Genomic DNA, 132186 nt, shown 5'->3' with positions numbered 1-132186 from the left:
TATTAGAGTTTCCTTAATAGAAGTTAATTTGTTAGTCACCTCCCTATGCCTAAGATAGACTTGATGCAAAAATTGAGATGGGGAGTGGTTAGTTACTAAAAAATAAAGAAATGTGTCGCTCTATTAGGAACAGCGAGAAGAACGACACAGACTCTCTAGGGAGTTGATTAGGAGAATTTCTCTCAGTTTATTGCCTCAGATCTTTTTTATAGACTGATACATGAAAAGTACAGAAAAGAAACTCTTATTGGTTAGTAAACTAACACATCACCATCATTGGTCAGTAGGGCTCACCATCCCTTGACCTTCTCTTGCCAGAAAACAAGGAACAGACAAACAGCACCTGCAAGGCTGTTTTCTGTCTCTGAGGATTGTTTTAATTTCTCCCCATGATTTCCCAGGCCACTTTCCCAGGCAAGACTGAGAAAGCTATGTGGCCTGCAATTTCCACAGGCACCTTGCTCCCTGCTTCAGAGTTAGCATCCATAATTCCCCCTTTTTGTTTTTAAAATAAAAAAGCAGTGTTTGTAATCTCCTGCTGGGCCCTTGCAGGAAGGGGAACAAACACAGCACAAGAGGTTTCCTCCAACAGAACTTTGAATGGATACTGATTTAGAATGTTTTGCCTTATGTTCTTGATGTTTAAGGATTGTTTTCTTTGCAAGGACTTGATGGTTGACTCTAATACAACTAGTTCAGTGAACTAACACACACAGCATATAGAACATCGTTAGTCTGCTCAAAACTGACAGTCTAACTTGTCAACAGGGAAGTTTAAAAGAATACCAAAGTGACAAAACTCAAGTTAAGAACACCTAGATCTAAACCCAGTGAAACTCTACTCAATTTTACCATGTAAACATCTAGAAACCTTTTTACAGATCAGTCAACAATGTAATTCACAATGCTTTGATCTTTTTTTTTTTTATTTTTTTTTTTTTATTTTTTTTGTTGTTGTTGTCCATTGGATTTTCCCCTCAAATATGATTGAGGGACCCGTAGAGTTCACATGGCTGTGGTCAAAAACCCCCCGACTCTCTGCAATCAGTGAAGCAACCAGGGAAGCCATCTGTGGTGCAGAGATGGCTGCCTCATCAGGCTCAGGCTGCTGTTGTTGTTCGTCGGGTTCTGCAGCCGTGCCGCTGAGCGGCCCGAAGCTTGCAAGCTGACTCTGTTGTAAAGTTGTTGGTGTTGCTGCTCGCTGAAGCTCTTGCTCAGCTGCTGTTTCCAGCGGTGGTTGCCCTGGCAACAAAGTTGCAGTAGCCAGCACGGGCAGCAGCTTTGCTTGTGGACCTGTTTGCTCCCCTGTGCCAGGCTGGGCACGGAGGGGAGAGTCCCTGATACACGCATTTGAGAAACTATGAGAAGAAAGAGGTTTATTAACCTGCAGAAGAAAGACACTGGCCCATGAGAACTTAATCTCATGCCTATTGGAAGTGGTGAATTTGCCAAAAGAAGTAGCAATGATGCACATTAGAAGGCACCAGGCAGGGTGCTCAGAAGAGGCAAGGAGAAGCAGACTGGCTGATGGAGATGCGAAAAGCTGCATTGCTGCCGGAGGTTTCTGGAATACCTCCCTTGCTCCCAGTGACTGTCCCCCTGCCAGAAAGGTTGTCTTTTCCACTGGAAAAACTTGAGATAGTTATGGGGAGTGGGGCAAAGGAAAAGGGGGGTGGTTAGTTTGCAAGGGATGGTGAGTGGTGGATGCCAAAAACTCTGACCTTGCAGTTGTTGAAGCAGCTTCATGGGGGAGGTGCCAAGGCTCCAGAGGGATGGCAGAGACCTTCCTCAAGATGTGTGCTGCTGTGGGTCTTTTTGCTCTGGGAAAGCGAGCTTTTAGGGTTTTTTTGATTTGTGCTAAAACAAATAACAGAGTTACAAAGAAACTTGCCAGAGGGAGAAGGCTTTGGTTGGTACCCTCCCTTCCAGAGATACCAGGTATTTATTCCATTTCACTGGAATGCCCCTGGTGGCAAGATTTAAATATCATTTAGTAATAGTATGTCAGTTATGAGTAGCCAGAAGTGTTCCCAGGTGTTTCCACAACTACTGGGTCAGTTATTAAAGTCTTTTTTTTAGAACAAGATCAGGCTGAGTTGAAAAGATGAATGGGGAAATAAAGAAGCATCTTCTGAAGCTGGTGATAGAAACTGATACGCCATGGCTGCGGCTCTTGACACTAGTTTTAGCAATAATACTGTCTAGACCCAAGAGAGATATTCAAGTATCTCCCTTCAAACTGAAGTTTAGAATTCCTTATCCTTGTAATTCTCGGCCTGGGGCAGGAGTAAAGTGATGTGTATTTAGAACAATTTGTGGCCTGGATACTGTCTCTTGTGAAATCTCTTCGACAGGAAACTCAGCTGTCACAGACCCTGCCTTTGGACAAGTGAGAACCAAGAGACTGAGTCCTAGTTAAAGAGTGGAAAGAAGCACCACTGGTGGCTAAGTGGCGTGGACCTTTCCAGCTGTTGCTGACCACAGCCGTCAAGACAGCTGGACACGGGTGGACCCATCACACTTGAGTCAAGGTCTCTAAAGCTCCAGAGGTTTGGACATCTCAGCTGGAGGAGAAGGATGGGGAGCCGCGACTGACACTCTGCAGGAGTGGACTGGAGCAGTAGCTGGTGCGTCGACATCAGGGGAAGCCCTGAGTGCCTACCCACAGACTGCCTGCTGAAATAGTCTGGGCATCCCTACTCTCAAATCTCCAGTCACTGGGAGCCAATCCATGCTGTCATTGCTTTCTTTATGCTAAGCTGTTTCTGTGCCTTCACTTGCCACAGGTGGTGTAGAAGACAACGTGAAAGTGAAAATTAGGTTAGGAAATTAGATTATTACACTATTAAAATGTTTCTCTTAATAATTTTACCTTTATATTTTCAGTTAAGTTGGGTCTAAAGTGAGAAAATAATTTTTTTAACCTTAAGAGAAGAAGAGAAGCAAAAAACCTTTAACCTTAGAAATTGTTGGGTCTGCAGAGGGCCACGGAGCTCTGAAAACTGGCCATAGGTGGCCAGCCCAGTCAAACCTAAATGGTAGGTTAGCACCCTGAGTGAAGTCCATAATAAAACAAAATTTTGGGACAAAGAAGGAAGTCCATGGCAGCTTCATTCTTCTGAAAGAAGCATATATTGCCTAAACAGAAGAGGAAGCACCTATGTAGAAAAGAGTATTTGTGACTAGACTTTATCTTTGAGTTTAGATTGTTGAATCCCAACTGCCCTCCTTATGACTGTTCCAATTGTAGCAATTCTAATCTTTTTACCATGCATGATCCCTTGCTTATTATTATTTTTACCATGCATTATCCCTTGCTTAACTCATTCAACATGTGATCAAAAGAATGCAGGTAGTAGCCGTGCCTACTGACCCAGAGATGGCTACAAAAAAGCCGAGAGTGATGCCACTGCAAATAATTGCAAAGCCAAAAAAGACCCAAGAAAAAGAAATTAAGTCAATGATACCTAAAGTTTGTAGACAATTATTAACAAAAATTAAAAGAGGAGGGATTGAGAGGAATGATGGGTTTGTCTTTACAAACAAGCTGTAGGTCTGCTGATGAGATGCAGCTATCAGTGAGAGACAACAAAACAATAGGATGGATTCCACTGAAAGATGAAAGAGGCACTGAAAGAGCACCATGAATTCCACAAAAGTTAAGAATTAAGAAGGGATTATGCGTGGGGGGGGAAAAGGTACCCCAGGTATCAGGCGTTCCGGGAAGCCTGTACCTCTCAAGTACCTCAGTCTATGGGGAAAGAGAGAAGGGACAAGCGGCCGGGAATTAGGATAAAAAGGAGGCTTCGCCCTCCAAAAATTTGAGAGATCCCTGTATTTGAATAAAGAAGAAGGACTCCTCTGTCTCCTTTTTGGACATAAACCTCTGGTGTTTGTGGATTAATTTTCCTGACACTACTATGTAACAGAGCTGCTCCCATGGGGGCTAAATCAAACTAACAAAAGCAACCCATTAGAAAGGTATGCTACAGAAGGAGGCAACTCCAGGGTTGCTGTGCCACACTAGAACAAAGAAACTCCCAGGAAGCTGTGCAACCAAGTAATATGCAAACTAAGGCATGCAAGACACCAAAACAATGCGCTAACAGAGGAATAAAAGGACAAGGAAACATATTTGAGCAAGATATGATGAAAGATCATCTCCCTGCATCACCTAAGCCTGCTTAGAAACCATCTTCCTGCATCACCATGACCTAAAGAGGACTGGAAAGGACTGACAGCCCTAGACAGCGAAACAGAATGACAGGACTCCTGGATACTCTCATGAGGATGGAAGCCCCAGATCTGCAGTGTCTGCTGCAAAGCTGAATTGTGCCTCCTTCTTGGAGCTGCCAGTGTGGGAACAGCTGTGGTGCAAACAACCCCTTGGGCCCCCCACCCTAAGAACTGAATCCTAATAAAGGCATCAAATGGGAGTCTTGTCTCCTGGCCAATTTCTTTCAGTCTTCACTTTCATATTGCCACATGCAAATATACAATTTTATATGTAAATATATGTGACTCTGTTTTACAATCTAGTATCACAAAGTGAAAGGGTTTCTGGAGTCTCCATGTTCTGCTTAGAAACCTTCTTCCCTCACATTTATTCATGACCAGATTTGATGAATACGTAAAACAGACCTATAACATCCTAAAAGCTTCTGATGGAAAATCCAAGGCTTGTAGGTATTTCCTCAAACACAGGTATCTCTGGAAAGAGAAGGAGATTCCTATCCTACATCTGCATGTGAAGTCCTGGATTTTTTTCCCCATCTCACAAACTCAGTGGCAGGAAACGTGAATCCCTAAGGCTCATGACATGCCAAAAGATGCTGCATATTCCTGTGGGTGGGGTAAGAGATGGGCACTCTCTGGAGAAGGGCTTGATCCTCAATTTGTTCTTGGTACTGCTGTAAAAGCTCTTCAGAAATCTGTGAACTTGAGTATTTCTGCATCACTGGTAAGGACTAAGCTATCTCTGGTTTCAGCTCATCCCAATTTCCCAAAAGCTCATGTCACCAGCTTTCAAAATCTGTTCCTAGAGTGGCTCTGACATATCTCAGACACTCAAATGTTCTACCTGTGTGCTGAGCTCTTATACAGCAGTGCCAAACCATTTATCTTAGGTCCATGGGGGCACAGTGGAAAGTACAGGAGCCTTTACAAGAGTGTGCCCTTTTGTGTTAAAATTCAGGTATATGATAGGAGAATGAGGCCTCCTTTCATGCTGATTGACAATTTGAATTTAACAGATCCTCTAGAAATTGAAAGTGAGGTTAAAGCAAAACAAACAACAACAAAAAAGCAGTAAAACTTGGCATGTGATTTATGATGCAGCTTATTAGGACACTGCCTTTCCCTGCTTACACAGCCTCCTAATGCACTGAAAATACTGACAGGGATTTTTAAAAACTCACAAACACCAAAACTTTGGTTTAATAGTATTGCTTGATTTAGAAAGAGCACTTATAGAGCAGTCTGGTAACTTTTATTTTTTTTAAATCAATTTATTTATATATGAAGGACATAATTTAAAAGGCTGTCTGTGGAAGCTATACTCAGTATAGCTCAGAGTATCTTTACTTATGGGGATTCTAAGTGTTGTAAGAGTCTTTGCTAGTTACAGCTGAGGGTAAATACAGCTCAGTTACACACGACAATGTGGTTTGTCCCTTGGCATTAATTGAATGGAAAAGTTCAGTGAGTAGAGGAGAAATGTGGCCAGATGTAAGAAATGCATGTATTTATTTATGTATCTATTTATCTGAACCACAGTTCCTGTATATAATCTCTGTATATAATTCTTTATATAGGTGTAGCTTTGTTTCTGTGTAAAATTCAAAAATAATCTACTGAGTTAAAGAACAGCTCTGGCCAGCCAACATCACGTGAATAACCTGCTCTTTTTGCCCTAACATCTTGGCATCAGCAGAAGTCAATCTATTAAAATTGCTGCATACTATGTCCTGATGTCTAACAGGGGCTAAACCCCAATCACTTTCATGGAAACTGAACTGCTGAAACATGCTGCAAGGAAAAAGGGGTCAGTCAAACATTAGATTGGAGTGTTCTGGTACTATCTGCAGAGCTTTGAGGGACTTCTTTCAAGGCCCACAGAACTCTGTCAAGAAAACTGAAAGCCACTGAGATTTCAGGGAACTTATGTTAGAAGCAGGACAAGAGTTTCTCCTAGATTCTGTCTGAAAGAAGGTGGCAATGTTGGTTTACAAGGCAGACTAAATGAGTATATTGCTTGAACTGGATCCCAGCTGGATCACTAAGAAATACTCCAGGTTCTTGTTCCCCTGGTAGGAGGGTGGGTGCTGCAGGGATGGGGGGCAGAACAGTGGAGGAAGGTGCCCAATTCCTGTGCTGGCTTCCAACAACCAGGGAGCCCCCCTGGGTACTGGAACTGCTCTCAGAACAATCTTCTGAGACAAGATGCATGTGCTGTTTCTCTATGCCTCGCCAGAGGCTCAAATTGCTCCAGCTGCACAACCATCTATTTAGGAGGGAGGAATCAGTTTCAGCATTTGAGTGTTGAGCACCAAACCTGTGGTTCAGCCCAGAAGTGGGTATTTGCTCCAAGTTAAATTAACTTTTTTATTTACCTCTGCACAATACAGGAGATTCTGTCATTTCTGAAAATAAAATGCACATTAATGACATGTGAGAAAAAGTATTTTTTAAAGTAGTTATTCCTTTTACCAAGAGCTTTATTTTCTGCTCTTGCTTTTCAGTATTAAGAGGACTAGTCCTCTGAGTCAGAGGTAAAGAGAAAATATGTAGTAATTACTGCGTTGAGAGCTTTCATTGTAGGATGGAACCAGTCATGTTTCCTGTGACTGTTCCTTCTGTGTATATTTTTCTTTTCACAACTGAATTTGTATGGCTTTTCTAGTGGCAGGAAAATTTAAACTGTTTCTTTTCAAATAAGTTTCTGAAGACACTTCAAAAAACAACACAGAACAGCTTTTTAACATTAACAAAAGTAACAGCAGGTAAAATCAAAAGGAGTTAAGCCTTTGAAATTTAATCTGGTTCCTGTTTGGCTTCCTGTTGTAGATCCAGTGTATGTTTCCTTGCACACAATCATCCAATCAATAAATAATTTTTAAATTTGTTTCTTTGCAGTTAGGAGCAGAAGGGCAACACCCAAATCACCATCATTGGTTACAGCACTACATACTGGAAGCGATGTTAGAAATACAATTTTATGCAGAAATGCTTCTTCTCTCCTTCCTCCCTGCCTTTCCTGTGTAAAGAAGTGATAGGAGAAATTGAGGTGCGCTGTGATGTGGAAAGAGAAGAGGCCAAGGACCCTGGGCAATTTTAGCAGAGTGCAAAAGGCAAGAAAACAATTTCTCTTCTGTGGTTATCTGAGCTGTATGGCTGGTTTTACACAGAAACATGTTTTGATGCCAGCACTGGAACTGTGACTGGTTTATTATTTTTAAATTGTCTCACAGCTGCATCCAGATATGGGTATGCTGGGCCATAGAATGTCCTTTGGCTGCAACAGGAACATTTTGCATGGCTCAGTAACAGCGTATGAGCCCTGCAGAGCAGCATTTCTTGAGTCACAGAGGAAGAAAAACAGTGCTTGGTTAGTGTCACAGGACTGAGGAATTCCACTTGGTATGGCACGGTTTGAATGATAATTTACGAAGCATGGAGATTTTTTGTTGTGTACCATTGTGACTGCCAGCTGGTGGGCTATTTTTGTTTTGTTTTATTGTACTTTTCATTATTTGGCTTTTTCTTTTTTTTTTTTTTAATCTGTGTACACATTTCATGTTGTGGATCTATTGTGTGCTCATTTTTTTATGACAAGAAATTTAAACTTCCTAGAGCTGCCCAGTAATAACTGCAGCTATCATGTGTACACCTTTACGTTAGATGAGAAACAGAAAGGCTGTAAGAATTCAGGACGATTAATTCCACCACAGCTTTTACATGCACACACTGTAACAGATCCCATTGCTGGATGCTCTCATGTCCACTATAATCTCACAGTACTTTCATACGCGAAGTTTGAAGAAGTTATTTTTGCCTTTTACATGCAAAAATAATTTTCACCTCTTCAGTGCTGCTACCACCACTGGCTCTCTGAGCCTACAGAACCTGAGAGATGAGGACTTGGCAGGTGGTTCTGGGATGAAGCTTTGCCCAGAGATTCCCATTCTCTGAAGCGATTAAGTCATCACTGCACAGTCCCACTAGCATCAGCAGCTATTATGCAGCAGCTGCATAATCAGGCATATATTGGAAGAGGTGGGGAAAGAAGGCCACATGTTCGTCCCCTGCAGTCCTGAATGGCAGAGGGTGATACAACTTGAGAAAAGCATGGTGTGAGTTTTGATGTGAAGCTGTTGGTTTGTGTTTCCTGACTGCTGTGAGCATGATGAGCTTGCCATGCTGGGAAAATGTGATGCTTGGTCACCTTTGCAGCTTGAGGCTGGGGCAGAGGGGCTGGAAAGCTGGGAAAGGCCCTGGGGGTGCTGGGGACAGAGGCTGGACAGGAGCCCAGCAGGGCAGGAGGCCAAAGGCACCTGGTCTGTGCCAGCCGTGGTGTGGCTGCAGGGCCAGGGCAGTGACTGTCCCTGTGCTGGGCACTGCTGGGGCCACACCTCAGATCCTGGGGCAGCTCTGAGCATTTGCAAGGCAGACACTGAGGGGCTGGAGCAGCAGGAAGGGCTGAGGGAGCTGGGGTGGCTCAGCCTGGAGTAAAAAAGGCTTCAATGGGACCTCATTGCTCTTTACCACTATCTGGAAAGAGGCTGAAAACAGGTGGAGGTCGTTTCTTCTACCAGATAACGGTAAGAGGAAATAGCCTCAATTGGCACCAGGGGAGGTTTAGCTTGGATATTAGGAGAAATTTCTTCATTGAAAGAGCTGTCAAGCACTAGCAGAGGCTACCCAGGGCAACGGTGAAGTTCCCATCCCTGGGGGGATTTCAAAGCTGTGTGGATGTGGCACTTGGGGACTTGGGTTGACAGTGCTGGTGGAATGGTTGGACTCTATGACCTTAAGGGTCTTTTCCAGCCTAATGATTCTAAGAAGACTGATGTTGGTATGAATCTTCTGCAGCCTCACCCATTCCCCAGAAAAATCAGATTTTTGAAGAGCTGTTCTCTTAGGATCTTCAGTTTGGTCAGCTGTGAAAACCTAGCTTCCCATTCTTCCCACTGTTGCTTAAGCTCCACAGGCTCCCTTGCCAATCTTAAAATCAGAAGTAAGGGGTGTTCTGCTGCATCTCAAGACATTTCCTTGATCAACTGCCAACTTTAAAAGAAATGCACATTTGGAGGAGATGAGTCCCACTGGCAAATTTCAGCTGGGTAAATGACTTCTATAAATTCATCTTCCACATAATGTCAAAAAAATTAATCAAGCCAGACTTCCAAGCAATTTCATCCATCTTAAGATAGATGGAATAAATAACCCTCTGGAAACGCTTCTTTCAGTGTGTTAGTGATGATAACTAGTAGATACAGGACTTTTAGATGGCTGAATTGACTGAGTTTAATCCTGCTCTTTATCAGTAAAGATTTTTATAATTAGATCTTCTAGGTATTGGATATTTTTCTGTCTTTGAACAGTCTTCTACTATCTGAAATCTCCTTGCCATGAAGAATTTGCAAACCAAACTCAAATTGCCTTTTAATGTTCCTTTAGCCTTGAGCTTCTTAAACTCCTTAGTCTGACAAACTTTCTGGAAGTCAGATAAGCTCTGCAGCTCTTCCTGAATGCTTTCCCACCTGTCACTAGGACTTTTCCTGCTGCAGACCCTAGGGAAGGTGGTGTTTCACTCTAGCAATCTCTTACTTCTCGTGAGACAACAGTTCCGTAACTGGTATCTCCTCTCCATGTGCTCCAGAATTCCGCTCGCTTGTTTAGGCATCCTATTGTGTGGGAAATTGATGGTGGGGAGTTACCTGTTGTACCACTGGGTGTTTAAAATAGTTCTAGGATATTCTCTATCAGCAGTGCCTGCAGCAGAGCACTGGAGAGGGAGTTGTACTCTTACCCAACCCAGTACAAAATTTTACACGAATTAGACCAACGGCAACACTGCCAAATGTTTTCATGGCCCTCAGTACCCAGACAGGTTTTCCCTTTCCTCTGTCCAATGGAAGCAGCAGGAGATGGCTGGCTTACCCAAGAACTGTGTGGACAAACACCACAACCTACTAAGGACTCACAGACTCCTACAGTAACAACACCACCAATTCCAGCTACAGACAGTAGCCTCTGAGAAAGATAAAGCCAGACAATCCCCTAGCTCATTTTTACTATTTTTTTAAACATTCCAGACCATGTTTGCACTTATTTGACTAGAATAAAGGGAAAAAAATTAACTGAGGCAGCTGTTGCCCTCACAGGTGGAATTTATTAGTGTAATGAACACTGGAAGATTTAGGGCTCAGAATGGGATGATGGGGATTATTCCTCACCATCCTAATGCTTAACAAGGTGGGTTTTTTCCTATTATCTCACTTTTCTCTAACTCCTTCAAAACCTGCCCCCCACATCCAAGTATGATTGCTGGACTGCTTCAGGTATTTCTACTTTTGCTTTATGTATTGCCAAGGAAAAGACAGGAAGAGTCAACCTCTGAGGCTGAACCAATCTTCTTGTTTTTATTTATTTTTTTAATAGCATCCCAATTAGGGTAATATTGTTAACACACCCACAAAAACACATCCCAATTTTGTCTTCTTTTTGTTGTTCATGCAATCACTGGGATTCTTTTTAATTGGGATGCCTACTTTTGTTATGCTCTGAGAGGTTTCAGTGAATATGAAAAAAATATTATGGAGTAACCTCGCAGTTCATCATGTAATTTTCCTTAAAATGTCTTAAAATGCAAATCAGGCAGGTGTTCTTCTGGCTGCTGTTGACTTCAGCAGCATGAGAGACATTTGGGAGGTTTTTGGTGAGTGAAAGGCTGATCTCTGGCTGCCCTCCAGTCACAATTTCTTCAGAACGTTTTTGGCGAAGCTGTGCTGGCGATGAGCAGGTAGCAGGTGCTGGGTTCTGCAGCTCCCTGTGACTCACCACTTTCCAAAGACTGTGAATGCAACAGAAAATTACTCTGCCTCCCTCCTCTGCATGACTGACTAAAATCTGTATCACTAATCAACAAAGAATATAGTTAATGACTGTTTAATTAATTTACTGTAATTCCTGATGAAGCTCACTGCAGTTCCATGTGATAGCTGTGATTTCCAGCAGACAGAGGCAGCCCATGTGCCATGTGCTCAGCAGAACTCAGCTCAAGGATATGCTCAGCTTGATACATCAGCTTGTTAATACACACAATTTCCCTAACTAGGATGACTCCTTTGTGCATAAACTCCTCCATGGTGTACCAGAGCACCACTTCTTCAGGAGGGAAAATTGTGGGTGGAGCTTGTTCCCTTCCAGATTGGAGCCCCACAGTTATTTTTCTGCTGTGAACCACTGTGTAAACACCTTTCCATTGCTGCCTTTAACATATACTGTGAACAGTTCTGTGTCCCCAGTCATTCCACCTCTGAGATTCTGTGGAGCCTATGTAAAGGCTCCCAATACCATAGAAACACTTCCTATTGCGAAGTGAGGTAGCTTAATTCCACATAACTACTTTTTATATGTCTTTTTTACCTTCCTGTATATTATGATGGGTGCCATCATAATTCCAGCCAATAGTTCCAACCAATTACTCCTCTCCTGCTGCTCTGTGCAGGCTACAACGTGTTGTGCTGATTAAACTCATTTCCAAGTTGTTTGAAGCAACGTGCCTCACTTGTTCTGTTTTGGGACCATGTTGTCACCTGATGTTTCACTAACATTAGCAGCGTTTCTAACTGTGTTCCAGTGACATGTCATATTCCTGCCATTTCATGTCTTAAGATGGTTTTATCTCCTCAGCATTGCTAATTTCCAAGAAACTTTCTATGTGGATTTCAAACGGTCCTCACAGGTATGGCTTTTTTCTGCAGTGAATTGCAGAGTCTGTGCATATTTATTTGTGACAGTGTTGGTCATGCAACTTCCCCAAAACCTTTTAAGTTCCTGAAAATTGTTTGCTGATTGACATCAGCATGCTCTCATGTCTCAGTGAAGAGTAAAATGACTCAGATTTCAATGCTTCATGATCTGTTTTGCTTTTGAGACTTTTAACAGCCAAGCTGTATCTGGTATCTTGCTAATAATGAAAAACTGTGTGTAATTTTTTGGCTATTCTTGAGTTGTTCAGTGAAAAATCATTATAAAACCAAGGCTGTACACACACGTTTTAGCACTTCTCTGATGAAATGACTACTGTGGTTGTTTTCATCATGATCTCATCAGGGGACAGGGACAATAAAAGTAATGATGTGGTAGATTCCTGACCTCAGCTTTCACTGAAAATAATTGTCTGACATTGACAATGATATCAATGATAACATTGTCTGACATTGTTATCATTAACAGTCCTGCCTTCAGCATTATCACATATGTTTCTGATGATTTAATTAATGTCTGGTATCCCATAATATGCATCATTTCACACAGAAATTTTAGCTTATTTAAAAAATCTTCTGCTACCCCATCAAAGGATTATTTATGACACATGGCTTTTTGTTTAATAATAACTGAGAATAAGAAATAGGTCAGCATAGGATCTTCAGCTCTGTTACCTGCTTGTTGCTTCTTGAGTTTAGGGAATTACTTGTTTTTCAACATCCAAAATGTATGTTGGGAGTTCATTTTCCAAGGTGAAAGCAATGGCATCTTAATTCAAAGATTCTTATTTTGATTTTTCTTCTTCCTTCTCACTTCTGTTAAAAACACCAAGTCTACATAGATAGCTGTTCCACAGGTATTTTAAGTAGTTCTCTGGGGCATAAACTACTGAAGATGGACAATATCTGGTCTATATTTTTTTTTTATTTTTGAAAAGTGCTTTATTTCAGTTCCGAACTATGAATTACACTAAATCTCCTACTTAGAAATCTTGCCACCACTTTGCATAAAGTAAGGATTATCTGTTTAGATCATTAACTCCAGCTCCTCAACTTTTATTCTTATCCTCCTCCCTTTTATTCTTTCTACCCCTGGAAATATCTTTGGCTAATGCTAAAGTTTCTCTGTCGTACTTCAGAACTCAAGTGAGGACATTCTTTTATTTTTCTGTGCATATTTAAAATGTGTAAAACATTACTCAATTACTATTGAGCATCTGGCACCTAAGAGGATGCCGGGGTAGGACTTCTGTAGCTACCAAAATATTTATAGAGTCTTTTAAAGTTTCTGTTGTGACAGAGGAGATGAAAGTGGTTGATACAGTTTGGGATGTCAAACTCCTTCCTTGTGAGGCTACAGTGTTGTAACATTAGCAGTGAAATTGTGGACTTAATTGTAGTGTTCTGATTTCACATAAATTTTATGCTGCTATCTGCTACTTCAGTAGTGTCATTCCATATCTGCATCATGGAGATGAGGTAATGATCTCACTGCAAACAATTTTGTTCTGAATAGATGAGAATATTTAAATATGGAAGATGTTCAGATCTGGTTTCCAGTAATTTTACTAGATTTCATTTCTCAGCATAAAGACTTCATTCAGCAATAGTACTCAGCCTTATAATCACTCGCTTTTGGCCTAATTACTATTTTCTCACAATTCATATTAAATTGCTTCAACTGTATAGTCTCTTTAAAAGGAAGATTTTCTTAAAGCTAAAGAATGCAACAGTCCCAACTCAATGAAAAGGCTGAGAAACAGCTGAAATAGGGAATATCAATCAGCCCACAGGCCATGAATCTGAAGTTAAGAATGAAGAGAAATCAATACAGGATGTATAATTTGCAGGGCCAAAGGAAAAGGAGAATATAGCATGAAATGAAAAATGTGTACTACATATGTATCAACAAAAGATGTAGTTTGTGCATATATACACAAAGATTTAGATTGAACTGGACAAAAACTTGCATATTGGCTTAACTTCACATGCTAATAGTCAATTTCTAAACACAAAGAAGAACGGAAGTGGGCACTCAGTAACTTGAATTACTTAAATGAAAATGACAGAACCAAAATCTCACAATTTTTTGAATGTTGTATTGAGGCCAGCAAACAAGACTTGGAGCACTGCAGATTTTGAGGTGCTTTGTTCCAAGCCTGATGTGTGTTTGTGGTGGTTTCCTGCCCTGATGTGCTGGTTTGGGCTGGGGTAGAGCTAATTTCAATTTTTACAGTTATGTAGTTCCCAGCAAGCAAGGTAAGAATATTTAGAGGAATATACCTTCAGCAGTATCTGTTATTCTAACCCAATATATTCCAAAGGCATTGGAGGCCCACAGATAATGGTAGATGTAGCCTCACACACCTAGTCTTTGTAACCAAACAGATTTTTCAGGTGATGTCAAGTCCCAGACAGCTCTTCCAAGAAAGTACAGTGTAAGTATTCAATTTTATTTCTTTTCATCTTTTTTAAAAATCCAAACTACCAGTGCTCTGACTTGCCATATTTAGTCTAACATAAAAGTCTAGGTCAGGGTTCTAAATAAAAACTATGCTTGGCCCTATGATGCAAAATTCTACATCTTTAAAACAGCATCCTTAAAACATCCTATTCCTGTTCAGTGAAATAATTCTGCAAATATAAAGTTGAGATATTATTTACTTAAAATGGAAGGAGGCAGGTTTTCTTCCCCTTGCTTACTGCAAATAACTTGTATCAAGAGCAGCCTCTGCATGAATTCCCCTGTCACCACAATAGCTCACGATTTTGGTGGACTATGTGCACAGTGACCCACTGCAGCACCAATATCCCATGACACAGGCAAGATTGTAGCTCTTACAAGTCACTGAAGGAAGCACTTCAGTAATAGTCGATATTTTGTTTCAATATTTGGTATCAAAGCAAATTCTTTTTCATGGTCTTTTTAGCCACTAGCAAAATATTTGGGTGGTTTTTGTACAGTTGCTGTGGACATGCTCAGTTACCTGCTGGCTCCTAAACTCTGCCAGTATCTTTATAGGTTTTATTCTCTCTGCTGCTTTGGTAGTCATCTAAAGAGGTGTCAAGTAGCAGGTGAATAGCAGCAGGCTAGAAACTATTCTATTTGTTGTCCGAAAGACAAAGTGCCCCAGAGGAATTCACAGCACAAGCTGATTCCAGCCTTTAATAAGGGAAAGTAAAATAGATTTGCCTTTGCCTAATCCACTCCAGCTGTGTCAAGGAAATAACACGGGCTAACCCTGCTGGGCTGCTACCTTTCCTGATTCTAGACAAGCAGCAGGTTTCTGAAACTGAGAGTCACAGAGCACGTGTGTGATCACAGACAGTGCCTCAGCCTACTGTTGTGCAGAAAGGCAAGGAACACAGAAGCAAATCTTGGACTTCAAGTCAGTATTTATTCCCTGTGATTTGCATCCTTGATGGAGGTGAGGAGTTTAACATCAGCAGAGCAAGGCTCAGGGATTAGGTCTCCCTCCCACATCCAGAACACAACACAGCCATGGAGGACCTGGAGGAACTCTGCCAGGCTACCCTGGCTCCTCTTTAGTCTGACCATTTTAATTACTGTTAATTAACAATATTCCCACAGTTGTGAGAACAAGTTGTTTCAGCAGTCAGGATTTTGACTCCCCAACTGGCAATATTTCATTTTATCACTTCCCTGGCTTATACTTTGGTGAGAAGTTGAAATAATTTGCCTGCTGCTTGCTGTGGTTCCATCTCCTGCTGTAAAAGCTTGCTCAGGTAACCAGACTGCAGGTTCTCCCTCAGGCCAGGGAGTGTGCAAGGGCCCAGCTCATGACCTGCAGGAAGCACCCCAAGAGAAACCACCGCTGTGTGAGCTCAGTCACTGGCAGGCTGTGATGGTGCTGGGCTTGCAGAAGGTGCATCCACCGTGACCTTCAGCCCACACAGGCCTTGGACAGCCCTCAGATGCTTTTCATACTAAAGAAGAAATCAGCATTAGTTGGGCTGCAAAATCCACACACTACAGGATGAAGCAACATTAGTCCAAATGGGGTTGGATGCTCCTGAGATTAATGATTTTCTTTCCTATCCTGGCATGACACTGCAAGAGTAGCCAGCAGCTTGCCTAATGGATTCCAGACCTCTTCATTTATAATAATATTATGGCTATACATGGTTCTCTTTGTCTCAAGTAAACAACAAAGTGACCCACTGTGACAAAATGTTTAAACATCATAGGGATGGTTCTACCCACTCTATACTATTGCCTGCTTGATTTTTCCTTCTGACATACACAATTCACTGCCAATTCATAGCACTTAAACCAGGCAAGGAAAGAAATGTTGAAATAAAATCCAGTTACGTAATTTTTCTAATCCAGGAAAATCTAAAAACTGTTTTACAAACTACAGGTTAATCCTGACATCCTTCTTGGGGCAGTTTGCCAGTTCTCTGCAGTACTCAAGGAATTTGCAAGAATCACTTTCCTATTTTCATCATGTAGTATCTTCTAGAATGGGCATATTTTTAGCTGTGCTCAGATGAATGTAGTACAGGAAGTTAACTTCAACAACATCACACAAATTTGAAAACTGGTTTGGAAAATATTTTTTACGGTATTTAAGTTTTTTATGCCTAGGGGTATATTCATACCTGTCAGGATTAGAAGATCTATTCTGCATTTTCAGAATGCTCATCTGTACACAGGAACCATTCTTATGGTATGATATCATGTATATATATATGTATACACACACACACATATACATAGCGTGTTTGTGAGGTGCTAAAGAAAAATGTTTATTTTCCCTACAGATAGAAAAGCTGGGATAAATTTGGGACACATTAAAATGGCAACATAAACATAAAAGCTGATTTTTTTAGACTGGAAACCTGGTGTATTACCAAAGCAGGTGTCATAATCTAGAATAATGGAAATTCAGGTAGAAAATTTAAAACCGGTCTTTTAGTAGACTCAGTAGTTTTGAAAATGGGGGTGGAAATTATAAATTCCATAAGTGTTCACTTCTTCACTAGTAGTATGGTTACATTTTGAGAAGACAGTACTGAGGTCATTCATCAAATATAGACTGAAACTAAGCTTAATTTCTGTAGGGCAAAATTATCATATTTTCATCTATATAACCTGCAGATTATCTAACAGAGAAATAAATAGCCAGGCAACCCACTCTCCACTGTTTTAGCAATTGCTATAGTACACAAATCTGTCATTTTCTGAGGGAGCTGTTTACTCAAAATCCTCTTTTGCATGCTAACATCTTGCCTGTAATCACCAGTGCCTATTGCCATTTTTTCTGTATCCAACACAGACTGAAGCATCTGTGCTCTTGGTCCATGGGCTCAGAGTTCAAAAAGTTGCAGGTTACAAGAATGAAAATACGGAAGCTCATGTAGTGTTTTACATACTGAAATACAGGGGATAAATAGGGGTTTGATAGGGAAGCCTCTATTTCTTCCACTGAACAAGGGAAGGACCAGAGGGGAAAAAAGGGAACAATTTCATGGGAGCTGAGGGGAGCACAAACAGCTCACTGGGGAAGAAGTGAGGGTTACTGGAGTGATGTATCAATGCTCATCTCCAGCCAACACAGGACAAGGAGCATATGTGATGTGCTCACCTGATCCTAACATACATTGCCCTCTTAATGCTTTGGGAAATGCAAAGAAACAGAACAACATGAGTCAGTTGTGAGAGGTGGCCAGGAATCAAGCCTTCAAGAAAATTGAATGGTTTCAATTTATAATGTTAGAGCAGACTAAAGCAGTATATAAATTTAGAGATGCAGTCATTTTTGTACATGTACATATGCATATTAAGCCAGGATACCATAACTGTACTGCAAATATAGCTCTTAACATACATGGTGATTTTAACTGGAGACTTGGAAATCAATGTGCAAAAAAGCTGGAAGAATTAGGGGAAAGAAAAAGGAAAGAGGAAGTGAAAAGAAGTATGTTCACAACAAAGCACAAGAAATTCTCTCTCAAGTAGCATCCTCAGATTCTTCTGCTCGAGCAAGCCTTGCTGGAATGGTGCTTAAGTCTGACCCACACTGGATACATCCAACATTGGCTCCAGTGCCAAGCAACCTCCTGTATCACTGAATTGACCATCACTTATTTCCCACTGCAAGAAACCTTCACCTCTATTTGCTCTAGATTTATACTTAAGATTAAGGAGCAAATGATGAAATTCAAGGACCATCGCTGTTATCATCCAATCTGCAACAATACCTGAAGGTTTCAGACTGACATCAGTGCTGAGGCTTCATGTGATCCACAGCCCAGGAGCTGCTGTCATCTTTTTCACCCTGCACATTCTTAGATCACTTTATTTTGAAAAAACTCAACACTCAGCCTTCTGGAACTCCTCTAAAATACACTGCTGACTCAGTAGTCTCTCTGCATCCCTCCAAATCCTAATGCTTTCTTGCCAAGAAAAAAAGGCCCTGTCTTTCTTGACACCTTTTTCAGAAAAGTGTTTTACTGCGCTCTCCCCCTTTGCTTTTATTTTCTTTGCAAAACCAGTCCAATATGACAAGATTTGACATAATTTTGTCCCATGTGTTTAATTTTTTTCTATTTATACTGCAAGTTGCTCCAATAGATCTGTCTCCCTTTTAGTCTGAAGGTTTTTTTTTGAGGTTTTGTATTGGTTTCATAGCATTTAACCTTATGGTAGCCTACTTGTGTCACTCTGTCAAATGAGATCAAGCAAAGCTTTTTTGGCTGTGCATATAAAAAACTAACCTAGTTTTTATGTTGTTTCTGTGTCTCATGCCACAAATAGAGAGAGGATTTTTGACATCTCATGTTGAAGCTATTCATACAGTCTTTCAAAACCAGAGCAATAGGAACACATAGCAATTAGTCTTTGAGACCAGATTAAAACTACTTTTACAATGGTTGGTGCATATTTGTAGTTTATTTGCACGACACAGTAGTAAAACTGTTCAGCACTGAAAGATGGCAGCACCTGTTTCTCCAAGAAGAAAATTAAAAGATGACTTAATATATTCCAGAGTAAGGCATTATTCCTAAGCAGTAATTTGATAAGAAAGGTCATGATATAAATAATTATGTGCTAGAAATGGTCCTGTTCAGCCTGAATTCATGGGCACTTCCAAATATAGGTGATCGTTCACACTCCAAAACAACAAAATAACTTATCTCAGTATGGCTTAGCTTACTTACCAGGCAGATGTACTCTGAAAAGACACCAGGGGTGGGCTTAAAGCATCTCCTTTTAGAGTGTGTACTGTCTGTGATGTTCGAGGCTGGGGCTGAATTTGAGGCTGTGTCTCTGGCTGAGGCTGTGTCTGTCTTGGGTCCTGAGCAGGGTTAATCCATCGGCTCTGTCCCTGTGTCATCCACTTTCCCTGGATTCCCCAGCGGGCCAGGTAGAATTTGCAAATATCATAGTTCATTGAAGAGTAATATAAAAGGTCCAGTATCAGTAAGATCACCACAAAAAAGCCATAGATCCACACTCCTAACAGTGCACTGTAGTTGCTGTAAAAGGAAGAAAAGGGATGACAAAGGAAGGTATCAGTAGTAGTCACTGTGTACTTCATCAAGGTTGTTTGTTTCATTAATTTTATGTAGATGGCTAAAACAAAATATTGTTCCAAAGCACGTCTCTTTAAAAATGAGCTATTTCTGTCAATATGAATACTGCTATAGGCATGATTTTATAAACTAAGGCTACCACTCTTACTAAAACTTTTGTCCTTATCTCTGTATAGGCTTTCCAGAGCAGCTGCTACTGACCTCTTAATATGGCTGGCAATAAATTTTAGGAAGGAAGAACATTGGCAAAATCATGTTAGACAATGCACTTCACAGGTAATGTGTATATAAAGATAGATAAAGGATCCAGAACTTATATGCTGCAAAGAGCTGTAAAGCTGTGACAGATAACTAAAGATAATAAAAGAAAGGGGAAAAAAACAGGAGGAAAAAGTATGAGGGGTCAAAAATTTGGAGATCAAAAAGGGGAAGAAGTGCCAATGCCCTGCTGGAGATGAAGTATTATTAAAAGAAAAATGACTGTCAGGTGTAAATGCAGTTTGGATTGGAAACTGTGTGAGTGGGGAGGATGAGATCAGAACTGAGATGGAAAGAAATATATAAAAATGTGACTGCTAGATAGAAAGAAAAAAAAAAGGCTGATCTAGACCCACGGGCTAGTGTGGCAGTAGATGTGTTGGAGACTGTCAAACCAAGAGGAAGCTGAGGGATGTTAGTAAAAAATATCATTAGGAAGGCAGTCTCAGAAAAAAATTATATCCAAGTCATAAGTGGGCAACCCTCATCTGCATGGAGCTAAACTCAAAACTGAACACACACTCAACCACTCTCTCCTTTCACAGCCAGTCAGAGAAAATTGGAAGAAATCATATTTTATCAGAACATTGATCAAAATGGAAGCGCTGCAAGAAGAAAAAAAAGGATGAGAAGACATTATACATGCAAGCCAGAAGGATATTTTGATATTTTAAAAACATGTCTCCCAGCCTTCCTGGATCAAAAGATTTCAAGTCTCTGCTTTGAACTTTCATTTCTATTTAAACTATTGTATGAGTCTTTCATTTTATACTTTTAAAAAATCAGGATTTGCAACAAAAAATCAGAATTTTACTTTCTGTGTCACTGTCTGTCAGTACTTCAAGAGACTGATTTGTCCCTTCAGGGAATGATTTTTCCATTACACAGCTATAATGCCTTTAGATTAAATAAGGTTCCATTTCAAATAACTAAGTAACAAGAGGAAGGTCCAAGCTGTTAATGGCTCACTTCTGGTATAACTTCAGGACTATACAACCTTAGAATTAAAATTTTAAAAAAAGAAAGAAATCAGAAAATTTCCAGGAGGATTGAAAGTAGGCAAAATTTAATGTTCTTAAAACCCTTAATTGCACAGTTTTTGCCTCTGCTAAAGACTTACATATGCAAGCCTAGCTTCACACAACAGAGGGTAGACCTTAGTAATGCACTAAAATCAGCAGTTCAGGCCCTTGAAGGTAGAACAAGATCTGGTTAATCCAGGCTTCTCAGCAGCGCTGTTCTTGTACTTATAAAACTACTCTTACAGTAGTTTTAGCTCTACTGGGGGTAAATTCTTCTGTTTTCCATTAATATAAATAAAAGGCAAGCAAAGGCTGGAGAAGTCAGCAAGAGATGCACTTGGACAAATCTCATTATTGCTCATCATTAATACAAACAGGATCCATTTTGTATACAGGTGAGCTGTATTTGACCCACACTAAGAAAACATATTTGTTTTGGCAACAATGTGAAAGGCAAAAACATTCCTTATAGTTAACTCAAAGAATTTATTTGTATTTTAGGTATTTAATTTCATCTACCAAAATTTTGATTAGTGAAAATTAGAGCTATTTTGAGTGTTTCAATTTAAAGCAGCACTTTATCAATCATGCCAATATGTAAATTATTCATCTGCTCCTCCTAAAAAACATTTATTTCTCACAAGTACAATAAATGAAAGGCTGCTTTATATCAATTAACAGACAATGGGACAACAGCATTATCAAAAGGGCCTTGTGAAAAATCACAAGCAAAAACAGTAAGTAGTATGTTTAGTACACAGAAGGATATTCCACTCTATTTCTCCAACTATTAAGGTGGTAGAAAACATTAATTTTTCCTGATGGCTACTATTTAAAATTAAAACTACCCTGCAAATCAAGAAGATGTCCTCATTAGAAAATAACCAATCTTATTTATACAGAATAACTGTAAGGCCAGAAACACATAAAAGAACCTGGAATCCAAAAACTTCTAGGACTTACTCTCATTTCACTGACCTGAATGATTTAACTGTCAAAGTTTATTCTTGCAATCTGGTTTTCCTGATCTTTTGGGCAGAAGTTCATTTTTTTCCTAAAACTAAAGTGTGAACAAATTCCAAATTTGCTGAGTTTTGAATTATAGAGTTTGTTCAATTACACGCTGTATCATGTTGCATCCATCTCATTCATTCACTCTTTGAGACAGGTAACAAGCTGGTTATGACTAGCCTATATCTTTTTAGTAGATCTTCTTGGATTTTATGTGCAGCCCATAAATAAAAAAAGTAACTCATTTAGAAATTCAGATTTGAAAGAAATAACAAATCTAAACAATTGTGGGCTGAATTCTACAGTTGCAGAGTTTAAATGTGGGCAGATGGTCACAGAAATGGTTCCTTCCCCTGTTCTACTTAAAAGGGGCTGTTCCTTCGAGTAGTAAAAATAAGGGTTGTCCCTAGGATATGCAAGATTACATCCTTGGTACTGAGGAAACCAGTGCAATTTTTCCATCTACACTTTAAATGGGATTTTTTCCCCACTATTTTTCTTTTATAATTATCTCCAGGACTTTGTTCAATCGTGAATTTTCCTAAGGAATCTCTTACTACTGTACCTGAGAGATCTTCCCTGCCAAATTACATACTTTTGCAACAGTTGGTAGTCAGATTGATTTATTTTTTTTTTTTTTTTTTTTTCTTTCTTGACAAGATGACTCTCTGAGTGCTATTTAAGCAAACACCATTTCTGCAGGGGACATTCAGTACCTGCAGAAAGAAGATGTTATTCTGTTCCCACATTGCTTTGGGTGCCAGTGTTGGAATGAGGTGTTCAAAAGCCATTCCACTCTGAAAAACTGGACTCAGAGATAAGGAAAAACACGGATACACTACAGACTGCCAGAACATTGCTCCAGTATCAGATTAAGGACCCCTGTCACAGCAGTACTACTGATAATCCACCAAAATATGCACAACAGAAAACTTGACTATGAAAACTAGATAAATTAGACTCAAGTGGATACTATTTTTATGAATAGTTACACAATTTCTTAGATGGTTCTAAGGGAAAATACTTTGGATTACAGAGCTTTTCCTGTCTGTTAGTCAGTATTTGTGTATCTATATTTAATACTAAATGAATTATTCACATTCAAAAATATTAGAGACTGATTAATCTGCATGGTTGCAAAGATATAATACTCCCAATATTTTGCTCTTATAAAAACATATAAATATTGTGCTACAGTAATGGAAAAATGTAAATAAATATGACTATAGTTGCATTGTGGGACTGGTGAAGACAAATGGGCCTTTTGAGCTGCACCATATCAAAGTAGTCACAAGTCACTTAATTAACTTTTTCCCTCAACTGTATTATAAAAAAAAAAAAACTTTGTTTTGGTGATCACAAGAATGGCTAAGGGGAAAAATAAACCAAATAATAATATTAAAATAAACCAAGCAATAATATTGAATCATTCTTCCCTGAAAACTATAATCCATTTTTTTTCAGTTCATTGCTATTCCCATATCTTAAATTATTCTCCTCTGCCACAGTACAATAGGTTCCATCAGACTTTTTTTCAGTGGTGTGTGAAATTAGATCTAAACAAAGAGCTGACTGTCACTGTAAACTGAAGCCTGGATGCATTAGGATCCAAATTATCATGAACGATAAATAAAGTCAGAGCATTAAGAAAGAACCTTTTTGCAATGTTTTTAATGTAGGCATGTAGGGTTCACTTCTTTCTGCTCCTTCCAAAAATACCAGGAATTCTACCGATGTCACCTTTTCAGGCTAAGGAGATCTGTCTCCTGTCTCATTCCATGGGTGTAGTTTTACGTAGGAAGCAGTAATTCAGCTCACTTTCCTGGTCCTGACAGATTTATCAGAAGTGATGTTTGAGGAACAAGGTTCTATTCCTGCACTTCTCTACGCTACACCTCCAGAGGCTTTTTACTGTATCCAGTATGTCACATATGTACATATGTCATACACCTTTGCAAAAGTTCACACACAGCTGATGTCCCTAGAAAATCCTGGACTGGACAGTAAATGGTCTGCAGCTGGTTTTCAACCACAAATCCTACCAACAAAAACTACACAGGGACCTCTTTCTCCATCACAATTGAATAAGGTGACTTTTAAAAAATAGCTCTACATGAAAACTAATGTAATTGCTTTTGCTCTAAATATTTTTATCAAAATGAATGCTGCACTTCACAGAATATCAAACTCCTTTTTTTTTTTTCTTTCCAAACTGCTCACACACACAACAGTCCAGTGATATGAAGACCCCTGGGTTTATTTCTCTGGGGGTGTGTGCACATGTGCAGATGTGAGCGGGCAAACAATGCTGGAGGCAGAGAAATGCCCTGTTGTCCTGGGGCATCTTTTGCAATCAGCCTGGACCTGTTCCTCTGCCTTGGAAAGGGGCTGGTTGCCCTCTACATTGGTTGCTTGTGAAAGGAAGGGCAGAAGAGCCTTACCTGAATAAGCTCTGGCCATGACTAGACAGAGTAGCTGCTGAGACACTGGGAAAAGCCTGAAGCATTGGCTTTGTGTTTGTCTGAACTGCCTTTGATGGTAACATCCAGACCTCTGAGAGACAGGATGGTAGGGCTGGTGCAGGGTTTACAGAACAGCAGGGCAAGAAATAAAACAAATTTGCTGTATGCAGGACAAAGACCTGGAAAAGCGGGGGTGCAACATCCTCACAAGCCCTTCCTGAGGCTCATTTTATCGCTTTAAGAGTGCAGCAGATTCTGGCTTTGTCTGTGACTACCTGCAGAGCCCTTCTGTTCCGGGAGTCCTGTAAGGACCTCTGACATCCAGGACTGCTGAGGGAGCAGGGCCACCCCAGTACACAAAGCGGCAGCACACCCTGGATTTTTAGCATGTGTAGAGCACACATTGTGTGGGACCACTAGGGCTATAAACTCTACTATCAACTCCAGGTTACCTGGAACTATTTATGTTGCCAGATTTGGAGAGCCCCAGGTGAAAGGTCTTGAATTGTCTGGGCTGCACAAAAGGTGGAGAAAACGGATGGTCTTTAATGGGCTTGGTACTACAGTATCTTCCCAGTGTTCTGTGTGATCTGTTCCCATGATCCCAGATACACTACAAAGCCAAGGCAAGGAAATTCCTCCTGAAAGACCTAACTGCACATAAAGTAACACCACAGTATAGATCCACATTGATTTAAAGATACCTTATATGGGTAGAGTATGTTTTTGTCTGTCTTTGAAGGTGATTGATACTTTAACAAACAGTGAATTTAGAGAATGCAACTTCTACATATATGCAAGACTGAAATTTCTCTGGGCAGGTCTGTGTGAGGTCCTATGTGAGGAGTGGATGTTAAGGCAGGCAGTGCTTTGCTGATTCCATGAGCTGAGCACAGCAGCACACAGTGAGTTAGAGCAGACAGCATCAGTATTCCAGCACCATCATCTCCTAACAGCCCTGCTCCTGCTCCCATAGGGATGAATACAACACACCAATTGACTGGCACCACAGAAAACACCAAAATCCTGCTGTAAACAGAAATCCATACACTGTGATTCCACCTGTCTTTAATCTGCCCCTTCCTTGTCCTGGAGGGGCTGAATACTAGGATAAAATGGCAAGGAAATCAGACTGATCAGAATTTGATCTTGGGGATTACACCAAGGGATATCACAGCAGATTAGTGTGGCCAGAATGTCAATACTAAATAGGAAACTGACCACCATGGAAGATTTTGTTCCTGTAAATAGGTATTCAGTAACCTAAAAGATCTACTTGCTACTTCCTACTTCTTCATAAATAAAAAACTTACTGACATTTATTTTGGGGGACAGCCCTCAGCAGAACATGGAAGTATCCCAGGTAACAGGCAAAGAGACCACACAATGTTGATATAAAAGTAAATACATTCTGTTCCCCAAGGCTAGTGATTTGTTACAAGAGATTAAGATTCAAAAACATTAGGGGTTTCAAACAGACCATTTGCATTGATATGGAAAATATCAGCTCACTCCCTCTCTCACCTATGAACAGCTTTGGGGTTTATTTTTACTGATGCACATTTAAACATAGTTTGGATCAAATGAGGGTCAGGGAAAAGACTTTTCTAACTTTTATATGAAACTTCTACTCTCCTTGAAATGTTTACAGCCCACATCAAAGCAAAGAAAGCAAAACTGAAATATTCTTTCTTTTAGGAGCTCTGCAACAATAAAAAACCTTTTAGTAATTATTTTCTGTATTTATATGCAATTATTCTAATTGCTTCCACCATTAAGTGCACCTCAGACTCTGCTATCAGACCAGGAACAGTTTCGTGAAGAGTACTTTAAAATTTGTTTACTTACTTATGCATATATCCATCTGCATTCCCTGTTAAGTTCATCTGCATAACAGTCTGAAATTCTGTCTCATTGCAGCAATATTTAAACACTGTGTTGTTATGGTGACAGCAAAAGATGTAAGATTTATTGTCAGAAAGACGGGGGCAGTGAAAACCAAAGTGGTAGCGACCTTTGTAGTCCGTGTATGGCTCGCAGACCCGAAAATGTGCAGACAACACTGGAAAACAAAAACAACATTGGCTTTGTCAGTCATTTCTGTCACCTGTATGTTATCAACTTTCATTTTTCAAGACTACACAATTGCTGGTTGATTTCTGAAAAGCATGAGTAGTTCAGAACTTTCAATGTTTTAACATTTAGTACTTAAAGGTAAGAATGTTCAGACTTGTGTCGTATTTTGAGTTCTGTTGCTTCTGTGTTTCTGATTACTGTTGTTTGTTTTAAGGGAAGGGAAGAAATGCCCTCAGCCTTAAGAGTAACAAAAGTATTTAGGGAAATGTTTTCATACCCCTGTTCTAAAGGTAGGGATATCCACAACACACAACAATGTTCATGTTTGATTCTCCTGGGACAATTTAATAAAAAAAAAAAAATCTATGTAGAAACTGCAATAAAAATTTGACGATACTTGGTTTACTGTTCCTGATTTCTTCTCTAAAGATCAATCTTTGATAAGGAATACTCTATCAAACAGTCATTACAAACAGTATAACAAATCTGAACAACTGTGGACTTGCAAATAGACAGAACTAATAAAATACAGGTGCTCCTGGGAGTTCTTACATATCTTCTTTAACAAGTTCTCAAGGAAAGTGTTTATTACAGCTCTGAGAACATTTTTCTTTTTTAAAGTCATGTGCCACACCATCACTTTTACTGGGGGAAAAAAACAGCTTTCCATAGATACCCTTTCATCATCTTAGTTTCCCTAAGCTTTTCAATTGTGCAGAGGGGCAGGAGAGAGGCCCCTTCCAAAATGGTCATAAGCAACCATATGCAGCTTCCTGGAAGACTTTTGGGAGTCAGTATTTGGTTCCACACTCACAATTTGTGCTACAGTAGGTCTTACAGCATCATTTAGGAGTACACGTACCCCACAGACAGCCCAAAGGGCTTAACCTGTAAGGAAAGTGAAATGTGGAAGCTGAGTCTGAATCCTCTTAGCAGTGAAATGCTTTTCCTTTGGAGAACTGAGACTCAGCTATGCTGTGGGAAGCTGCTGCTCATAAGGTTACACCAATTAATAAATGATACATTCACTTTGGACTGACAGAATTAACACTTGTAATTTGGTGCGTAAATTTTCTGTCAGTTTACCAGTACAAGAGTTTACACATAATGGCTTGCATGGATTTAGCTGAACTGCACTGTACCCCTCTGCACAGAGCACCTGTTAATGTGCAATTGCATCTGTGCACCTTATCTGTCTAATCATCTTTTTTTTTCTACCTTACTTAAAAAAAAAAGCCTATTCCTAACACTTTTTTTTGTCAATTTTATAATTACATTAATTTCAAGACAAAATTTAAGGATTGTGACAGTGGAGATCACTTCATTTGTGTGTGGAGAGTGGGAGCCAAGAGCAGAGTACTACACTCACAACAAGGTAATCTTGTACTGCAGCCTGAGTCAAGAAAGCTCACTCTAAATATTTATGTGTGCATATAAATATACCTGGCATCATTACTGGCATGAAAGAAGAAATAATTTTTTTAGATTAATTCAGTCAAGAACTGAAAGTGCTGAAGAAAGCCATTCCTAAAGGAACACAGATACTGAGATAACGAATTACCTACCTGTTCTTGCCCTACCTGGGAAAAAAACACGTGTTCCAAATGTGAGGATACTATCATCAGTAAAGAAACTTTCTTTAGACTTAGCTGTTCAACACAGTCTGCAACTCTTGTAACAAATCTGCATGTTCAAATTCTGTCACAAAATCCACACAGCATGGAATGAGTTTGTTTGAATAAGTAATTTGCTGCATCCCTCACTAATTAACACAGCAATAATAAAAGTGTGCCAGGACAGATTATGATGTCAAAAACCTCAATGTTTGCAGCTGGAAGAGACCTCTGGAGGCCATCTCATGCAAATCCTCTGCTTGGAGAGGGCCACCTGTTTCCCAGAACCACGTCCAAATGGCTTTTGAGTATCTCCAAGGATGGAGACTCCATATCCTCCACAAGCAACCTGTGGTAGTGCTCAGTCCCCCTCACAGTGAAAAAGCACTTCTTGACGTTTGGAAGGAGCCCTCTAGGTTGCAGTTTGTGCCAATAGCCTCTGGTCCTGTCACTACCACTCAGGTTAAGCCTGCTTGTCACTGCCAAGTGTTTTGTATAACTGCACATGTGGATGTGTTCCCCGATCCCTACATAGCTCCTTTGCACATTTTAAAATTAAAACAATCCTCAAAGTTCTCTGAGAATGAAAACTGAGAAAAAAATTATTACAGAAGGAAGGGAAAATTAAGATAACCTCAGCTCCTAGGAGGATGAACATCTGCAATAAAACAGTCCTAAGCAAATCCTTAAATAGCAAAATGTGTGGGTGATTAAATAAATGCACGATGTGATGACTGAATCCCATTCTGAACTTGGCAGTCAGTGTGTGGTGGGTTACCCCTGCTGGGCAGCTGAACACCACACACTGACTGCTCGCTTCCCCCTCCCAGTGGGATGGGCCAGGGAATCAGAAGGGCAAAGAGAAAATTCATGGGTTAAGATAAACACTGTATAATAAATAAGAAAAAACCCCACAACACCAAAAACAAAAAACAAAGCACAAGTGATGCTAAAGCAATCACTCACTACCAGCAGACTGATGTCCAGCCAGACCCTGAGCAATTTTTGGATAAATTCCCACCCCACTTTTACTGCTGAGCATCCATCCCATGGTATGGAAACCACCTTGGCCAGAGTGAGTCAGCAGTGCCAGCCTGTCACCAGCCACACCAGTGCTGTGACACCAGCACTGCTTTGGTCACCCCGCTAAAACACAGCCTTGACCCCATCCCAGACAGACCTAACACACCTTATCCATTTATTGCAATCTCTGTAATTTCAGTTGCTGTTTTTGCTTCGCTGTGGATCACAGAGCAAATTAACAAAGTGGAAGTTATTTTCTTCCAAGTATCTTTGTTTTTGTGAAAATAACTTTGCTTAAATCCCCAGGTTTAAAGGACCTTATTTCTATAGAAATACTTTAGATAAAAGTATTGTACCTGTAAAGGCCTTGTCAGTTACAAAGGTGCAGCTGTGTCTGAAGTGGAGCTGCAAGTTCAAATTCTCACACTGTTTTTGAAAACAGTTACTGAACAGTTGATGCAGATGATCCTCTCTCTATTCCAGCTGACTTCAAGAGAATAGTCTGTCATGCTTCTTCATCACAAAAAAAAAGTATTACCTACTTTACCTTAAAAACTACACAGACAGCAAACATCAAACTGTTACTTCTCTATCTGGTCACAGCTAGAGATCCACTTAATGTACATTTTTAATTTAGATACAAAATTTTTAAAGCCCCAAGACTCTCTGAATGGTTGGTGTTTATTAAGCTTTCCATATGGAACCACAGAAATATTCATATGTATACATTTTACCACATGTTAACTTGCTGTGTGGATGTTCATTTCCTACTTCAAAGAAAAAATGCTGTAATGTGCAAATAATCTGACAATTTTTGCCTGTTAATATAAACTTTGCTGTCAGCACTGATTTTACAAGTGTGTTTCAATCCTTTAAATGAGTAAGCATCAACATTTGCAAAACCAATCTAAGAGTTAGTGGTCAGAAAGTCATTCTTCCAGCATGAATGCACTGTGCTCCTCCTGTTATTATGCATTCCTTGTGAGCCCAGTAAAACCAGTAAGCTAAAATGTCACTGTGATGAAATAAATCATCACAATAGTCACCAGCACTGAAATAAAATACCTCAAGTTTCAGTATTCTCAACCCAGAATTTGACTACTAAGATTGTTAATCTTAGTATACCAAAGACTTGGAAGTTAAGCAAGATCTTACAGATGGAAGCCTGTATATCTAGGTCACTCAAAGGGAGCCTTGCCATTAGATTTTCATTTCAGCTCAGGTTAAAAATGAGGTTCATATCATTCCAGTGAGAGTAACATCCTTCCCCCTCCCCTCCATCATTCACTGCATAAAGCCAATAGTTTTTCTTTATGGAAACTTATCTGTTTTGGACAAAAAAAAAATAAATAAATACATTGTCTGGCTGAAAAATAATAATAAATTTCCTCTTGTAAAATGTGTTGCGAGTCACCTAATGAACTAAATGCCTTCCTACAGATGACTGTGGCAAAATTCCACAAGGAGGGAGCAAGTTTGGCTGGCATGAAAGATTTGTGTTGTCTTAAGCCTGGATTCTACATGCTAATAGAGGACATCAGATAAGAAAACACCAATAGCCAAGAACCAACAAAATAATAAACACATCTACAAAACCAATAGTTATCAAGGATAATTGATAAATTATATAAGAAGTAAAAGCCGTGTGTAATTGGTTTCTAATAAAAGCATGCACTTCACAGACAGTATTTCTAAGAGAGGAAAAAAGTAAAAAAAAATGTGACTGGGTTTGAGGGGATAAGGGTTTGAGGGTGTGCTCCAGTTGCTGAGTACAGCTATTTGTATACACAGTGCAATCACAGTGTCCCACTCAACTCCAACACAGGTATTTATCATCTTGAGGAAGATGGGTTGGAGGAGTGGGATCTCAGGACAGCTCTAGTAGAAGTCTCCCATGAAGAGTGGCAAAGGTATAAAAACTTTAAAATCGACAGAAGAGACTGGAGCAGCTGGAACAGTTTTGTGATTGATCTCTGTTTGATCACTTCATTGAATACTGCTTGATAACCAAGTTCATTGCTACAGCAGGGAGGTAGATTTTTGAAATTTCTTTAGCCTGGAGGAAGACAAAGAAGCAGCTCCAGCCCCTGTGCCTGATCCTAGTTCATCAGAGGAGGACAGTTCCATAATTAGGAATGCAGTGCCATACATGGGGATTTCAGGGGAAGGGCTCTAAAGGAAAGCAGTGATTTAACACGAGCAGAGGAGTGATTTAATTGATAATATTATAACACTATTAGCAAAAGGGCTGTGTCAGAGCTAAGTAATGAACTATCATTAGCAAGAATCAACTTCAACACTGCAAACAAGCAATAAGACTCTGTGCAACAAAACATTTGCTGGGACTGACAAGAATATGAATATTTTAAGAGTATTAAAGACACAGACTCAGTAGTAACAATTTTAACTTAAGCACAAGGATACTTTAAGAAACATGGTGCCTGGTAAAGTTTTAACTCCAGTGGTTGGGGATGTGATGTACAAGAGAATAAGGATCAGTGATTGAAAAAAAAAAAAAGTCTTTTTCTATTAAAAATTGCCTCAAGAATGAAGGATAAAAGATACTGAACTAAAAAGCTGTAAGACCAAATCTATTTGGACTGAGAACCTTTAAAAACTTTATTTTAAATATTCACTCATGATTACAAAAAACCCTAATGCCATAAATGACTTCTGATGAACAAATACAACCAATAATCAGAGCACTCAACTAATTCTCAAACAACTGGCACATTTCCACACAAACCCTTTCTGTGTGCTAATAGCAAACATCTAGAGCAGAACTACCAAGCAACAGGAGAAACATCTCTGGTCCAGTCAATTCTTTAGATTCAGGAAAATTACACAGATTCCAAGTTCAATCCTTTACATTCTCTGGTGTACACACAGAAAAACACAACTGGAATCTGACTTGCTCTGCCTCCAGTGGATGGCTATTTAGCAAATTGGATGTGTTTTCTGATGGTATAGAAATTATTCCTTTCTTTAAGGTGTGCTGAAAAAATAGCATATCCAAAGAAATAACACTACTCTTCCAACTTTCCAGTCTGCTTTGTTCTAAAAGTGAATTTTCAGTTCCATTTCAAATTCCAGTTTTCAGTTCTTAAATACGAAGAGGCTTCATTTATACTGGAACTAGATGATCTTGAAGGTGCCTTCCAGCCCTCACCATTCTATGATTCTATGACTTACTTATTATGAAATTAACAATCATTTGGCCTTGTTTATTTTGTGGGAACCCAGTATTAAATTACAATTATTTTTTCGCTGTGGCACACATCAATAAAAAATAAATTATAAAAGTTACCTGCTGACAAGAGTAATGAGAGCAGAACCATCAGCACATTCAAGGACTGTTGACCACAACTTGTCATCGTTGGCTTTCATTGGTCCATTAGAGAATTACCTGTTGGACAAGATGCAACATCGTGATTAAATGTATATTTCATCTCCTTTCATTGTTCAAATGTTCACTTCCCCACAAAGCTTTGGTAAAATAAGATGGCTTCGCACAGTAGGGGAAAAAATCAGATTTTTTTCTGCCCTTAAAAGTGACATAAAATCTCCTTTATACAGTTAAAATTACTTTCTCATTTCACCATGGATATACACAGCTGTTTATGTACTTTTCATTAACCAGAGTAGAGATGATTTATATAAAGTCTTTACTGAACATTCATACATTCCCTGTAATCTACATCCAGCAGAACTGTCTGTTTTACTGTTACAAAAACAGGTTATTGTATTATATGTGTAAGGGCTAGAAAAGAATAAACAACAGAAAAACAAATTGGCTGCTTTGAAAGTGAATCTGTTTTACCCCATTAGAGGGTGCAGTCGCTCAGAAAGTGGGTCAAGTAACTGAAATGGTTAGAAACACTTCAAAAAAGGTCTTTTCATTAGCATCAGAGCCTTCCATGGGATTTTTATTTGCTTGAAGGACAGGGAGTGAGAAGTGATGTGGTTTGATCTGACTGGCAGCCCTCCTACAAAGGCTCTGCTTGGTGTTTCCCAGGCAAGGTGAGTCAAACAGCTCTTCTCTTCCCCTCCATTCAACAGCAGCAGCTGCACATTCAACAGCTGCAGCAGGTACTGTCCCAGGTGTCACCAGCAAGGTGAGCAGGACCAGGTGGAACCCGGTGCTGCCATCACTGATAAATCCAACTAACTCTAGGTCTTGGAGGTTTCCAGCATCCTGACATCACACTGACAGCAGGGCACAACAAGAGGTGATTTCTGCCTTTGCACACAAACGCTGTGTGCACTTAGGGCACAGCCAGGATGGGCTTGGGAGTGCTGCAGAAAGCTGGTGTGATGAATACAACTCCTGCACTGCTAAAATTGCTCTAAGATGTTTACAATGGAGCAGCTTGGGGGGAAAAAAAAGGGAATTTGCAATTTCTGTAAAAATTACACTGCTCCCGACACCTCAAGAGACACATTTTGCCAAATGCTTATGAAATAACACTGTATCCTATAAATACTACATGGTTTACTAGTTGGTGTCTCCTACAACCTACTGAATCAAATGAAAATCCCCAAACAATTGCACCTGCACGTAACAAAAGGGGGAGTGGGTGAAAATGAACACACCGTAACTGAATCCTGAGTAACAGACTTGGGCACTGGAGGGGAGACACAGTGCTACCTACAAAGTGTTGGGAGGCAACAGATTCCTCACTAACACAAAATGCTGTCTGTGGCACAAGCAGATTCACCAAGAACTACCTTAGCACATAAAAAAAGACCTAAAAATCAGTGTAACTTTTGTACAAGAAATCATAACATTGTACACGATTTGCTACAAGCATGATTAACACCCAAACCACTGTGTTGCTAGCTTTAAAATAAGCCAATTCCTCCAGAGGAAAACAATTTGAAACTATAACACTGAAACAAGCAAATAATAGTGCAAGAAACAAGGAATTCTAAGTAAGAATATTTGTCATTAATACAGTTTAAAAAACTGCCTCCTTTTTTTCAGAAGGAAAATCATATTAATTATAAAATTAACCAGACTTAAAGTTGGAATTGTAATTTTTTTTTTTAAAAATAATAATAATGATATAAACCAGAGGTTGAGAATGTAGGCATTTAATCATGAAAAACAGCTACAAATAACAAGATACTGCCAATATTTATAGGAATATAAGGAATTTGATATTTTCCTGAGTAAACCAAAGCTGCAGGAATTCTGGTAGTGATTCACTACTGAGGGAAATCTTGGCCTTTGCAACGGTAAATTAAAAGGAGATCAATAAGCACTCCCATTGTGTATCTGGGATGACAAAGATGTTTGGTATAGATATTAAGTTTACTACTATTAAATATTTCCATGCCAAGAATAATTCACGATGACATTAATGAATTGATACTAAGGTTTGTAATTTGATATTTGCAATTCTGTGTAGTTTGTACCTAGTTATTTCAGCAGAGCTGGCTGGGGGGACGTATATATCATGTTTTCCATTTGTTGGAAATTGGCAACTTTCAGAGGACCTGAAGAAGTGTAGAAGTAAATGAGATAATCCAGGTGATCATAAGATTGTGTGATGTCAATCCAGACAAAATTAATGGCATGGCTAATATGCCTTCCAATTAATAAATAGTTAAGGAGATAAATATAATTAATGTGGTCACTATGGGCTTATGGCAAAGTTAATTTTATTTCTCTCAGGGCCACTGATCAATGTAAAATATTTCACTTTAGTAGCACACAATTTGAGTAGACAGTGAGAACGATGAAAAAAAACTTCTTATCAGCTGTGGAAGGATAACTCAGTCTGGAAATCAGGTACATGTCTTGGAAAGTACAATCCTGTTATTAACTGAGTAGAGCCTCACTGCTAATTTCTTAAGCAGCACGGTAGGTACAAATCTAGAAGCTTTTCAGGGAGGGAAAATTTATTCAATTATATCCAACAGATTGGCCAACAATGAAACTGGCAGTTTAATCCAAATCATGCATTGCTTGTATTTCACTGAGTGTCAGCTGGGAGGATCAGAGTGGGGGACTAGACAGTGAGAGCTGCACATCAAGAACCAGCAGAGTGACAGAATCTGTGTAAATGAATACATACATGCATCAAGGTATATATTTGTGACAGTAGGGAAATGCTCCAATTTTATAACTTAATAAAGAAAAATTTTATTGCTTTAGTGATAATTACACAGTGTAAGACTATTTTTTGTAGGTCAGAAATACAAATAACTGTTCCTTGACTATTAATAAAAATAACTCCTTGACTATTTTGAGTTTTTTACATGCTACTGTCTGGCTAAAGCCATTGTATTTCACGCAGTACCATGGTGACATCTGTGAGCTATTAGAGCCCAATCAGCCACTGGAGGAGATAAGCATGGCAACAGAGTGTTATGCTACAAGGAAGAGCCTAATCATACACAGTATTTCCTAATGTCCAGCCACAGAATAGGGAGGGCAGAAACATGGCCATTAGCAATGATCTAGATAAATAAATTGGCATTTATTATTGTTATTAGTTAAAGACTGATGGCATTTTAAAACAAGAGCATTACATCCTGAAGGACGGAGGAAAAGAAGATTTAGTTGTAGTCTCCTTTTTTGTTTTTTGAGTAGAAATTGAGGGCCTGGAGGCTGTGTGATTATGCTTTCCTTCTAGTTCAGAAAACCAGCAATTAGAAGGGTGGTCTAACACACCAGTTTTCATTTTTAATGCACCATTCTAAGCTTATTTGTGGTCATTGTGGAGGTAAGGATGATGCCCATCCTTTTACTTCTCCTTTAATTTGTACCCTCACACCACCTCCTCCCCCTCTGCTAGCAATCTCAAGTATCTCTGCAGCTACCCCAGAAAGCAGACTACAGAAATGGCTGAGGAATCACATTTTTAGAGGCTTTTTTTTCATCACTTTCCCACATCTTGTCCTTATTCCCCTCTCATTATTATTATTATTATTATTGTTATTATTATATAAGCAGCTGCATGGCTATGCCATGGCTACTTAGTTGTAGGCTGGGATTAAACCACGTCTAATCCGGAATAGAAGAGACAGTCCTCACTCCTGATTTTTGCTATCTTCTCATGAATAAGGATCCTGTGCAGAACGTTGCTTTCCCTTGAAGAAGATGCAGACATGCACAATCCAAAGAGAACAATGCTCAAAGGAAAGGTGCTGTAACATTATGATCAAGGGGACCATAGGAATGTATGAACTCATTATGCCAGATTTTACTTTTCTGTGACATTTTAGCTCTCACTGTATTCCTTACCTACATTGCTTTGGTTATCCCCATGGTTTTATCTAGCTGTCTTTTCTTGAAGGGAATCAGTGAATCAATGCAAAGAAAAGCTGCCAAGAGAAACAACCATTTCATAAGGGAAGATTCTGATGAAGGAATTATTTTCCCCTGACTTTAAAGGAAAAGAGAAGTTATGCTTAGAAGAGATGCCTGAAAAACAATGCACCTTTTGCATTTTTTGGTTAGTAGGAAGAACTAAAAGAAGCTAGAGCAAGAGAATTTATTAAACACATCAGCATTGCCTCACAAGTTTCTCTCTGCCTAGAACAGAAAATAGGGCAATTCAGGAGATAATTTAATTCCTTTTGTCTGCCACAGGATTAAGAACATCTAAACCATTCTTTGCTGAAGTTCACAGGATTCCCACCACCAATGCCTTTCTAATCTTGTCAGGCAATTCCCTAGAGTGCAAACCTAGAAAGGTTTCCCTATGCTCAACTTGCAGCTCCTTTGCTTTGCTGTAAGCCCTCTCTATCAGCAGTGGAGCTGGAGAACGATTTACCTACAGACACACTGGTTACACCTCTTTGCCTCAATCTTTTAATTAATACATACAAGAAGTGCTGTCATATCTTCACTCAGCCTCTTCTTAGGCTAACAGCTTACAACTCTTATAACAAGGATGTTTTTAAGGAAAGATTGCACATTCTATGACACCTCTTTTATCTGCCTCTATTCTTTGTAGGAAGGTTGTGCAAGTAATTTTAGCATCATTTTATTTTCTGTGGTATTTCCTTAGTGCCCTGTTCATTAGCGCCATAATAAACATCCCGATAGCTACCAGTTCTTCCAAGAGAAATAAAAACACAGCATTACCAAAGTGCAGAGAGCCACGGAGCTTCTGCTAATTCTCAGCTACTCAAAGGACACACAGGTAAACCCCTATTAAACAACAAGAGGCACATCTACACACAGACAAAACTACATGGGTGAAAAATCATATGGGCTACAGAGACACAATGCTGGTGCACTGTGGCAACACCAAGGGGATGAGTAACACAACCAGAGCATGACAGTGGTTGAGAAAGCTGTTTAAAATTAGATGGAAAAGGCTGTGATCCAAACCTAACTTCTAGTCCAGCTCTGTTCACTTCTCATTTTAAAGAGGGCTTAAAAATGCATCCAGTATGTGCTCATGAATGGCATTACAATGAAATTACAGGCTTATTACAAAGGAAGCAATATAACTGGCATGAAAGAAAACCTGATTACTAAGAAAACATGGTTTTGCACTGCAGCAATCTCAACAAAATATTTATGAAAAACAGATACTAGGTTTCAATTGATAGTTATCTTACTTGAAAAAAACCTATGAAAAGGAGCTGCTGGTAGGAACCTTCTGGATTATGCAGCACTGACATTATTCAGTGCCTTTTCCCTAAAAACATCTCATTACACATACACTGGAAGTTCAGCACAAGTGAATCTCAACCGAGCTGCAGATAAAGGCTTTGCAGTCAAGAGCTTTAGTACTGCTAAAGGTGAGGAAATGCATATTACATACCTAGGTCACAAAATTCTTCCCCCTTATTTACAAATATTTTAATTGAAAATATAAGCTGCTTTTTTTTATTACACCCTACAGTGTTTATTATTTCCCAGAGCTGTTCTCCAAACAGTTATATGCATGAATACTAAAAAATAAAGCTCTGAAGTACAGCCTGAAGCCCATCTTGTGAACTTCAAGTCGTTATTAACAGGACGGGGCCAAGAAACCTGCACATACCATAAGTCTCAGCTGTCAAAGCCACTCATTCCTCTCCTTTTACCTCTCTTTTACCCCTTCCCTTTTTCACCAACACATTTCGTTGGTCCTTGGGAACTGTCCTACAGCCACATCCTGGGAGACACATCATGAACATCCAAGCTGGAAATGGGTTTTAGCAGTTTCCACCCTAAGCACAATGCACAGCAGAGTCTGATATAGAGTTAATGGGTCCCTTTATTACAAAAGATTTAATTTTAGAGAGTCAGTGGTGCATTCAGACCTTATAATCACAAAATGTAACTGATGAGAAAATTCCACAAGAAAGCACAAACTATTTACAGCCAAATTCTAAACTGTCTCCGTAGCACATCTAGAAATATTATGGATAATACCAGAATGTAGCTGTAGAGCAAATAAGTGATTCATTACATACTTGCACTTGGTAGAATAAATGTTTAATTTCCTAGATTTATTGCTGACAAAGGTCAGAAAATTTTAGACTGTTGTCTGTCCTACAACTGGCCTTACACCATATACATTAGACCTCATTTTTGGGGAAAATTACTTTGTGGAGACAGTCAGCTTTGTGAAAATAACAGCTGCAGTTGTGATAATTTACTGACACTGACAACTAACTTCAGTTACAAGTTAGTGGCAACTTTCTCACTTGTCATTAAGAAAGATTCATTGTGCAGCCAAGAGCTGAAACCTTCCGTAATACTCTGAAACCACTGAGACTAAAATATTTGTATTTTCTCATTTGCATGTATTTTATCAGCCTGAGCATAGGCAGCTGATAAAGGTTTTTTTCATCCAGAACCCTAATTTTTAGTGAAATAACTCAGTTTAGAGGTACACCTCGATTACTGAGTCAGCTGAGGGGATTTTGTACAGCCCAACATCTATGATCTGTGGGAGCTCAACCAAGTGCTTTGTTAATGAATTCATAAATCTACCAGGGTGAGATTACCAAGCTATACACAAAAAGCAATCTAAGAAAACTGAATTTTCACTCTGAAATTATGAATGCTCTTGGGTCTCCACGAGGCAGGAATGATAAAGAATCATGTGTAATAATACATAATACTCATGTGTAATAATATTCTAAGACTATTCTAAGATTATTCTAAGATAATATATCTAAGGAAGGGATAGGATACATTTTTAAGTGATTACAAATCTCTACTGTTAATCAAGTTTCAGTTTTCAAAGAAATGCGAGGCTCTTCTCTAGGGAAAATTTGTGGTTTTTGAGTTACTCTCTGTACAGTACCAGAGCAAATGTGTTTTAATTTAAAATATTACCAAGTCTTAAATTAATAACAATTTCTACTAGTTTAATGTGAAATGGTTTGTCCAAGTAATTTTAAGGATGTCACTAAGAAATAAAATGAGTTTAGATGGTAAGATTAGAGGTTTTATAACAGCCAGGTTTTACAAAACTCCCACATCTAATCCCTCATCCTGCTTTACAGTATAGCTCTAAAACTTGTGAATGTGTGTACCTGTAAAAAGGGCAGTAAACCTGGTTAGTGTATTTTTAATATCCATTTGAGAAAAAAGTAATATATCAGCAGTTTATCTAGTGAAAAATGTGAGCACATTTCTGGTTTCCCCAACATGCTGTCAGCTGCATATATACAGAAAGCAGAAACTACCTATAGTCTCTCTGGGAACATTTTTGACATGTTTTCCTTTCAAAATGGCCTCTCCTGAAAAATAAGCCTTCCAGTGCAAAGTCTGTGGCATCTAAGTTTTATTTCATTCTCACATTCTTCAACATCAATTATCAACATCTGTATCTAATCAGATGGGTTTCTAACCTTCTGTCACTCTGGGTCTGTAGACATTTTCAAATGTTATTATGCTCAAAAGTGAAAAAATACGAGGAGTAAGTTAAACAAATTGAAGTCAACTCAGAAAACCATTAATTTGATCATATCAAATATGAAGGAAATCAGAATTCTCATAAATACTTTTTCCTCTTTCCATCAGCTTTAGAATGCATGTTTCCTTTTACAAATACAAATGACTCCATTCCTTTACAATCTAATTAATCATTTCAAAATGAAAAAAAACCAAACATTTTTTTCCCCTCAAGAGGATCATTTAACCATACCAACACAAAGTGTAGCTAACCTGACATAGCTGGATCAGCACTACAAGTATTTTGGCAGCATTATTTCAACTTTCCTAAGGATAACACCTCATTGTGCAAAAGGCAGGACCTCTTCATTTTTAAAACCTGAAACTAGTCCCTCAGGAGGAAAAGAACTCTGAATTCCTGCAAACATTTTGGTCATATCTTCCTTACACTCTTGCTAAAGAAAATTATGAAAAAGACCTACTGGAGTAAACTAAGAAACCAGAGAATCAAGATGAAAGGAACCCACAAGCATCAGCAAGTTCAAAAGAATCTGCCTCTCCTCTTAAAATGTCTGCAAATGTTTCCCATACTGAAATAGCTCTCAGTAACATCACAAATGAACGTTGTTTCTATAGCAGACTCTAACAGGAAGAAGAGCTGTAACTGCACCAGCTAAGGAAAAAGGAAACTCTGTGGGAGCCTCAGCCAAGGACTGCTAGAAGGAAAAAAAAAAACGCGCAGTAGAAGGTGGGAGTAACTTCCTTTTCACCTATTCTTTTGCCTCATTCTGACTGAACAACAAGCCTCACACTACAGGAGAAAATGCCATTTTTTACTGCTGCACACAAATACATTAAAGAGCTGGTTTCAGGGGCAGCACATGGCTGTACTACTGCAACCCTCCTAGCTCACAGCTATTCTAATTAAAACCCCTGAATTTTCAACCCCAAGAACACTGGATTGTTAACAAAAGCTTAATATTGATAGTAGCAAGGCAGAGAAACCAAGGAAAATGCTAGTGAATCCTTTATCCTCTCCTCTTAAGCAGAAATACCTGCAGGACAAAAGAAAGGACAATTTTTAGTAGTCAGAACAGCAGGTGTGGAGGTTGCCAAGCAGAAGGAGATAAAGCATGCAGAGCAACAGAAAAGTGGCTTTCAACAATTTATCTTCTTTCTTCTTTTTTTTTAAGATTGACATTTTTGGAACTGAAAAGCCAGGTAAAACAAAACTGTGCTGCTGGTGGTAACATCACATGGCCCCAAGCTTTGTTTCACACCCTTTATTTTACAAGATTTAAAAACTACTTTTTTTAAGCCTAGCTTGGGGTGTCTGTAGATTTTATGCTGTGCACAGAAGTGGGTGTGAGAGGAGCTGCATCCAAAGGCTTGTACAGAATTCCACAGAAATTCTGATTCTTGGCCTCCCGCGGATCAAGCATCACACACCCCTCTCCTCAGTGAGCCCAGTGCAGCTGAGAAAAATGGAATGTGCCAGAAGCATCAGCTGCAGATTGAAGCCACAGTTGTTTAGTATTTATTTATATATGTTCACTGGGTAGGTTTACATCCCTTACACAGATCAATCCAGTGTTCCAGCTGCTACAATCAACGCTGCATTTTGGCTCCAAACAGCCCCACCCCTAACAGCGGCCTCCATCTGAAACACTTCTATTAATAGGTGCATTAACTACAGCAATACACAGAGAACAATTTGCCAGAACTTTCTGAAATGGTTCCTCTGAAAGTGAAAAGTGACATGCACATCCCATTTTCCTTACAGCCCAGTATCTAGAACACCACCAGGAGAACCTCTGAAGTCCAAATATTTGGTAAGGATGAAAATATGGCATTCATCACATATATAACACAGAAAAGCTATTTACCAGCAAGCAATACTGCAGTCACGCAGTCTGTTCCTTCTCACAGATATTTTGGAGTCCAAACAAATGGAAAAAAACCAAAAAAAAACCCAACCAGACCAAGTGGAGGGGTGGCACCATTTCTAGTTTACAAAAAAGATGCTGATGCTCAGAGCACTTACAGTCATGAAGGAGGAATACAAAAGGTTTGAGTACTGTACATCAAGTTTGTAGATCTAATGCTTTAAACAGGAAATACTGATTTTAAAAGCCATGTGGAAAAACAATCAGGGTAGGGAAAAAGAACTTCACCTATGAGAATACAAATTCAATTGATGTTTAAAAGATTTTCATTAAGTTCATGTACAGAAGAGAGCATAGCTTGGGAATTCTGGTACACCAAATTAGGTAATAGTCAATTCTCAAGTTCACTGTAAGGTGCAGTGATGGCTTCTGGACTAGTAAAGCTGAGATGTGGAGGTCACAGGTTGATTACAACTTTCTGATAGTGGCTGGCAGATGCCAGCCACTCCATCTTTGAGATGCACTTACAAACTCTCTGACCCAAAGAACTGAAAATTTAATTATGCCTCTGTATAATTAAATACACACCTCAACATAATAAAAGATTGTGGTGAAAGGATACCATCATCACTTTGAACCACCCTTGCTGAAAGCAAGCTTAGATATCTTTGAAGGATCACACTTAATTTCCACATTTAGATAGAGAGGAGCAGCTCAAAATTAGGTAAGGAAGCAAAATAACGTAGAGTTTTAAATAACAAAAACTATTTTAAATATTAGATGTTTTGTTGCTGGAAATTTTAGCTGAACAACTGTTTTTCCTCTCTGCAATAATACTACATTACATGCATTACCTCAAAGTCGACATTAAAAAGTCCTTACTCATACGGGGACCAATTTCTCACATTCTCCTCACCATTCTTTGGGGTATTTTAGCAACATGAAATTAGTTACATTTGGTAAGCAACAATTTTATTACCATATAACACAGATAATTTTAGCTATTTCCCTTAAATGGGGAGCACAGAAAGCTAATCATAAAACATATTAAAAAAAAAAAAAAAAAAAAGAAAAAATAAAAAGCTGGAACTACAACATCCAAGGCAGGAAGGGCCTGATATGCTTGCAAATTTTATGAGCAGAGTGTTATTTTAATCCGGGTATCTCAAGGCATTTTCAAGGTCTGTTCCCAAAACATTATGCTTATTGTAACACTACTTATAGCTTCTTGTCTAATAAAAATCTAATCCTTTTGGCAGCTGCCACAGATCCTCATTCTGTAATCATTTTCTTTTCACCAACCATAAGGCCTTTCTAAGGAGAAATCCTTAGACCTTCAGTGTAACTGAACTGAATCTAATGGTATCTGTAAAGAGCAGAGGGGCTTTTTATATTTAAAATTAACCCATTTCAGTTACAGGTAATAAACCAGAATTCCCCACATAGAGAGGCCTGATATGGAGAAGGAAGGATTGAAATCTGCCTTCCTTATTTTAATTGGAATGACAACTCACAGAGACATCTCTGGACAACTCTGGGGGAAAGACAGCTATTATTTTAAGAGGCAAACTATGGAAATATTTAATTTCTATCTCATATAAATGAGACAGAAACTGAATGACAGCATAATGGGAAACACAGTTGTCCAAGTAAGAGAACAGTAGCCAGATAACCTGATTCTATTCCTTCCCATCTTCTAATGCTTTCAGCTACTTAAATCATTATTTAGTCCCTCCAACAAAAATGGTGTAAATAGAAGTGATCAGATCTGAAAACCCCTGTCCCTTCTTGAACTATATTCTAAATAATTATTTTACTAAAAATCAAAGCCAGCAGTCCATTCCTCAGCTTCCTTGGTAATCAACTGTCTTCTACACTAATAAACATATTGCTCTGGTTTGTGGCATTTCAGCAAAGGTCATATGTCATTCTCTTCTCTCCTTGCTGTCCTATTTTTTTTTTCTCTTCAAACAAATCCTTATATTGGGTAAACCACTTATCTCATGTTTTAATATTTGGGCTTCAACATCAGTTAAAAGGGCAGGCACAGACTGCAGCATGGCTTGGTGTAATTTCTACCATGTAGTCGTGTCATGAGCTGACTCTACCTTTAAGGTGGTTGTGAGAGCTAAGGAAGTTGAAGTTGCTGAGGACTGAAAGGAGTCCCTTCCTGACCAATTATTGGTCATTACTGGGAATTGACAGCAATTTTAACCATTGAAAAGGGAGATGAACTTGTGAACCCTACCTTAAGATGTAAAGTCAGGGCACTTTGGCTCTCTTTGTTTCCTGGCTGTGAAGGGTGGCGGAGCTCCAGGCCTCCCGTTCCCTGCCCAGGCCATGCGGCCGGGCGGGGGCTGGGCTGGGCCCAGCGGCTCCTGGCTGGGAGATGGGGGGGGCCTGGGGAAGGTTTTCCCGGGGCTCTGGCCGGGCCAATCTCTGGCTCGGCTGCAGGTTTTGCTGTGACTAAATTTACCAGAGACTGCCGAGTGGAGAAGGAGAGAAGCTCTAAACCTGCAGCAGGCTGGGGCGGCGACTACACTCTCCAGAGCAGCCATGAGGAATTTTCTATCGCAGACGGCTCCAGCTCCTGCACCAGCAGAGGTCACAGAGCCATCTACAAAGCCTGGGCAAGATTTTAACCTTTTCAATACCCAGATGAGACTTGCAGATTAATCTTTTTTTATCCAGAAAAGGAAAAAGAGAGTGATCAACATGAAAAGAGACTTTACAAACTACCAGTGACAAGAAAGAAAAGAAGCTTCAGGAAAGGTAGAGAATTAAGAAGATGCTTTAATTAAGATGAAGTATTTTTCTGTTAAAGCTATGGAGATGGACAATAAAGTCCTGAAAGAACTCCTTTAATTCATGACCATATATAGGGAGGAATAGAGTGTTCAAAGTGAAAACTTCGAGTAAAAAGTAGAGTGATTGTGATATAGTGAAGTGCTGGAAACAGTGAAGCGAAAATTTGAAGCCTTGGCGGGCAATGAGAAAACTATTTTCTGGTGGAGCTCACAGAAACAGATGAAGAAGACTTTTGCTTTTGAATAACTCATCCGTAAAATGCCATCCCTAAACTCATGGCCCACACACACCTCAGAGTGATGTGAAATGGGAGGAGTGAGTTCTGATGACAGCAGTTCTGGGCAGCTGACATCAGGGCAATGGAAAACTATAACAAAAATAGTTTTCTTGTGAGAAACTCCATAAATTAACAGCAAGAAACTTCTGTTTCTCTACAAAGACTGGTGAAAAGACTGTAGCAAGAATTGGGACTGTTTTAACCACCAAAGTTCCAAAGTTTTTGTCTCTGTTGTCATGTGAACAAGGGAATAGTGGGTAGATAAGAGATGAAAAGGTTTTTCTGGAAGTTCATTCTGGTGTTCTTATTATTGTAGTTTGTCAATAAACTTTCTTTATTCCTTTTAAGTCTTATGCCTGTTTTGCTCTTGTTCTAATTCATATCTCACAGCAAGAAATAAGTAATTTTTTTGTTAGTTACTGGTTTAAAACCACGACATATCGCTATCTCGGATTACTGTCCTTTTCAGGAACCATAACAGTGGCAAAGGAGGCCTTTCCAAGGGCTCTTGAAAAGTCAGTGCCCCAGCTGTTGGAGCTACTGAAGATCCTGAGGGTAACCTCAAGTCAAACAAACTTCTGAATACACTGTCAGTAAATTGTACTTTAGGAACATAATCTGGATTTGTAGTTACAGCAAAACGTAGCAAATAAACACAGCCCTCCTAAGAAGGCTTAACAAATCCAAGGTGTTTCATGCAAAGATGTAATTCATTTTTATTTAAAATCTTATCCATTCTGCACTAATACAATGCAGAAATTTGACTGCCCTGGCCACAACAGTGAAAAAGCATTGTAAGCCTACCAATTAAAGGAAGTCATCTGCCCCAAAAATGGTTTACATAGTTTTCCAAGCCCAGAATAGCATCTTATTCCACATGCACGTGACTCAAAGCATTAGACTAATCACTGGAAGTGCGACAGGGCTTTTTGGCAGAAATACACCTTACAACTGCTAGAACTTTAGTTTACCATCCTAGTTTTCTGCTGCGTGGTAGAACTATCAGGTGGCTGTACTCTAGTTCAGTAGGTTAGAAGACCATATCATTCCAGTCTTCCTCCTGCAGAACTGACTTCCAGATATGTGGGCATGAGGAGAAGTTTGTCTTAGAGATAGATTTCTTCTATATTCCTCTAATAAGGCTAAAAATGTTTTGAAAGAAAAATTAATTCCTGAAAAATCTTCATGTAATCATCAGAGCAATAAATTACTTATTTATATAAATGTCTGCTTTTCCTCAGAGCTCTTATCAGCATGGATATCTTTTACTTCAATAACTTCTACTGATTGGCTGTAAATAAATAGTAAGTGCTGCTGGACCAAATTAACATTCTTTTATTCTTGCTTTACAAACAGGCTGATTTGCCCTTGCAGTATCACTACTTTTGCATCCTACTTCCCAAAAAAGTTTCATTTCTCAGTATCCTCCTCTTTGGGACAAGTCTTGTATCGCTTGTCCTGGGAGAAATATGGGAGAAACTCAATAGTCTTAGATAAGGATCATAATCCTTATTTCAAAGAAGCACTCAGAAAATGAAATACTGAAACACCAATTAATTTGAAGAAGTAAGGAAATATTTCACAGTAGACTGTTATTTACACATAGATTAAAAATACTGCTTTCTTTGAGAAGGTACATCACACTAGGTCAGAAACCTTATCAACTAGAAACACCATCCAGTGAGTAAGAAATTCAATTAAAAGGAGGCCTTGTTCTTAACCTGATGTATTCCTAGCTAAGAAATCTCACACCATGCTTCTCTGTCACAGCTTTTTTTTCCTCCCCCAGCTGCTGTCCTTACCTCATTTGTGTACTGAAAATGCCAAACCAAAGGGCAAACCTGCAATTTCATCATTCTTATAAGCTCCAAGCATAGCAGCTTCTGAAGGCTATTTTGAACAATGAATTTCCAAAGAAAGTCATGCAATTAATCATCTTCCTTGTATTACAAGGTAATTAACAGTAATGGGGAAGGCCCTTCTAAAGAACAGAAGTATCTCTCAGTTTAAGAAGAAAACTCAACCTTGAAGCACAGCACTGATCACAAAAGAATTCAAGAAAAACCACACTTAGGGAAACACTTCCGAGTTAATCAGGCCTTTATCTTGCAACTGCAATATTGTGGGCACCAAATTCCATGTCACCCCTCCCAGCAAGGCTCATAACCAGGTTTGGCATCTGCGCTGTGCCTGCCTTCCAAACTCTCTCCTTGTCAAAAAGGGGCTCTTCAAATGAAGAGGGATGTAAAATATGCTCAGAGAAGAAAGCAAGATTTGTGTGAAGTGGTAACTTCCTCAGGAAAGTCAAGGGGTGGCAACCAGAGCTGAAACACCCCAGTGTGCTAAGAATCCCTGCTGCATATGGAAGAGTGAGCCCATTTGCTTCTCTAGCATGAAAACACCTGGAATCTTCAAACAGATGAAGCAAGTTATCAAGAAATCCAGAAGGCATTGTTTCTTAAAGCAATCAGAAAGGAAAGCTGGCCAGGACTGAAGACCAATAGGACAATTAAAGGTGACTTGGTTGGTGCTGCTGGGCAGGGATGCCACAGCATCCAACATTCCCCCAGCAGTGGGCTGGGGGTGGGTAAGGTCCCACCAGGGGACACAGCCAGGCCAGTGACCCAAGGGATATTCCAGACCATGTGACATTGATTCATACAAAACCTAAGAAAAGAAAGAAGGGGGAAGCATTGATTATTTACCATGTTTGCCTTTCAGAGCAACACTGGAGCCCTGCTTCCCTTGGATGTTGCTTGCTGATGAGAAATAATGAATAAAATCTTTGGGCTTTTTCCTTTGCTTGTGCACATCCAATTTTGGCTTTTGCTCTATCTCAACCTCTTGTCTTCCATCTCATTTTCTCTACCCTGTCCAGATGAGGAGTGATGGAGTGGCTTGGTGAGCACCCACCATACAGATACTGGGTTTGCCTGGCAAAGTTCTGGTAGTGGGTGGGCTACAGGGTGCCTTCTGTGAGAAGCTCCCAGAAGCCTCCCCCATGTCCAGCAGAGCCAGTGCCAGCCCAGGGCCCAGGACAGATCTGCCAATGGTCAAGGCTGAGCCCAGCAGAGATGGCAGCAATGCCTTGGGGATCATGGATTTAAGAACAAAAAAGTTATTGTACAGCGATAATTTGGTACAGAGATGAGTGAGATGTGATTAACTGCCCTTAACCCCCATTACCACCTCCCTGTGCTGCTGGGAGGGGAAGAATCGAGATTAATCCTGGGAAGGAGAGAGAGGTGGGGGACAGATGCTTTCAAGACTGGTTTTACTTCTCATTATCCTGTTCTCTGTTCATAAATGCAATCAATTTCCCTAAGTTTACCCTGGTTTTCCCATGACAGTGATGGGGGAGGGATCTCCCCCTGCTCCTATCTGAACTCCAGAGCCTTTTCTCTCCTCTGTGCAGCTAAGAGAAGCAGTGATAGAAAGGTCTTGATGGGTGTCTGGCATCCAGACAAGTAAAACTGACCACACAACGCCATTGGCCAGCAATACATAGACTTTTGAAGGTCTTTGACTGGCTGCTAAATGCCTGAAACACAAGATGAAGAGGTGCACCTAAGAAGAGACTTGGGATATCAGCCCGATGAACAAGCAGTTTCAATTGAACCATCTCAATTGCAACTGTGTAACAGTTCAGGAGAATGTCCATGTGAAGGACAAACAAAGCATCTGCAAACAAAATAATAATTATAAAACTCAGGGCAGTCATATCGGTCTGACAACCCACAGACATCTTCAAAATTTCCGCGGGAAGAGAGTGATCAGCGTGATTTTGAAAGCAAATATTGCTCTTAAAAAGGGAGATCTCCCACAGAAGGAAAGGTTTCAGAGTGTATCAGTGGTGATACCACTTGGAAATGGTAGCAGCTAACCTGAGTAAAGTGTTTCTTTTGTTGTTTGTCTTCCACGTGGAAGGGAACAAACCTGCCTCCAAGTAGGAGCACATCAGTGGCTCTCTGAGGCTACTCATACGGAGCAAAGACCAGAATCACCAGGAACACTTTAGTGGAAGCCTCCATTTTGGTCTCACAATCAGGACAAAGCACCTAGATTATCCAGCTTTTATCCAGTCAGGAAAGCAGTTGCACTGTATTTCAATTAGCCTTTCTATTGGGAGCATAAAAAAACATTCTGGGGAGCTTTGTTGTGCCCAAAGGGGAAGAAATAATCACAAGCATTAAGTATTTATATTGCACCATCTATATATTAATGCCACCTATTTTTACTGCTAAAAGCGAGACTGAAGTTTTCTTTGCATTTAATAACATTTTTTATTGAAAATAAAAAATTTGTACATTCTGTATAATTCATATTGTTCTACCATGCAAACATATGGCTCAGATTGCTCATTCGCATGAAGATAAATATGTTTATTCTCCCACTGACTCAGTGCTATGAGAAACTTATTCACTTTCAAGTGAAAGTCACCCATAATATAACTCAAAAATGAGTATTTAAATCCTTCAAAGCCTTCTTACTGGAAAAAGGTAATCCAATAATTAAAGAGAGCTGCTTTTCATCAGGAAAATCAGCAGTTTTACAGTAAGAAATAACTACTGATGCAAACATTAGTATTTTCTTCACTGTTACAAATATGATTCAATTTGAACATGTGCACACAGGTAATTTCCAAATACTTAAGCCCAGTCTGCAGACAGTACCCAACAGTCTGGAGTGGTACTTTATTATTCAGTTGTGTGCTGGCTAAAAAAACTCTATCCAGCTGCTCAGCACTCCAAAAGCAACCAACAATTTGGGTCTGAAGTGTGCTAATCAGTGAAACAGATTTATCTAATAACCACCACAGTGCTGACATGCCACTGCATGCGTACTCTCCTCTCCTGTACAAGCACAGCTCTGGCACAGGATTGCAATCCTTGAGCAACAACACAACCCCCTCTGTTCTTTGCAGAGTAAGAGCCAGAATGCAAAAAAATAAAAAATCCTCCCTCTCTTAATGGATTTGGACTGCTCTGATGTCTAACTCTCCTAAGGTGAAACTTTTTAAAGATAAAAATTACTCTGTCAGCAATTACAAGCAGCATGACTTGTGCTCAAACACAAGTTTTACTTCTGGACAACAAGTGACCTGAAAATTATTTCCTCTGTTATTTGAAAGATTTTTGTAGTGTTTCCAGGTAATGTATTTTCAGGCATTCCTTGAAAGCAACAAGAAATATTCTTGGATATTCTGTTTTCCAGTAAGTATTTCTGAAGGGTTTTAAAAACTATCAGGGAAATTCAGAGTGCCTTAACAAAAATACTTCCCATGTACAGCAGCTTGACTTTCACCCTTTGGATTTTGCAAGGTCATTGCTGTGGTAGTCCTTTTGGTCAACCCAGAAAGATTCTGTATTGGGCAAAGATAGAGGACTTCATGGAAGCAACACCTGGGAACAGAAACTGATTCCTAAGATTTTGAAACATTCCTGGTTTTAACTGAATTACAGAAGTTTCTTCCTCCACTGTACTTCACACTAAAATGGAAATGGCATTTTAGACTTTTCTACTTTAACTGCCCTCACTTGTTTGTGCAAAAATGATTGAAAAGGATGTGATAATATGTGATAAATGTGACACAGGATAAGTGTGATACATAGGATTTGGTACGTGCGACATGTATCACATGACATCTTAGATACAACAGTATGTTTTAAAAAATATTATATAATTAGTCATGGCAAATACAGTATGTGATATATATACAATATATGTGATAAATATGAAACATTATTAATAGCTCATCTATAATATATTATATATGTGGCACATATATGAGGTATGATATAATAGGACTTTTGGGTTTTTTGAGTGAGAGATCCTCAAAAGAACAGACTAAGATCACCTGTTTTCTGGATTTTTTTGTGTATTTGAAGAAGGAGCAGGTTTAGAAAAAAGATGAGTCACAACCTTGTGCAGTCCTGAACACTGAAAGATCAGGAAAGCAATGATTTTCATTACCACAATACCCACTTCACGTTCAGTGAAAACTTTAAATACCATATAATTTCTCTACTTAATAGCTGGATTTTCTGCAATCTGCCTGGATTAAGCTACATTGTCTCAAGACATTAAACGTGACAAATCTTATTTTCAAATCTACTACAATATGTTTTAAAAGCTATTCCAAAAGCCCTTTTACTGACTTTCAGTAAAAAATCACCTATTAACTATGCTGAATCACAGCACAGTCTATAAATGGATGCAAGACTCTAATAAAAGATAGGTTATTAATAAAAATGAGGAGTGGGAAGATGGATCAACAACTGAGAAAGCTGCATAGCAACGATAAGGGTGCAGGAATGAAAAAAATGCTGCACACAGGAAGCAAATTTATGCAAAACACAGGCTGGAGTACAATTGAACAAGTATCTGCCTTTGAGTAACAAAACAGCATTTCACATGTTTTTTACCTAAGTATATTTTTCTAAACATTAGCACTTACTACTGATAACTGGACTGCCAGGTATGGGACAGGTATTTTGTACACTGCCATGGTTGAAGAGTCTTCTGTCCTAAATGCACTTAACAACTAAAACTACTCATGCAGGATGAAAAATCAAAGCCTGTTCCAATTATTTGAAGACTCAATGTAGCTAAGGGAGAACGTAACTGAAAACAGGAGGAAGGGTAGTATTTTTTATTTCCATAGTAATCATCTTTGTAATACTTTGTAGTTGAGAAATGTTCAAAGTTGTTTTACAAATGGCTTGGAAAGAATTCCTTGATCACTCGGAACAGTGTCTGTTTTGTTGCCCAGAGTCTTGGATCCAAACAATTGATGTCTGCTTTGTTTTAGCCCACGTCTGTTCAATTGGTACTACACAACAGGCACCTCTGTGTGATTTTTACCAATATATCCCCTCTCCCCAGTCTCTCAACTCCAGAGAATTCAAAGGTTAAACAACCATGACCAATCAACAAGTTACAGATCTTAAGAAACTTAAAGAAACAAACTATTAATATACTTAATGAATTACTAGTTAAACAATGCTGCACATATCTGCGAAGGGCCTCATTCAAAATGTCAGCTTGCTATTGTTAGGCAGCAGTGAATACACAAGGCTTGAGTTTTCTGTGTGTTAGAGCTCTGTTGTCTCATTTTCTTTCCTTGGCCAAGATCAGCTTCATCAAAAGGATGGGCTGAGTATTTCTCCAATAATTGGCAGTAATAAGTAATAAGAGAGATGGTAGGAACAAGACCTCTGGATAAGCTCACATTACCTAAAGGGGAGCCGTCTACTGGCCCATGCTGATGGATCGATCACATGTGGTCACTCTTGTTTCCCATCTCTAGACACAGCCCTGGGAAAGGCCCAGCTCTGGGATACAGACTGCTGTGTCCCATGCTTCACTTCCAAAATCAAGCACAGAATGGTATTCTAGGAAGAGAAACAAAGCTAACCAAACCACACCAAAATTACACCAGGACAAGGAACCTGCTGTCCACACAATGACTCTTGTAGAAGAGGGGTGAATTAAGGGTATCTAAGCAGAACTCCAGCAGATATTCCGACATTCCTGGGACACCACTCACCTATCTTTAGAAACTTCCTGCAGCACATAGAACTGTATCTATACTCAGTTCAGTGGAGAGGGGCTTTCCACATGCAAAGCAATATGAATATCTCCATTTGGAAGACAAAGAAGGTGCTGTTGGCTTCACTGGGTGGAGAGGACTCCATTGTGCATGAAAACATCAAATCCGAAGAGTCACATCTCATCTACTTAGCACTGGCACCAGTTAAGGGTGAGATAGCTTTAGGAAACCTTATTTCTGCCAGCAGTTGATTGTGTTATAGTAAAATGTGGCAGACGTGGCCAACTATGGGTTGGCCTCATCATTAGAGGTAAATAAGGAATACTGCACTGACAAGAGACCAGGGAAGCACAGAAAGACCACTGGAAGATGCAGCCTTGAACGTTCTTGAGGAAATGAGGATGTGCCAAGTGACAAAAATCCAACTATACACAGTTGACAGCAACTATGCAAACTGCAAAGAACCCAGACTGTTACAAGCAAAAGAAATCTGATGCTGAAAGTTGCCCATGGACCTCTGGCAAATTGAGAGCACAATAACTTCCTGCCATGTGAAGGACAGATGCAGGGACTGCAAGAGGATTACTTTGCTTAACAAGAGCATGTAAGAACCAGAGCTTACATAACATGGCTGAGAACCATGTCAGTAGGAGAATTAATTCAAAAGTATTTTACTTCAGAGTTACGTACAAGGTTTTAGGAGAAGATAAGACTATCAGCCTGAAATTAAACAGGCTGCTTATTACATTTGTGTTTGGCATACCCAAGTCAGCATAGTTAGCCAAATCATGGCCTACAGACTTAAAGAAAAAGCACTTCACAGAAAGAAGTTAAACTGAGGTTCAAGAGCGCTTTGCTTTTGCCATGGCAGAATACAGAATAAAATGCTCCAGTAAATGAACTGAGAAAGGTATAGCACATAGTGGAGGAGGAATTACCCCCCACTGAGATTAACTGGTTGTTCACTAGCCAGGCCATTCCTGCAATATATCAAATTGCTAACCCAGGGTCTAAGGACCATATTACCATGATAACAGAACAGACCTCAAAAGTTCAAGCACTCAGCAGTCCGTGCCTTAAGACACAGAGCAGAGGGTTTTTTGTCATGCAGCTGTTAGAATAAATTGTACAAGCAGAGAGCGAATGCCGCTACAGCTCAAAAGGAGGTAGAACTTAGATACTGACTGAAATGAACCAACCAAATATGTAAAAAGAGTATGTGCAGGAAAAACCTGGAGAGAGAAATGACTCCATGTATTCTCTGAACCTAAAGACAGCACAAGATCACATATAAAGCTGTTGGAAACTCAGAATACCTTTAGGGTGCCCATTAAGGAAATGTAGTCCGTAGATTACTTTCACATTAAAGAAAGCAAATAAAGGAAAAGCATAGATATTTTAATGATATAAAAGGAGGTGCTGATTACCTGTCCTCTAGCCAAGGTAAGGACACTAGGAGGGAAGATCCCTCAATATCTGATGGCTCACTGAAAACACGGCTAGTTTCCACATGGACAAAACTTATGGTTTATAGAAGAAGGAAGATTTGACACCCTCAAAGATTTTTCTTCTTGTTTGGTGAGGAGACACATCTTAAGAATCTTTTATATGAGGAACTCAACTACTGCATCCCTGAGAACACATAGTTTTAAAGAAGTCTGAATAAACATTGGAAATCTCATTGTGTTGAAGGTCCCTTCTTTCATCACCAAGGATTCCAATTCCTACTGCTGACCAAAACACTACAAAGGGAGCAAAAACCAAGAGCCATTTCTGTCACAGACACTTTAGACCTGTAAAAGGAACACAGCACAATGCCACAGTGGAAAAGAGCTTTAGTGCTGCCACCTGAGAAATGCCAAACATCTACAGAATCCTGATGATCAGAGTGCATGTAGGGAATCAATGTCTCTGCTGTCAGTGGATCATCCCAACCATAGTTGTCATCCTGCCATCAAGATACTGTTTCTAAGTTAAGGGATTTCTAGTGAAGACCAACCTCTGTATTTTTTTTTTTGTGTCACTTTTCCTGTCCCACTGCTGAACTTGACGCTGAAAACTAGTGAAGCAGTCCATATTCCCTCTGTTACTGTCAAGTTTTTTGTTTTTTTTTTTTGAAGGACCATCCAGTCCTTCAAAGACTCTGTGCCAGATGGCAAAGAACTGCACAGGGTTAACAGAATATCTTGACCAAGTTTACTTCCGAGAATTTAGGCATTCCAATTCCTCAAAACTACAAGTCCCAAGACACACTTTCCCTTACAGCTGACTCCCTCCTCAAAGCATCCACAGCTTGGAGAACACTTCCTTGCCTTCACCCAGAAATTATTCTAACAGGATCCACGACTCGCTGAGGAGCTGAGGGATAGAACAGTAAATGAAATTCATGCTGGTAAATGCAAAGTAAAGGAAGGAAATTCCTTTCTCTCAACACTGGGGAGGCTACTGCATCTTATAGAGATAGGAAAGCTATAATGAAATTATGCACATCAATTCTATGCTGATAGTGATTTAGTACTCAGTAGCAGATAGAATTTCAGAAGCTGATGAGGGAAAAAAAAAAGGCGGGGGGGGAAAGAAAAGCTCATTATACCATGCTATGATTTTTCTACACCTCTAGAGCTGGAAAGGGATCAGGCATGACGAAGATAGTAAGAGCTGCAAAATGTTTTCTGTATGTAAAGCATTTGAAATGACTAGGAAGACTCAGCTGGGAAGGAATTTGATAAAAGTCTACAAAAATTTACAAGCAGCATTGACAACCTGAATAGACAGCAATCCTGCATCACTTCACATAATACAAGAATTATCAGATAGCACTCTGAAAAACAACAAAAGGAGGTGGTTTTCCCACACAGTTCTCTTTATGACAGAAGCTTGCTTATCTTTCAAGAACAATTAGGAAAATTCTATGGATAAAAACTTCCACCAGTAGCTATTAAACACAAAACTGTGACTCTGCTGCCAGACAGAACGTGCCTGTGAGACGGCCAGCCAGAAGCTGAGAGGGTATAACTGGAGAAATACGATTTCCCCATACTTAGATAATAAAATAACCTGTTGGTGGTTGGTTCTGGGGGGTCTGTCCAATCCCCAGCTGCCGCCACAGACTTCCCGGATAGGGGTCCTGCAAGGAATAGCCGTCCAGGGGTCTCAGGCAGTTTCCAGCTGGGGGTAACCCCTATGAGCTCAGCCTGAGGCTTCAAGTGATTAGCTCTTTTAGATGTGATTTCAGCTCTTGTAGTGATCAGCTCAGCTCATGGGTTACCCCAGCTGACGCAGGGACGAGAGACGGGAGGCCGTGTAGCATTCCACAGAGTCCTTTATGGGCAGGCTTCAGCAAAGGAGGCCAGTGACAGCCTTCCCCTGAACTGGGAAAAAGCTGGGGTTTTATAGGAAGGGGAGAATTGGGAAAAGGACCAATGGTTTAAGACAGGGATAAAATGACCAATAGTTTACAAGGAGATAACATGGGGTGCTGAAGCAGGAAGGAGTCCACAGCTTAGTCACCATGACTAAGTAATTTTGTTTTATCCCAGGGAACAGATCTCCAAGGTGGAAGCCCTTCCGAGGACTGGCCTTCCTCCACAAATACCCAGCCCAGGCAATAGTAACAAGCTAGAAGGATGCTTAACTGACCTGAACATTCACTCCTTCACCCTTCTCCTGGGTCATGTGCCCAACCCAAGAGTCACACCAGTCATGAAATTGTTTATAGGAACGCAGCTATTCCCTTTTGCTGTCACAATGAAACAGAATTTTCTTTTCTTTTTAAAGAACCTAATATTGTATAGATATTTATGCCTTACTGCATCCTGCTCATCACTTGTGTTTTGATAGATTTACTTTCTGTTGCACTGTGCTTTATATGGTGCAAATCAACAAAGGGTTTGTGTTCTGATGACCTTCAGCTTTGACTAAAAGCTGCCACATCACACCACTAAATCAGACAGACCATGAAGAAGAATTTATTTTTTTAAATTTCAAGTGGCACTTTACTACTTCTGTCTTAGAACAGTATGTTCTTCAAACATTATTTCATCCTTCTGATGTGCCAGAACTGCTCCTAACTACTCATATCAATACATTTGCAGAGATCATTCACTCTTGTGATGGAACAAACTTCAGGTTTAGGTGCTGGTTTACGTATTTTAAGGCATTGGGCTTTCTGCTTAGCCTTGCTGGAAATCCCAGATCCCATTCACAGGGGAAGGAAGACCAGAGAAACTGACATGCCAATTAATTCCCATTACATCCATTGTAATTTAGTACCTCAAAATACAGGCTCTGTATTTTTGAATCCTTACTATGAATACTTGCTGAGTGACTGTTTTTGGTGTATCATTACATTTGCTAGCAGTAGCAAGCAGTAGAGCATGCTGCTTGCTTTACTGGGTCTGCTTTGCTACTCATAGCTAGAAGACTCAATTTTGGTTACATCCTTCTTCCTGCATCCCCAAATGACTAAAACCATAATTCTGATGGATTGCATTCAGCTTGGATACAGAAACAACATGCAAGATAATTTCACCTTATAACCCAAGAGGTATTTATCACTAAATACTCTTTACACTTACTGAAAGAGGATTTAAAAAATTGTGATTCTATCATAAGAAGAGCCATTATGGGCTTAAGAACTGAAAATACTAAATTCCTTGAGGACCATGTCTCAGCTTTGTTTTCAAGAAAAGGACACAGGTAATCTACTCCCTTCAACAAAGCTTTGGGGTTCTTTTAGTGGTTTCCTAAATTCTTCAAACTCTAAGTCTGTGGCTGTTCAATCATGGAAAATGCTCTTGTCCAAGAGCATAGGATTTCTGAGGGCTTGTGATGATGATGGCTGTGGAAACAAATTGATCGTATCTGTGCTTAGCATCTCAATTCACAGAAGAAAACATGTTCTTGTGGAGGGCCACTCTGTGCCAGATACAAATTCTCCATAAGGGTTATGCAACTGACAGGCTTTTTTGCTTTTTTGGCAGCCGAATTGGAAGAAAATTAGCAAAGAAATTAATGTTTAAATGGGCTAAATATTTGTTTAGTTTTGATGCTTGAAACTAAAACACCAGAACATTTACTTCATGCCAGGCAGAAAGGAAAAAGAAAGGAAAAGGCAAAGGAAAGAGGAATTAGGCTCATGGAACAGGAAAATTATTTTCCAAGTTCTGATCAGTACTGCCTGAAACAAAATCATTGCTACCAGCCCCAGCACCACTTCCCATGGAAGACATGAAGAGGAAGAAGACTCCAACAAATACTTCTAAGATAGAAGCCTGGCTCATTTGGAAGTTTGTTGGCAGCTGCTGGGCAGCCAGCCCATGCCAGCAGTAAACTGCAAAACAGTCAGTCCCAAGCCTGGTAACTAAAGCAAATTACAAGATTTCCATTTGCCTGCCCAAGCCCCCCCCAAGAAAGGATACAGGGCAGACAACGCAGAACAGGGAAGGCAGAACAAATTCAGAAACTAAGAAGAAACTTTAGCTTTGATCATGGTGAGTGATTGCACTACAGTTTCATTTGCATTATTGATTTCATACAGGGTTTTTAACTGTTTGTTGTAATATGCAGGAGGTAGCAAAAACAATGCTTTCTTTCTGTGCCTAATTATCAAAAAACATAGTAACATAACACAGCAACATAAACACATCCTGCTTAAGAAAAGTGTTGACTTCCTTGAGAATATTGTTCCTCTTTTATCTTTCCTTGAAAAACAACTGGCACCAAGAGCTATGACTGGGGCTTTCTATGGCACAGACACAGTACAGGCTGCTCCTGAAAACCATGGCAGGAGCTCTGGCTTGAGGCTCTAAGGTTGCTCCATAATTACCATTGGTTTAACACTACTGGAATACATTTCAGTGATCAAAAGAGAAAAATAATGCCTTAAATGTTTCAAACTGTGAAGCCTTGTGAGCATGTTCACTCTGTATTTCATTTCCATCTCTGTAGTAAGTTTGGAGCAATGTTACTTAGCTTCAACACAAAGGAATAAATTGTATTCTTAATAGTTCTCAGTCACTAGAACTCATGTTCATGCTACTGAAAATTTCCCACTGCAGTCCATACTCAAAAGGTTTAGGGAGAAGTGGAGTTAGGGGATAGCAATAAAGGTTAAAAACTGAACCAAAGTTTGCCATCAGCATTAACCTTCTTGCAACTCTAATCACAGAGAGAGCAAACCAATAGAGAAGCACAAAATGAACACGTGATACAAATTAATTTAAGGAGAGCTATGTGTTGCCGTAAAACCAGCTAGGCGACCTGGTTCAGGAACGACACGGCAACTACCTCAAGCCTGCTCGGACCACTGCTCACAGACACCAATGTGGTGGATGGCAAATGGCGTTTATTAAGGGGTGATTCAGCTTTTTATATTTTCCAGCTCGGCATGTCATTTCCGCCTGCTTACGTCATTGCCACCTGCAGCTGGCATCATAACTATAACTGGCATAACCCATGAACAGGGGGTGGGGAGGAAGGACCCTGCCTCCTCGTACAGCACGCCATTTTCCAGTTGGTCACTAACTTTTTCCCTCTCCCAACAGCTATGCATGTATGTAGATCCATATTTACTTCTCTCTTGTCCAATAGATTATAGGAAAAAAAAAACCAGCAAACTTCAGATTCTGGCCTTAGGGCTTAAATGACTAATGATGGATAGAACTTTCCCTGCTGTTAACATGTTACTATGAGAAAGAGGAGACTGTCTAACAAAGACTGAACTAACGAAGTGCATGGCACAAAAGCGTGGAAATCTAATCACAGAAACAGGGAGTGGATGGGGCTGGCAGGGACATCTGGAGATCATCCAGCCCAATCACCCTGCTCAAGGGTCACCTGCAACGAGTTCCACAGGACTGCATCCAGTTGGGTTTGGAAACTCTTCAGAAAAGGAGACTGCAAAGACTCTCTGTAAAGCTAGTTCCAGTGCTCTGTCACCCTCACACACCCATAAGCTCTTGGCAAAGCCCAACACATTCCAGCTGCTCTCTCACATAAACAGCAGCTCCACCACCTTGCCTTGCTGCCCTAGCTTTCCTAGAAGGAATGTAGCCATCCATGACTGTATTCCCACCATGTCTTGTGGCTGCAATGAAACCATGGCCCCAGTGATAAAGAGCAGAAATGCAAAAGTAGTACCATTGCTGCCAATTCCCTTCCTCGTTAATTTCTCATTGTTTTGTTTAGCTTACTGTCCAGGAGTGCATCCCAATTCAAGCAGAGAGGACTCAGCAAGGGTTTACTTTCACAGTAGCAGCCCTCAGGTACATGGGACCCTGCTCCCATTCAAATAAATAAGAATTTGCCCATGGACTTGCAAAAGTAGAATACCTGTCTTGAAAACAGTTATTTCATATTAAAGAAGTATTTGAAATTTGTTCAGTAATTCTTCACTTGTCCCCTTCTGCTCCAAAATAAAAGCAAATTGTTGCAAGACAAGCTTGTAATTTAACAATATAGTCCTATGTGTGAGGCTCCTAAAAAGCAATCATCACCAGCAATGTACAACATGAGCTGGTTTCTTATGTAAAATTTGTTTCTGAGGTAAACCCTCAGGAGTTTCAAGGAGCTGCCTTTGACTGACCCTAGCTGGGAGATGAACAGTGAAAAGGAAGAAGAGAAATGGGAAGAAGAGTTACAGGGCCTGATCTTTGCAGCAGAGGTGAGCACAGTGATTTGTGCACTCTGCTGCTCTTCCAGCAGTGGAACTGCTTATCAAAACCCACAGGGGAGAAGATCACCAAGGCCATGGGACTCTTTCCATTCGCCACCTGCCCTGAAGGGGCTGGGGGACAGGATGTTGCTCAGTGCCACTGCTCTGGCCTGTGTCCCTGCATTACAGCAATCCCTCTGCCAGCCCCTGACATAATTTCCCACAAGAATTCACACACTTGCCCAAACAGGGATGAGAGGGGCTGCAACACAAAGTAATAATTAAAAAATCTCCAACGTGTGTGTAAAGAATCTCCTTGTAGAGCTGGCTCCAGTGATTGTTCACTTCCTGGCTGGGGTCCAGGTTTCTAAATCCCCGCCAATAGTATCTCAAAATGAATTTCCAGCAATATCTTAATCAACAAAATGTTGCCACATCACAACACTTTGCAGTAAAATCACAACAAATTACTCTCAGAACTCCACACAATTAAACAGGGTAATCAGCATTATACTGAACTTGCCTCTGAAGGATGGTTTCGGTACTGAGAGCAGCCACTCACTGATTCCTGCCATGACTTTTATATTCCTGCCCTGTCTATCTGTGATACTGTCTGTCTCTCAAGATGCCAGATACTGCACCAGTGTTTTATTCAGGTCAGTGCTCCTTCACCACTGATCTATAAGGGGATTTTAACTGACAATATGAATGTTAGAAGAATGAATGTATTGTTTTCATGACAAGATAGAAAATAAATTATTAGACAGTATTAGAAATTAAATTAATTAATAGAAATTAAAGCAATTAATCCGTTTCAATTATTTCAATTTACACATGCTTGACAACTCCCCACTTTGGGATAAAATGTTCTTCAGGACCATGAAATTTTGGGCCACAGCTTTCAAGTAAATTATTCAAGCAGTCTTGTGTTCAAGCTCTGCTTTTTGGGATATTTGTACCTTTAGAAATAGAAATGTTTTGTATCTTACTGATAGGAAGCTTGGTTATTATCTTGTCAGCCCTCTGTCCAATCATATGTAATGGTCATACTGAAAAAAACAAGACATGAACAAAGAACCCAAGCTTAACTCTGGATTTTAATGCATATCAAACACTTATATTTGCCATTCAATATAAAGTGTATGCAATTTCCTTGGAAAAGTTTCTCTCTCTAGACTTTTGTCTCTATGTTCAAATGTTAAAATAGTAATTACCTGGAAAGTGACATAAGGGAAAGTGTGTATGCTACAGGCTTTACAAGTCAAAATGTTTCTTAAATTTTAATAAGTGTACTAAGTATTGGGCAGGGGACTAAGTAAAGAAGAATTTAACAAATGTTGGTACTGTTAAGACACCAAAGGGGGGAAAAAAGCATTTTTGCAAACATTCACCACACAAAAAAAACAGTCCAAGATGAGAGATAACCAGAGAAAATGATACTCTGGCTACCACAAGCTGAAAATTGTGTGAAAAAAGAGCCCTGAGGCTCTCATGTATGGGAATGCAACACAAATGGCAAAAGCACTGATCTATATCTTTTCACCACTCCCTTGCACCCTGACAGCTCTATTTGGAACAGTGCCTTTCCAGTAGCAAAATTAATGGAATACATGGATTTGGGAAAGAAAAGAATTGCAAATATCTATGAGGTACATTTGGAAACGCTTGCTTCCAACAAGATTTAGGTGATTCATTTTGACCCCTCTTAAAGAGAAAGCCTGTAACTGTAAAGGATTCACTGCTGTGAAAGAGCAATACATGCCAGTATGTCAGAATGTCAGTAAAAGGAGGGCTGGAACATCTTACCTAAAAACAATAACATCCAAATAAAGAAGAAAGAAAAGTTTTAGTTAGGAACCAGTCTGGCTAGACTATGATAGCAGCAGAATTGCATTCCAAAGTTTTCCTTAGTAACTTCCAAGAGTCTCCCACATCAGTGTGGGAGACGCCATTTTGCTTGTTCAGGTAAATTGAAATCCCACTGCTCTGCTTGACGTAGAAAATCTTTTGTACAACAGCTACTACATCACACCTCGCTGCTCCTTGAATTCCACACTCCTGATATGACCTAAGGGGCTCAAAATGGCATCCATTAGAATAAACAAGATTTTATCAGTAACATGCTGAAGCCTCAGTTGTTTCTCTGGGCTGAATGAGAGCGAATAATCCTTTACAGTGCTCCAAGGAATGCCCTGAGATTTGCTGTTTGCAGTGCTTGGTCTGCAGACATGTTACTGCTAAGAGCTCTGAAGTGAAGCTCAGAACAATGCTTTGTGTTCTGTGTTACACGAACCTGGTTCTTTATTAGGAAGTTTCTTTCTAGCTACTGAAGTATGTTTAGGAATACATCTTGTTCCTATGGAAATCGGTGAGAATTCTGTCCTTGCCTCCAAACAGAGCAGGAACAGACTCCCTGTCTGCAACATCAGACATCTTGGCATAAAGTGAGAAAACTGGAAGGGCCTGCTAAGCTTCATTAGTGTGGGAAGGTCAGCCTACAAATCAAGAGACTCCCACAGGAGAAGCAGGAGGGCTCCAGCACACGCAGAGGGGAGGCCTCTCCCTGCCTTACCCCTAGAGAAAATCCCAAATCCGCTCCTTGGCTCCTTCCCCCTGCCAGCCCATCCAGGCAGCTGAAGGTAAAAGGCAGCCATGGCTGAGGTGCTGCTGAATCCAACACTGAGCGATACCGGTATGGGAAGAACTTGAATTTCTAAGAAATTTGAGCTGACATCTCTATTTTATAAGTAGAAAACATATCCAGGTCCAAAAATTCCAAAATGGCTAGGAAGTTTGAGCATGTGAATTTGCATGTGTGTAATCAGGCACCTCAGAGACAGGGAGAGGCATCCCTCCAGAATGCATTTTTTAAAACAGATTTATTTGGGTTGTTTCAAACATGGGCTGTAAAAGCCTAAGTAGTTTTGAAATTATTATACATAGTTCATTAAAAATATGGTAAGTGAAAGGCCAGAAAGGAGCATTTTTACATCTTCACGTTTAATAAGTTTCACTTTTTAAAATAATAAAATGACAGAAACAGGAGAGTTTTACATTACCACTGGTATGTAAAAATATAGTTTTTGTTTTATCTTAAGTTTTGCCATTAAATTCTGATGAAAAGCAGAAGTAAGTCTACCATATATAAGAGATACCATTTTAAAAGTCAGTTTTTCATCTGTAAACCTTTCATACAAAACAATCATGCCTCAATCTAAAAGATTGGTTTATCAGAAAGATTATTAGGATGATTTTGAAATGAAGACCAAACTACAAACCCTATAGCTAAATCAAGTACATCACCATTTGAGGTATAAACCCTTTATAGAAGCTTATGAAGAAATTACTGAGCTCCCAACTGGAATAACAGAAACATCTCCCATACCTTCCTAACACCATTACTCACTCCTTTCAAATGAGGTTGTGCATTTTATAAGCTCAGAAAGTATACCTGGAAACTTACCTGCTCAACCCTCTCCTAAAAATATAGAAAAAAATTAAAAATTTCACTTTGGATATTTAGTGCTGGTCTCTGCCCTTCATGAGCCCCTTGCTGCCAGTATGCCTATTTTAAATTCATAATGGACTTATTTTTCCATCCAGAAAACCAGTACATTCAACCTGACAGCAAAGAGGAAAAGCAGTGATGAGCCATTCTTTATTTTCAAGTCCTTGGAGTACATACCCTGTGAACTTTTTCTCTGAAATCTGTTTCCCTAAAATATATTCAGCAAGATGAATGTTAAGGAACTAGCACTGGAAGCAATTCCTCCACCTTCACACTGATCTCCAACAATCTCACTGGTGCACAGATGCCAGTGACCTAGGACTGAGACGGGAAAAATCTTGGCTCCCCTTTGTTATTGTGCTGCACTAACATTTTGCTGCTTCTCCAGAGATCTTTCTAGGCACAATATAGGCACACAGCAAAACTCCACACTCCAAATAAGCAACTGGATGATGATTAATGGGGATAGGAAAAAGTTAAAATAGTGGGATAAAATGACTTGTTCAGAGTAGATCATTTACAGAGAAAGGAACTCAACCACCTCCTCTAAATCCCAGTCCAGTATCATTCATCCCAGGTGTGGGACTTCCAGCACCAGGGAAACAAAGAATATTAAGTCTATTTCCACATGACAGCAAAGTTTGAGCAATAGGCTGGTTGAGCAATTTGAGGTATCTTGAATATGAACACCATTAGAATCACTATTGTTTATAAAACCAGCATACATTATATCCAAGTTACTTTGGTATAATGTTGAGCAAAACACAGAGCAAACCAATACTATTATTATCCATATTTATAGACCTAGCCTTCATGCCTGTGTACTTTTTTCCCCACTCCCTCAAACAAAACCCCTTTATCAGTGACAGTTTTACATACTCGGATATCTTCTCACAAACTAAAGTGATTATCGGTCTGAAAATATCTATAAAAGTAATAAAGGCTTGTTACAAATTATCTTTCTTGCTACCTGCTACCAGTCTTAAAAAATCAAGCTAAGAATTTTTTTTACCCCCTCATGGTACCTAGGGTCTGAAAATTAACTGGAATATCTGTTGCTCTTACTACCACCAATAATAAAAGGCTGAGCTTCATAAAGGATGCACAGCACAAAGTAAAACCTGTATCACTTCCTCTCTACTTGTATTGACTGTATAGCACTAAGTAGTAAAAATTTAGTTATTCAGCAAGGAAATTTAGGTCAATGACATCCAAAGGAGACAAGACAAAAACTAAGATTTCTGTTCTTTCTTTTTTTTCTGTTAATGGGACTGTCATAAAATTATTTCACTGATAACTAGGCGGTGGTGATGGTCCTCAAATCACAAGAATTATTTTCAGACAGGTATCTCACTACTGAGTTGCTAAAAAACAGAATACAAGATTCAAGGTCACAAGTCATAGGGGTATTTCAGTAAAAATACCTTTAGGGTATTTTAGCAAAAGCCTGAAGTGTGATTTGCCTACTCCAATGCATTTGGAATGAGGCAGATGTTTTAGTACTTTGCTGGAATGAGCTGAGGACACACTCCTCATAACATGAGACACTTATAACAGTTTATTCACTCAGAAGGAGTGTTTCAAGAAAGAAGAAAGAATGTATGCCTCATATAGAAGTTCCCCCACTATTATAATTTCCTACTCCTGTAATCTGAAACAGTCACAACTGAACGTCTCTCAGGCAGTATTTCAGAACTGAATATTGCGAAAGATTCCGTACACACTCCCAATGCTCTTCAACATAGCACTACATATTAAACTGTATCTTGCAAAACCATGAAAATTTGCAGGGGAATTTCAGATGTTTAACCTAACATATAGTTAAGTTAAAAGTGTATGTTTGATCATTCTCTCTAAAAAGAGCTTTTAAGTCCCTCTCAGGTTGCAATGCTAAGGCAAGTGATCAAGACTGTCATTCAGTTTCACAGCATCTTCTTCCCTTACTCTTGCATCTTCTCACTGGAGGTGTACTCTTTATAACAGTGGATATTCCTACAAATTTCAGAATGCTAAAAACTCTCATTTTTACCTGGTTCTGATGAAGTTAACCCAGGAAAGTTATGACATTAAATTTATGACATAAAATGACATTAGAACCACTCTTTACAACTGGATGCTAACAGTTCACCTTTTTGAAGGCCAGCAAGATTGTGCTATGTTAAATAAAGATTGGAGTTTAAAAGGAGGATTTTTTACCTCTACCATTAAGGAAAAGGAACTTAACATATATGTTCTCTCCTCGTAACAGAGGGCAATACACTCGTATACTCGATTTTAACAGTACTCCATCTTAGATAAAGTGTTGTGCTGGATTAACTCTGAGCACAGGTGCAAGTAAGCGATATTTCCTCCTGTTGAGAGCAGTGGGGTAGGAAGAAGTTAAAGAGACCTGTCAAGGTCACACTACAACGCGATGACAAACTTAGAGGGGAAGTCACCACTAATTCCCCGCTCAGCCGTATCAGAGACTGCAAAACGAATCTCCTCAAAGGGCTCTGTGCTGCCAAATGGCATACAAGCAAGAAGATCAGAATCACAGTTTTTAGCACTAACACCTCTCAGGAGTACTCTGAACACGAGACAAGTCAGAACACGTCTTAGTTTGAGCTTTATAGCTAAACGAGGTAATGCAGCAGAACAAGTACTCAGAAACCTTGTGTAACTCTCACACTTGCTTAATTACATCCACGTTTCGTCAATTAGGTCTAGGGAAATCGTTGAGCTTTGGAGGAAAAGCGGAAGAGGGGCTACAGGATCACTCACTCAAGGTTTATTTGCTTGTTTTTGCCCCCGGTGACAAAACACGGTGCTAGTACAAATATGAAAAGAGAGAAAATCAGGCAAACAGATAACTCCGAAGGCTCCGAGGGGTCCTGTCGTCATGGAAACAAGTCACCGCTAATGAGCTTTCCACGGCACGAGTGATTAATGCCCAAGCCCTGTAAATAAACATTGATTCCGAGCCCAAACAGACACAGGCAGCCGCTGGGTTAGGGCGATTAGCAGCGCAGCGCGCACTCGCCGCGGCTCCCTGCGCACGAAGGGGACCGCACAAAGTTTCCCGAGCGCTGCTGCCACCGCGCTGCGCGGGGGAGCGACGGCGGCCACCGCACAGCCCGGGCCGGGCCGGGCCGGGCGCTCTGCCCCGCTCCTGGAGCCGGGCACAGTGCCCGCAGATGTCCGGCAGCGCACGGAGCAGCGCAGCCCGCGACCCGCACAGGCACACAGACACACCAGCCCTCACCTTGCGCTAAGTCGCTGCCCGCACACAGCCACTTTTCCCGACAGTCCACGATGGAGAGCGCGGCTCCGGCTTGTGCCCGGGGACGGCAGCGGCGGCACCCCCGACCTCGGAGAGCAGAGCACGGTGCTTCAGCCGGCGAGCGGGGGGAGGAGGCACCGATGCACAGGAGCAGCAGCAGCAGCTACCGCTGCTGCAACCTCCTTCCCCGACTCCCCCATCCCCTCCTGTCCCCGCCCGCTTCCCCACCTTCTCTCTTCCTTCCCCCGCCCCCGCTCCAACCAGCTGCTCTCGCTCCACCTGGGCCGGCTTTCCAGGTGCCTCCCTGCTCCCACACGCGTCCTCTACAGCAGCTGGAGCTCCGGGGTGGCGGCTCCGCCTCTTGCCGCGCTGGCTCCGCTGTCCCGCACGGAAACTTCCCCGCTGCCGGCGCTCCTGTTCTGTTCGGCCGGGGACATCGCAGCGCGGAGCCCTGTCCCGGCACGGGGACAGGCAGAGCCGCCCGGAGGTGGCCACTCACCTCAGGAAAGCCCGGCGGTGCCCTCCGGGGACGGGGGTGGACACGGTGCTGGCGGCGTCACCGATGGAGGTGAAACCTGGCGGGGGAGCGGGGCGCTCCCCCTGCCCTCTTCCTGCCCTCTCCCTGTCCTACTCCTCCTGCGGGGCTCCCCGGGGAGGGACGCGCTGCCTGCACTGCCGGGCCGCCTCTGCGGTGGCCGCCGCCCGCCCTCCGGAGCCGGGGGGAGGATGGATGAGGAAGGGGGCGCTGGCAGGGCGGGTGCGGCCGGAGCTGAGCCGTGCGGTGCCGCTCTGAGGGGCACAAGGATCGGCTTCCCTTGGGCAGACTGGGCTCTGTCAACAGCGAGCGGGCGGCCGGACCAGGAGGCGACAGTGCTGCGGCTTCCCCAGGGCTCCCAGCCAGGCGCTGATTCCCTGCCCGGCTACGACCCGGACCCGCTCCCCTCTTCTTCTTCCCCCCCCCCTTCCCGCACGCCGCCCTCCCTCCCAGGCGTTACGAGGGCACCGGGGATTAAGTGTACGTTCAATTTTAAGAGCATTATATTAATAAACAGCGATTCTGTGGTTTTAAATTACTCTGCGAGCATCCATCCGGCAGCCTGTTAAGAAGGCTCGGAGGGATCCGAGCGCGGGCTCCGCGTCCTCCGGTGCCTCCGGCGGGGCTTGCCCGGGGAGCCGCGGCCGAACACCCGCCTGCTGTGGGGTTCCTTAGGAAAATTCCTTACGGAAGAGCCCTGCCCGGTTCGGGAAGGAGGTGCGCGCACAGCTGCCGGCGGGAGGGACGGAGGGAGCACCGGGAGAACCCCGGCCTCCGCCTGCGAACAGCCCCAGAGTTTGTCCCACGTCTCACTGGAGACTAAACCAGCCCGGGCTAGGCAGGGGCTGGCCGTGCAGCCGGAGTTTAGACGCCGGAGGAAGTGCACGCCTTTAGAATAGTGGAAATGTGGCTTGTATACGGCGTGACGCCAGCGGACACACGGACAGCAGCGCGATGTGAGCCCTCCTGGCTCCCAGAGAGAGCCTCCAGCTCACCTGCGCACCCGGCGGCTCCTCGCTGCTGCAGCACCCGCGGCTCCAAGACAAAGACTGAAGCAACCCCGAGATGGGAAGAGGAGGATAGGCACTGATTTGAGGGCTCAGCCCTCAAAAAATGGCTAAAGCTTCCCCTTCTCCCCCTCCTTCCTTCTGCATCACACCTCCAGAGCCCAACAGGTGGTTGGCACCTCAGAGCCTCAGAGAAGATCTAAGCTAATCTAAGTAGTGTCTATAAATGACCTCTCTCATGAATTCACATTATAAGAAAAAAAAGATTTTTCATTTACATTTTAATGTAATGCAAAGTAGGGAGCTCCAGACACTGTTGCAAAGAATGATGACTCATGCCCACCACATGTACATTGTTTATTGTCCGAAGATGGGACTGATTGATAACCTAATCTGAATGTTCTCAACTGTTTCCCTATAATTATGTTCTGAAGAAAGTAAAGCATCTTTTCTTAATCCTAGTCTCTCTCCCTGGCACATTTTAATTTAATCTTGTGTGGAACTACATGTTTTGAATTTCCTAGCAGGTGGAGTGCTCTTTCTGCACAGGCACTGCACGTGGAAAGGAATGATCACAGATGTACTTCTCAGATCTGGCAGGAATGTAAACCATGGCTTTCTGCACATTAGCAGATAAAAGCTGTGAGTTCAACAATTTCAAACAGAAATTAATACCCTGTCAGCTTGTGCTAGTTTCTCATACTGGGTTGTCTCATTGCACAGCTTTGTTAAACTAGGCTTCACCATCCTACTGGGACTAATTCTATTCCAGACACCAAAAAAAAACCACCTTCCTTATGGCTAGGTGGGCTGCTGTTATTTTTTCATAAAATAATTACAGAGCAAAGAAATGGTGAACCATCAGTTCATCTGTCTGTTTCCTTCTTGCAGTTCCATAGTATTGCCAATTCCTGCATTTCACTAAATCTCCAGAGTACAAGGGCAATAAGCTGCTCTGTTCCCTGTTCTTCATTTGTTTTTTCTTTTTCTTTTCAAGCAGATGGTATTAAGGAAGCTCTTCCCACACATACACAAAGATTCAAGTCCATTCCTATCAGGAACTCAGGCTTCAGCTACTCCTTTTGTTCTGTGCTTCTCTTTCTGTGAGAGTGACACACTCTCACCCTCACCCATTTCATTGTTGTGACCAAAGGAGAAGCTATGGCCAGTCTCCTCTAAATATGACACAAACAACTCTGTGGTACTCATGCCTATTTTGTGAGGAGCAGACATTTTTCAGTGGATAAATGTGTGAGGGGAAAGATCAGGATGAAGAGTGTTTATTTTTGCTCAGTATTTTGGAGGAAAGAGGGAAATGCTGGGCTTTTAATGGTTTGAGCTTTCAATTGGCTTTTGGTCAGATCCCAAACCCACAGGGTTGAAACACAGCAAACAGATATAGGGAAATGCAAATTAAGACAAGAAATTAAAATTTAATCACGATCAATGATTCTGTCATCCCATGCTCGTACCAGATGCAGCAACCAAATGCTTGTGTCCCAACAGCCTCATCATCTGCTTGATGTTGTGTGGCTCTTTCTGCAATAAATATAAAATAAAACAAGTATTATATTTTAGCGAGTTGGTAGACACTTTCTATTTTCTAAAATATCTACAAGTCTTCCCACTCTAGCACTCCTGTTTCATAAATAAAGCTGTTCAAAATCATGACTTCTGCCCCAGTGTAAACTTCAAATACCTGCCTTGGTGTGGAAGGTGACACCAATCAAAAGATGGTGATTTAACTATCACTCTTGCCAAAACCAGTGCTGGAATTGGTATTAGGATTCAATGCCACTGAGTGTGGCAGTGTTCCCAATCCAGCCTATACTGCTTCAAGGTTTTGATGTTAAAGCTCTATATAAAAATACAGAAGATGGTTAGAATCCAAGAAGTGATCATTTGCTTAATGTGGTATAAAGAAACAAATACGAACCTCATTTGGGCCTTGAGACAGTAAATAGTAAAATAATGAAAAGTAGCATAAAGCTGTTATTCAAAGAGCCTTTTTTCTCTCTCATCTGGAGTTAGAGAAAGGCAGTATTTTCAAGTTCACAATATCTGAGCAGCTAATTTGCTATTTTAGCCCTTACAGGCTCACATAAACTAACTTTGCTCCCAGGGAACGTCCCACTGACTACAGCAAGGACAAATTCACAGCCCAGGCTTTACACTGTACACAGATTCTGTACTGGAACAACTGTGTCAGGGGCCAAATGCTGCAATGATCTGCAGACATGAGTTATGCATGAAGATAAGCAGGTGTCTAAGCCTTTGTGGGTCTGACCCCAAATTTCTCAGGTATTCTACATTAAAGATGGAAGGACAAAAGCTTAATTGTTCCATCCTGGGAATCCCATTCACTTTCATCCTCTGTATGAGGATGAAAAACTTTATGTTTAACATAAAGCTTTTCCTTGGTAACATCAGGAAATCTTGCTAAGGTATTATATGCACAGAAGTACAGCATGTCAGTATCAGATTCATTTCTGAAAAGGCTAATTTACCTTCTAGCATTCCTAGTAGTTTTCATCAGACTATAATGACATGAAATGCTCTGTTTCCACACAGTGTTTGGAAAATACTGTAAGACAGTGTTTCAAATATTGTTTCACTCATCTTTCATAACTCATTGTAAAAGATTACTTAAGGGGAAACCTGCATGGGTTTTCTTTTGTGAGGGACTTACATGCTGACAAGGTGTATTAGATCATTCCAGACAAAAAGTGTTGGCATCTGCAGTGAATTAACAGTCAGAGTGCTGACTGCAAAAAGGGCAGTCCAAACTCAGGTGGTTTGGACATGGCCTTGGCTATCACATGGTCATTGAAGATTGCCAAAGATGGTTTTTTTGAAAAACCATCTAAAAATCAGCTAAATGTCAAAGAAATTACTTGGGGATGGCCCTTACTGTTGCTGTCCAGGCTGTACATGTGTATATAAATGTATGTATGTTTCATTTTCAGGAAGAAAATTATATTTAAAAAGTAGATTAGAGCCAAGAACCCTGGCATATACTTCTAAAAACATTCTTGAAGCTGTGAGTTTGGAAAGGACTACCTCTAACATAAATACTTGGGTATCATTTAAATTAGCTGGGGTCTCCAAAACAAAAACAAAAAAAAGGAAAATAACAAAGGCAAAACAATAGTTAATTATAACAGTGTAAGGACATTTATCTGTGTGATTTGTGCACACATAGTAGGCACATATACATAAATACACATTTTTCAAGCCCACATCCAGGGAAGTAGAGTGGGTTGCAATATTACACAGTGCAGATGCCACTCCATGCTAGCTGGTGGTAAGGGCTTGTACTGGTAGATCCATCCCAGAACACACACAAATGTGTGGGATTGGCATTAATCCTGTTATCCCAGAGGGAAGGACATTCATTCCTCCTCCCACAGAGCAGCCTACCAAGAATTCACAATGCTCTTTCCTCCCCTTGATTCCTAAGCCAGCCAAACTGCAGCACCTCTCTCCCCCTCATATGCACTCCAGGCAGCTGCTGCTCAGAAGGGCAAGAGGGGAAGTGAGCTGTTTTTGTGGCAGCAAATCGAAAATACTGGTTGCTTCTGGGTGTAGACAGTGGGTTCTGCTATGGCAGCCGACATTTAAAACACATTCACACTTGTCACACAAATATTACACAGCATGTGGATTGTCCCTGCCTAGCTCAGCAAGGCCATCCCTCTCCCCACTCTCTTTTAGATGCTTTTTGCTCTGTGTCTGATTGCCAAGGAGAAAATGTGTGATTGCTCCCAGAAGGTTAACAGACCTGTGCTCTTAGGCTGTGCTACCATGCACTCGTAAAGCAGAGAGAGGAGAGCTGGAGTAGCCTTCCAGGCTGACATTAAATGCAAAGGTGCCTCTGCAACTCTCTGTAAAAAGACAAACCATTCTTCTGAGTCATTCTGTGCACAGCAGAGCACTTATCAGTTCCAAAAGAGTCTGAGTTGGATGGGGCTGGATAACTTTGTGTTGGTGAAGAGAGGAGGGGGGAAGTGAAGATAAAGGGGAGGGAGGGAGGGAGGGAGGGAGGGAGGGAGGGAGGGAGGGAGGGAGGGAGGGAGGGAGGGAGGGAGGGAAGGAAGGAGGGAAGGAAGGAAGGAAGGAAGGAAGGAAGGAAGGAAGGAAGGAAGGAAGGAAGGAAGGAAGGAAGGAAGGAAGGAAGGAAGGAAGGAAGGAAGGAAGGAAGGAAGGAAGGAAGGAAGGAAGGAAGGAAGGAAGGAAGGAAGGAAGGAAGGAAGGAAGGAAGGAAGGAAGGAAGGAAGGAAGGAAGGAAGGAAGGAAGGAAGGAAGGAAGGATTTGACTCTATAAAATGAAAGTAGATCTTTGTGGTTGCGCTGTTCAGCCAAAGCCTCCAATTATGAAAGAAAGAGATGCAGCTTGATGCAGTATTTGGACTTGCATGTAGAATCCTTAACAAGAGAAAAAAGTGGCAGAACAATTGCAATATAAGTAGATCTATGCAAAATGGGAAGTGTGAAGTGAAAAGGGAGCAAATTCTGGAGCAAGATTTATGTTCTCCACAATTTATGGTGTAAATTATTGTGCAACACATATCAGCTATTAGTTTTTCCACAAGTTCAATTCTGTCACTGTTCACTTTCTATCAGAGATCATTACACAGGGTTGGATTGTTGAACAGTGGCTACATTTCATTCCAAATATGGCTGCACTTCAGGGGAGAGATTGTCATTGCTGAATTGTGTCAATTTTTAAAGGAGTCTGAGATCCTTGACATGGAAAAAAGTTATGCAGATGTGTGATGACTATATTTTACTGGAGGATACTAACCAAAGCAGGGAGGAGAGCCAGCAGGGTGGACTTTCATGTCCTTACAGGACATGAAGTTTCCCAAGGTTCTTGGGAATATTTTTTTTTCCTCTTACTGGGTCTTTGACAAGCAGAGCATGTTTTGGTTTAGCTATCCACAACATAAACACAAAAATATCTGGTCTCCCAGATGTGCTGCAGAACATATTGTTTGTCAAGTATTTTAAGGTTCTCTAAATGAGAAGGAATTTGTATTGTTGTGTTTTGCTTACTAGAAACCAGCAGGAACTTTTCCATGGCCAACTCCATCACCACCGGCTCACATTGGGGGGTTTTTGCAGGGTGGTACACGAGACAGGGGAGTGACTCATGCTCACGTTTGTCGGCATAAATGACCTTTTCAGGACAGATTGGTTGGAAGATTGCTGGGAATATAGCTTAGCTTTGGGTTCTCTTGTCTCTTTCAGTCCCCTTGCAGAATATTTAAGGATCTGGTGCAATGAGGGAGGAAAGGAAGGCTGCTTTTAGATGAGTCGGAAAAGGTTTTATTTTGATGGGCGCACAAAATGAGATTTCTCTCTAATCCTCTGTGTAATTCATTGGCGTAATCTCTTTGTAGGCACATCATATTAATCCTTGTTATTACAGAGAGGACCTCAAACATGGAAAGTTTCAAAACATGCTGCTGTATGGAAAAGGCCAAGACGTTGGATCTCCCTCCTCTTTATACTATAATAAAGATTTACATCATTTATGCCTTAGCAGTTCACTGGAAATAGTCCTTGAAGTTCGTATGCACAGAAAAAAAAAAGGAAAAAGGAATAAAAATGAGAGAAAGTGTTTGAATTGAGAAACATTGAGCCATAACAGCAAAGGGATTTTTCTCTTGTGTAGGAATGAACAGCAAAAGTTCACTGAAAGGGGTTTTAATGTCAGTGGAACCCAGAGCCTGAAGCATAATTTGCTGAGTTGCTTACGATTTCCTTTATATTCAACTCCAAGGGTTCTGTCAGTGCAGAACATACACACAAGAGAAAATAACCTATAAAACCATAATGTAAATAGGTTTCTCTTGCACAATATTCTGTGGTCATAGGTTTTAGATTGCTGTCCTTGGGCTAGGATTTGCAGACAGGAAATGTGCCTTTACTGTTGCATGGGTATGGCTTATAATCAAAATTACTTCTATATTATTAAGTGATTACATCCAGAGCCATATTCCATCCTCCTGGTTAGGATTTCTTCCTGAGGGACTGGAAAAGGAAATTTTTAACTCCACTGGAAATTTATTCTCCTGCCTGAAATAGGAGCTGGGATAGGTACTTCCCCCATGATGGCACGTCCCTCCCTCACAGTACTGCTGTATCCTCCCTTCTACACTTCACTTGTGTATTTTCTCCTTTGCAAAAACCAACACACCAACCACGGGCAGATTGGAGGACACAAATTTATATGTTCTCTTAAACCATCTCTGTCCACACACATGAAGTTATTTAAGCATCAGAGTAACACTGCTCCATATCCTTGAGGATCCAGGTCAGAAATGTATTAGAAAATGTTATCTTCACTTTGAAGTCCATCTTCAATACAAATCTGCTTGCTTCCTTGCTGCTCCTTCACTTCCTGTTTATTTATACCTTTTTGTTAGTGAAAGAAACAGAAATAGGTTACTTGGTATCTCAGCCTCTTAACCACAAATTTTTGGGCCACTCTTTATCCTGAGGATAAAGAGGATATCCCTTTTTAGAGGTGGCACACCTATGTTAAGACACCACAAATCACTGACAAAAAATGAAGGGATTTGTGAATGTGAAAATGAAGGTGATTTTCTGTTCAACACAAACTTAATAAGGTCTTGTGGTTCTGCTGTGTCTTGCTAAAAGATGGTTGCAAACCCATGGTGTTCTGTGAGCCATGGCTGGTCAAATTCCTTTTCAGGATGAAACACATTACACAAGGTCACTGTCTGGAAGTAGTAGGCACCAGTCATTTGATGTCATAATATTAGGCTTGCAATTCCAGAATCTTCATAAAAATAGAAGACTGTTGTTCATGCTGCTTCTTGGGGAAAGTTTGCTTTCTCTTGGATAAAGTATTTCTTCTTCCTTTTCAACAAATAACACACATGGAATTGTAAGGGATGAAAGAGAAACCAGTGGTTCATGGAATCATAGGATCATTTAAGTTGGAAAAGACCTCAAAGATCATTTGGTCCAACTTTGAGCCATCACCCCCTTGTGTCATGTGAAAAGGGGATATTTCCTCAATCCTTGGTGTTTAATTTGTCTGTCAGTGCACAGGAAAGCTGAGACCCTTTGTGCCTGACCAGTCCCATCCCATTTTGGGAACCTTTTCCCTGGATAGGCCTGCTGGATCGGAAGGTGCTTGACTGAACTCAGGGACACACACCAACAGCATCCCCTTCAGCAGGTGCTGTGGATGCAGTTTGTGGCTGTGGGGATCATCGTGAAATAGCTTTTGAGCATTCCATACAGGAAGCAGCAGCTGAATTTTACCCTAAAATTTCTGTACTGTTACAGTCTGGGTTGGGATATGAATAAAGTTCCTCAGCTTCCTCTGATTTTACCTCCTGCCATCTTTTCACACCTCATCAACCAGCCCAGAGCACTGAGTGCTTTGTCCAGTGATTCCTTGAACACCTCCAGGGACAGGGACCCAAACACTTCCCTGAGCAGCCTCTGCCAGTGCAAGAAGAAGAAATTTCATTGAAGAAATTCCTCCTGATGTCCAACCTGAACATCCCCTGACACAGCTTGACGCTGTGTCCCCTTGTCCTGTCCAAGTTATAAGGATCTCAGGTCTCCTGTGTAATGTATGTGCATAATTAGAGGGCTGGAAATCTTTTATGCCATTCATGGTGACAGTGACCATGGTTGTCTCTTACCTAAATTTACATGTCAGGGCTTCCAAATCCTGTTGCACAGACTGTCACACTGAAGCCCTTTCAGGGCAGCCAGAGAATGCTACCAGCCTTACTGGTCATTCCTGTAGGAATTCTAGACATTCTTTTAGGACAAAAACATTTGCAAAGAAAAGGAGTAAATAAAAAGAAGTCACGAGTGTTTTCACAGCTATATCTCAGTGTTGAAGGTAATGCTTAAGAATATGTCCTCTCCCCATTTCCCACATGTCAGGGCCTTGTTCCAGCCTCCTGAGGATCAGAAATTAAAGTGGGAGAGAATTGTAGGTGGAACATAATATTAATATCATTAATTATTGAATACTACTACTACTTACTGTTATTATTAGCATCATCATTATTATTATTTTTGTCTTTATTTTACACAGTGCCAATAGTTTTTCTGATTCCTGTACTTTTCTAGCACTCCTGTATTTAAAAGGATATTGTTTAATCAGAAGCTGTCACTGCTTTCATTATAATAGCAACATTTGCTCTACAGAGCTATGTAAATAAGGCACACTCAAATTCTGATCTAGTGTTTCCACATCCCATTTATTTGCAGTATTCTTAAGAGCCTTGTAAGAGCTGTTTAAACTGTTCTCCTCTGCAGAAGAATCACATTTAGTTGGATTTCTGCTGCAGTGGAAGCCAGCCTGGCCACCTTCTCTTGGGCTCTTCTCTTCATTTAGAGATGGGAGCTGTATCTACCTGTTCATTTTTGCTTCACAATGGTAGGTTAAAAAATAATCATGCATAATCTTTTGCTTTTTTCTTTCATGGCAAGGACTTGCCTAAAGTTTGAATGAGTGGGCAGAGCTGCTAATAGAAATACAGACTCACTTGGCAATGCCTGCTGTGGTTGAAATCAGCCAGGGAAGGGCCTGAATTTGTTCAAGGTCAAACAAGAAGATAAGTCTTAATCGCAGATTCTAAGAAACTTGCACATAACCAGAAACCACATCCAATTGTTGTCACCTTTCAAGCACATGTAGTTGTGGCAAATCTTGCAGTCTTCACACAGAGAAAATTCCCACTAGAATTGACAGGAATTTGTGTGAACAAGAGTTGAATAAGTGCAGATTCGCAGACCAGCCCGACAAGTCTTTCCTCATTACAGCATCCAATTAAAATTAATGAAGTAACTTGTTCAAGGATCACCCAGGGAAATGATGGGAGAGGCAGGGGTAGGACACGGATTACATGAGTCACTGCCAAGTTCCCTGATGTTAAAAAGTCAAAAATACTTAGAAGATAGAAATGCTGAAGAATAGTGAGAAATGAGAACCATTAGTTGAAGTGGCTTCCAGGCAATCTGTCTGGGGTGATCAGTTTAAATATTTATCCCTACCAAGATATAAACCCTGCAATATTTCTCACCTCTCTCCCATCTAATTAGGAATTATAGTCAAAATGTGAGAGTACCTCATCTTTTGCAAAGGAAAATAATTATGTCTTAATATCACCAGTGGACTTCATCTCTGTTTCTTCAACTACCCAAATTTCAGTTCACCCTTGACTTTTGAGAGCACTCCAGACATTTCAAATGCAGCTGTCTGTGCCTGATTTTTCCCCTTACCCACCTCAAACCAGAAAGTTATATTCTTCAGCATTTTTTTTTTCTGATTTTACCCCTTACCCAGCTCAAACCAGAAAATTATATTCTGTTTGTGACCACCCCTCCTCCTTTCTCTAGTTTATCCTCTTCACAGGAAGCAGCTGAAGGGAAGTAACATCCCTTTGCAAGCCAGCCAAGAAAGAAGCTCTTAAATCAATTTATCATCACCTGTGATGTTAGATTGGCATGAGGGGAATGGGAAGGGTGTAAGGATTTGGCCTGCTACTTATAAAACAAACAAGTTTCCTTGCTCATGTTACAAGTGCCAGATGGGAGTCAGTAGAAACAGGAAGACTTTCAGAAATCTAATTTGCTTTTCATTGTGTATGCTGTTTGATTACCTTGTACTGTTCTTTCTGTCTGCAATAAAAACAGTGACTTCCCAGTCCTTTTCATTTTAGGTCTCTCTCTGGTATTCATGCACCAATATAGCATTTGAATTGCAAATACTGGAAGTATTTATTAAAGATAGTCACTTCCTCTGGATTTTATGTGTATGCGTGTCTATATCTTCCTAATGTTTTCAGTTGCTGTGAGGTCTTATTCTGTTTCCCAGGTGCCTTTTAACTAGCTCTGTGTCCATGAGTGAGAAGGAAATGAGGGAGCAGTATATTTAATGTACTTCCCTGGAAAACTGTTCAATCACAGTTTTTGGAAGAAACATCTGAATATTGTGCAAGAAATCCAGTGTGTTCTCAAAGAAAGTTCCTCTTGACTAGGCACTCAGAGCAGCCTTGTCTGACACCCATGCAATTTAAATTATTAAATGAATTCAAGAGGAAGATCCCATAATGAAATTGCATCCTCTCCTGTTTTTCCAGGTGCCTGCCCTTCTTCCAGCGTACCTAACTCAAAATGAGGAGATTGCCTGCTGTGGTCCATTACACTCCAAAAAGAACAAGAAAGAGTGTCTGAATGAAAAGTATAAACCATGTCAACACGAGTCCACAAACACCATCCAAGTCCCTGAACCCCAAAATGCAATATCTTTTCTCCAGCATCCAGGTGCTCATGGGAACGGTACAAAAGGAACAACAAAAAAGAAAACCTCCCCAGCACGCAGAGAGAAAATTCACACAGGCCACTGAGAAAGGTGGAAAATGGGTAAGTCCCACATGGGAAAAGCAGTTTTCCCAAGCTTCTTCCAGGGAGTGTGAATTTTCCCATTGGAGAAAATTCACAGTTAACCTTTCTGGAAAAGGAACAAAGGCCACATTGGGCTGAAGTTGCAAAAGCCTGTGTGGCTGTACATTTGCTAAAGAAGGAAAAGGTCCCTAGATGATGTTGAAACCTCACGTTACAGAAATAAGACCTAACAGTCTTAGCTTTCTGCTCAGCTTTATGACTAGCATTTCAAAACAACCTGATACCAACATAAATAACTAGAATAATGTCCTTTAATTTCTTGCCATTTTTGTAGTTTCCCTCTACTCCCTTGACAAACAAGGAGGTTCCAGCTATATTTTTTTCCTTAAGTTAGTTGATAGATTATTGGCACCTTATGCTTGGTGAGCTGTAAACTTAAGATGGAAGGCACCAAAAATCCAGATTTTGTCTCAATATGTCTAGATCTGTGTGTCTGAGTGATATTACATGACCAGAGCTGCAGATTAAAGTGAGCAGAATTATGCTGCTGTCATAAAGTCAATGCATGCAGCACATGCCACATTGCCACTTTTGAATGCCTCTGGCTTTATTTAGGGGATGTGGCATGACAGTGCATGCATCATGAAGCCAAAGCAAACGTCAGGTTCCTCAATTTCCTGACAAGTGGTATTTTAGCAGTAGGATTCCCCCATTCTCCCACTTCCTCACTGCATTCATAAACTGAAATCAGTATTTTTATTTCAGACTCAATTATGATAGATGTTTTTATATTGAATTGAGTCATTAGTAGGATACCCTCTGTTCTTTGTCTCCCCTAAATGATGTTCCTGTTTTCCCTTCATGATAAGTTCTAATAATTACATTTTCAGTAATACCAGAAAGAAGGACATTTCTATCCTTTATTACAGAATGTATTTTTAAGGTTCATTTCTTTCCTTTTTATAGAAGACACACATATAAAGCCATTTCGGACCAGCACCAGTTGAAAAACTATTTGAGTTTGGAAACATCCAATTGCTAATGTAGAAGCAGCAGGAAGACCTAGAGGCTATACAAAATCATTATTTTTTATAAGTCATGCTCATAGTTCAGTGAGTCTGGTGTTTATCTCTAGAAGGGACTTACACTGTGTGCTTCATCTAGAGGCAAATCTTGTTACTGATCTCCTTCCTTTTGCTCTTGGCAGTAGCTTAAATTGGCATTACAATGAAAACTGAGATGGGAATTCAACAAAAAGCCATGGCTAGTGCTGGACCTTTCGTTCTCTGAAGAATGTCCATGCTGCTCATGCTAAATTCAAGTTTGCAGCTCACTTGGATTACCCATGACAAAAAGCTGCTATAGTGTCTAATTCATTCCTTCATCAGAAAAAAATAGTTGCTTTGCCAAAACGTCAAACCTTGTACAGACTGGGAGAAAAGTATTGGCAGGCAAACAGAAACCTCAGTGGCAGTTAAAAGAGAGGGAACAGAGAGATGTGGGGGTTTTTGAGACCACAAGGTGGGCAGGCAGTTTTCAAATAACTCCATATTCATTGCCCCACATTGTGCTGCTCAGTGAGGAGAGGAACAATGGTTGGCTGGGTTGGTGATGCTTCAGTGAGAATGGAGTGACTTCCCTTCCTCTTACAGAGCCAAAATAATCTCTTTCTCTTTCATTTACATGAGATGCAGTGAGGAAGTTCTTGAGCCTACTTGGGAAATTTCTGGGATATGCCCTGGAACAGTCTGCCACAGGCTTCAAGAAAGCCTGACTGCTTAGGATGAGACAAAATGCTTCTCCCATGGTGCTATGCAACACTAGATAAATTTAGCTCATCCCCTATAGGTCATTTACCTTTGAGTAGCCCCTGTGCCACCCCTGTGCCCCTGGACTATTGGCTCCTGACCCTATACTTAACCTGAGACATGGCAGGAAATCTTGGTCTTTTGTCACTGAACCCCTTTGGTGGGGTTGCAATAAATCTCTCTGAGAGGCTTTGGACAGGCAGTAGTAACAATATCCATTTACCAGGCTGCTACAATGCAGGTGCATAGTTGCTCAGACTCTGTCAGCAACAGGATGATTTATGCTGAGAGAGAATCTTTGGTGTGTCATTGTCACGGCACAGAGGGGACATTATCTTAAGGCACACAAAGTGAGGCCTTTGTGCTTGTCTGGAAAATAAGACACCAAAAAGATGTCCTGGGAGAGTCATCCCTCTGGCCTTCCTCCCTTTTCTACAAGCTTCCTGCAATTTCTGCTGACCAGGATTCAGTCCTGTCTCCTACTGGAGGATCAGTACAAGCCATTGAAATGTGTGGGATCTGTTTGACAGTAGAAATGGTTCACTTTTGGGCAAAAATGAGCCGAGTCTGCTAATTTTGCCTCTATGACCTGAAACACTGGGACTGTCAAAAATAATTAATGAGTCAGAAAGAGAAGTACTAAATAAAATAGGAATGTGAAAATATCCTGTTATTACCACATTGTCACCATGATAAATGATAATCCAATTCATCTTTGATACAAAAGAAAAAAAGAAAGTTGAAATCCTCCACGGAGTTAGAAATGTAGACAGTAACACAGCTCCTTATACATCTTGAGATACTTGGTTGTTTATTTGAGAAAATTGACTCTGTTCTTGACGTTTGCTCTTATATTCATGGCACTAAAGCCCTGGAAACCTGGAGACACAGTTTCTTAACATTCTGGCTTACGAAAAAAATACATGGACATCCAGGCAGCTGTACAGTTCAACCAAGAAAAAAATGCCAAATTTATTGCTAGTTGCCTGGTCTAAGCCAGATGAGCTCAATATCTGTTACCTCACATTTTCACTGGGCTAAACTCACCTATTTTTTTTTTTTTAATTTTTGGAGTAGCACAGGTTGTAAAAGGAATAATTCGGTATTACTGAATGTTTTCACTGGCCAGAAGAGAAGTGCTACCATTAATTCTTTAATCCCCTCTGTTTAAAAAAAAAAAAAAATTCGCAACTTCAAACAGATTTTGAAGGCAAAAGTTGAAAAACTTTGTTTAATTCAGCATATTTATATTTATAACATTGTTTCTATTTTTAAACCATCAACCAAATCAGTGAAGAGTTTGGACTGTCCAACAAATGCATTTTTGGTAAGAGATTAGTAAAATTTATGAGTCTGATTCACTCCACTCTAGTGGAATAGAACAAAATATTGTTTGTCACAATTTTCTAATATCATTCTTTGTTTAGAAATATGGCTGACTTTCATCTCTTTGTGAAGCTCTGAATGCATATCTAACCTTGAATTACAGAAGCAATTGAAGAATAGTCACTAATACTTCTATGATTGCTTTACAGTACTTCCCCACTGATATGAGGCTCCCACTGGATTAAATTTTGGGCAAACAAAGCTAATCTCCCTGTCTAGAACCCCTCATAATAGGAGTGCTTTAAAAGACGGGAGTAAAAGAAGGTAACACCAAAATCTGCTTTGTCAGAAGTTTAGTGCTGAAACCCAATGAATGATTTTCTCACGTTTTGCAAGAAATCTGTAAAGATCAGAAACTAAACCAGCATCTCCCAAGGGCCTCTGCAGTGCCTCTCTAAAGGGCCAATCCTTCCTGGCAAGGAAAGGCTAACCACACCTTTTATTCCACCCTTTCCCAGCTCCCAGGGTGGCAAAGCTGCTGAGCCAAGGATCACCCCAGTCCCCATGTGTGCTGCAGGACAGGACAAAACAGCCCAAATGAAACAGCATTTTGAGGAAAGAGTTCAAGATTAGGCACTGCTGGTACCTCCCTAGAGTGCTTAAATTGCAGCTGAAATCAGGAGCGTATAGTAATGATACATCATTTTTTTTACAAATAATGACAAGCTCAGAGGCATATGAGGATCTGAGTTATAATATTCTGATGAAAGTGTCTGTATTTATATTCTCGTAAAAAAAAGAAATCTCTTTGGAAGGCATTTATCATAATAAGTTGGGTTTTTTTTCTTTCCTATTTGGAATGTTATGTTCTTTGGAAGATTTCAAGTATGGATGTACAATAAAATTCCCAGGAAGAAAGTCACAAAGGGAGAAAAAATTATTTTCAAAAAGAGAAATTACATGGAAATATGAGAGAAAGATAATTTATTTTTCTTCTATCTGGCATGCAAATAGAATGGATATTGTTGTTTTTAAGAATACTTACTTGATAAAAGTAATCCAGATGTTTATGAGAAAAGAAAAAATGAGAGATCATGAGGAAAAAAGTAGGGGAAGAAGATTTAGCTAGACTCCTACCTTTCATTTTAATTAACAAGAAAATAATCTGGTAAGATAATGGTCTTTGGATGGCAGATCCAAGAACTGTGCCCCCCTTTCCTCCAAAATGTATCTGAAATTTTTGCTGTCTGCACAGATTGTGTATAAATAAATTTTAACTACAACATCTTTCTCTATTTCTTAAGGAAGCTTTTACTCTCTATACTAACTTTTATTCTCTATTTATGGTCTTTGGTTGATGATAACCAGCTGAGCCATATCACATATAGAGTGACACAGAGAAAGTGTGTGAAAAGCTGTTTCAAGGAGGCAGACATTGCTCTTTTAGGCAGCATCTCATGCCTTATGCAGCAACTTACTCATGCACCTCACTAACAAAACCAGACCTGCAGTATGAGGCATACTTCAGTAGCCAAGAGTCTTTTCCCAGGAAGAAGCAGGAATCTAGTCTGGTTAATTAATATTTGACACTACTGATCAATTTTGCTACTAGTATTTTCAATGCTTTGTGCAAAGTTTCATACTCATTGAGTATTGCAACAGCAGTAGAACCTTAGGAAATGGTTCCCCTTCCCTTCCCTTCCCTTCCCTTCCCTTCCCTTCCCTTCCCTTCCCTTCCCTTCCCTTCCCTTCCCTTCCCTTCCCTTCCCTTCCCTTCCCTTCCCTTCCCTTCCCTTCCCTTCCCTTCCCTTCCCTTCCCTTCCCTTCCCTTCCCTTCCCTTCCCTTCCCTTCCCTTCCCTTCCCTTCCCTTCCCTTCCCTTCCCTTCCCTTCCCTTCCCTTCCCTTCCCTTCCCTTCCCTTCCCTTCCCTTCCCTTCCCTTCCCTTCCCTTCCCTTCCCTTCCCTTCCCTTCCCTTCCCTTCCCTTCCCTTCCCTTCCCTTCCCTTCCCTTCCCTTCCCTTCCCTTCCCAGAAAGAGAAGTACTAAATAAAATAGGAATGTGAAAATATTCTGTTATTACCACATTGTCTTTTATAAGGAACATGACACCATGATAAATGATAATCCAATTCATCTTTGATACAAAAGAAAAAAAGAAAGTTGAAATCCTTTACATTATATATATAAAATATATATTTTATATTCTAAAATATAAACATGCGACCACCAGTATTTGTAGGAAGACCTGTGCTGGTTGGTGCTTTGTGACCATTTCAAGGGAAAGGAACAATAACTGGTAAAGAAACAGGGATGAGCCTCAGTGTGTACATTTGAGGATGCTCTGACAGGAATCTTCTCATCTGTGAAATGATACTTGAACCTTCCAGACAAAGGAAGCATGAAAACCTCACTCAGAAAAATCCCTTTTGGATAAACCCCCCCTGAAAACATGAAGTATATATGAATCATCCCTTCATCAAATAAAAACTGAACTGTAAAATCTTGAGAGACGACATTTAACTCTCACATTGTTTGTGTGGATGCTGCCAAAACTGAAGACTCAGAACTGCTCTTGCTCATCTAAAGAAATTCTTGAGGAGAAAATTAAAAATCATAGCAATGTTTTGTAGAGTTTTGCTGCCTGTGGTGGAATAATTTTGTAAGTTCTTGCATGCCTCAAGAAGGAAAGCTGAGGTAACCATAGTGGTACTCTGTATCACAAATAAAAATTTTTAAGTACTCATTTTTAAGAGTCCCATTTCATTAGATTTCTTATAGAAAACCTCATTTATGCATCTGCTTTTTCTTTTTTTTTCTCTAGGAAAATGCAAAATTTAGTCATCATGACAATATTTTATTGTGTGCAAAATTAGCTCGATTACTAAATCAGACAAGAATTCCAACAGAAACCGATATAACAATAGTTTGGCAAATAAAATCCTGACGGTTCCTTCTTCCCCTACTTGGAAAATGAAGATTGGCCACATGTTGTGGCAGGTCCTGCATTGTTGGCTGTAGAGTGCACAATTGTGGATTTTAAAGGGAATTAATTATCTCCATTCTGCCAATTGAACTTGTTCTGTTTTAACCCTGATAATGTTCTTTGTATATGAAAAGTATCTGGAAATAGGAGGATCCCTAAAAAAAGCTTTATTTTTATTTGTCACAGATTTTGATTTTATACCCATGTCACAACAGCTGTGCCATGGTTTCTATGGATTAGAAATTGGAAAGAGCTGATAACTTTCAGGACAAATGTGTATAATAAATCTCTGAAAGGATAGAAGGTACAAGGGTAGTAAATTCTGTTCCTGCCTGACTTGAGGCTCTGACAAGTTAGACACTTAGGTGATGTGCTTAAATTAGAAACAAGGTCAGGTTAGGTTTCCCATATAGTTAATTCAGTGCAGCCCACCTCAGAAATGAATCACCCACTGGAGGTTCACTGACTGCAAAGGCACCCTCCAAGTGACCTCAATCCAGATATAGATTCTTCAGCCAGGTACTTGAAGTTAGTTTAAAGAGATCCAGGACTCTCTAGGTAGATAGATAAGTTTAGATTAGAGAGGGAAAAAAGGCAAGATGAAATGGGAAGTCATGCTGTGTATAAAGAATCCAAGCACACTTGGTGTTTGAAGTTTTGATAAGAAAAGCCAAACACCTCAAAGAAGAACTTCAGTCCCTTCTTCTTTGTGTCCCATTTTGGCCTCTGACCTTCCATTCTAGAAAATAACCCAAGCCAAAAATAACCCTCCCAGTCTCCTCTGGTTAGTGTGGTTACTTGCTCAGGAATGTGAGATCACCTATCCTGGGTCAGACCAAAGATCTTCAACAACAGCCAGAATTATTTCTCTGTGGGGGAGTACAAGTTTGGAAAATTCTGCAATATTCTTCCAATGTCTAAGTCTGTGGCTCATGAGCATCCTTTCTAGTTGACTTGCAACTGTATTTCTCTTACCCTGATCTTCCAAACACCCTCTTTAAACTCTGTCCACTCTTGCCACCCACACTTTCCTGGGCTATTGAAGTACAAAACGCTCGTGGTGAGAGAATTCTCCAGGGTCAAGCTGTTCAGCTATAAGCAGTTTATTATATGGGTAAAGAGAGGGAGAGACCCGTGTCCGCCACCAGCCTCGGCGTCCACGTGGCCAGGGGGAGGGGAGAGAGTGCAGGGAGAGCAGGAGAGGAGAGGTTAAAGATGGGGAGGGAGGGAACAAGAGCAACACAGGGAGAGCAGGGGAAACCAGGGAGGCCTAGGAGAGAGGGGGAAGACAAGAGAGGGGTAAGAGGGGGAAAAACCAAGAGGGTAAGAGTAAGAGAGGGAGAGAGGGAAAAACAAGAGGGTAAGGGAGGGTGAAACGAGAGTAACAGCAGGGAAAAACTGAGAGTAAGAGCATGGAAAAACTAAGAGGGTAAGGGAGGGAAAGACTAAGAGAGCAAAGTTCCTGTTACAATATGCTTTCCTATAGTGAATATTCTAATTCCCAGTAACCAATCAATATGAGATACACCCACTAAAGAATTTACATACAGCCTATAAGAATTACTACTTTAACATAGAGTGTTGCATTTCAGACTCTAAAAGCTTTACAAATTCTTCCCTTGCTTCTTGACCTTTGGATTCTCTATCTGCAGAAGGACATTGTTTCATCAGCAGGAATTCTATAGCTGGCTAGGCTATTGTTCTTTGGTCATATAGTAACTAGCACTGAGTAACATCATGACTCAAAGCAGGCTTTCATTTCTACTTTGATTCTAGGCTTCATATTTTCAGAATCTTCTGCCAAACAATCACATTCATAAGGTTTCTCTGTTTCATCCTTCCCAACACTGGGCCAAGGAACTGAACTGCTGAGCTGCACATTTAGCCTTCCCTTTGTTTCTTCTGATTTTGTGATGTTTTCTGTCCTACATCCTTCTGCAATCAGCACCAGGAAGCCTTGATGGCCCTTCACTCCTTTGAAAGCTCTGAAGGGTGCAGAGGTAACTCTTCGGTGCAAACTCTGGAGTGACTGATAGGCTTTATGAATGGTGCCATCTTTTTCTCTCTTTTCAGGCTCAAGAGGACAACATTGCCTGCCTTGAGAAATCTGCTAAAACACAAAAATGCTGATAAACACCAGTACTAGGGAAGAATGACATGGAAAGGAGAGCACTGATGATGGATTAAGGGCAAGATCTTTGTATGCAGCTGAAAATTTAATATAGGCTTGTTAAATACAACATACTTGAGAACTTCAAAAGAGGTCATCCTGCATCTGCCAGAGTTCCTGAGAGGGCAGATAAAAGCAGCCTCTCAAACTGTGCCTCTCCCCACTGCCTGAGGGAGTTTTTACCCTGTTTGATAAAAATAGAAATAATTTTGATGGGTTACTGTCTTCTAAACCAGCACTGAACTGTAAACCTCCAGAACTGATTGGAACATTTTTTCAAATTCCCATTAAAAAAAAAGAGAACGCAGTTAGTCTGTGTTAAAAAAAGAAATTTTGTTAGGGAACACAGTGTATTAAGACAATTATTTTTAAAAATTTAGGCACAAGACAAGCCAGAAGACAGCTCAGATTTTCCAGGAGATATGCTAAGCTGGAAAGACTATGTTTCTCAATGCACTTTGCAGCCCGGCTGCAATTCCAACCCAGTTAGAAAGTGCATCCTTTGCAGAAACCTTTAATAAAAACCTTTAATGTTTGTACTGGTTTGTTTGTTTGTTTGTTTGTTTGTTTGTTTCTCACTAAGCTCCTTTTAGTTTTTACAGTTTCCTACTTATATATAAAACCTTAACCAGTGGCTGTGACTAACACATCTAGAAACCTTCTCCCCTCCAAGCACATGCTTTATTATCTCCTGGAACAAGTATAGCAAGTAGGGATGTGGAATGGTCCAGCAAGAAAAAAAAGGTGAATTCCATAGGGTTCTTCTTGAGGGAATGAAATCGTGGCAAGACAAATGCATTTAAACCATATTATCGGGTTTCAGGTTCCTCCAGCCATGGCAGGGAGTTAATGACATGTTGGCACGCACGCCTAACCAGGCAGATCAATAGAGATAATTTGTTTGCAGATAGTGCACTGTTATCTCCACTCTGAAGTGTGCCAAAGAGATGGTTTCCCTGCAGGAAAACACTCACTTTACTTTAGAAAAGGAGTGCCTGCAGAAAACCCTGCTGCGCCACCCTGTCTGCTTTCTCAGGGACCACAGGGGCAGATGAATCCACGTTCATCAAAGCAAGCTGCTCTTGCAGAATGGCACCAGGTGATGCATGAATCACCTGAGTGATGCACTGATGGGGGGGGGCTGAAAGGAAATAAAGATAAAAATGGCTACTGAGCTATGGGGTACTGTGATTTCCACCCATCTGCAGCTCTTCTTTTTCTTTACTTTGCTACCTTTAGCCTTCATTTTAGTCTCAGATGCTCCTGTTCTGCTCCTGCCCATCCCCTCTTTCTCACAGGCCCAGTCCTTTCCCCTGTTTTCCTACTTCCTCTCACCTAGAATCTGAGATTCCCTGTCCCTGTTTTGTAGTCAGATCTTCTCAAAAACACTCAGACCTTCAGTATAACAACATGGCACAAGACAGGAGTTTTAACAGGAATATCCAAAATTCATGGCAATAGACTTGTTTAAATTCAGTTTTTTCTCTCTGCCTTTCTGATGGAAAAGGAAATAATCTCTGTATGTAAAGTCTCTTAGTGAGGATACAGAGCTCCCACAATGTTAAATGCCTCAGTTCAAGCCTAAACCTCGGTTACAAGCAATATGCTGCATTTGGCAAACTGATTAAAGAAATAATAGATAGGAATAATTTGACATCAGATAAAACCCAACAAACTTTCTAAGTTTCCATTTCCCAGGTCCCTCCTAAGAACTCGCTCTCCTAGGAGAAACAGAAAATGATCAGGGAAGGTACTGAGTGTTGGAAAAGCTCTTGACCAGGACACGACATCTGCTCACCATATCCCAGCCCTGCCTCCATCTCAATTAATGAGAAGGAAGGCAGGAAGGCAGGAAGGCAAGAAAGGCAAGAAAGGCAAGAAAGGGAGGAAGAAAGGGAAGGGGGAGGGGGAGGGGGAGGGGGAGGGGGAGGGGGAGGGGGAGGGGGAGGGGGAGGGGGAGGGGGAGGGGAGGGAAGGGAAGGGAAGGGAAGGGAAGGGAAGGGAAGGGAAGGGAAGGGAAGGGAAGGGAAGGGAAGGGAAGGGAAGGGAAGGGAAGGGAAGGGAAGGGAAGGGAAGGGAAGGGAAGGGAAGGGAAGGGAAGGGAAGGGAAGGGAAGGGAAGGGAAGGGAAGGAAGGGAAGGGAAGGGAAGGGAAGGGAAGGGAAGGGAAGGGAAGGGAAGGGAAGGGAAGGGAAGGGAAGGGAAGGGAAGGGAAGGAAAGGAAAGGAAAGGAAAGGAAAGGAAAGGAAAGGAAAGGAAAGGAAAGGAAAGGAAAGGAAAGGAAAGGAAAGGAAAGGAAAGGAAAGGAAAGGAAAGGAAAGGAAAGGAAAGGAAAGGGAGAGAGAAGAGAGAGAGAGAGAGAGGAAGGAAGGAAGGAAGGAAGGAAGGAAGGAAGGAAGGAAGGAAGGAAGGAAGGAAGGAAGGAAGGAAGGAAGGAAGGAAGGAAGGAAGGAAGGAAGGAAGGAAGGAAGGAAGGAAGGAAGGAAGGAAGGAAGGAAGGAAGGAAGGAAGGAAGGAAGGAAGGAAGGAAGGAAGGAAGGAAGGAAGGAAGGAAGGAAGGAAGGAAGGAAGGAAGGAAGGAAGGAAGGAAGGAAGGAAGGAAGGAAGGAAGGAAGGAAGGAAGGAAGGAAGGAAGGAAGGAAGGAAGGAAGGAAGGAAGAAAGAAAGAAAGAAAGAAAGAAAGAAAGAAAGAAAGAAAGAAAGAAAGAAAGAAAGAAAGAAAGAAAGAAAGGAAAGAAAGAAAGAAAGAAAGAAAGAAAGAAAGAAAGAAAGAAAGAAAGAAAGAAAGAAAGAAAGAAAGAAAGAAAGAAAGAAAGAAAGAAAGAAAGAAAGAAAGAAAGATCTCCACTCACATTTATGATGTATAGGCCTTTCCAGGGTTTTTATTTTTTATTTGGCTTTTTTAGTATCTATATCTTAAATCACACACATGACTATTGTGATTGCTTTAATGCTTTGATTCCTTTCTGGGTACATCTGACCCCAAAGTCAAACAAACAAACCAGCTAAAACCACAACTGTGCTGGAAGTACATTGCAAGATGTACAGGTAAGTAATACCTGGAAGTTCATATATCCAGTCTATGTAGATTATCTGTACTTTTGTCATTTTCTGGGTTCTGTACATGTGCAGTTTTCCTTCTGCTTTGCAGTGCCCTGTTATTTTTCTCTGTCTCTTGTGTTGCCACGACTGCTTCCTGTGACTGAGCATCTGTAACCCTCTGAATGAAAACATGTGCAAGGAGCAGACACGGGGAATTTTACATTTCTGCTAGAGACATCCTTCAAAATTTTACAGAGGAAAAAGAACTTGCCAGTGAAAACTAAACAAGCACTCCCCCAACCTATATAACAAATAAACCACCAGATATATCATAGTAAAAAGTTAAATTAGAATAGAGACATTTTAGAAGTCCTTCAGAAATGAAAGCAAATTACTCTGTTCTATCTGGCATTGCAGGCTCTATTTCCAGATATGTAGCAAGCTCTGGCTAATAGCAATATGATTTCAAAAAGTACATTCATGTCAGGTTCAATTCCTCCTTTATGGACAGGCATTATTTATGGGAATTAGCTGGAAAAGCAGGCATTTCTCTTCTGATTGTGGTTGAAAGGCCTGATTAAACAGCCCTTTTGAGCAGAACAATAGCCCTCTATATTAAGCTACGGTAAATTATTAACATCATCCAAAGATTTCTGAGGAAATTAAAGAAATTTTTTCAATTCTCATAACACAAGAACCTGCTGGTTAGGAGCACACTGCCATGGGGGGATTACTTATTCAGAAATTTCAAGGAGCTGTGGTAGCACAGCACAGGCACTTTCATCATCAGATGAGAAGGCAGTTAAGAATTTGAAATCAGGGGAAGCCTGGAGGACATTTACTGTCACAGGAATCCACATAGCATTCCTTAAACTTCTTTTTTTAAGAGGTGCTTGGAATTGTTTTTGAAGAGTGAGGCTGAAGAGTGAGACTGGGTGGAGCAGTGATGCTGTGCTGTGACTTCAGACTGGGGTCTCTTTCCAACAGTGCTGGCAGATAGCTGGTTAGAAACTGATACAGACACCATGAGTCTGAAAATGCCTTTGAGCTTCATTCTGCCTCCAAGTCTAATTGGATTTGTTCAGAATTTCCACAACTATTGAAATTTTTTTGTTCCACTGCACACAATCAATGTGGCTTACATAGAGATAAGGAGGCTTATCCTCCACCATCTACAAGCTTTAGTATTTCAACCTGTGCTTAATTCCAGCATTCAGGTCTTGTACTACTCACCAACTTCTCACATCATGAGCTAAAGAGTCTCTGACACTTCCATTATCTTCAGAGGCATTAAGCCATCATCACATTATTCCTTTTGATTTGCTGCTAAAGCACAAACTCTGAGAGTTCCCCTAGACAGCAGACATTTCAGTTATCCAATGGGGCATGAATTAATAGTTTATGCTATACCCCAGGACATGTATATCCGGTTCTACAAATCAGAAATTCAGCCTCATTGTTGCTTCAGTCCCAAAATGAGTCAATATTTGAGTCTGAAATTAATGGCTAAAAATGTGAATTGTTGGAAATCTTCCAGCAGTCATGTGATGGAGAATCTCTGTCAAAGGAATCTCCACAGGGAAATGAATGTAATTAAGGACCAAGGTAATAAACTGCCAAGAAATTTTAACTAGTTAGAGAAGCTTTATTTAAACCCTGAGTTCTCCCAGTGAGGTGAACAGGGAGTGTCATCTGCCTCTGAGCTGCTGCAGAAAGAATTTTTAGTACGAAAATTAATATTCAGTATAACCTCTGTATTTTCTGTTGCCTCTCCATATATACTCTCCTACCATATTAAAAATAAAGTAATAATATTTGTAGAGGTCTTCTGTGCAGTTCTGGTTAGCACCCTGTCTATCACTCAAAGAAATCCAAATTATTACAGGTGAAGTGGAATGTATTGTCCATTCCCCAGTGCTAAACACTGCTCTGAATTACTGCCTTTACTCCTGTACCAATAATTAAAATTAATAAATTAGATCATATACCCCTGGACAGTCACAGGGCTCAGAAGGCCCGACAACATTTTGCTAATGAAGAAGTGCATCAGCCTGAGGCTCTTTGTGGAAGGAGGTCACCCCATGAAAGGGTCCTGGTGGCAGAGTATGCTGTAATAAGAGATGTTTTCGTGGCTCTCTGATGGCTTTGCTCAAAAATATAAATACCAGTTTTGTCAGACACACTATGGAGTTTGAACTGGCAGAGTCCTTTTCCTCCAGTGCCTGAGAGTGCCATAATAAAGGAAATAGGGCAGTGGTTAAGTGTCACCTGGGACTGTCCAGCAGTCAGGCAGCTGAAGGAGCAGAGAGAGACACAAGAATTGAAATGGGCTTTAGAAAGAAAACATCTATGGACAAATCCCATTTGCTTTGTTTATTTGCTGAACTGTATTACATCAGGTCACCGTGACTCTGGATTTTAAGAGCTGCAGGGATCACACCTGCATGAAGAGTATTATTTTACAGGAAACAGAGAAATAAGCTTGAGCCCAGAATAGAAAAAAAGGCGTTTGTCTGGGGAAGGAATAGGATAGAAGGAGCAGCTTTCCACCCTAGAGAGTGAGACAAATTCAAACCCACTTGGAGAGTGCAGCTCCACAAAATTGTTTAAGAACCACTGAGGCTGAGGAAGGAATTTCATTTCCCCCTGTGCCCTTGTTCACTCCTTTCCCTATTATGCACATCTTATTTTATAACTGGAACACTCACTCTAATGTGTTATGTCTATGCTGCATTGTCTGGCCTCATATTGTCTGCAGTTTTGACAAGTTTTAAAATTGCTTAATTGCAAAGTTCTAGCTGAGTTCCTGGGAATCAGGCAGCATTTGGGAACATGGTGGGGGAGGGGAAGGTACTTTCTTCTTGTCTTTCTGAAACAGTTTAAAAGGCTTCCCCAAATATGCTAGAATTGAAGTTCTTCAAAGAGAATGGGACAAACCTTGTTTATCACTAAAAAAACTATCAGTGTATGATTTCACACTGCCATCACACAGGAATTCTTTGCTTTTTCTGAAAGTGATGGGGAACAGTAGCATAAAAAAGCAAGGGCTGGAGAAGGGAGAGGAGCTCAGACTGGATTCAGCAGGAGAACCTGTACCAGGAGGGAGCTGAGTTTGCAAGAGGAGGAGTACTCTGAAAACCAAAGGAAAAGACAAGGAAGAGATGTATGTGCCTGGAAGCAGTGGGAGAAGTGCCAGGTAGAGGCTAAAGACAATAGTAGGAACTGAGAAGCTGCTAGCTTGGAAATAGGGTCATGGGAGACAGGAGCTTTTGGGAAGACAGTGTCCTGGAAAATGTGGAACTGGATGAAGGCTGGGAGTGCAACAGCCAGAACCATGCAGAGAGTAACACACAAAGCCCCCATGTAAAAATAGATGGGTTTGGGGAACAGAAATAGCATTGATGCTTTGCATGAAAGATGAAGTCTGGCCAAAATTCACAGTTAAGGAATTCATAAAAGATTTTGCCAACCCAATGGGTTATAAATCTGAGGCTGAAGAAAAAGTCTTTTTACATACTCAAAAGTCATATATGTGGCAAGAAAAAGTTTATTGTCAAATTAACCATGGAAACATGCTTATTTCTGGAGCAGGAGTTCCTAAATCTGCTGCTCAGTAAAGCCTCTCAACCATCTGAATTCCTTGTGGGTCACCATCCGAATAAAAAACATACTTTATCTGAAAATTAAATTATTTCCTTGACTATTTACCATTTCCTCATGGACCAGTAACTTGAGAATCAAATCATTTTTGGAGACTTTTTGAAGTCACAAGACTGACAGAAAAGGTGGCATCAGGAGCTTCCCTATCTTGGGAGTTCTGCCAGTGGTCCATAAATTCTGTCTTCTTTGTGTCCATTATCAGTGGACATCCTTCTTCCCAAGCTTTGTCAGCCTCCCTCTGGGCTGAGATCATTGAAGCATGTCTGGCCCTAAACCTTAACAAGGCAGTTCTACCTACAAGTAATTATTTTTTTTTAACACCTGGGCGTTACTTGCAGCTTTTTGGCTGCTCTGTTTCCCCAATTAAATCTCCACTCTTGTTGATTAGGCTTGAAAGTATCAAACGACAAAGAACATCCTTTCTTAAGAAAATTTTACATGTTCAGCACTGTCAGAGGAAAGGTAAGATCTGGGAGAAGATAGGGAAAGAAGATGGAAAGAGGACAACATTTTGATTTGACAGACTGAACTGATAGGACAAAAGTGTGCACAAAATACAAGGGATCGGGGATGAGGAAGGGTTAGTCTCAGTGAGAAAGAGGCAGAAAAACATTAAAATAAAGGAGGACTGTCTCCAGAGGTTATAGTGGTCTGAATCTCCGTGCTGATGCCAACAAACAAGACATTGTGAACTTCCACATTTGGTAATGAAAGATGTCAAGTCTGATTATTTATTCTCCTGCTTGCATTCCTTCAGTATATGGAGATTTTACTGAAGATAACTGTACCCCAGTACAGGTTTTAAGCACTCACAGAAAGTCCATGGTGGCTTTTTAAATTTTCCCTCTTAAAAATCTCCAAATATTTGGATGTTTGGAGTAGTGTTATACTGAGAGCAGTGTGCTCACACTGTGCTGGGAATAACAACCCTGAGAGGGCTTTGCCTGGCAGAGAGGTTTGCTCTCAGTACATCTTCAGTGTGTTTTCTTTCCATATCTGTGTTTTTATCAAAGTTCTCTTCAGAGTGCCTACAGAAAGCCAAAACTCAGGACAATGAAGAGTCCACTACAGGCAAATAATTCCTTCCATACCACAGAAAATATTCATTAGGCTCTGGCACTGGAAATCTGGTATTGCCCTGCAGTGCAGGTAGGAAATAATGAGCATGCACAAAATTAATGCTGTTAGATGTATACATTATTCCAGGTCAAATGGGTGTGAAAGGTGACACCACTACTCATTTCTCAGGCTCCTACTGAATTTCTGAGTGCTGTGCAGGACATGTGATGGGGATGAGCACAACACTAGCAGAAGTGTGACTGTAGCTGGAATCGTCTTTTCCTATTGGCCAGGGAAAGTCTGCAGGGAGCAGCAATAGCTTTTATCAGAGTAACAGCTGTATTTTGGGGGAAATAAAAGTCTGGATAAAGCCATAGAGACCCATTTGGCTTTTTATGTATATGTTTCTCATGGCTGCAGATTTGTGATTTTCAGATAAGACATTAGGAATCGGTGTTGTGCAAGTCTGAACTTTCTCTTTCCTGCTGCCTTTTGAAGGTATTCACCAAAATGAGTCACTTATAAAAGAAATACCATGAATTCTGGGTAGGAAAACAAATATCAGTTCACTAAGGGATAGATACATTTACAAGGATGAATATTCTTTACACAGTTTCCAGAAGTACAAAAAGTGGGAGCTTTAATTAGAACTAATGTTTTTTAATGAGTTACAAACTGAAGATCACTGTCGCTAGAAGCCATGAATTCATGGAAGCATCAATTTCTGAGATACAAAGGAAACCCTACCAGAACATCCTGGCTAGACAACACATGGAAAATTTTTCTGACTGAATTTCAAATTTTTCTTGCTTATATTCATAAATCAAACTGAAAGGCCAGGCTATTTTATTAAGAACATAACTGCTGATGTGAGGAGCCCCTGCAACTACTGACAGCACAAAAACATAGGGTAAAATCCTGTTTGGATTAAGTTAATCAGCTTACTCTACAACAAAATAATCCCAACCCATTTGGGTAGACAAATGCATGGGTTAAATCTCACTGAGGGAGAAACATGGGTTCAAGCAAAAAAATAAATTATTAGTTAAATCCATGACAAGACCAAGAATTCAGGTTGATGTTCAGCATTTCAGCTGAAGAGCTCTGCTGGCTATTCAATACATTTGCCAAAGGAGTTCTAGTTCCAAATAAATTAACATAATATAGGTTTTGCCTGCAAAGGTAAGTGCCAGTGGTTTCAGTTAGATTTTTTTCTTTACACCAGTTTCATTAAACAACAAGCAAATCCATGTGTGGACTCAGTTAAATTGATTTACAACTAGCTTATGTTGATCTAGCTTAATTCAAAGGGTGGAGTTTTAAGTGGCAGCTATACATTGATTTAAGTGCATCTACACAAGACTGCCATTGTTGATTTAAACAAACTGAAAATGAGACTTCAGTTAAGCCACTTTTGCAACACTTTAAATAGCAGGTTTACTTTTACTAAGTAAACACTCACTGAAGAACTTGACAGCCACTTTTCAGAAAACAGGAGATTCAAATAAGTTTGAGTTCAATTTTAAGGAACAAACATGAGAATTTCTATTTGTACAAAACCACCAAGGATCAACTCAGGTGCTGACCTGAGAAAATTTTTTTTTGACTTATGATTGTATTATAAAACTGATTTGATCAATTTAATCTTCCATAAATCCTCTTTTTTTTTTTTCTTTATTGACCTAATTTTTACATGTACTTTCAGCATTCTCCCAATGTCAGAATGACTGTTCATACTTAGAAAAGATATATTAAGTACTCCAGCAGTATTGATCATCTGAGCCTGTGAAGGACACTTAAAACCCACAAGTGCTGATCATCAGGATGCTTTTCTGCAGTGCATAGAAGAGAAAAAAAAAAAAAAAAAAGAGATTTTGCTAAGATCCTGAATAACTTCCCTTATAGGGATGTTCAAGTCATGCTCCAACATCCAGTGGTTTCAGAGGGACCAGGATTTCACCCTGTACCTTCTCTTTGCTTAGTTTAATGTTCAGTATTGTTTGGTGAAAGAACCATGGTGACAATGATTTCTCTGTTTATTAACTTTAATAACAGAAAGTTGGTGTCACCTCCCTGTCACACACAGTGAAGAAAGCCCACCAATCTGCAGTTATTTTATGTGTAAAAATGGTTGTGATGGTTTGGCCTTTAGGAAAAAAGTGAGAAATATCCATGGAAGTGACTCCTCTGAGATGCTGCTGGGATTTTGTTCTCTGCTTGAGACCTGGTCAATAGCTGGCCATTTCTGAGAATTGACAGCATTTTGGACCACTGAAAAGTGAGATCACTTTGTGAATATCACCTTTTAAACCCGAAACCCAGGAACTTTCGGCCTTTTTCTTTCCGGCCTTGAAAGGTAACAGAGCTCTGGTGTGGCTGGCCCTCTCCCCTGTGGCCTATGCAGCCTGGGAAGGAGGGGGCCTGGGCCAGAGCCCAGCAGCTCTTGAGCAGGGGACTCGACTGTGGGGTGTCAGGAGCCCCTTTCCAGAGGGGCTGAGCCCCCTCGGGAAGCCTGCTGAACCCTGTACAGTGGTGCTGCCAGGCTAGGCCAGCCCCTGGCTCAGTGGAAATTCTGCCACTGCTAGGTTTCACCAGAAAACTGCCAAGTAGGGGGAGGGGAAGCTGTCGGCCCACAGCATGCTGCCTCTGAGTGCTAGCACAGCTGCTGAGATGCTCGCCACCCTCCCCTAGCACAGCCACTGAAAAATCTTCCATCACAAACTGCCCCAGCTGCTGCCCCAGCAGAGATCACATGAGCATCCACAATATCTGGGCAAGATTTAACCTTTTCACTACCCAGATGAGACCTGCAGACTTAATTCCCTCTACAGAGAGAGGAAAGTGAGAGTGATCAATATGTAAAGAGACAATGTGAAACATCAGGGTCAGTAAAGGAAAGAGTCAGCCTCAGATAGAAGGAGAATGAGGAGATGCTTTAATAAGCTGAAATATTCTTTTGGGAAGGCCATGGAGATGGACAATAATGTTTTGAATGACTCCTTTAATTCATGAAAGAATATTGGGGGGGAATGAGCTATTCAAACTCTGAATCTGAGCAAAGGTATCCGTTGATGAAGCTAAGCAGACAGTGGAGTAGCTGTAATCCCATGAGATGCTGGAACAGAGATAGAGAAATGAGAGTTGATGAAGACCCTTTGCCCCAAAGGAGAAAAGGAGAAAACCTTTGTTCCCTGAGATGATCATAGAAACAGAAGAAGAGAACCATTGCCTTTGAATAACTCATCCTTAAAATAATACCCCTTGAGTTCGTGGCCCATGAACACACCTCTCAGTGGTGTGAAAATGGGAGGAGACCATGATGGCAGAGTTTTTTTCTGGGCAGCTGCCAGACGTGGAAATGAAAAGCCACAAAAAAAAAACCCAACGTTTCTTGTGGAGAACTCTCCATGTAATGACAAGAGAAAATTCTTCTCCCACAGAGACTGATGAAAAGATTATTGTATAGTTGGTACTGCTTTAACATCCCAGGTTTTGTCTCTACATTGTCAGTTGTGAAAAGAAAAAGCTGGGGTGGGGAGAAAAGGTTTCTGCAAGTTTTATTCTGGTTTCTTATTCTTGTAGTTCTGTTAATAAATTTTCTTTTTTTCCTTTTAAGTTTTGAGCCTGTTTTGCCCTTCTCCTAATCCCTATCTCACAGCAAGAGATGAGCAAGTATTCTGGTTATTTTTATCTAGTGCCTAAAAAACACCACATTATTTGGTGCATTGGCTGGGAAACACAAATTGGTGAATCTAAATTACTACAATGGTCTTCATCTTGATGGTGTTCTTCACAATTCCATTTGGGGCTTTAGACATGAGGGGTAGGGAGCTCAATCTGGGAATCTGGAATGTTCATGTTCTTAGGTAATATTGGATTACTTTTGTTGGTAATTTTAAGGTATCATATAATCTCATTTTTCTTGGTTTTTTTTTTTTGAAACCCAAAGTATTATAATGCAATGTATGTCAGGAGGCAAAACATTTTTATAGCCTCAGAGAGAAGTCATCTTTCATAGTCATGAATAAATGACACTTGAAAAGGGGCTGACCTTTGAGGCAAAGCAATTTCCACTTATAAAAGGGAAATTTTAACAAGATGCTCTTCTGGGGCCCCTTCCAGCATGTTTGTGGAGAAGACTCTTCATGTCATTACCAGTCCTCCAAGGTAAACCACTTGTGCATTAAAGAGGCTGATGCAGAACAGTTTTTAGCTGCCAGCCATGGCACAGTGCTATTGCTGCCCCTTCATGGATCTTTGATGACCTCAGGGGTGCTCACACTCCATATCCAAAGAGAAAAGGAACAACATAATTGCTGTCTGCTCAATAGAAAAAAAATCTGCAAACAGTAAAGTGGCGCATGGAGTCTGCCTAATACAGATAAGAAACTAAATGCTAGCTGAGAAGTTTACAGCGAATTTGAAAAAACACCAAGAACAAAAAGAAGGAAAGCAAAACCAAGAAGAGCAGAGTTTCTCAGATTTCTGTCAATTTTCTATGGAGTATAAGGATGTAAGTATACTAAATGCTTAAATAATAAAATGTAAATCATGATTCCACTGAAGTTGATTATAAGACTCCCACTAACCTAAACAAAACTGGAATTTCTCTCGCAGTGAACTTCTCACTGTACAATGTGCTGGTCACTATTATACTCAGCTATAATCATCAATAAAATGTGATTGGCCCTAGGCTTATTTTGCTGTTACCCTTCTTACTTTCACTGGTTTCCAAATGTGTGGTTCCACTTCCCAGAGCAGCACACATATTTAATCTCTTTCAGACTAAGGCAGTACAGATATGTTAGAAAATCAAAAGACACAAAAAATTCTGGCTTAACATTATAGAATGTTGTCCAGACTTCAGCCAAGAATTGTGTCAGGATACAGTTGACTATAAATACTATAAAACCAAACAAAATAAAAGGATGACTTTAGAGTAGCCATTTCTATCTATGTCCTACAAACTGCTATAGCACTATAAAATATTCCTAAAAGCCTAGAAAAGGCAATGAAATAAAGCATTTATATTGCCAGTCAAAGAAAGTCACTCTTCCGATGCCTACAAGTGACCATGAGAGTTTTCAAGAATCCAAAAATTCAAAGAAATTAAAAAATCAAATGTGTTAAAACAGTGATATTGCTAAACTTGATAACAAGGTGTCATAAGTCGATGTAGAAAATGAGAACGATCAATGTTTATGCAAAATACTACTTAAAACAAAAGAAAGAGTAACAAACCATTTTAACAAGGTTCTAATATTTGGATGAAAACCTATTAATTCAAAGAACCTTCCTCAGGCTGAAATCAATATACTTTTGATAGCCTGTAAACACACACAAGAATGGATTATTTGGGGTTACTTAGGGGCTACTAAGGCTGGTTCCCTATGGCAAAGAAGCTTCTTTAATCATAGCTTTGGAGTGCTTTTTTATCTTATCTTTTCACCAGTAGCTTCTAAGGGGTCCAAGTTCAGCAAAACTTGACCAATAATTAATAATTAAGTTCCTCCAATTTTTTTTGAGCACAGTGAGTCAAAAAGAACAAGAGCATACAAACCCCTTGGCAAGGGAGAGAAGCTCCAGTGTGACTTTTACTTTACTTGATGACAGAGAATTGACACAGAGAGCAAATCCACTAAGTGCCATTGTCTTCAGTCAGACCTCAAAATCACTGCAGGACACTAACCCACAAAAATGTTGTTTTTATTACCTCTGGCAGCCCTAGAATTATTTGTTCTGAGAATAGATATAACAATGGATTGCATTACTGATTAGGAGTTTTACTGCTGTCTCAAGGGTATTCAGGACTTGAACCTTCCACACAGAGGGCAAACTCTGCAGGGCATACGCTCCATTAAGAGCAGATGATGTAGCCCAGAATTCTTGATCTGTAATCAGGCTGGGGTGACAAGAGTACACGGCCTTGTGTTTTTAATGATTGTAAGACTTGTTGATTTACCCAAAGGTTGCATGTTCCCCAATAGCCTTGGCTTTGATTAGGATGCCAGGCTGAAAAAAATCTGTGATAATATTGGAAAATCTCAGGCTCATTTCTGGGAAGCATAACTGCAGCGACTGAATAGGTGTTCAGCCTGCTTAAGTCTCATGGGATGTCAAGACATATGTTCACTTACTTCAATAATACTTTAAAGTCATAAAGGCAATCAGCTCATCTCAAGTAGGAGTGATTGGTTTAAACATCTGAAAGGATTGACTGTTAACAGAATAAACTGGCCTAACTATACAAATTCTATACTGGGAATAATTTTTAAGAAGCTGGAGTTAAATTACAAAAATTAAATTACTAAATTATTTTTGTTAAATGAGCTCAACTGGGCTGTGGGATCTGAGGAGGTAAGCTAGGTTTTCTGAGCATTTCCCTGCTGGACTGCAGAATCATCTGCTAAACCAGAGGCATCCTGTGGCAGCAGAAGCGCCTGGCGACAAAGCTGATGCTGGGTCCCTGTGATGTTGCTTAGCAACTTCCCAGGGCTGGCTCTGACAATTAACTCTCTCGTGTGTTGGGTGTGTGCTGGGAACAGGGGAAAAAGTAGCAAATAACCCTCCAGAAAAGACCCCAGGAAAGCTGAGTGTGCGCATTTGCAGCAGGACTCCAACCAAAGAAGTCCTTGTGCTGTAGCTGTTTCTTAAGCAGCACCTTTTTTGGATGCCCTCATTCTTTCCACACAAAATATAGCACAATCAAGAGGACTGATAATACCGAAGTGCACACCTGTTACAGAACAAGAACACCTGAATGGGCATTGCTTCAAAAAATTACCTTTTCCATTTGTGTTCACACTGGAATCTGAAATTACTTTCAAGTGTGGAAAGCCCCCATTTAACCTGAGCCATTGGCCCAGCCACAAAACCATTTCATTTTGTCCACCACATATTATTTTTGCTCTTCATCTGAAACCACACTAAGCTGAGACTTAGTCTGAGTCAAAGTGTCCCAAGACATTGATAAAGAATGAAGAAAACAGTGAGTTCTCATCTCCAGGAGGGCACAGGGTTGCTCCAGAGCTGAGCCACAGTCACTGACCTCTTCCTGACTTCCCCCTCTCACTTCTCAGGGAAAACCTTCTGTGTCCCAGTCTCTTAAAAAAAGACCCCAAAACAGTCACAGATCTTTTATAAGCAAGAAAAAGCAGCATTTCCTGTGTGCTTCGCAGTGTGGTTTCTTAAGGATGCTGAAAGCCAGTATTTTGCAGGAAATTGCAGTGAAAGGAAACTTAGAAGTAAATTTAAATTTTTGTAGTTTTAGAAAAAAATATCTGAAGGACAACATTTCTTCCTGCAATAATTAAAAGAAGCTACAGTTCCCTTTCAATCAGGATGCAACAGTTTTAATACATTTTACACATGAAATGTAGAAAGAATTTGATAATCCACCTGACAAAAACCAACCAGCTTATTTTGTAGCGGTCAAAAATAGCTTTTCTGCAATTCAAAATTCAATCATTTTAAATGGTTACATAGCTCTTGTCTTCTGACTTTCCAATCAGCTCTTGCACAGGAATGATGCCTTATTATTGCAACTGCTTCTTTTGTCTGTTAAGTCATGTCATTAGACAAACGATTTCCTGGTGGAAAAATTGCACAAATCACAATGAATAGAATTTTGAAAATTATTTCATAGCATGAAGGATTTGACATAGTTTATGCACTGACTGATTTTTAATGTGGCAGTGATTTATGATCTACCAAAGAAAACACCCAGCAAATGAAAATGCTCTGCGAAGCCTGTGCATTTACATAATGAGTTTACATTTAATCAGGAGCTGAATATGCATAAGCACAGCCTGTTTCACAGGCTGAGCTATGCCCACGTATGTCAGCTGCCATGGCACTCCAGACACGCCACTTCCATGCCATCTATCCAGGGGTTCCATGGCTCCCAGGCCACGGGCACTGCTGGAAAACAGGACAAAGCAGCAGTACCCAGGACCCCAGGAACACACCAGGAAGTCCTTTTACTTTGGGGTTTGGCAAGTACAGCAACACCACTGCTCTCTTTATCATCATGTATAGGCAGAGAAAGAGGGGGAGAGAGGAGAGAATATGAGGCCCTAAACTACAGCTGATCTGATTATTAGTATCAGGAAAGAACAATCTGATAGAGCAGCTATGGGAGATGAGGTATAAGCTGGAAACACCCAGCCTGTTTGGAGCTTTCCACTACCAGCACCAGGCTAGGAAAATTCCCACAACCTTCATTTCCTTATTTCTGTACTGGTTATTTCCTTGGTAAACATAATTGGGGTTTTCTTCATCATCTTTGATGGTGAGATTTTGTCCTCTATCAGAAATAAATTGGCCAAAAATGTGCAATCTCTCTTGTGGAATTTTCAGCCACTGAGGAAGAGCTGAGTGCTGAGAAGTGGATCCCTCTGTGGATGTACTCAGAATATTCACTTTCAGTTTCCACACTGTGGCATCAAAGACACAAACTCCCACCAGCTTTGGGCTGCAGATATTGGACCCAGGCTATGTTGAACAAAATTGATTCTGAAGTTAGTTTTTCAAGCTGTTATTACAGTTCTTGTTATCTAAAATATTACTTGAAACAGATATGAAAACCTATGTCATTGGCACATATATAACCTCCCACTCACACACTGTCTATTGAGGTATGTTGTCAGGCTGAAAATTGAATTAATTCCCACCTGAATGAAGTTCATAAAACTTACAGCAAAACTGGTCTGGATTTTATGAGCATGAAGCCATGTTACAGTATGAGATCAGGGCAAGCTCAGTTTCACTGGAAATGCTGTACTTTCTTCTGTGTCTTGCTTTGAATTTATGAATTTCCTCATCTTCTACATTAAATATAAGGTGGGAACTTGCTTGAATTTGGTAGGGGAGCAACACACCCATGAGGTACTCCCCAGGCCCTTGTAGCCCAATGGACACTCAAGATCCAACTGAGATTTTATCTCATGCTGTTGATTTCAATAAAAATCCAGATATCTTAAAGAGTTCTTTTCACCTCTGCTGGTAGAGTAGGAGGTGAGTGTGTACTTGAGTTCTTACTAAGATGGAAGATTGAAGATGTCTTCTCATATTGATGGAATAAGGAGCTGAAAAACTCTTCTTTAAATGTATTTGGCGGAAGGGAGAAAAAGGATGTTTTTCAGGAATTATACAACACCACATGGAATTACAGGAAAGAGACCCAGGCACATGTTCTTTCAAATCTGCTGTGCTATGAATGTTTTAGTCACTCTGTGATCATAGGGCAGACCAAGCATGAGGGGCATGCACCACCATGAAACCTAACAAAAAATCACACTAAGAGAAAGAGAAAACTCTTTTTCCAGGCTTCTCAAACAGTAAAAATACTCAGGACTGCAGTTAGGAATCATGCAAAATATTTACTCTCACAGCAAATGAAGCCCTTTGGGTGTGAGAAGCAGTGCATTAGCAAGAGAAGGAAGAGCTCCTACTATCTCTATGTGTGCATAATGTTACTCCTCCATGAAAGAGAGAGTTTGGTTAGCACAGCCATCAATTTGGCAGGCTCCTCACACAGAAAACCGTGCTGTAGTGCCTGCAGAAGAGAATTTTTTATATTGCTTTCAATAGCTACCAGGCCCAATTCCTGCAAAATAAACCCAAGAATCAATAGAGTCTCTGAAGTAGCTTTCACCTCTGACTGCGTCTTGCTCTGTGTCGGGGGCTCTCAAACTGTGGTATACAAACCATTTCCAAGTGCTGTGCCTGTGTGATATTGCAGCTGTGGTAGCTGCAATTGAATCCCAATTCATTTAACAGCACAAAGCGAAAAGCATGAAGTACTCAGGCAGCTTGGTGAGGCTGCACATCTCTGCAAGAGGTGTCCTAGAAAGAGCAAAGTATGCTGTGAATTAGGGATGGGGTGGGTCTCAGCTCTGTCCTATGCCCAAAAATAAACCTCTGGATGAAAAGGTTTCCTCTGCTCATCTTGTACAGCTGCTGCCACTGCTGACAATGGTACCTGTCACTTCCAGGAATGACAACATCCAGTAAAAGAAAGTTTGGTCAGGATTACTTCTGACCACAGATACAAAATGGAGGCAGCAGGGAAGAGTGGAAAATTAATGGCTAGTCTTAATGAATTTCTACTAAGCACCCTTCATCTCATACATCACACATTAATGCAGTGTTTAAAATTTTATTTCTTTAAGTCATTAATAGAAAAATTAAATTATGCATTATTAATAAAGTAGCTCACAGAGAGACTTCCAAGAAGGTGAACAAAGTTTCCAGAGGAGACTTGAAGGAGTTGAGATGGCGATGTTAAACAAGGAGGAAATTATCTGGGACCCTCTCTAAAGTATTTCTGGGCACTCAGGATTTACTGCTGGGATGGTAGATGTCAAAACTGGTGAGAGAATAAAACGGGATAAAGTTGGCTTTGCTGTTCAGAACTGGTCAATGACCACCCCCCAGTCATAGTGTGTGTTAGGCAGAGACATGGCTTATCTGGTGACTTTTAGGTGAAAGAGAGTTCTGTGGCATTTATCAGTGTAAATACAATTAAACCTCATAGAAAGGTTTAAAAGCACAGGAGATGGAGACCTGTAATAGTTCCAACAGCACAATACTGCTAAAACAGTTCTAAACTGCTGGTCACATAGTCCAAAACAAATCCAAAGAAATTTATGTTACTGCACAGCACCTGGGCACCATGGCAATTCATAGGCCTTTTTTACCTATGCTGAGAGCCCAATTTCTTTAAGCTGATTTTCCTTCTTGGATGGATTAAAAAGTTCATGAATGCAGATGCAAAGAGAATTTTGCAAAGCTGTGGCAATTTAACAATTGCAAGTCATAAAGCAGTATCCCACTTTTCTTATCCTGTCAGGGCTGGGGTGAGGTGCCACTGGTGCCAAAGAAAGAAGATTGCTTTTACAGCTTTTCTGGGGTAGGGACAGGGCCTTGCAGTGAGGTATATACCAAGTCAAACAAAGTCAAGCTTCTTGCTTTACTGCAGTAATAAACAATTGCTGAATTAAAACCGAGAAGGGCAATTACCCAGGATCTTGAGAAAGATTATTTTAATATGGGACAGAGTACTGCTAAAGCAATTAAATAGCTTGTAAAAGACCCCAAAACTCAGCAGGTTTTCAGCATCTGCAGGTAGGCAAATCTATCAACACTACCTTTTCTGCCATGCGTAAATACTCCTTCCCCTCACAGAACTGTGTGTGTTCTGCCTACCACAATGAAAGTTTATTCTGGATTGCTGCTTCCCAAGTCCATTCAGACCCTACCACACATACTGAACCCTGCTCCAGCTCAGAGACGGTTCTCCTTGAGCAGGAATGGAGGAGAAAAATAGAACTGTGTGTCAGAGGTTTGGGAGAAAGTAAAGCTTCTCTGTAAATCATGACATGGGAAGCATAAAAATTATTTCAAAGTGGCAAACCAAGAATACAACTCAGCCAGTGTCCAAATCCTGAAAAAAAGGCATTATACAGTCTGAATGCAACAAATCAACAAAAATATATCTTGATTTTGTGCTAGCATGGTCTTAACTCACTAATTAAGGTTAGCAGATTCTGATACTGAACTGAATTTCCTTTACTGTATGGAATGAACATCCTCTCATATGAGCTACATAATGAAAAACATTTGTGGACATTTTTCAGTATATATTGTGTGAAACTTCAATTTTTATTTTTTTCCCCCAAATGTTGTATATTTGGATGGGATAACAAGAGATAACATCCAGACCTGAATATAGAACATTCATTCCAGATGAGTCTTTACAGCTTCACAAATATTGGAGCCAGAGAAGATGCTTTGTTTTTTGTGTTTTTTTGGTTGGCTTTTTTCTTTTTCTTTTTCTTTTTTTTTCCCTCACCTATTTGTAGCAGAGGCATCTTGCTGAGGATTAATTAATAATCCAATCTAGGTAAATCAGATATTTCCAAAGAGGTGACAAGAGAGGTGATCTCCCCACAGATGTATTTGCTACCCATGTTCCATTCATACATAGACACAGGGTCTACAGGTGATTTGAGATTATTAGCATGCTTGTAATTAAATTTCAAAAGCTTTGAAAGGCTACTACCGTTTACAAGATTCTTAAGTTCTTGTAATCTTAGATCTTAGATTCACTTCTAAGCCCTGGATGTTTGTTCTGCTTAACTGTCTCTTCATCATACATTTTTAGTGAATTACACTGCTAATGATGAGATTAATATTAAGCCATTTCACTATAAATGGGTTGCATGTTCTGCTACTATCTTGAAGTAATCTGCATTTGGCAAGCACATCTCTGCCCTTTTTTTCAAAAGAAACTTAGAATGACAGAAATAAAATGTCTCCAAGATAAACCTGTGAGATAGGACTGGATGCCTTTTATAAGAAGGGAAGCTAAGCACACTTTCCAGGAAACACCTGAATTAGACAAAGTTACATGAGTTTTCTGTTTTCTTGTTTTCCCCTCACTTTCCGGTAACTTCAGCAGTTGCTTTAATTCTGAGGGCTCAGTAAAAGGGCAAAGTCTCACATATTTTGGTCTTACCAAATCCAGAGAGTTTGGTCTGTGAAGATACTGGCTGTTGGCACTGCTCCAGCTGGGGCCCAGTGACCTGGGCATGTTCCCAGCTAGTCACCTCAGTCTCCCTGGAGCCTGCTCTCTCTCAGCCTCCCACTGCACGTGCAGCAGAGCTCAGTCTGAACCATCAGTCCAAACCAAATTCATGTTCTGCTCTCTGGAAGGTGATTAAGGAATTGGGCAGCACTAAAAAGAGGGTAGGGAAAGATTTCTGGAATTATCCTTTGTCATGGAGCCAGTGAAAGGCAGACTCCAGTGTGCTGCTTGGCCTGCAGGCATCTGGAGTGGGGTCCTGCATTACCTGAGAGAGCAGGTGGAGATGCTGAAAGGATAAAGCCTGCTTCTTCCAAGGAAGAAATTCACCCTCTGAGGGGAGATTGAGAACAGGATGGATCCCATGACTCACCTTTTGATAATAGTTCAAAAGAAGTGTTTGGGGAGTTGTTATGGACTGTGTTATTGGCCACATAAATCAACAAGGGCTTCTAGAATAGCTGAGGGCCTGACCTCTTGCAGCATTACACTGCCTGAGCAGGGGCACAGGAATTAAGGAACATTACTTCAAGCTTCTGCTTAGCTTTAAAGTGAACTGTGGCAGAAAAGAAAAGAGAAAAAGTGAGGGAAGGAAAAAAGATTGATTTTACTTTTGGCAAATATTTGGCCACCAGGATCTACTCACCTGTCATTTGTCTTGCCTTGAGAATTGGCCTTTGCAGAATGAAACAAACAAACACTGCTACACCGTGTGGCATTTTGCAGTGACACATAAGCCTTGCTGAGGATAACAGACATTTATAGAGCAATTCATATGACTTTAAATTTATCCACCTTTGCTTCCTTATTGTTTAATCTACTGGTTTGCATTTGTTATTTGAAATGTACACAGAGAAGTTGTGCTGCTGATAGCTACAGGGAAAGCCTGCAATGTATTGACTCATTTGTGTGTATTCTAGCATCCTCTCTGGAGGACAGGTTTTCACATAGACAATTAAAAGCAGACTGACTTCCTCCTCTATTCCATAGAAGGTGCAGAGAATGGCAGCACCCATACAGATTCCCCAAAAGATGCAAATAATTCCCCAGAAAAACCATATACATGACAGTGCAATCTCTCACTGCATGGGGTAAGCTGGAAATAAAAAATACAAAGTGATCTGATTATATCCACATTGCTCCTGTTCCCTTGATGGGTCCCTGCCAATTGCCAAAGGTTGGCATAATGCTGCAGCATCAAATAAAGCTGCTATGTGGACAGACAAAATTCAGGGACATGAAGGCAGCCTACTCACACTGAACTCCTTGACAGCTCATCCTTCACATTTCCTGCCACCCACTCACACACAACACTCCCTGCCTTGCCAGCACAAACATGGTGAGACAGAGAATTGGGCTTTAATTGCCAGAAATCTTATCCTGTGGTACTTTCTGCGAGATAACTTCACAGCCAACATCTGCTGAAGCACAGCGAGGATTTGGTCACCACAAAGAGACAGAAAAATTCCTGGGTTCTATTGGAATAATTCAATTCTTGATGAGTTTTCAGCTTTTCAGTCCATTATTCTTCAGGAAGACTGAATTTAGAAAATTAATGTCTGTACTCTCATCTTCACCATCCCATGTCTTCCCTTCCTTCAGTATTGCAAAACAAATAAATGAATAATTTGATTTCCTAGCTGACAACATGCAGAAGACAAGTCCAGGAATAGAGAGCTATTTATGCCTGAATGTAGGGCTCACATTCATATTTATGTAGTTGGATAAGCATTCTGACTATCAGGGTTATTATCACATCAAGATTTTTAAAGACAGCTGATCCAAATAGCTTCTACAGGGATGTCACTCAATCCCAGCTCTCTTCTCTTCTCTTCTCCTGGGGTCCAGGAGGCCTTCAGCAAGAAGATGATGTACACCTTTGTGTGAGCTAAACCCTGAGAAATTTAGTTTGACACTGAAGCATCATGTTTTAGCATCATGACAACCACAGATCCACAAAGAAAAATTACTATTTTCACACAAGTTGTAGGCTTATCTCCAGCTTCTGAAGTGCATTAAAACTCCGTGCAAATATGGGAACATGCTGACAATCAGAGCCTTGTGACCATACCCCATAATTCTATTGTTGCATCTTTCACACTTGTTTCTCAAGGTTCCAGATAAGACCTTGAGTCCTGATGTGAGAACAAGCTTGGGTTTACAGTCAGGAATTTGTGAAAGCTGCACATGTACTTGCTGCCAGGTCGGTTTCTTGTGAGAGTCTGTGGTGACCTCCACCCTCTGTGGGGAGGTAAAAACACGACCCAGCAATGCCACACTGAAAATGGAAACAAGTTTCTCTGGCTTCCACTTGCCCTTTTCAGGAAAGACTGAAAAATTGTTTTAGTTAAATGATGACAGATTTTTTTTAATATATTTTTTGTACATTATTATATTTTTATATACTTTTGGTAAATATATAAATAGGTCTAACACTACTTTAAAAGCAATTTAAGTTTTTTCCTTAGGGTGTTTTATCTCAGGGCACAGACATGATTGCTGCAAAGACAGGGAGGAAGGGAATGTCCTTCAGGGAATGTCTTGGTCTTCCTTGGAAGCATCAGGCAGCAGCAGTGCCAGGAAGGAGGTACCTGACTAAGTGGGCTGGGGGCTTGATGAGAAGCAACAAAGCTGAGATCAGGAATAGTATCCGAGGATTTCTCCCAGGCAATCAGAGACAGGATGAGAGGGCAGAGCCTCAGGCTGCACCAGGGGAAGTTCAGGGTAGACATGGGGAAGAATTTCTGTATGGAAAGGGTGCTCAGGCATTGGAAGGGGATGCCCAGGGTTGGAGTCCCCATCCCTTCAGCTGTCCAAGGAAAGGCTGGATGTGGCACTCACTGCTCTGGGCTGGGTGACAAGGTGGGGATCAGTCACAGGTTGGATTCAAAGACCTGTGAGGTCTTTCCTAACTTCAGTGATTCCGTGATTCTGTGAGAATTTTGTTTCCAGGCAATGTTAGATGGATTCCACCCCATGAAACATCAATGCCAACAAGAAGAGCAAAAACTAGACAACTCAAACTATTTTGAGCACAGAATTCAGAGGTGGAAGGCACAGGCTTTAAAACTGGACACAACTGAGCACAAAAGTGAGTCAAGAGACTTCTGTGTGCTTGACTGGATATGTTAATTGTTTAGACAATGAAATAAAAGGCAGCTGGTACCTGAGCAGTGACATTAAGACAGAGGGACATGTTGAGCTGGGTAAGGTGCCCAGGGAGGAACAGGGGGGACAGTGAGATCACCAGTGGTAACTCATGGTCCTCCTGTGCCAGGCTTTGAGCAGTGGTGGTTCCTTTCCTATGCTATAATGCTGTGGAAGCTGGAGACCGAAGGATTAAGGCTTGTGACATTTTCACAGCATGAGCTTCAAGACAGCAGGTTTTGAAATCACCAAGTGTCCAAACAGTTTTCACTGTGGTTCATCCATTCCCCTCTACGTAAGGACTGTGGGGGGAAGAAGCTGTCTCCATACGTGAAAGGAGAATAGCAGAGCATCTGCTGAGGCAGGAACTGCATTCATGAGGCACATAAATGAGGTGACAACAGGAGGACCTTGCAGCTGGTCCTGCAGCACAAACTCTGCTGACACAGCTAATGCAGCTCTCCAAAGATCGATGAGTTTTGTGAACCAAAACCTGCCTTTTACAGAGAGATGCAATATATGTTGTTCACAAGGTGTACAAATGCTGGGAAACTGGCCCTTATCTCTGGGAGAGCAATAAAAAAGATGAAAGCAACAATTTCAGAGTATCCAGAAGGCCTAGAAGACTTGCAGATGTCTAAGAGCTATAAAAAGTGTCCAAACCTGTGAAGACCAACCAGTCCCAGCTTTCCCAGCCAAGGTCCAGTAATGCATTTTACCCAGAGGTGTGGGGTTAGTTACTAGGAGGAGATATTGCAGTCAGATGTGCCGAGCTGTGGCTCTACCAGCACCTCCTTGGAGCTCTTCTTCCCAGCTGATGGAATTAGAAAATGAGGGAGAGAAAGGATGAGATGCCTCACCCAGATCTGAATCAGGAGCAGTAGAGCCACATTAACACAATGCTCCTTTGCAGGGCTGATTCAGCTTCTACCCCATGGGTTAGATTAATCTTTGCCCCATCCTTTATCCTGTCAAAATTTGCCCTGAGGTCTGCTGACCCTGAGCATGAGGCTGGCCACAGACCTCCATGATCCTGTCAAACAACCTGTTTTGAGGTCTGGTAATGGCATGGCAAAATTACTTCTTACCAGTGAAAAGTGTGGAAATTCTGCTGTGTTTTTTCCCCTGAAGAGGACATATTTTCTCACAGGTTCAGGGCAATGTAAAGCCTTTTTATCTAGAAAGCCAGATTTTTTAATACATTATAAACATGTTGCTTCCATGGGGAATTAATATCATTTTTGTGGGAATTACTGAAGGAAATAATACTTATCCAGTGGAAGTGAGCATGACTTTCACCATTAGTTTCAAAAAGACTAAATGAAAAAAATTGAGTGATAGATCATACCAGCGACTAGACACATGTTGACAAAATGCTACAGGTTTTTAATTGCCAGAAGTAATTTTCCATTCCAGTCAACTTTCTTCCTGTCTTCTTTCTTTGAATTTTTTTTTTCTGAATGTGAACTGGTATATTTAAAATGAAAAGTGTCGTTAGTCCTTTTCTAGGACATTCTTCAATTAAATTAAATATAGCCATAAAGTCCTCTGTTAGATAAGATAATAGAGCACTGCAGCAACTGTTAATGAGATCTGTTAACTCCTTGACAGCATCAGAGGGACTGGGACATTTAAACCCTTCAAGGACAGTAATATATATACAGTCCCAATTAAAAGTGGAGGCAAGAGTAATATAAAAGTATATGGTGCAACACCTGCACAAGCATCTAAATGTCAATATAGCTCAGGTGTGGCTTTTGAAAGGATAATGCTGATGAACGAATTTGTTTTTTTACTGTTGGAATAGTGCTGAAATAATTTTTGTCTATGTTGGTAAATTCTTGAGTTTGGTTAAATGTCTGATTTAAGTCACAGAAGGTGCTGATTGTTTGCCTTTGGAAAAGGGTGAACATGACTGATAAGACATTTTTTCTCTTGGGAATGGACCCAGATATGGTGGTTGAGCAGAGGGAGTGGGTAAACTCACAGCTCTTAGGCTGTTGTTAGAGCCTTGTCTGCTCAGCCAATGTTGCCTGTTGAACACTATAATTACACTGTTGTCATTGTATGGAGTGATGTAGTATGTACACAAAATAGCCTGCACACAGCCTATTCAAGCAGTCACAAGCACAGCATGAAAATGACAAAAGGAAAGAAAAAGAAAAAAGAGGAAGAGAAAGAAAAAAAGGAAATAACAGAAAGGGAAGATGAAGGGGAGAGGAATGTTCCAGCACAATGAGGATTACAAAGGTATGTGACTACTGTCTGTGTGTTTCTGAGCAGGCAAGAGTGAAGGCAGGTGTGGTTCAGGAGGGGCATAGATCAGTCCTGTCACTCACCTGGACAGGGAAACACATTCCTTTCCTTGTAGCCTGCTCCTGCTACACTAAGCCACTGCAATTCCAGCAGTATTTTAAGTCCCCAGCCTCCTTTGTCACAGGATAGCTTCATCCAGACCAGTCCTGAACTGGCAAATTCTGTTATTTGGATGAATTTGGGTAAGAAGCTTCTAACCCAGTAGGCAGAGCAGGCAAAAAGGTTCAACATTGAGAACATAAAATTCTCCCTCTTTTGAAAAGATGCCAGCTGACTAGGCAGCATTTCTTCCTCCAGCACTGAAGTGTTTGACTCGGTGGCTGCTGCTGCCGCCATACATGGATGAACCTTCGTGCCTGAACCTGATACACAGTATCATGGGACAAGATGGGAATGCTGCAGAGATGAGCAGAGAAATTCATGGAGAAGCTTACAGAACCTGAGTGCTTAGGACATTTAAGGCCAGCAGATATAATGGATCTGTGTGGATGGGTGTAAGAACAGAGAATAGATTGTGTGGTGCTTAGCTTGGAAGACTCAATAAACCCATGATTACACCAACTTTTCTTTTTGCACTCAGATTGTCTCACTTTTCTGGGCTACCAAACAGGTAAATCTACATATAAACAGGAAAAAGGGAAGTAGGCTTTGTCTACAGAAGAATCTAGGAAAAGGTGGTGTACCTGGATATAAATGGGATGGGCCAGTACAACAATTTGTGTAGCTGTGCTCTGCTATGCTGTTAGATAGGCTTCAGCCTACGCACAGTTACTGCTATTACAGAAGATGCCATCTGCAAGGTGGCCTTCCTTTCATTTGGAAATTTGGAAATTCAGCTGTGATCCCTCCCTTCATGGGGAAAGTGGGAAGAAGCAAAGTGGGAGGGTTGCATGTGCAACAAGTGAAATATTGGGTAACACTTCACTGTTTGCTGGCATAAGCTTATTTCAAGATGGGACTACAAGCTGAACAAGCTGCAATAGCTCTCTGGAGTGCATTGAGCAAGTGTATCACCACTGGTTTATAGTCCACAGGGCCAGCACTTGCATTGCCCCTGTATCCCAGGGGTCATATCTGGCCATATCTACACAGTGTAGGCATAAAGCACCCCAGTCCCACAGTCCCACAGATGTCTTGATATGAGGTAAGAAAGCTCTCAAGAAATCACATCTCTAAAATTCTTTAAACAATGAGGTGTCTTATTTTTCTCCTAAAAAGGGTAATGTGTAAGGATGAAATCCAAGGATGAAATATGGGCGTGTCAGAGATATGTAAGGAAGAGGATGTGAGGAAGAGGAGCTAGAACAATGAGGATGAGGGATGGAAGAACATGATGGCTGTTGACTGCTGTGGCTGGCCAGTTCAAAACTGGAAAGCCTGAAGCTCTCTGGCGATTCTCTTTGGGGAATCTTCCCTTCCCTGGGTCTATATGGCATGGGAAACCTCTCCAAATTGTCCCATCAAAGGAACCTTCCTAGGCGGGGCTGTAATGGCACAAAAAGGACACCTTTGCCAGCACTACTGTGACCAGGGAAGGGGACTCTGCAGGCCTCAGAGGCAGCATCACCTCTATTTGTTTTGGAAGTGCTTTGCCTCAGGGTTGTGACTTCAGTAACACCTGCCCAAAGGCCCTGTGTGATGAGTCAAACCCTTTAGGTGCTAATTGTCTAATGCTAATTGTTCTTCCCAGACTTTGGACACAAGGTGAGGCCTGCTGACATCTTACTGGAGAACATTTCACACCACACGTATGACAGATTTAAATTGCCGTCTCATAAAAATAAAACAGTTTATGTACAGTAGGGTTCAATTGACTTGGCTGAATGTCTCTTCATTTATTTGAATTTTGAGAAATCATGCTTAGACACATTCCATTCCTGACTTTAAATAGCCTATGCAACACTTTAGATAGAAATTGCAATGAAACAGTCCTCAGTTGTTATGTCATTGTCATTAAAAATGACAATGCCAACCTACAAATGCACTAAATGGCTACAATGAGAGATGTGTACTATTTACAAAGCGTTTTTGTACCTGTCTGATAGCTCAAGATACTAAAACACTCAAGAATCTCTGGGAAGTAAAATTTAATTCAGTTTTTCAGCACGTGCAATTAGTTGGTTGCCTTAGCTACTCCTCAGATGGATCTGTTATATCCAAATTAAGCTGAAGCCAACACATCAGTGTTGAGTTGTTGGCTAAAAAGGAGGTGGAGAGGCCTGCACATGTAAGGTTTAAGCAAGACAAAAAAGAATTCCAGTAGTTGTACTTACTTTGTTTCTGCTAGTGAGAGCTTTGTAATTGTGTTTAATACATTCAGCAGTATGAAAACTTCACTCTTTAGTGTTATTTGCATTCAGAGGCATCAGGTTTTTGTTTTTTTTAATTTGGTTTTTTTTTGATTTTTGTTTGTTTTGCTTTTTTTATGATCTGTTACAAATGGATTTTTATATTTGGGATATATTGAACACATTGACTCAGGGATGCCTGTTCATCCCATCCAAAGCAGTCTGAAGCTTATTGTGGAGAGTCTGTTTCAAAGATGATGTTAAAAGAGTGGGAGATTAGGCTTTTAAAATTCCATCTAATATTGAAATTATGCAAATATAGAAAGTTCAACCCAATGAAGTTCTTGGATTGCCCTCAGACCACTTGCCTGGGCACCAGCTGCCACTCCAGGAGAGTTCCTGACATGATGATGTCCCAGGCAGCCAAGAGCATCACAAAAGCACCAGGGGTTTGGGATGACACATGCCTTTTTCTCTTTTTATATGTATCTGTAGCTTTCCAGATTTTAATTTATAGCTGTATAGCTTCTAACTCTTTGTCACTTTAGCATAGTAGGTGCACTTCCTCACATCATTCATTCCTTCTTGGAATTCTGTTTAGTCTTGTCTTTTAGCCAGGAGGACACTTTATCTTTCCATCATAAATCATAGACATGTAGGGCTAAAATGTAGGGGGGGTTCCAATGGGGCAGAAATGACTTAACAAACTGCTCTTCTTACTGGACAGTATTTGCCAGATATACTAATTAATTCACATCATAAAAACTGTACAACTCTGAGACTGTCCTCCGAAGTGTGGGTGACTCTCCCCAGTTTAGTGCAGGGCCTGTGTTCTCAATTTTAATGTGTGCATGGCTTGGCTGCTCTGCTGGAGGACAAGTGGTGAGCTGGTTTTCTCTCCTGGCTCACACCCCCTGAAATCTGCAGGCCCTTGCCGACACTGCTGGCAGTGCCTGTGCTCTCAGTTGGCTTTGGTTATGCAGAAAGACCTGTCTGTAACTGAGAATGAGGCTCAGATTTCTGCTGATAATATGCTAAAAGATGAAGAGTTTATATGTGGGCCCTTGTACCACTTCAGTTATCACAACTTGTAAACTATAATATATATATATAATATATATTTATAAATACTTATGTGTGTGAGGGTACATAAAACAGCAGGAAGATATTAGGGCTTCAACTGACACTACTTATTTAGGTACACTCATTTATTTATTTTTTTATATAAATGCATTTCTTTTAAAACACTGAGTAAGTTGCTTGAATTATACAGTAGGAAGAGAAAGATATTTAAAGTGATGCAAAAGTTACATATAATTTTGGTCTAAAACAAAACTGGATTCAGATCAGTCTCAATAGCAGAATTCTTCAGTCAGATCATGACTTTTCCCAGAGCCACCTCTCAGAATATAATTGTACTTTAAGTAGTGTTCAACTCACTTATGTGTCACAGTTGTAAACTGTGTTCTGGGTTTTTTTGTTTTGTTTTGTTTTCTGTTTGGTTTTTTGTGTTTTTTGTGTGATTTTACTTTTGTTTTGGTTTTTTGTAAATAACATTTTGTGGCTTCCAGCTTGAATTTCTCCTTGACAGGCTGAACTTAAAAAAAACCCAGATGCTTTTTTTTTTTCTGTGGGAATTTTAGCAGTATTGTGTGCTTGCTCCTTAAGCTCTATCCCTGACATTTACTGATAAACAAAACCAGGAAAATGTTGACTAGTCCAAAGTTCCTTCTCAAAACCACTGTTTGCAGTCAAGAGGTAATTAACTCCCTTTATGGATTCAGAGCTCCTGGGTAGAGAGTGGGAAATTAAGTTATTAGCAAGGCTGTTAATGCAAATTTCTAATTTACCAACATTGCTTGCTAAGGACTGCATACTATTAGGGATCTGAAAAATATTTTGCCTATAAATTTGAAATATTTTCATTTAGCTTTGGCTTTAATGGCTCCTTACTTCTCAGTCTTGTTATGAATATGCAAATAGGAAAGCATGCTTATATAAGCAGTGACCATGATTTATACTACCAGGAACATTTTCCAGTAGAAACAATGGAATTTTTTAGAATTTAAAAAATAAGTTAAGTGGAGATAAGGAAAGGAAGCCAGCAGGAAGAGGATATATTATAGTGTTTTGAATATGTAGGGTTGAATATGCTGTAATGACAATGAACGGCATAAATGCTTTTTAAGAAACAACCCTGGAAGTTTCTCTGTCAGCTTAGGATTCTCCAGATGAATCTCTTTGCTGTCTGGCAGATAGAGGTCTGTTCAGAGAGAAGAATTCTACTTATTCTACTTACTGAGTGGTCCATGACCTCTTTACTAACGACAAGTTTCTAGAACACTATTTTGGTGAATGCCTGAATTCTTAAGAAAGGCAAGTTTTACAGAAACATACAGGGCATATTGAAATTCAGTCACTGAAATTAGTGTCACTCATTGTGGTGAGATTGTTTTCTTTCCTATTAGACTTGATAATTTTACTAATCAAATGTTGATTGGTATAACATAGATAACAGAGATTGAAAGAAGCATTTCTTCTACCTCTTTAAACCCTTTTAAATATAAAAACAAATGCTGGATAAAAACAAGAAACCTCAAGAATTAATTAGTTTTAGTGTGTCTGTACACTAGACTGAAGCAGCACTTAGCACTTTAAGGAACAAAATACTTTCTGGATTTGGGATAACTCTAAAAGAGCTCATTCGAGAAAGCTGGAGCTGAAATCATTGGTTCTTTTTTGGTATCAAGACCCTCATTACTGTGCTGGGATCTTGTGGGTGGCTCACTGCAAATATGAGTGTCTCAATTTAATTAAGCATTGCATGGTGTTAGTACAACTGAGATGTAATCTTGAGCCCAAGGTCCTGACTCAGAGCACATTAATGTCAGTACAAAGGCTCCCATCAGCTCTGATGAGTTTAGGTTGGGCCATAAATTAGCTGGAAAAAAACCTTCCTGAACTTGTCACAGAATTTCCAAGCCATTACACAGACAGATGTTTGCTCTTTAAAACACAGAAGTGGCTTTTCATTGAAAAGAAATCCTTCATTTTGCTTTAAATATATCTCAACACTATCTGTTTTCCTTTATTCTGAATAACTATTGATATAAGAAAAATATGGAGGAGCAATATATCTACAAGGAATAGAAAGCAGTTATAAATTGTCATATGTTAAAACAAATGCAAGACATCTACACCACTTAAAAAAGCTTTTTCACTGAAATACCACATTAAAAAAAAAAAGAGTGGAAAAGGAAATAACCCAAATAAAAAGATGGACTGAGCCTCTCACATGCATGCTTCTGCTCACTTCTATCATGTTCTTTTGCCCCTTTCCCTTATCTGGAGGATGCTTTGTCACAACAAACTGCAGTATGAATTTTCTCCCTTTTTTTAAGTTCCTTTGTCAATGGTCTCAGAGTTTTTGCTGTTTTGGGTTCTCATAACTTCTCCTAACAATTTTTTTTCTAAAGTCATATACAACAAATGAATAATTTATTACATACTTTTGCCAAGAATGACCCACCAAATATTTTACATTAGTGCATTTCTTCCTCCTTTCCCTTAACGTTCTCCCTTTTTTAAGTGTAGAAAATAGAGACGGAAAAGGAAGAAAATTAAAAAGCAAAGCATTGAAAGCCAGATGGGGAAAAGAATTTTTGTCACTTGTGTAGGAAAATGAAAAATGGTTACAAGGTTCTGTTGAATGACATCAAATGCTTCAGTTAAAATGCAGAAACCATTTGTCAAAAGCTCTGGCTTAAGAGTGTTTTTTTGATGTATGAACTGCAAAGATATTCACTTAATTAATATGCAAATTTCTAAGCAATGACAACAGGCGAGTGCGTAAAAAATCAACATTTAAAATCCATCATTTTGCTGAATGTCATTTACTCAGCTGGTAGGTCACTTTTGGTTCTGGCCAGTGACCATTAATACCTTGCTTTTACAGATTCTTTGATAAGAGGTGATAAGAGACTTGAGCAGCTGACCCAAAGCAGCAAACACGATCCCCATGGTGTGGTGACACTGCAATTATTGATTCCTTCCAGTTATCACCACGCTGGACTGATCAGAAACAGGGCGTGGAAAATTGCTCTCTGTGCTGAGCTGGCCAGAGAAGGAACAGGTACAAACCACTGCTCCCCTCTAAAGAAAACAGTGATTTATCTGGTGAAGTATTGGTTTATTCTGCTGACACCAAGCAACTCAGGGACTGCAGGCAGAGGGAGAAAGCATTAATCATCAGGACAATGAGGTGCAGGGGTTTGCAGCTCTTGTGTACACAAAGCCAGAAGTCTTTGGCCAGGTACTGATTGGAGAAAACACTCAGTTGTAGTTCTTGGCCTCCTGTATTTTGCTTTTACTGAGGTTCATAACAAAATTTTAAAAAAAGAATAAAAATAATTTAAAAATACGTAACAACAACAACAACAACAGCAACAGCAACAACAACAACAACAACAATAAGAGTAATAGTAATAGTAATAGTAATAGTAATAGTAATAATAATAATAATAATAATAATAATAATAATAATAATGATGTCACATTTGGCCATTGTTTAAGGAAATTCTGTGCCATGAAGTTGTTTCAGCTTACTGATATACTTAATATAAGTGAGTTGCTGAGATAAAAATCCATCAGGAAAAAGCCCCTACGTGGTTCTGCCTTGCTGATGGCCATTTTTTTTTCACTTTTTTTGATCTCTCCAATTTGCTTCAGTTCCTCAGAGCATAAGCAGAAGGCTTGTCTGTCTTTCCTCTGGGTCTCCTTAACTGCCTAAGATGGATCAACAGCACCAAATATGATCATAGAATCACTGAGGTAGGAAAAGACCTCCAAGATCATCAAGTGCAGCCTTTGAACAAGCACCACCATGCTCACTATATAATAGAGAGGGAAGAGGCTCTTTGAAGGGTGCCAGTCACAGATAATGCAAAGGTTTAAATGTAAACATGAACCATTGCCATTGGGAATCAACCCCCAGCCCCTTAAGGAAATGATTGGGAAGTTCTGATCAAGACGTGACAGTAAGTTGAGAAGCTTTGGGAGGGAAGTTTGTGGTTAAGGGAAACGTGCTTTTTATTTAACCCTGCTCATGATAAACAACATTAAGAAGATAACAAGGGTTATCTGCTGCATGTAAGCAAAGCCTACTGTTCCTATAGTGTTATCTCCGAACATTCTGCAGGGGAGGAACATATAAATGTTTCCATTTTACAGACAGGAATGGGAACCTGGTGAGATGTAGTTGTGCATCAAGCTGCTCAGCAGACAACATGAGCACAATGAATAAGAGTTTGTGATTCTTAAGGCATATTTGGCTTTCTATCCACAAGATATTTTATTCTCCATTAAAGTACATTTCTTTGTAAAACAGACATTCTGGAGAAAAATCTGTATTAGGTCAGAATACTGAACTAAGGGAAACACTGTTAGGGGTGATACTGCTTCTTCTGACACTTGATATGCTAGAACAGCAATAAGCTTGCAAGGCACAGCCATTTCTTGGTACATATAAATGCTAGTGGCTTTCATTAAACAGAGGCTCTGAGAGCCTCTGACAGCCCACTGAAATGTGTAGAAAAGAAAACCCTTGATTTTCATGAGCTTCTGAGAGGGGACGGTCAGGCACAGCCTCCTTTCTTCTCTGACTGATGGACAGAGGGAGCTGAGCTGAGGGGAGCCACCAGCATCGTAAAGTTGTATCAGGCAAAGCATCATAAGGAAACAGGCTGAGCATCAATGCCTAAAAGATTTCTTTTACATCTATGAACCCTATTTCAGTTGTGGAACTTATAAACAATAATTATTCTAAAGGAAAGAAACAGCAAAGAGAAGGTGTGGCTTATGAGAAACCATCCCTGAAACTCATATGTCTGATCTGATGAACTTTGCTTGAGGAGGCTGAAAATGTCAAGCTGCCACTACTGCTTTGGTTAAGCTGTGCAACCTGTGTCCTGCTCTGTCAGCTTATTTTGCTGCAAGGCAGATGACTCAACAGGAGGGCATCCTGCAAAAGGCTCCTTACCTCAGCACAGAGCAAACCTCTGTCCTCAGCAGCTCACTATTCATAGCTCCTGCCCTCGTCAGGAAGAGTCAAGGACAGAGGAAAAGCAGCTGCTGGATCAGGCTACTCTGGCACAGTCCATCTGGGGTGGAGAGGCAGAGTAACACTCATCATTCGGGTTTGACTCACTGATGTTTCATTGGAAATAGGGGTTTTTTTCCCACTTTTTGAGGGTGGAAATGCATCAAAAGGTGGTTATGCATCAAAAGTACCTAGCTCTGGTTTCTGCAGAATGTCTTCAAAGCAAGGCAAGCAGACATCCTGGCTGTAGCAATGTGATGACACTGTAAAATGCTGTAGGTATTAATGAACAAAAGAAAAAAGGGAGGTGGTTGCTGCATGGCAGACAGGTGACAATTAAATAATTTTAAACACTAGCTTGATGTGCATGGGGAAGGCTAGAAGGCATTTACCATGATATTCCTACCATGATAAATACCAATCAAAGCCTTGCATCTTATATGGTTCTCTTATCTTGCAGCACTTCAGTGTTTTCAGTTTTTCAGTAACAATGTAACACCCTCATTCCAAGCTGTGGAAAATTATCTTGTGCTGCAGCATCTGCTCCCAAGCTCACTCTGAGTTTGTGGTATTAGAGCTGTGCCTTTGTACTCTGCTTTGTTAGGCAGCTAAAGAGCTGTAGGATCTCTCCTTTCCTTGCCAGTTTTCAAATGAGAGGTGTTTGATTGAGACAAATGTGTGTTTGCATTATTTTAATGAACGCTCCCAGGGTGACAGTCCTCACTTGGCCTCTTACAGGGAGCACCATCCTTTGCTGTGTGGAGGAGAACAAAAGCATGCACTCATTCTGAGAGGGAGAAACTTCAGGAGAAGAAGAGCAGTGATGTCCTTTTGCTTGTGGTTCCAATTTATTGTGTATGATATTCTGCTCTTCACTCACACTGATGTGTGAACATTTTGCTGAGGGTACTTTTCAATTAGAAAGAAACTCTAAAAACAGGGGTGTATGCCCTGTTTACCTCCTTAAATTGTTTTTAAGCCTGGAATATCATTTTCCCAAAGTAACTAATAATGTTAGGTGTCCATCTGTTAGTGCCTTGAAAGAACATATTTTTCCAAGACTAGAAAGTTAGACTACATTGGGTTGACAGAGTTCCTAATCAGCTGTCTTCTCTCAGAGCAAGCAAAGAAACCAGAGGAGGCCGCACATGTGGCTCCTGACAAGCAAAACTCACACGAGTGCTGTCAGAACATCTACTTATCCTCAGATAAGGAGTCTCACACCAACAAAGCGCTGAGCTGCGGCTTTCAGGCCAGATTAAAGGCCTTTTGTGTCCCCAGGGTGCACTCCAGGCCTTTGCTTTCAGAGGCTCTCTTTAATAATTCATTATTTCTTCTAATCATAGAGGTCTTCTAATCAGAAAGATCTCTTTCTGAAAGAAAGAGTACTTTGATATATTTGCTGTTAATTTCTCTAAATCCTAATATTTATGACCTCCTTTAAGAAAACCGTTACACTTTAGGGAGATGTTTCATTGGGAACAAATTAACTATTCCTATGCTTACCAAGAAGCGCCCTAGGCAAGAGCAATTGCAAGAGTCAAAAATTGAATCCGGATTTTGTGACTAAGAGGTGGGATGGCCTTTACAACAACTGTGGCCTTACGGTCAACAATCCATGGATTTTAATTTTTTAGCCTTTCTTAAACAAGGATGATCAAAAAAAAAAAATAAAAAAAAAAGATAACTAATCTTCACAGTATGCTTTCTATTAAATCTATATAAAATATCTCACAGAGACCCTGTTCCTTCAAGAAAATTTCACATGTAGATGATCTTGCAATAACTTATGTCCCATTATGAAGTTATTTTCTGTATCTCTAGTCATTAGTACAACACAGTATAAACAGGTATAACAAATTAGAGCTGTTTCTGCAAGCTTGACTGCTTCAAAGAGAAATTTAATTTTGCAGAAGGGAGATAAAAATCCCTACATATTTTAAAACAAAATACCTTGGTGAGTAGCTGGTGGTGGTAGCAGCTGGTGAACTGAAAACAAAACTTCTGGGAACTCTTTTACTTAAAAAAATGTATATTTTTTTGTCCTTTCTTTTAGTTGATAATTTGTTTGCTTCTCAAAGGCTTGTATTTTGGGTCAAGATTATTTCCAGAGTTTTTCATCACCTTTCATTTCAAGAGACCTCTTATGATTGGCTGTTTTTCTTTACTCAGGATTTTATATAGTACTATTCATGTTAAAAAAAAAAATACTTAAAGCTACTCCTGAAAAATCATTCTTCCTAAGATTTAGGGATGTTTAAAATATTCTCTACTTTTAAGTTCACTTTCAGGTTCATGTACCTGTTGAATTATACTAATTTAATTTACATTATAGCATTGTTCCTATGTTTTGAAAACCTATTATTACATTTCATGATCTCATTTTAAAACTATTACATTTATCTTTGCAGTCCTGTGTTATAACCATGAGTATGCTGCACCTGCAGCTTGTGATTAGTTATTTTATACTCCTCATCATATTAAGAAGGCAATATAGAAATTCATATCACAAAAAACTTTCTGCCTCTAACATACATATGTTTTTATTTTTATGTTTGTGCATGTTTTTTTATTTAATGCATTTATATGCTTTGTGGTGAGAAAATTCTGGGTTTTGGGAGGAATTTGGGAATACCACTAAGCACAAAATACTCTGGGTCTTTTGAGTCTGGTTTCAAAGTCCAAGTTGGCACTAAGGTTTCATAAAGCATCCAGAGCACACAGGGGGAATGAGGACCTTGATGATCAGAAGACATGACACCTATGGGAGAGCTGCAGTTCTCCCTGTGGTCTACTCAGGTGGTTTTTCCAACAGGAATTTTGGGAAACCCGGGCACTCATGGGTAACACAGGCCATGCCAGGTACAGTTTGTATTCACGAGTGGTGAAGCTCTGAGAGAGATTGCAGTCAAAGGGCATCAATTATATTCCTTATCTTCTTTTTTGTTCCTACTGGCTATATATTTTCTTTGGCAAGGGCCAGTCTCATTGCTTATTAAACAGCCTGTGTTCCCTTCTATTTATTGAAATCCTCCTCTCTCTATTGCCCTAATCACTAAGTTTTTTAAGGACTCAGCCTGGCATCATCATGATATTATTTTTAACCTGTTTCTTCCATGTAGCATAGGCTTTTGCTAGACAATGTGCTCGAGGGAGGTCATCTAAGCTGGACACTTCCATTTATTCAATATGCAATACTGAAACACAATAACACCTTAGGAACGATTTTGCTCCATCTGACTTGGCTTCTCAAATTCATGATTTTTAAGACAGCCACTCAGCTCATATGGGTAGAAACCACAGTACTGGTGGCCAGCTCATCTTGTGCCTGGGGAAAAGGCTCCCCTTGATTCACGGATCAGCAAACTCTCCAGCAGCCTGCAGGGGAACTTCTCCTGTGAAGCAGCATTGCTTTGTCTCATCTGCAGCAACAGGTGTGTGTTGGTGACAGCAGTTACTAAAAGGTCTGAAGTACCCTGTTTATTTGATACTGAAGCATAAAGATAACAAGACGTTATCTTTATCAACCCAGCCATGCAGCAAATAAAATGAAGGAATTTGTAGCAAGTCAGAGCATTTAACTGTTGAAATGCCACCAGGATTTTTTCCTTGGAATTGAAATTGACACAGACACTTGAAATGTTAAAGATATTTCATTGCTGATAGCAATGAAATTTTGACAGGACTTGTATCTGAATTATCAGTAAGTCAAATGGTCATTTGCTTAGTGAGGTACGTCTGATGAAGGTGGCAAGTAGAAAACTAATTAGGGTACTAATTAGAAAGAGGGCTGACAATATCCTTAGTATTGGATATTATTGCATATTTACATGATCACAGCATCATCACACAATTTTTTATTCCTTAAACAGTGGTAGGAAGCTCTGACTGGCAGCAGAGTCCTCTGAGACTAGTAATGCCTGGAAAAGGCCTCATGGAAGAGCTCCCACCAAGGGTTTGGAATTCAGCAGCTGGAGCGGCTCTCCCAGAGCTGTCTTCAGTTTCCTGGGAGGTAAGGCACAAAGGAAGGAGGTGCCAAGTTTCATGAGGGAATTGGTTCCAGGGCAGTCAGATGCCAAAGTGGGTGTTGTTGTTCTAAGGCTTGGGCCAAAGTGGGTGACTGCAGATCTCTGCAGCAGAGGCCAGGACTGAGTGGCACCTGCTGGGCCCCAATCTGGTGCACTTATGTGGCAATCATTTAGCCATTACTGTATGTTTTCTGTCAAGAGTGAAGTTATATTCCCCTGTATTTTTCCTTTCTCAGATGTTTGCATCACATTATATCCCCTTCATGTTGTTTTCCCATTTAGAGTAAACAAATGTAAATCTGACAGATTCATCTCATAAATTGAACATTTCTACTGTCAAGCATTAATGCAAGTTCCCTTTCAGACACAATTCTCCAGGTTATAAGAAGAAAGAGAGATGGTGGATGTTTCTCCTTTTAGTACACTATCGTTATTCTCACAATTTAGTTTCTTATAGTTTGTCTCTCTCTGTAGAGCCAGCTCCTATATACACAACTCATTTTTCTACGGTAGACGCCACTGTGGGGATCATAATTTCCTTTATCCTCCACCCAGGGGCACTTTCTTCGCCCTGCTGTTATCAGCCCTAGGCTCTGTTCCCACAATCTACCCAACAGCCCCAGGTGGGAAAAGCACAGCACTTGGCCCCAGCACGCAAAACCTTATTGATTGTGTCCCTCAACTGCCCTGCTCATGATGAATAGATAAATAAATGAGCTGCCAGGCATATTTGTTTTACACCCTTAAATTCCTGCAGACAGGATTCTGGGCTCAGAGAGGCTCCCAGGCACAGGAAGGTCCTACATGGAGGCCCAGTGTCTGCCAGTGACCCCAAGGCCAATCCTACCCTGCTGGAAGATGCTGTCCATCCTCCAGCTGAGTTAACTCTGGGCTGCTCCTCAACCAGCACCTGAGCTGAGGCTGTTTTCAGCTTCTGTTATGATAAACCAAAGTGAAAATACCCATAGTGAGTTTGGAACTTGGTGGTCCTTCCCCCCCCGGCTCTGTCAAAGCTTCCCTCACATGGAGGCAATAACCACAATAACCACAGGGAACCTTAACTGCATTTATTTCTATTTATTTCAATTTAACATGAAGCACAGTCTTACAATCATCACTCCTTAACCGAACACAGAGATATGGATTTTGTCAGATTAAAAGAATGCTGATCTGTAAATATGTGATCCACCTGTAATCTTGACTAACTTCACAGCTACAAATCAAACTTTAAAACACCAAGGTGGTATGGGGCGAAGACATTGCCAAACGTAATTTCTAAGACAGACCATGGTTATTTTGTACATCTGCTGTTTCCTTGCTGTTTGGAGCCACACAGAAGAGTTATCCCACAAATATTTAGCAAATAGGAAATTAAGAGCCTCTTCGATGTGCCTCTCTGAAAGAGAACTTCCCAACCCAATAGCACTCAGCTCCCTATCCCCCTACCACTTTCATTATCAGTTTCTCCTCATTTACAGGCACTCTCAGCAGACCCTTTATCAATTTACTAGATTATTTAACTGTTTTTTCTATGCCGTCATGGGATTCCTCCACTTTGTGATACAGACCCAGTTCCCAAAAGGCAGATTTCCAGGGGAGGGTAGTTAGTTCCAGGCACCCTTCACTATTTGGGTCAAAGCTGTTCAGCCCTTTTAATTCTGTTTCTACAAAGTACAAACATTCCCAGCTCTTACTTAAGTGAGCATTCCCTTGCTGTATCTGTGGTCTTTAATGCCTTCTCTCCATGCACAGGGACATGCAGCAAATGAAAAGATGCAGATACAACATAACAAAAGGCAGAGATCTTTTAAAAATAAATAGAGAATAAAATCCATTAGGAGGATCTTAAACTCAGTACATACACTGCAATATTACCTTCATGCTTAAAGATCCTTCCAGTCTATTTTTGCAAGCGTTTGGGGCAGGATGTTTTGCAGCCATTTAAAAACATGCCAGATATGTGTTCAGCTTTTCTTTTAGGGCAGAAAGAGGGAAGTGCCTGGCACATTGTGCACATGTTTTATACCACCTGCAGCTGCTCTACAGCAGAGGGAAGGTGGGTACGCAAAGATGAGCCATAATTACATCCTATGCTGGACATGCTGGACAGTGGCAGCACTAAGCAACCTACCAGAGATATTTCAGTCTCAAAAGGCTCTTACACTGAAACTATTACCTCTGCTAGGATGAGTAGTCTGAGAAATAACACCCTGAAGGAGTGTGTAGAGATGATACAGCACAAGAGGTTGTAAAAGGTTCCTTTTAACACTGAGACTAAACTTGCATAAAAAGGATCACTTGTCAGAGAAAGCTGCTTAATAGTAACTCTTGCTTCTGCCACACATCCATTTACAAGGCTTTTAAAGAAAGTTTGTAGTTTATCACTCCCAGGCATGCTATTTATGTCAGCAGTGGGCAGATACAGCCAGTCCTCTATGCCGCTTGTTAAAAGCTTTTAAAAATACATGAAGAGCCAGGCAGAATAAAGATCAAGGAAATAACAGGAGTGTATAAAATACATTGCGTTAAACATTTAAACTAGTGGTTTTCCTAGTTTCTTTATTTAATGCTGTTCCTCCATGATACTTCAGGAACAAATTTGCCTGGTGTTCTTCTAAGCAACACATTGCAGATGAGCCAGGAGTTCCTAGGCAGAATGGGCACAGAGGAAACCCTGGTGATCTGTCAGCTCACATTCCTCTCTTACCCAGCATTTGTCATCTCCTGGTAAAACAGACCTGCATCACAGCATTGCCACACACAAAAGCTGACACTGTACCTATTAAGTGACACCAAAAAAAAAAAAAAAGAAAAAAAAAAAAAAGAAAAAAAAAAGGGAAAATAAGTGCTTTGCAAACAGAAAGGGAATTTCCAGAGGCCATTGGTAAAAGACAATATGATTTCTCTTAATTTCTCACTTTATTGTATTGTTTACACTTTACAATTCTCGTTAAAACATTGAATGGCAAATAAGGAAATCTTGAGCAAACGGGCCTTTGAATGTAATTACTGGGGTTTACTATTGTTTCCTCTTGTCACTATGTAAGGTCGCTGAGTCATGGTGACCATCTTGACAGTTACTCCACAAAAATCCCAATATTTTTAAGGTAAAAACCATTTCCATTTAAATTCTATGGGGAAAATAGCCAACTGTAATCTGAAAATTTTGTCTGTCTTAAAATCACCTCATGATCTGGATATCACAAATTTTGGTTATTTCTTGTGTGTATCAAATTCAGGCTCATGGTACCCAGCATGGACAGAAATCTGACTGCACCAGGAAAACAGGTTTAAAACAGGAAGAAGTTATCAACCTGTGGGTCCATGGTTTAAGCTTATTCATGGCAGTGTGTGCTTGGGGGTCAGGCATTATGTTTAAACGGATGTCTCAACATGTCGGTTGGAAGAGAAAGAAAATTGTGTAAAAATTACATAACCAGATTTCTGAAAAGTCTGGCATAAAATATACCTTGTCCTTAGCCTATCATCATCATTTTCAGGTAAGTTATTTTGCTTTTCCAGATCTATATTTCCATATAGAAGCTCTAACATCAAAGTTTAATTACCTCAGCTAAAGGACTATGCCACTAGATCATCAGTACAGCTGTATTCAATCTAACTTCCTTGTTGGGTTTTGAAGTTATATTTATTATTGTCACAAAAGGCAAAATGTCCAAACTCTACCATACAGGCCTCAAATGTTCAGTACCCATGAGTTTCCCAAAATTATCTTTCTTGCAAATAGCAAAACCAGAAAATATAATCTGGGTCCTGATTGAGCCCTCCAAAAATTACTAAAATTGCCCAGTTTGGGGCCAAGCTCTTGAAATGCAGCTATCTATACTTCTGGCAATACCTTAAAAATTTATTTGAATAATATTATATATATTTATACCAGGATTACAGAACTTCAGCGGATAACAATTATAGTACTGAAGAATGAAGTGGTCAGGTTAAATCATTCCATAAGTGGGTGTGGAAGCAGGGCCCCAAATCTTATTTCATTACTTGTTTGGACGTTCACATGACTGAGTCTCACTGAAAATTAGGTGGGACCTAGATTCCTTAGAGTGTCCAAATATACAGCACTTGCTCCTGGGAAGAATGAAGCAGCAAAGTTATTGTTAATATTTTTGAAGAAGTTAGAAACAAAAAAAAACAAACCAAAACAAAAAATTTTTCCAAGCTCTCTTCACCAGAGAAACTGCAGTAAAACCAGGAAAAGCAAATTGCATGGAATCATTATGGGTTATATCTCATTATTCTGTCATGGATAACACTCTGGGTGTGTCCTCATTGTGTGTGATGGCTGCTTCCAGATGTGCTGATATCAGTTACTCACTTCAACAGAATTTCATAAAGGGGCCAAATTTTTCTCTTTGTGAAGACAATCTGCCTTTAATTTTCTTTTTCCAATCTGAAAGGTCACAGAGATCAAAATTAGGGATAGATTAACTTTCTTAGCTCAAACAAATCTCCCTGAGCTTCTATCAAGACTGCAATTAAACCTGAAACTTTTGCTAGATGTTTAACTTTGGTTTTCCTTTTCTATCCCTTTTTATTCTGTTCTGCTTCTTCATGGTAGCAAAGCCTGTGGGTGTGCAAGCAAAAAGCAAGATGCAGCCTCATGACACACACACAGCTTGGACAGGGACTTGTTCAGGTTACCACTAAATTGTCCCAGCCACCTGCCCAGGGAGCTGCCCCTCCCTTCCTCTTGGTGGAAGTTGCTTCAAGACAAAGCCAGCAGAAAAGTTGCTTCTGTAAAGAGCTTGATATCCTCTTATCTCATTATCTCATTATTATACCTCATATCTAGTACTGGCTTCTGAAAAAATACTTAAATCTGTCCAGAAACTGCCTTGCTAAAGGTGCAGGTTCCTTTATTGGAAGGTTGGTAACCTCTGGCAATGAGACTGGAGATAAAGCAGGATTACATCTTAAACCTCACACTAAGATTTACCAGGGCTCATCAGTCATTTTCCTTTCTTCTCCTCTTTTTTCTCTGCACTGAATTGGAGGTTGGGAAAAAAGGGGATTGCTAATTTTATGCCAATAAATCCCATTCTTGTCTAACACAGCTGTATTAAATGCTCTTTGAGCTTTATGATCCAGAATTACTGTCTCCTAGCTATAGAATATATGTCTTGGTAATTATTCCACAAATTTCATAAGCCTCTATCTAGCTGGGCCTCCAACTAGAATGGGAATTATAACCTCATCTGAAAAAAGGGATTATGACTACATCCTCCCCTGCCATCACAGAGAAGTTGCTCCCTGAGGACTCACAAGACAGGGCTCACAGATGCTTAACTTCAGGAAAGCACTAAGTCACAGTGACACAAGTGCCAAAAGGAAGAATTACACACGGTTTTTTAGCTGCCTGCAGAACATATTCGAAAATAGTTCCTTCCCAATTACCAAAAGGGGATCCACAGAACAATGTCAGGTTGCCAAGTCTTCCTTCACTGTCATGGGACACTCGCTGCCCTACCTACCCCCGCAGACAATGAGCAGCTCATGTACCAGCTCCTGGAGGCTCATTAACTCGTTCCTAGGTGATGCAAGCCTGAATTATTTTTCAGAAAGTAAAAATAAAGCTCTTTCTGTAACTGTGTTCATCTAAGATTAATAAATCTCTGGAGAGGCATGAAAACACTCTGCAGGGACAAAATAATTGCTGATGATTCAGTCAGAAAAGCGACAGTAAAGGTTAATTTTCTAGAAAAGAATATTTCTCTACTGGAGATGCAATATGAGAAAACTAAGGTTTCAGAATTGAATCAGACAACTTTCTAAAAAGGCCAGTATAAACTGAAACCTATGTATTAAAATTTTTAGGAATAGAAGAATTCAAAGACAAGTATCCCTTTTCTACAGCAGGTAAAACAAAAGGCATGGTGTATGGGGGTGGAAAAGGATTTCTTTAGTAAGAACCTTGGGACCTTCATGAATAAACATAAAGCTCCTTTTTAAAGGAGCTCTGTGTAAAATCCATCCAAAGGTTAAGACCCATTTAACAAGTAAGTAGCAAGGAAAAAAAACCCAATTCTTCTTTTCATCTAAACAGACTGTTGCATTCAGAGGCAAGCAATAATTTGACCTGGAGCCTGCTTCCCTTTTGCTCTCTTTTTTCTTGTCTTTCTCTTTTTTTCTTTAATTCATTTCTCCCTTTTTCATTAATCCCTCTAATTTCTCTTTTCCCTTCACCCTGCCCCTTTATACAAAGCCCACTGCCTGTATAGTAGGTCAGGAACAAACATGCCAAGTGTGTAATTTACTAATAAAATCTGCTGACTGTTTGAAAGTCCTCTGAATTTTGTCCTTTCTTTTGACCAGAGAGCATTTTCAAATCTTAAGTGCTTAACCTTAAACCAATACTTGTGACAAGGCCAGACTGACCTGCAAAAATCTACATACAGCTCTCACATTTCTGAGAAACCACTAGAAAACTGTGAAAACCTGACAAACCACCAGCTTCTGACATTCCCCAAATGAGACAATTGACAAAGGAAAAACTAGAAAGCCTGATAGCAAAAAGCTGCATTGGAAGTGCTGGAGAGAGAAGATGAACAGGACTGTTCCAGAGCTGAGAGGAAAACCAAGAGCTTGGCAGTGAGGTAGCCCTACAAGGTCCTCTAGGCTGCGAGGGTCTAAGCCCTTGGGAAGCCACTCTGGCTCTGCAGAAAACCTGGGGATTGTTCGTGGCTCCTTGAAACCATCCCAGAGAAAGTTTCAGGAGACAGAGATTAAAAGAGCAATATGCAAATAACAGTGCCCAGGTTTTGCACTTTGTGAAAGCAACAGTAGCACCGCAGGAGAAACAGCACATGTCCCAGCTCACCTACTTCTCTTTGCTTTTCTGTCTCTGAGCTGACACATCCCAAAAGTCGTGTAAAATCTCAGTG

General features: G+C 40.4%; 1 protein-coding gene across 6 annotated transcripts; it reads right to left on the bottom strand.

The window, feature by feature from the left end:
- Positions 1-10618: 10618 nt before the first annotated feature.
- Positions 10619-67508, bottom strand: SHISAL1 (shisa like 1). Of its 6 annotated transcripts, none has more exons than XM_086885159.1 (6): positions 67100-67309; positions 66803-66907; positions 32326-32424; positions 26155-26368; positions 19179-19496; positions 10619-11074 (listed from the first exon to the last, which is right to left on the bottom strand). In XM_086885159.1, exons 3-6 carry the CDS (start codon positions 32390-32392, stop codon positions 10816-10818), a joined length of 858 nt encoding a protein of 285 aa, XP_086741285.1. In that variant the 5' UTR covers positions 32393-32424; positions 66803-66907; positions 67100-67309; the 3' UTR covers positions 10619-10815. The 6 variants fall into 6 exon arrangements, with proteins under 6 accessions (XP_086741285.1, XP_086741287.1, XP_086741284.1 ...); XM_086885163.1 differs by lacking the exon at positions 10619-11074 and adding an exon at positions 15372-15941; XM_086885161.1 differs by lacking the exons at positions 66803-66907; positions 67100-67309 and adding an exon at positions 67320-67508.
- Between the last annotated feature and the right edge of the window lie 64678 nt (positions 67509-132186).

This window comes from Cyanistes caeruleus, chromosome 4, assembly GCF_971803275.1.
Source record: "Cyanistes caeruleus chromosome 4, bCyaCae1.hap1.1, whole genome shotgun sequence".
In the NCBI taxonomy this organism is placed as follows: domain Eukaryota; kingdom Metazoa; phylum Chordata; class Aves; order Passeriformes; family Paridae; genus Cyanistes; species Cyanistes caeruleus.
The sequence above is the reverse complement of the archived record's forward strand: the minus strand, read 5'-3'. Positions and strand labels throughout refer to the sequence as shown.

Bases quoted from the DNA above. Each gene is read 5' to 3' on its own strand.
- SHISAL1 (XM_086885161.1), bottom strand. From the start codon at position 32,392: ATGACAAGTTGTGGTCAACAGTCCTTGAATGTGCTGATGGTTCTGCTC. The intron at 19,497-26,154 runs GTAAGTAAACAA...TTCCTTTTACAG, and splicing joins GCAGATGGATATATGCATAA to CAACTACAGTGCACTGTTAG. The intron at 11,075-19,178 runs GTAAGTAAGCTA...TTGCATTCACAG, and splicing joins TTTCAGAGTACATCTGCCTG to TCTTTGGAAAGTGGTGAGTC.